The sequence below is a fragment of the Hemitrygon akajei genome, chromosome 29, assembly GCF_048418815.1.
Source record: "Hemitrygon akajei chromosome 29, sHemAka1.3, whole genome shotgun sequence".
NCBI classification, from domain to species: Eukaryota; Metazoa; Chordata; class Chondrichthyes; order Myliobatiformes; family Dasyatidae; genus Hemitrygon; species Hemitrygon akajei.
The window spans coordinates 26329996-26455118 of NC_133152.1; the positions used below are offsets into that span (position 1 = coordinate 26329996).

At 43.3% G+C, this 125123-nt stretch overlaps 3 protein-coding genes across 6 annotated transcripts; 2 read left to right on the top strand and 1 right to left on the bottom strand.

Annotated features, from left to right (window-relative positions):
• Positions 1-10533: 10533 nt before the first annotated feature.
• Positions 10534-19659, bottom strand: kiaa2013 (KIAA2013 ortholog). The gene is made up of 3 exons (XM_073031969.1): positions 18030-19659; positions 14480-15333; positions 10534-11072 (listed from the first exon to the last, which is right to left on the bottom strand). The coding sequence occupies exons 1-3, from the start codon at positions 18997-18999 to the stop codon at positions 11055-11057; spliced, it is 1842 nt and encodes a 613-aa protein (XP_072888070.1). The 5' UTR covers positions 19000-19659; the 3' UTR covers positions 10534-11054.
• Positions 19660-25169: 5510 nt separating this feature from the next.
• plod1a (procollagen-lysine, 2-oxoglutarate 5-dioxygenase 1a) lies at positions 25170-72368 on the top strand. Of its 3 annotated transcripts, XM_073031975.1 has the most exons (20): positions 25170-25422; positions 31973-32064; positions 35526-35662; positions 36777-36940; positions 44464-44576; positions 46297-46360; positions 47702-47799; positions 50475-50573; positions 51534-51665; positions 51947-52068; positions 53924-54028; positions 55108-55233; positions 59406-59547; positions 59712-59825; positions 60338-60403; positions 62432-62536; positions 63473-63619; positions 67421-67546; positions 67797-67922; positions 70094-72368. In XM_073031975.1, exons 1-20 carry the CDS (start codon positions 25305-25307, stop codon positions 70247-70249), a joined length of 2352 nt encoding a protein of 783 aa, XP_072888076.1. In that variant the 5' UTR covers positions 25170-25304; the 3' UTR covers positions 70250-72368. The 3 variants fall into 3 exon arrangements, with proteins under 3 accessions (XP_072888076.1, XP_072888079.1, XP_072888077.1); XM_073031978.1 differs by lacking the exon at positions 67797-67922; XM_073031976.1 differs by lacking the exon at positions 67421-67546.
• Positions 72369-88832: 16464 nt separating this feature from the next.
• On the top strand, positions 88833-116479 carry mfn2 (mitofusin 2). 2 transcript variants are annotated; one of them, XR_012096671.1, is made up of 19 exons: positions 88833-88927; positions 89453-89631; positions 91502-91637; positions 91933-92095; positions 92698-92822; positions 92936-93044; positions 93131-93238; positions 94941-95094; positions 95652-95719; positions 95927-96048; positions 96384-96510; positions 96656-96760; positions 97553-97655; positions 98375-98595; positions 99500-99655; positions 112158-112354; positions 113696-113830; positions 114193-114354; positions 116247-116479. XR_012096671.1 is itself a non-coding variant. In XM_073031970.1 (18 exons), exons 2-18 carry the CDS (start codon positions 89457-89459, stop codon positions 114260-114262), a joined length of 2274 nt encoding a protein of 757 aa, XP_072888071.1. In that variant the 5' UTR covers positions 88833-88927; positions 89453-89456; the 3' UTR covers positions 114263-116479. The 2 variants fall into 2 exon arrangements, 1 of the variants encoding a protein (XP_072888071.1); XM_073031970.1 differs by having other exon boundaries at positions 114193-116479.
• Positions 116480-125123: the final 8644 nt, after the last annotated feature.

Below are 125123 nucleotides of genomic sequence, written 5' to 3' on the forward strand. Positions count from 1 at the left end.
TCCAAAATATCCAACAAACAGCAACATGGCATCAAGAAGGTAGCTGGGACTCCCAGGTAAATTCAAACTGTCAGAATGCTAAAGACAGCGAAGAAATATAACATATCTGCTCAAAAAGATGCTTAGTAACTGGAAAAAACCATCTGATTGCTGTTAGAGTCTTTGAATATTCAGCAGAAGAGAATAAGAATTCTATTAATTAATAAATCACCTTGTCTGTTTTGTAATATATCTCTCAAATAGGTGGTGTTTTTCTTAAATTAAACATAATTTTAAAATTAAATAGTTAAATAATGAAATGACAAGCAAAGTATGACAAACCATGAATAAAATCTTGTATTTTCTTATAAATTTAAGTCTACAAAGGAACTATGTATTCTCTTTGCTGTGTCACTGTGTGTCTCTTCTCTTCTCTCCCAGTCCCTGAGGATTAAAAGCTGATTATCAAAAAACAGTTACTTTACACTATAGTATTAATGCTTGTGTGATGCCTTATATGGAACCACAAGCATCTCTGTACAGCTTAAGAATATGGCCAGCAAGGTTTCAAACAGCATTCAGTTTCAAAGTGCGCGAGCGAACAGACCATCCGGCACCATTCTAAAATTGTTGTGCCAATCAGGAATACCAATCCATACCGGAAATGTGTGTATTGTTGAACAAGAGGTGGAAGAAAGGTACTTTTTTTTTAACTAAAACGATGAGGAAAAAGTCTAGGAACACAAGAGGTCCAATACAAAAAGCTAAAATACCATGGATACTGGAAATCTGAACTAAAATCAAAACATCAGTGATTGGAGAAACAGAGTTAACTCTTCAGGTCATGAATTATGAGAAAAAGTACAGAAAAACACATTTTAATATACTATATAAAGAAAGTGTGTTGGTGGTTGTCATTTCGGCATGGCAGAAGAATGAAAGGACATACCTGTTTTACATTGTGATGAAATGCAGAATGGGTAATGCAGCGCACCAGAGGGGAAGTAATCGAGCAAGTCAGTCAAATATGAATGAATCTAAAGATTTTTTTAAAGGAGATGCAAATGATTTGTTACCAGTCTTCCCCTTACAAAATGTCGACCCTTTCACAGACCTATCCCTTAGTTCACTCTTCTTCCTTATTTCTCTGAATCTTTTTTTAAAAATCTCTAAGTTTTCTCAGTTGGAACACAAGGTTGTGACCTGTAACATTTACTCATTCTCTCCCCAAAGCAGCTGCATGACCTGTTGAATATTTCCAAAATTTTGTATTTTTAATTTGGCAGGATTGATCCTCTTGTAGGGTACATTAGAAAAATGTATCACAGCACATGTCGATTCTGTACTGAATTTGTACTTTTGGGGGTTATGGCTACAAAATGCACTGAACCTCCTCCATTTAAATCATTCTATACTATGTGATTCTGTTCCATGTAATGATTTATTCTTGACAAGGTTGCTCCTCTCCACAACTGAATATTCATGTTGCTCCGCAATTGGAAATCAGCTTGTGTGTTCGTACAGTGTGGCATTTTATTAGCAGCCTTTTGATGTCTGGCCGTGAGGAGATTCAGGAACAGACAAACCAGCTGAGACCTTCTATTCTGAACTGGGCAATGTTCTGCAGTATGCTGAGATTTCTAAAAGCATCCTTAATAACAGTCCCTGGCCCAATTATTCCACTTGTGCGCTCGGCGAGCACCTGAACACCAAACGAAGCAGCTTCTCTGCCACTTACTCAGTCGACGATCTTATTGTAAATTGTACCGTCTCAGTTGGATGCTGGCAGGAATGTTGTTTCCTCATTTTGGGCCCTGATAGTAGGAAGGATGTAAAGACAACTGCTTAGATTGACTGGGGTACTGTCAGTGATAATGAGTTAAGATGATGAAGAGAAGTTTGCGACACTTCGGTAAACTGCAGCTGAAGTCTGAAGGAAACGGGAAGTTATTTCCAACCAGCTGGTGGAAAGGGAGCAAGAGACAAAAATTTAAAAGTAGGAAAGAAAGAATTACGTGTAAGAAGCACATGAATTGTTAAAACATGGGCGACCTCACGGGAAACTTTTGTTAAAGAGAAGTCCATGAACATTAAAGAGGTTGTGGAGTGAAAAGGGAGGCTAAAATTTATCCTTTGACTTTGTCAGTCAGGAGTGTGTTAGCAAGGCTGGATTTAATTGACTGTAGTAAGATGGAGTGAAAGGTGCACACGCCAAGGACAGCGTAGTTTCTGAAAAGGTCTTCCCTTCAGCAATTGTTTATTCTGTCCCTGATAAGTTCCCCTGTTCTTGCTCCTGTTGTGTCGGTGCTACTCAAAGTGAAGACCAAGCTCTGAAACAGACAGACAGACATACTTTATTGATCCCGAGGGAAATTGGGTTTCGTTACTGTCGCACCAACCAAGAATAGTGTAGAAATATAGCAATACAAACCATAAATAATTAAATAATAATAAGTAAATTATTCCAAGTGGAAATAAGTCCAGGACCAGCCTATTGGCTCAGGGTGTCTGACACTCCGAGGGAGGAGTTGTAAAGTTTGATGGCCACAGGCAGGAATGAAAGATGGTAATGAGAACACTCAGTCCACACTCCAGGAGTACGCGGAGCTTCTTCAGTGCTGGAAGCGGTGCTCCACCTCATAAATTATCCATCGACCCAGTCTTTGCGGCAGTGAAAATAGCTGCAAGTTCCCGCAATGGCTTTATCGGCCACCTCGGGACTCGCAGACTGAGCGAGGAATGTCAATGGGTGGCTGATGTGGACAGATGATTGAAAAGGTGTGTTCCTCTGTTAAGAACATTCTGTGGAGGTGGAATGGGTTCTCCAAGTTACTAAAACTAACGTACGTTCTCCCGCCTCCCACTCATCAATTTACCACCTCATAGCGGAACAATGACGGGGACACTGTACTTGTGGGCTATGCACGGTACTGTTAACTGTCAACTGAACCAAATTCAGCCAAAGTTCTCCTCCTTCCGGGAGTATTATTGTATAATTCCCTGTAGCTCGTCCACACTTAGCATTGACCAGTTATTGACAGCTCCTGGGAGCTGTTATGTAAATTATATGCGTAATGTACTGGAGAGAATAAAACTGCGCGGCTGAAATCTGAATTGTGAAGAGTCGGTCGCCAGTCACTGACGAGTGAGTGTGAACCCAAGCACTGGCGCTGGTGTGGTGCGTTCTCCAGAGGCGCTTCATGAACTCGCCTGCCCTCTGGCGACCACCCAGCAAGAGAAAATCGGCAGATGCTGGAAATTCTGAGCAACGCACACAAAATGCTGGACATTCCCAGCAGGCCAGGCAGCATCTACGGATAAAAGTACAGTCGACGTTTCGGGCCGAGACCCTTCGTCAGGACTAGAGGGGGGAAAAAAAGATGAGGAGTCAGAGTTAGAGTGGAGGGGAGGAAGAAATGTTGGTTACAATCGATACCTGTACCCGCCTGGAAGCCCAACAAGAGTTTATACTGTTTATCGGTGCCCTCAGCATTCGTGATCAAGTTCCTATTTCTGTACAGCTGCTGCAAAGAACATATTTCATGATTTATGTCAGTGATAATAAACCTGACTCTGATTCACTACAACTTCCTTCTCCTTTTCCCCATTAACTTTTGATTTATTTCCGGATATTGGCCTCTCAAAGTCCAGCCCTATGTTGTGCCACGTGGAAACGAGTAGGCCGGCCAACAGAGCTCTGCTGTATCCCCAGACAAGAGGATACAATGGATTACAGAAACATTGATGAACTCCAACCATACCATCGACTTTGGACGATGGAGACCGGAGGTCATCGATGGCCTTGCCTCTGCTGAGAGCTAAGGGCCCAAGAAGAAGAGTTTCTAAATATTAGAGGAATCTGTCTATTTTTGAATGAATAAGCCATTGAATTTCGCAGTCCTCTTGGACAAAGAATTGGAAAGATTCACCACTGATCTGCAATTACACCCCTGCCCCTCACCAGTATCTGATTATAATTTTTTTAAATCCCTTAGATTGGACAAATCAATCAATGTCACATTCCTACCTACGGCCATTTGTACCCAAATAGACTATTATTGGTTGCCAAACAACACACACAAAATGCTGGTGGAACACAGCAGGCCAGGCGGCATCTATAAGGAGAAGCACTGTCGACGTTTCGAGCCGAGACCCTTCGTCAGGACTAACTGAAAGGAAAGATAGTAAGAGATTTGAAAGTAGTGGGGGGAGGGGGAAATGCAAAATGATAGGAGAAGACCGGAGGGGGTGGGGTGAAGCTAAGAGCTGGAAAGGTGATTGGCGAAAGTGATACAGAGCTGGAGAAGGGAAAGGATCATGGAACGGGAGGCCTCGGGAGAAAGGTGGGGAGGGGAAAGCACCAGAGGGAGATGGAGAACAGGCAAACAATTAAATATGTCAGGGATGGGGTAAGAAGGGGAAGGGCATTAACGGAAGTTAGAGAAATCAATGTTCATGCTATCAGGTTGGAGGCTACCCAGCCGGTATATAAGGTGTTGTTCCTCCAACCTGAGTTTCGCTGAACACCTACGCTCGGTCCGCCAGAGAAAGCAGCATCTCCCAGTGGCCACACATTTTAATTCCACGTCCCATTCCCATTCTGATATGTCTATCCATGGCCTCCTCTACTGTCAAAATGAATCCAAACTCAGGTTGGAGGAACAACACCTTATATACCGGCTGGGTAGCCTCCAACCTGATGGTATGAACATTGACTTCTCTAACTTCCGTTAATGCCCTTCCCCTTCTTACCCCATCCCTGACATATTTAGTTGTTTGCCTGTTCTCCATCTCCCTCTGGTGCTTTCCCCTCCCCACCTTTCTCCCAAGGCCTCCCGTTCCATGATCCTTTCCCTTCTCCAGCTCTGTGTCACTTTCACCAATCACCTTTCCAGCTCTTAGCTTCATCCCACCCCCTCCGGTCTTCTCCTATCATTTCGCATTTCCCCCTCCCCCCACTACTTTCAAATCTCTTACTATCTTTCCTTTCGGTTAGTCCTGATGAAGGGTCTCGACCCGAAACGTCGACAGCGCTTCTCCCTATAGATGCTGCCTGGCCTGCTGTGTTCCACCAGCATTTTGTGTGTGTTGTTTGAATTTCCAGCATCTGCAGATTTCCTTGTGTTTGCATTATTGGTTGCCATATTTCTTCTACTGACGGTTTGTATTCATAAATCTAACACTATATCTCACCACCTGGAGAGGCTAATTACTTTATGCCTTTAAGAGAACATTCTATTACAACATAATTTATCAGCTGCCTCAGCATCTTAAAACTGCCACACCACTGTAATCAGAATCATAAGCAGGCGGTCCCAAAAGCCATTGGCACAGACAGTAGTTTTGTGCTGTCAAAGTCAACCCTACGGCCATTGTGAATGCAGTGTTCTGCTGCTGCCGATTTCTCTGGGTGACACCTCCTGTGCTCCCTGATATTGGGTTTCCTGGTGAAGGAAGCCATTGAAATAAAACTAGAGGAAAAGAATTTGAACAAAGACGAAGGTCTCGGTAAGAAGACCGGCAGGTTATTTGTCACAATAAATTGCTCCTGGTGTGTAGGCGAGTGGTAGTGAGGAGAGCTGATGGGGCAAGGTTTGGGAATGGTATTGCTCTACTAGCTGATTGGCTGAAATTACCTCTGATATTGTAAGGAAATTTGGAAATACCCAGTAAATGTTGCGAGCGAGGCTGTATGCTGTGGCATTGTAAGGCATGCAGAATTTGTACAAGTGAGGAGATATAAGGTGCTCTTTCCCACTGCTAGCCTGCAGGTCACCCTTGGGCAAAGTGTAATACCTGCTTAGCCACAATCAGGGTCACATGGAGACATGGGAGCAGGTGGTGGCTGGTCATTTGAGCAGCTGGTGCAGATCACAAGTCCTGGTTATACAACTACAGATGTCAGGCAGACAATCTCTGAAGAGTATTGATAATGGCTGGGGTTACCCATCTTGTATTTCATGGCCAAGAAGAAGGCAATGGCAAACCACTTCTGTAGAAAAAAAATTACCAAGAATAATCATAGTCATGGAAAGCCCATGATCGCCCACGTCATATGACACGGCATTTAATGTACAAATGAATCAGGTCTCAGTCAGATAGTTACATGATAACAGCATATTGTGAAATGGTTAATGTAGCTCAGAAGAGCTGTTTAAATCATCAAAGTATTGCCACAAACTGCATAGTAAAACTGATTTTAAAATAACTAAGTCCAACGAATGGATATTTTTAAGACAAACAAAAGTTGGGATTCAAAATGGAAAGTTTAGGATTGAGTTTGGATTTAATTAAGGAGAGGGGAGTTAATATTACATTGAGTTGATCACTCATGGAGTAAAGGGGCCTTAGAAAAATATTTTTTGTCTATTTTCACTCTTGGGACTTTGCCTTAATATTATTTATAAAAAGTAATCAAAATAGACTTTAGCAAGCCATTTGGCAAGGTCCTGCATGGGAGGTTGGTCAGGAAAGTTCAGTCGCTTGGCATTCAGGATGAAGTAGTAAATTGAATTAGACTTTCGCTTTGTGGGAGAAGCCAGAGAGAGATGGTTGCCTCTCTGACTGAAGGCCTGTGACTTGGGGTGTGCCACAGGGATCGGTGCTGGGTCCTTTGTTGTTTGTCATCTGTATCAATGATCTAAATGATCATTTGATTGACTGGATCAGCAAATTTGCAAGACTCCCAAGATACGGTGTGTAGCGGCCAGCAAGGAAGACTCTCAGAGCTTGCAGCAGGATTGGGACCAGCTGAAAAAATGGCAGATAGAATTTAATGCAGACAAGTGTGAGGTGTTGCACTTTGGTAGGATCATCCAGGATAGGTCTTACAGAGTGAATGGTAGGGCACTGGGGAGTGTGGTAGAACAAAGGCATCGGGAAATATGAAAGTGGTGTCACAGGTAGATAGGGTCATAAAGAAAGCTTTCGGCACATTGGCCTTCATAATTCAAAGTATTGAGTACAGCAGATGGGTTGTTATGCTGCAGTTGTATAAACATTGGTGAGGCCTAATTTGCAATATTGTGTGCAGTTTTGGTCACCTAACTACAAGAAAGATGTAAATAAGGTTGAAAGAGTACAGAGAAAATTTGCAAGGATGTTGCTGGGACTGAAGGTCCTGAGTTTTAAGCAAAGATTGAATAGGTTAAGACTGTATTCCTTGGAACATAGAAGATTGAGAGGACTGTTCACAGAGGACCAATATCCTTGTGGGTAGGTTTGTTAGAGCTGTCGGGGAGTATTTAAACTAATTTGGCAGGGGGGTGGGAACCAGACCAAAAGGGCAGTTGATAAATAAGTAGATGCATTGTGTAGGGAGACTGTGAGAAAGCAGAGTCAGATGAAAGGGCAAAATTGCACTCAGTAGGATGAGTTGAAGTGTAACATGGGGGCAAAATCAAAAAGGCCGATGAATACAGAATTAAAAGTGTTATATTAGAATGCACACAGTATATATAATAAGGTAGATGATTGCGTAGTCCAGTTATAGTTTGACAGGTATGACATTGTGGGCATCACTAAGTCATGGCTGAAAGAAGATCATAGCTTAACATCCAAGGATACACATTATTTTGAAAGGACAGGCAGGAAGGCAGAAGAGTGGCTCTGTTGGTTAAAAAAAAACCCAAAATCAAACCATCAGAAAGAGGTAACAAATATACGGAAGAGAATCCTTATGGGCAAGGTTAAGAAACTAAAAAGGTCTTGGCCCGAAGCATTGACTGACTCTACATTTTTCCATAGATGCTGCCTGGCCTGCTGTGTTCTTCCAGCATTTTGTGCGTTGCTTGGATTTCCAGTGTCTGCAGATTTTCTCTTGTTTGCAAAAGGTAAAAAGACCCTGTTGGGAATTATATACAGGTCCAAACAGTAGTCAGGACTTGGGATATAAATTACAATGTGAGATGAAAAAAGGGCAATGTTACAATAGTCAGGGGGATTTCAATGTGCAGGAAATTACAAAAGCCAGGTTGGTGCTGGACTCCAAGTGAGGAAATTTGCAAAATACCTGTAAGATGGTTTTTTACAGCTTGTGGTTGAGCCCACTAGGGAAAAGACAATTCTGGATTGGGTGTTTGTGTAATGAACCAGGATTGATTAGGAAGCTTAAGGTAAAAAAATACTAAGGAGACAGTGATCATGATAGAATTCACACTATAGTTTGAGAGGGGGAAGATAAGACCAGATGTATCAGAATTACAGTGAAGTAAAGGGAATTACAGAGTCATGAGAGAGAAGCTGACTGGAAGAGGACACTAGCAGCGATGACGGCAGAACAGCAGTGACTGGAGTTTCTGGAGGCAATTCAGAAGGTGCAGGATAGATACATCACATCCAAAGATGAAGTATTCTAAAGGGAGGATGATGCAACTGTGGCTGACAAGGGAAGTCAACAGCAGCATAAAAGCAAAAAAAAAAAGGGCATATAACATAGTAAAAATTAGTGAGGGGTTAGAGGACTGGGAAGCTTTTAAAAACCAACTGAAGGCCATAAAGAGAGAAAGAAATGAAACATGAAGGTAAGCTAGCTAATAATATTTTCAGATGCATGAAGAATAAAAGAGTGTACTTTGGTAGTAATGGGGGGCAAAGAAATGGCGGGCAAGCTTATTATATATTTTGTGTCAGTCTTCACTGTGGAAGACCCTAGCAGTATGTCAGAAATTTGAGAGCATGGGGGTGTGGGGGGGAAGTGAATGTAGTTGCTATAAATAAGAACAAGGTGTTTGGGAAGCTGCAAAGCCTGAAGGTAGGCAAGATGGACTACAACCCATTGTTTTGAAAGAGGTGGCTGAAGAGATTGTGGAGGCATTAACAATGATCTCTCAAGAATCATTCAAATCTGGAATGGTTCTGGAAGACTGGAAAATTGAAATTGTCACTCTGCTCTTTAAGAAGGGAGAGAGGTAGAAGGAAATTATAGGCCAGTTAGCCTGCCTTCAGTGGTTGGGAAGATGCTGATGAGCCAATTGTTAAGGATGAGGTCTCGGTACTTGGAGGCTCATAATAAAATAGGTCAAAGTCAGCATGATGTTCTTAGGGAAAAATCTTGCCTGACAAACCTGTTGTAATTCTTTGAATAAATAACAAGCAGAATAGACAAAGGAGAATTGGTGGATGTTGTGTATTTGGATTTTCAGAAGGCCTTTGACAAGGTGCCACACATGAAGCTGCTTAACAAAAGCCCATGGTATTTACAGAAAAGAAAGAACTTTGGCTGATTGGCAGGATGTAAAGAGTGGGAATAAAGGCAGCCTTTTCTGTTGGCTGCTAGTGACTAGTGGTGTTCCACAAAGGTCAATATTAGGACTACCTTTCACTCTGTGTGTCAGTGATTTGGGTGACAGAGTTGATGGCTTTGTGGCCAAGTTTGCAAATGGCACAAAGCTAGTTGGAGGGAAATTAGTGCTGAGGAAGCAGGGAGTTTGCAGGAGGACTTAGGCAGATGGAGTGTAGTGTAGGGATGTTGAAAGGGACTTGGGAGTCCTTGTCCTGGATTCCCTACAGATTAATTTGCTGGTTCAGTCAGTTGTAAGGCAGGCAAATACAATGCTTTAATTTTAAGAGGTCTAAAATATAAGAGCAAGGATGTAATGATGAGACCTAATGATGCATTAGTCAGACCGCGCTTGTAGTATTGTGAGCAGTTTCAGGCCACTTATCTAAAAGATGTGCTGGCATTGAAGAAGGACCAGAAGAGGTTCATGAGAATGATAGAGTTAACATATGAGGAGCATTTGATGGCACTAGTCCTGTACTCACTGGAGTTTAGAAGAATGGGGTGGAATCTCATTGAAATCTATCGAATATTGAAAGAACGAGATAAAGTGGACGTGGGCAGGATATTTCTTACAGTGGGTGAGTCAAGGACCAGCAAGCATATCCTCAGAATAGGGGGACATCCATTTAGAACAGAGATGTGGAGTAATTTGTTTAGCCAGAGGTTGGTGAATCTATGGAATTCAGTGCTGTGAATGGCTGAGGAGGCCAAGTCATTTACAGTGGGGTTTGATAGGCTCTTGAGTCAGGGCTTCAAAGGTTAGAGGGAGAAGGCAGAAGAATGGGGTTAAGATGGATAATAAATTATCCATGATGGTATGGTGGAAAAGACTCAATGGGCTGAATGGCCTAATTCTGCTTCTATGTCTTATATGTCCTGCATTGTCCAATTCGAAGGCATGCTGAAGTATACTCGTGCCTATTTATGTTGTAACCAAGGTAAGATTTGAACCAGGAATGGAACCCAGCTTCTGAGGTTAACGGCTCAACCTCTGAGTATCCAGAAACATCTACAATTTTAACTTTAATTTGAAGCAACACCACTCAATGAAGTGATTTACAATAGAAGTTAAAATTAAATAAGGCATGAAATTAACAGCAGCTTTGCGATTCTAGAAAGAGTGCAGATAAAAGATAGGCCATGGCACCTGCATAATCCTCACAGCAGTGTAAGCCACTAATGCTGGTAATGAATTATTAAAAACTTCACTAACATTAGATCTGATCTGTTCTCATCCAATTGAAAAATCAAACCACAAGTCATTTGCCGCAATGATGTTGTTTATTTCAAACTGTTAACCTTAGAAAAAAAATCAGATAGCAATTTCACCCCAAATCACTTTTGATTAGAAACCTTCTTCCCCCTTAGTTCTTTTCCTCAATGGAAATGTTCAATCTTGCAATGAAAACATTATGCAGCCAGTTTAAAACAGATTCATCAAAATGCTACGATCTGCACAGCATATATCACACTGGAAAATGTGAGGTCACATGTTACTGAAGACAAAGATGAAGCCAAGGATTTCCAGCTGGAACACCAGGAGAATCTCAGCATGATGAACAGTTAACACCAAAAAGCTGTGTGCCACAGGTTGGTCTAACATCCAGTGTCTAGTTTAATTTCACATCATTAATGCAAAATAAATTAAAGCAGTGCTCTTCATCAAAAAAAAAGAATTGGTTTGTAGACATGCTCTCAGCTGACGTTGATGCCTGCGTCACCTTCTACTCCTCTAACCCTAGAGGTTAACAGCCACATGACGAGGTGATGATAAGGGGCAAGAATCATTTCATCAAATTCTTATGACATCCTGTTTAATTGACAAAAACAAAACTGTAACCAACAGACATGGAAACTGATTGCACAGCATAAAAAGCAACTCAAAAGAAGCTGAAGGAAGTGTATCAGACTATGCTAACTGAAGCCCCAGTAAAGTGAATGGTGAGCAACACTAACAATCACGGGTAAAGAAGAGACAGTTACAATCAGTGAGTAACAATACGGGTAACTGAGTAACAACAAAGAGCAGCAAGAACGGATGGTGCTTTGGGTATCAATGTTCAGGACAATTATAACGGGAGGTATGACAATCCAGGGAGAAGTACAGACTAACACACACAAAATGCTGGAGGAACTCAGCAAGTTAGGCAGCATCTATGGAAAGGAATAAACAGTTGATGTTTCAGGCTGAGGTACTTTATCTGGACAGTACTGATGGAAGTGCCTCGGCACGAAACGTAGACTGTTTATTCCTTTCCATAGATGCTGCTTGAACTTGCTGAGTTCCTCCAGCATTTTGTGTGTGTTACTTTGGATTTCCAGCATCTACAGAATCTCGTGTTTATGAAAAGTAGTAAATGCGAATGATTAGGAAAATGAAGTTTTAACAACCCAGAAGTAATAATGGATAATACAGTAATTTACTTTTATGCGGCTTTAGCAATTTAAAAATACATTTTTTACCACACATTATCTATGGTCAGAGTGACTGAGCTGGCTCCCAGGCTTTGTGGATGTTGCTTTGTAAACCACCGTTTGAACCCAGCAGCAGAAGGTAAGCCTGTGATAGGGACTTTCATTTAAGCAAGCCAAGAGAACAGGGAGAGTGGAGCCTAGACCTAATGGACAAGAGTGGATGGGGACGGGGACACACACACACACAGCTGAGCTGAGCTGAATGCAGTTTATGCTCTATCCATTTGAGAAAATAACACTTGGGTACTAAATGCAGGACAATAAAAGTGCATCATATCCTCATAAATGTATCTCTCATCTAGTTTGAAGGACAATTCATTGCCAGCTGCTGCTAAATGTCAGAATGTGATATGAACCCGATCTGAAATGGATATTTCACGAACAGTGTGGCCTTCTAATAACAAGCTGAAGGTGGGCAATAACATTATCATGGTTAATAGCAGCATAAAGGAACGTGGTCTTTATAAAGCGACTCAGGTAAAGCCAAGATCCATTTAGTTCCTTAAACAAGAACAATGTCAGAACAAGATTTACTTGTAATGGAGAGCCTGGCTATTGGTCTCGTTATTTGTTGGGCTGATCAGATTCAAAGTTGCTTGTCGGCCCCTGTGAAATACAGTGAGTATGATGCACACAATACATTCACAAACAAGCTCAGTCTTTAAATAAAACCAACAAAACCCCACTCACAAACAGCCATGGGAGATTCTAACCATTCGCTTCTGCCCCTAATCCCCAGCTAATACTAAGCACAGGAAGAATGAAAGGGGCTTCCCATACAAGTACAGCTGGGAGGAACCACCCTGTTGAATAAGGTTGTCAACATGTCTTTCTCATTGTCCATTCTCTGACATCCTACTCAACAAGGCTTCTGACGTATCACCCCTATGCAGTCTCCTAGACATTAGCTGGCCTTTAGGGCCTTCTATTGGTTTGTGGCAAATGATATTAGTCTCATACACTGAAATTGTAGCAGTGGAAGCCAGCTATCCATCATCACGTGTTCACCCACAAATTGGACAGCTGACATTTTCCAAATGTGTTAGCAATCAGAAAGAGAACATCTGCTTTTAGAAATGAACGTGGAACCTCGTGGTCCCTGCATCTCAGCAGTTTACCTTACTTAATTTTTTTTTAGAGATACTTGCTTGGAACAGGTTCTTTGAGCTACGCTGCCAGCAACCTCCGATATAACCCTAGCCTAATTATGGGACAATTTATAATAACCAAATAATCCACTAACCAACACATCCTTCAACTGTGGAGGAAACCAGAGCACCTGGAAGAAACCACACATTCCAGGGGGAGGATATACAAACTTCTACAAATCACTTGATGAATTCCCAAACACCAAATCTTCTCCCTCAGTGTAACCTACCCACTGTTCACTCATTTCACAACATGTTAATTCTTGAATCAGGCACATAGGGTATACTTAGGGCACAGTTCCACCATAACAATCAGATCTCATTCAATATCCTGGCCGCAGTCTGTGTGATTAAGTAGAATTAGTTGCAGGGCCAGTCCAGCATCCATTTTGGTTCATAACACTTAGGCACTACATGCAAGACAATAAAAATATCAACATCCTTCTGGCAAATTAATCTCAACTGGCCGAAAGGCCAGTCTACTTCCATCAGCTGATAAATGAACAGGGTCATTTATGAAACGAGTCTGAACTAAGTATGGCTTTTAGTAATGGCGTACTGCAGTGCTGACTAGATTCCTACGATGACAGGACCAGCAACACAAGGGAAGTTCCACCTACTGGAAGTTATGCTTTTAATAACAGATGTATTGCAGTGCTGACTAGATTCTTACAATAACAGGACCAGCAATACATACGCAGTTCACCCACCTAATGGAAATGATGCTGTAAGTTCTTCAAAACTTTACTTCCTCAAATTAGAAGGAACAACTTTTTCCGCACAGAAAGTTGCTAACGTTGAATAAATGGAGTTCACGTTCCAGTTTCTATTGAGCCCCATACGACACCACACAGAGACTCTGCTCCAGATCTCTGGAGGCACTAAGGCCCAACTCTGCACTAATAGAACTGAGATCTTTTTCTATATTTGCCGGATCCACTGGGTTCTGCTCCTCGTTCACTGGCCCACCGGGATGCTGTTCTATAATCCTGAACTTACTGAGATCCCGCTCTCTGTCTTTATTCTCAGTGAAACTCCCATTCCAGAGTATCTGAAGTGCAGAGTCTTTGTGGATCCACAGAGACTCGGCACTTTATGCACACCATCGCTCCCAGTAGACAAGACTGGTGATACAGGACAGGCATTGTTTCATAACCATCAGGACTCAAGCATCTTGTTTTGTCTTCCCACTTCCTTTACACAAAAATCACCCAAAACATAACTTCTGATAAGCAGAGAATACCCTTCGCCAAACTGTGCGCACACCACAAACACTCCAAACAATGAGCTGGAATAAAACCGATAGCGTGTGATCAGTGTAGGGATTTAATCAGGGCCCGGCACACTTAATTACAGTAACACAAGCTCAGACCTTGCTTAGATCTACTGCAAACTAAGAAGCTGATACACGGCACTCAGGAAGGGCACAGTTCCTCTTTGAATCAGGACAGTTGAGAAGAGGCGAAAGATGTCACCGAAGAAGAAAAACAAGTCCCTCTTAGCACCAGAGACTCACAGGTAATCCCATCTCAGAGAAAGATTATAGGAGTCCCAGTCAGCGAGCAGAGGCAGGGTACCCGCGGTAGGTTTATACCTTACTCCTGAATATAGGCTTGGCCCCTGGGCCGCAGTATTCATTGTAGATGAGCTTGAAGAGGAACAGGTGGAACAGGGTGATGAGTGACGCCACACTGAACCAGAAGAGGAAGGGCAGCCCCGGATACTGTTCGGCCATGTGATCCTCATGGGCGAGGATTGCCTTCAGGTGCAACGTGTGCCTTAGCGCCTGCAGGTGAGTCAAATCGGTTGAAATGTACAACAAGGGAGTGATTGGCCGAGTCACCATGACAGGAAAGACGTGCCCCTTAAGTTCAGCAGTCAGCTCCACCGGGTCGTTCATGCAGCCTGCCTCACAGCCATAGAGTTTGACTTGCTGCTCCTGAGGTTTGACCGAGACGTGGAGGAACGGCTTGTCGTCTCCGTCCAGCAACACCGCCAGGTTGATCAGGTCCTTGTTGTAATGAATCCCTCGCAGCAGGTAGCTGTTGTGCAGAACCGAGGGGTCAGCCTGGAACTGGAGGTGGTTTTCGGTGAACTGGAGCCCCCCGAAGCTCATCACCATGCCTTGCATCATGCCGTGGGCGCCGGCGGCCACCAGACTCTTGCAGCCTCGCTTCTGCAAGGTCAGCTGCCACAGGCTGGACAGCTGCAGCAAGTGGGCCACGTCGGAGGTCCGCTCGGGCCACAGGTTCTCCGCGTGCATCGTGGCGTGGCCGCTGAAGCAATGATCGGCGTAGTTCAGGCTGGCCTCCAGCCTCTCCCGTTCCTCAGCCCCACTCTGCAGGTCCAGCAGGGGGGCCGGCGACGTAGAAAGGACGTAGAAGAGCGTCCTGTTCACAATCACGCTGGAGGGAGTGTGGGAGTCCGTAATCTTCTTCATCTCCACGCCTGCAAGAGAAAGAGGCAGCTCACCACAGATATTTCAATGTTATCGGGCTACACTGACTACTACGACAGGTGAATTTCTCACACAGCATGACCCAATCTAGAAGAAGCAAGAGGAAAGAGGAGAAATTGAGAAAGTGGAAGCAAGGGAGACGGCAGAGAACAAAACCAGAGGGAAAAACAAAAAGATGGCAGGGGCTGTGAATACATTGATGCCCCAAGTCCAGGTATATGCCAGTTCTGGGAAGGATCTATGCAGAAATATACTCTACCTTCAACTCAATCTCAAACAATAAAGTTCATGCACAAACATCGAGGGTTCTTTAAGTGTAGGCCTTAAATATTCTAACAAGCCCCCTCAAAGGAGGGCCTCCACCTCAACACCCTGGCCAGCAGCCCAAAGACGCTGGTGGAATTGTACCAGCCCAGCTGAAACTTTCTGGGTCGGTGCTGTCTGGAGGTGAATCGTCAAATGATGATGTGAACCTATTGCTTCACGAGTCACATTTATTCCGGGAGGAAGCAGGACAGAGACTCAGCCCTCCGCCAATGGGGGCATCCAATCTAAACCGTGGGGATGGGAGAACTTTCTGGGTTGGAGAGTCTCTCAGGGTGTGGGGTGGGAAGAGGAAGAGCACAGACTGGTACAGGGAAGGATGTGACAGGCCTTGGTTTAGATTATAGGAAAGGTAGGAACCAGAAGCCTAGGCATTGGTTTTCCAAGCTTCACATCTTTGCTCCAATTTAATTCTGAGCTTGTAATGGTAGAGCAGACTCGATGGGCCAAATGGACTAATTCTGCTCCTCTGGTCCTAGTGTTTTTCCAGCCCTGGCTCCACATGACAAGTCCAATACAAATATCATTGTATTGCTCCTTCCATTGAAGCCAGACTGATTGGTCAATCAGAGAACTTCCCTGTATGGGTCAGTTATAGTGCCTTGAGAAAGTATTCGGCCTCCAACCCTTTGTTCAACAAGTGTTACGACCAAGGATTTTGTGAATCATATGCTCCTTTTTTCACAGTAGAGCCCAAAAACCAGGAAAAATTGTAAAGCATGAAAAACTGAAATGAAACAGTTCAAAAGTATTCATCCCCTTTGCTCAACCCATCGTTGAGCCACCTCTCAGAACTAGTCTTTTTGGATAAGTCTCTATTAGCTTTGCACAAAGTGAAGGATCAGGTTTTGTCACTAGATTCTGGAATGGTTCCAGAGAACCCCATAGCATGGTGCACCACATGTACTGCTTAGTGTTGAGGCCAAAAAGTTCCACTTTAGTCTCATCCAACCACAAAACCTTCTTCCACATCTTTACGGTATAGCCTATGCTTTACAAAGTCTTTAAGGGCAAGGATAGGCATTTTTTAAAGCTGTACGTGTGGCTTAAATCTACTACTGCGCATCAGCCAGGTGAAGTATGGTGTAAGAAGCATCATGCAACATGTCATATACCGTCCGGGTAGTCTCCAGCCCCTTGGTATGAACATTGAATTCTCCAACTTCCGGTAATTCCCTCCCTCTCCCTTCCCCCATCCCACTTTCACTCTGCCTCCTCTCCAGCTGCCAATTACCTCCCTCATGGTTCCGCCTCCTTCTACTACCCATAGTGTTTTCCCCTTACATTCCTTCTTCACCTTTCCCCTCCCCCACCCCTTGATCTTTCCTGATTGGTTTTTCACCCTCCCCCCACCTTCTTTATGGGGCCCCTGCCCCCTCCCTCTTCAGTCCTGACGAAGGGTCTCGGCCCGAAACGTTGACTGCACATTTCAATGCCCGACCTGCTGAGTTCCTCCAGTTTGTCTGTACGTGTTGATTTGACCACAGCATCTGCAGTGTACTTTGTGTTTATCAGGCTTTGGGGATGTTTTGCAGCAGCAGAGATTAGAAATCCAGTCAGGATCAATGGAAAGATGAATGCTGCTAAATACAGGGTGATCCTGGCTATCTTCTACCAGAAAGCTTAAATTGGGAAGGCAGCTCATCTTTCAGCAGGACAACGACCCAAAGCACACTGCCAGAGCAACCATGGAGTGGCTTCAACCAAAGAAAATTGATATTCTTGAATGGTCCAGTCAGAGTCCTGACCATAACCCGATCAAACGCCTCTGGCAAGACCTCGAGGTTGCTGTGCACCGCCGCTCCCCAACTAACCTGGCACAGCTTGAGCAATGGGCAAATCTTGCTCCATCGCCTTGTGCAAAGCTAATTGAGATTTATCCAAACAGAGATATGGTTCAACTAAGTACTGAGCAAAGGGGGATAAATAGCTTCGAACTGCTGACATTTCAGTTTCAGAAATTTGAGTTTTTCATGCTTTATAATTTTCACTTTTTTGGGGGGCTGTACTGTGGGGAAAACAAAAGAGAAGCAGAGGTTTCACAAATTTAAAAAATCTCAGTTAAATTGATCAAAATCCCTGGTTGCAATACTCATTTATGTGAACAAAGGGTTGGAGGTTGAATACTTTTTAATGGCACCATATTAGCCAATTCCAATAGGAATAAACCAACTTGATTAAAACTGTTCTCAGCAAAAGGGCCTCTTTTTTTTATCCAAAAGTAAATTACTGGAGAAGAGATGGAATTAGACTAAAGCATTGCAGGGCATGGCCAATTCTGGTCCCTTTTCTCTGTTCCAGGGCAACATTGCAGATTAGGTGCTTGGCAATGAATTATTGAAGCTGTCACAGTGCAGCCTACCTGAGTTTATTAAATCGCCCCACACCTTCTGGTGCTCTTGGTAGAGTACTTCTGCTCCCAGTCTCAGCAACTCCGACATTTCTGTTTTTGCTGCCCTCCGCAGTTTACTGACCGACTCTTCCACCTTTGTCAAGTCCAACAGCTCAAGGGTGTAAACCACTGAAAGCACGTGTTCTGTAAATTCAGACTTTGCAGCCACTTGCAGCTTGGGTGCCACTTTCTCCGTGGCCACAACCACCAGAATGGTTTCCCTCTTCTCTGTCAGTACTCTGCCGGCTAAGAGAACAAATTCCTGGTCGTTCTGCTTCTCCAGGCTGAAGGAGAATTTGCTTCCCGTGACGGGTGGTGCGTTGACTTCCAGGACGACCGCCCTGTCACTAGGGTTGGAGATGTGAATCCGCTGCAAGATCAAGTGGGGCCGGCTCCGATGAACAATCACATCTTCGCGAAGGGTGACACACTCCCGGGATTTGTGCGATGACCCAGTTTGGATGCACTGTAGTAAGTGAACCATTCCCTCCTGGAACTGGATGAGCGCAGCTCTGGACATTGAGCGAACGTTAAGTGATTTCAGAGACACCAGAGGTACGTAGTCTGTTAGGTGAACAGCTGCAACACCCGAAGAGGCAGGAGACGATGCCACCCAAAGCTGATTAGAGACAGCATCCACGATTAAATGACCATTGCCAACCACAGCTGGGCCAGATAACTGTCCTGGGCTATTTCCATCAATATGACTGATCATGGCATTACCGTGGTCCACAGCTAACTTCCATTCTTGGATTTCTTTCTGAAGACAAGCGTTTGTCACTGTCTTGGGATCTGTTGAACTGGGAAACAGCTTGAATCCACTTTCTGAACTCAGGTACCAGTAAAAGATTAGCAGGACCCCAAGACCTGCCAGCATCCTCCTAGCCCAGCTGCTAGACAGCAGCATTGGTAGCCCCTTCAAACGCTGCTGCAACCACATCTTGAGGCTGCTAGTTCCTTCCCTTTGCCCTATCCCTTCCAGCCTCCAATCAAAACTGTCCACTATTCCACAGTCTCTGTGATATCTTCCTGTCAGCTCTCGGGAGAGAATATATATGAAAAATACATCAATAAACCTATTTCTGTTTTCTCATTTTAATTTCCCCTCAACTCCACATGACAATTATGTTCCACTTTTAAGGACACCCTAATAATGCCAGTTACAGTATTACCACCCCTTTATTCTCTTCTTAAACTAATTTAAGTGCTTTCTCTGGATTAGTAGGTCGAAGAGAACGTGCCCTTGGTTATTTACACCTACTGCGATTTAAGCCCTGATCTACTCCCCCTTCCATATATTGCACGTACAAGAGAAAGTCTGCTTTTCCCCTGTCCTTCTCCCTCTTCCCTCCTTTCCCGGCTCAACCCCACTCTCAATAAATCTCCATCTGAGTTGCCCTCAGCGTTTAACCGTGTCTCTTCCTCACTCTCATCTCCCAATATCTCAATACCACCTATACCCACTCGACCTCATTATTTAAACTGTCTCAGCGAAACTATCAGATTTCACCTGGAATTCTATTCACTTCTGTTCCCCCTTCCTGCTCCTGTTACTCGCGAAGAAACAATGTCGTCAGTCGGATTTACTGCCATTGGTGAGATTCACGCGGAAGTGCCGCGATATGGTCGGTGTTTTGCGACAGCAGTCCTCGAGAGCGAATCGGAGGCCGGATGAAAACCGAGCGCGGTGGCCCCGCCCCTCACCGCAAGGCCCCGCCCCGCAAGCAAGCCCCGCCCACATGAAGTTATCCCGCTGGTCGGCTGTGGGTAGTGTGTTCTCTCCGGGCAGGATCCGGACCAGTACCAGGTACCTTTAAAACAAAAGGATAGGGATTTTCGGACAAACTGATACAGGTTCTTGAATAAAATGTTGAGTTTTACTGTGTGCCGCGCTTCCGGTCTGTGTCTGGGTTCACAGCACAGTGATCAGAGACAGAGAGACTGAATGCAGTGGCTAATTTAAACGAGAGTGACAACTGTGGAACTGAAATCCGTGATTCGACTGTTAACTTCAAAACATAACTCATCCCATGCTATTTCTCACAACTTTTGACTTCCAGTATATCCAGACATCTATCGACACCCAGCCTTAATATTCTGTGCTGCCGAGTAAACATGATTTTATGTTCTGCAGTATTCCAAGGATTTTTAACCCTTTGGAAGAAATATTCCCTATATTCAGTTGTAAATTCACCACCTATTATTCTGACCTGGGGCTTTAGGCTGTTCAGACGAAGAAACGAGCTCCCGTCATCTATCCTTTCAATGCTCTTCATGTTTTTAAATATATCCAGAGCGCATCTATGTGGTGTGCAATCTGCTTTTTGGGCAGTCTACAAGTTATTTCATGAAACACAGCGTTAATAAGACCAAATTTAATGCTTCTTACGAACTGTGCTTGGGTAGGTCTTAGCTGGTAATTAAATTAAGAAGGTATTAGTAAATTGGATGAATGGACAAAACTGTTACAAATGGATTATAGTGTTAGCAAATGTGAGGATTTGGATTAAAATATGTAGAACAAAGTATATAATGAAATGCTAATATCGCTGCAAAGAACTTAAAGGATTTGTGTACGCAGATAATTAAAATAAGGTGGGCAGGTGCAGAAGGTGATAAAAAAGTTTAATATACTGGAAATAGAAAATAGAGTACCAATATAAAATAAAAGCCCTCTTAGGCCAGACATGGAGCACCGTGTAGATGTACCACAGTAACACCAGGAAGTCTCGCCTCAGGATAGAGTGGTGTCCATTTAAAATAGAGATGCAGAGAAATTTCTTTAGCCAGAGGGTGGTGAATTTGTAGAATTTGTTACCACAGGCAGCTGTGGAGGCCAGGTCGTTGGGTGTATTTAAGCAGAGTTTGATAGTTTCTTGATTGGACACGACATCAAAGGTTACTGGGAGAAGGTCAGGGAGTGGGGCTGAGCAGGGGGAAAAGGCCTCAGCCATGATTGAATGTTGGAGCAGACTTGATGGGCCAAATAGACTAATTCTGCTCCCATGTTTTATGGTCTGCAAGGGTTAAATTATGAGGTGCTGCCAATGGCACCACCTTCTTGACCATTTGAGATTAATTAAGAGTCTGATTTAGGCCAGTTAGAAGAGTGGGCTAAAGATGGCAGATGGAGTTTAATGCTGATAAGTGTGAGGTGCTACATTTTGGTAGGACTAATCAAAATAGGACATACATGGTAAATGGTAGGGCATTGAAGAATGCAATAGAACAGAGTGATCTAGGAATAATGGTGCATAGTTCCCTGAAGGTGGAATCTCATGTGGATAGGGTGGTGAAGAAAGCTTTTGGTATGCTGTCCTTTATAAATCAGAGCATTGAGTATAGGAGTTGGGATATAATGTTAAAATTGTACAAGGCATTGGTAAGGCCAAATTTGGAGTATCGGGTACAGTTCTGGTCACCGAATTATAAGAAAGATGTCAACAAAATAGAGACAGTACAGAGAAGATTTACTAGAATGTTACCTGGGTTTCAGCACCTAAGTTACAGAGAAAGGTTGAACAAGTTAGATCTTTATTCTTTGGCGCGTAGAAGGTTGAGGGGGGACTTGATAGAGGTATTTAAAATTATGAGGGAGATAAATAGAGTTGACGTGGATAGGCTTTTTCCATTGAGAGTAGGGGAGATTCAAACAAGAGGACATCAGTTGAGAGGGGGCAAAAGTATAAGGGTAACACGAGGGGAAACTTCTTTACTCAGAGAGTGATAGCTGTGTGGAAGGAGTTTCCAGTAGAAGTGGTAGAGGCAGGTTTGATATTGTCATTTAAAGTAAAATTGGAAAGGTATATGGACAGGAAAGGAATAGAGGGTTATGGGCTGAGTGCAGGTAGGTGGGACTAGGTGAGAGTAAGTGTTCGGCACGGACTAGAAGGGCCGAGATGGCCTGTTTCCGTGCTGTAATTGTTATATGGTTATATGGTTATATGGTTATAAACAACAGTGGAGCCGAACTTTGTGCGTCAGCATCTGATCAATTGGTAATCTCGACCATATAATACAGCCCATGCCCTTCTCCATAACTTTTTATTCACAATATATCCGGAGATCCATTGACTCCCAGCTTTAACAGCAGCATTATTATCCTCCTGGTGCATATTATCATCCCTCATTTAATGTAAACTCACTGACTTCCACTCACCTGACTTCCTATCACATCCCCTCTCTTCTGCTTTCCTCTGTCTCTTAGCGGTTTACAGTTTTGGTGAAAGGACATCGCCCTGAACAAGTGACAGTTATTCTTTCTGCGGATGGCTGCCTGGGCCTCTGATGAGCATTTCCACCATTTTCTGGTTTTGTTTTAAATTGTGAGGAATGACTCTACAGACAAAGATCAGAGACATCAAGCATAGGTTTATTAAGAGAGGTTACTTCTGACTAACTTCACTGAATTTCATTAGAAGATAACAAGGAGAGTCAATGAGGGCAAAGTGTCTGATGTAGTCCACATAGTACGTCTTTGAAAGGCATAGGATGACACAGTAATGTGAGGATGCTGAGTGGCGCAGTGCAATAAAAAGGGCCTTGGGATACATCGTATATCTATAAATCCTTAAAAGTAGCAGGACAAGTCAACAGAGTTGTTAAATATATAGAGGATGCATTCCTTTAAGGCCAAGAATTCTTACAGAGAAAGGTTGAACAAGTTAGATCTTTATTCTTTGGAGCGTAGAAGGTTGAGGGGGGACTTGATAGAGGTATTTAAAATTATGAGGGGGATAGATAGAGTTGATGTGGACAGGCTTTTTCCATTGAGAGTAGGGGAGATTCAAACAAGAGGACATCAGTTGAGAGGGGGAACTGTAAGAATAGGGAAAAATACCCTGGAATTGTACACAACATTGATAAACACAGAACATAGAAATCCACAGCACATTACAGGCCCTTCGGCCCACAATGTTGTGCCAACCATGTAACCTACTTGAGAATCTGCCTAGAATTTCCCTATGGCATAGCCCTCTATTTTTCTAAGCTCTGTGTACCTATCTAAGAGGTACCTATCTTAAAAGACACTATTGTATTTACTTCCACCACTGCTGCCTGCAGTGCATACTTTGTGTGAAAAACTTACCCCTGATGTGGAAGCTATGGAGAGGGTGCAGAGGAGATTTACCAGGATGTTGCCTGGTTTGGAGAGCAAGTCATATGAAGCAAGGTTTGCAGAGCTGGGACTTTTCTCTTTGGAGCATAGAAGAATGAGAGGGGACTTGATAGAGGTCTACAAGATTATGAGAGGCATAGATAGGGTGGATAGTCAGTACCTGTTTCCCAGGGCACTAATAGCAAACACCAGAGGGCATATGTACAAAATTAAGGGAGGGAAGTTTAGGGGAGACATCGGGGTAAGTTTTTTACACAGAGGGTTGTGAGTGCCTGGAATGACTTGCCAGGGATGGTGGTGGAGGCTAAAACATTAGGGGTATTTAAGAGCCTCTTGGACAGACACATGAATGAAAGAAAGATGGAGGGTTATGGGGTAGTGTGGGTTTAGTACTTTTTTAAAGGATTATATGGGTCAGCACAACATGGAGGGTTGAAGGGCCTGTACTGTGCTGTAGTGTTCTATGAATATCCCCTCGGTATCTATTTCCAAGCACCTTAAAACTATGCCCCCTCGTATTAGCCATTTCAGCCCTGGGGGAAAAGCCTCTGGCTATCCACACGATCAACGCCTCTCATCATCTTATACACCTCTATCAGGCCACCTCTCATCCTCCTTCGCTCCAAGGAGAAAAGGCTGAGTTCACTGAACCTATTCTCATAAGGCATGCTTCCCAAACCAGGCAACATCCTTGTAAATCTCCTCTGCGCTCTCTCTGTAGTATCCAGAATGATTCTGATATAATCAGAATACAAATTCTGTTTGCAGTTCCGGCCCCCAATCAGAGGGAAAGTATGGTTGCACTGGAGAGGATGAGATTTACATAAACGTTGCCAGGAATGGAAAATTGTGGGCATGATGAAATACCTGATGTGGCAGAATTGTTTTCTTGGGACAGTGGAAAGTGTGGGGAGAAATGACTGGTGCTGTAAAATTCTGAGTGGTTTAGATATGGAACATTACACAGATGTGCTTCCTTAAGCAGAGGGGTCAAAAAGCAAGATCTTTAAAGACTGGTGGAAGGATTAGGGGGATGGTGAAAATAAAGTATTCGCTTGGGGTCTGGAACTCAATCCGAGCCAAGAATCTTTTTCTATCTTTGACTATCTAGTTAGTCACGTGGGTGGGGTGAGGTAAAGGGGAAGGGCTTAGTTACATTTTCGTGCTTTATTCTGGTTGGTTTAGAACAGGGGACCGCTTAATTACATTGGAAATCGCTCAACTCCACTTAACTTCGATTAAGTCCGCATAAGTATGTTTACTATCGCTAGTTTTAGTTTCATAAGTTTCAATATTGTTTGTTTCGCTGCTTGCTAATAAAGGATCAAGTACATCTCTTGGACATTTTTATTGGATTGGATCAGAGGATGACTCCCAGTGCTTGGTCTCTAGCCACAGCGTTGGTTTGTTTGGGTTCCCGCTCAGGGTGGGAGAGGGAGAAGTTCCCGCTGTAGAAAGAAATTCCTGAGCTGGAAGACCAGCTGAAGACAAGATTCTCCTGTGTTGTCAGTTTTTGTCATTATATGGAAGAGTGGTAGAACTCCGTCACTCTCATGCTAAAAGCAGTTGATCCCAGATTAATTGTTCGTCTTAAATCTGCGTTTTGTATTGAAGGTAAAATCGAAGCATAGATCAGTCTTGGATTCACGAAATTGGGGAGCAGTCTGGAAGGACTGAACGGTTTTCACTTGCTCCCATTTTCCGAGAATACCTGTGTTAATCCTGTTAAGGTTAATTTGGATATTTTGATTTGGGGAATTCTCGCGGTTAAGCAAAGCCGCAATAGGGGTTAGTTAACACTATGGGAGCGTGTCACTTTCAAAGCCTGTCTAGAATCAGCAGGCTCTATCGAGGAATTTGTCTGCGAATCTGTAGAAGTGCAGAGTGCGGGTGCACTCTTGCTGTTCGCTGGGCATGCCCCGGCCATCTGTGCAGAGCCTGTGAGTACGTGCGCGGGGTCAGCCGCACGATTCCCCATGGAGGAGGGGCTGGCCCGGCTCGGCGCGATGATGTGATGGGAGGGGGCGGTTGCTGCATCCTCGGCTAGGTAGAGCGAGAAGAAAGAAGCAGGAAAGAGAAAGAGGGTGGAAGGAAGGAGTGCGCGCAGGGCAGGAGTGAAAGCGGCGATGGGTCACACTTGCAGAGTTTGTCGGCTGATTCTGACCCTGCCGGTTCTAACTCTGATTTCATTCTCCCACTTTTCCGGTTGCAGCGGTGAATCCAGGAAAGGTCCGATCCCGAAAGGTAATGGGGTAGGGAGAGGTGAGAGAGTGTGGGCTTGGAGAAACTGGGGGAAGAGTCAGATTTGAGGGTGGTGGTGGAAATTGGGGAGGCGGGGACCAGGGAGGTCTGAGCGGGTGTCTGGAGTGCTTAATGGAAACTTGGGAGAGTCCGTAGATCGGAGTCGGTTGGGGGAAGGGAAGAGCAGAGGGAGATTGGAGGGGTGTGGGGATGCGGGTACAGATGTGAAGTTTTCCATTTCAGCGCGAGGGGTGTAGTCCCTCTGTAGCTGTCTGGGTTTACAGACGTCCTTTTTGGAGGGTGGTGGTGCTGACGTGGAGGGGGGCGGGTTGGGGGGTGTGAATGGGTGGGCCCCAGCAACACAGTGTAGCCGACAGCCAACGCTAGAACCGCTGGATTTGTGGATTTTGGGATCCGTGTCTTCACTCTTCCTCCGGTTTTCACTCTTCACTGCCCCAAGCCCTGTCTCCTGAGGTCCGGGCCCGAATTCTTCACATTCTTTCCTCGTCTTTGACTCGGCGAAACAGCGATTCCACTCCCGGTTGGTCGCACCAAAACGATGTCTTCACAATATGTCGTATAAACCCAATCCTTTTAATTAAAGTCCTCCCAATATATCAAGGCGTTAATTAAACAGACTGAGAAGGCATTCATTAAAATTCTGTTTCTGTAGAAAATGACGTTTTCTTTTCTGCCAGTTGGATGTAAGTCTCCAGGCAGCCAGTCTTGCTCAAATGGCAATTAGTTTTAAAGAATGAAAATTTTAAAAGTAATGAAAGAGAATGGGAAATATATCAATTGGGCAGTAATGTGCCCTTGTGAACAGGTGTGTGGTTTCTGAGCTCTTCCATCAAGGTGGCTGAATCCTGGGGGCAAAAGAGTCTAATTCTAAAAAAGCCTCCTGTCATCAGAGGAAGTCAGTAGATCTGGAGCCCGGACTATCAGACATTCACTACTCTTGAGAATTTTTCACTATTGTTCGTTTCACCATTGAATAAATTCATGAACACCATTGTTCAGTCTGGTGTACAGGCAGAAGGCAGATATTCCGCAGGGAGCTGCATTTCAGGATTTGGTATTGCTGCACAGCCAGCAATTGTTTTCATCCCTAATTATCTTCAAAGAGTTGGTGGTGCATCTAGCGAAGGACCTCCCGCAATGTGTTGGGTAAGGAGTTCCAGGACTTTGACTCAGTAACTGTGATGGACTAGCGATATGTTTGCAAGTCAGGATGGTGCAAGTCTTCGAGGGAAGTTGGTACACGGGCCTGCCCTCCTTCGTAATAGATTGATGCCATACTCAGTCAAGTCCTGCTTGATGTCGAAGGTGTCATTCTCATATTGCCTCCAGAATTCAGCTCTTTGTTCTGTGTGTGGACCAAGGTTAAAATGCAGTCCAAAGCCAAGGGATCTTTGCAAAACACTGAGTAGGTTACCAGTGGTGAAACTCTTCTTAGTAGCACGCTTGGTGATGGCTTCCGTCAATATGCTGATGATTGAGACAAGACTGATTGGGTATCAATTACTGTAGACAGATGGGAATTGTCCTGCGTGTTGTGACCGGTGTCGGATAGATCCCAGGGTTGTAACTATATAGCAACATCTTGGCTGGAGCTGCATCTAGTTGTGGTAATGGACCATGTTAAGGATCTGGAGCTGCAGCTTGCTGACCTTTGAGTCATGAGGAGGTGACGGATAGGAGCTACAGGAAGGTAATCAACCCTCAGTTGCAAGAAACAAATCTGGGTGACTGTCAGGAGAGGGAAAGGGAATAGACAGGTGAAGCAGAGTACTCCTGTGGCCTCCTCCCTCAATAACAAGTATACCTCTTTGATACTGTTTGGAGGGAAATGACTTACCAGGGGGAAGCTGCAGTGACCTGATCTCTGGCACTGAGTCTGTCTTTGTGGCTCAGAAGGGAAAGTGGGGAGGGGGAGGGGAGAAGAGGAAGAGTGCCGAGGTGAAAGGGGATTCCATAACTGGAGGAGCAGAGAGCAGATTGTGTAGACATGAAAGAGACACCTGGTTAACATGTTGTCTCCCAGGTGCCAGGGTCAGGGATGTCTTGGATCAGGTGCACAGCATTCTTAAAAGGGGTTGGGTGAACAGCTGGAAATCGTGGTACATATTGGTACTAATATCATGGGTAGGAAAAGGGAGGAGGTCTGGATTGAGTGATACATAGTGACGCAGATTTGATTAAGGAGTTTAAGGTAAAAGAAACCTTAGGAGACTGTGATTACATTCACTATGCAGTTTGAGATGTATCAGTGTTACAGTGGAGTAAAGGGAATTACAGAGGCGCGAGAGAGAAGCTGGCCAAACATGATTGGGAGGGGACACCAACAGGGATGATGACAGAACAGCAATGACTGGAGTTTCTGGAGGCAGTTCATCATAGATACATCCAAAGATGAAGTAGTATTCTAAAAGGAGGGTGATGCAACTGTGGCAGACAAGGGAAGTCAACGGCAGCATAAAAGCAAAATACAATATAGCAAAATTTAGAGGGAGGTTAGAGCTTTTTAAAAACCAACAGAAGACAACTAAAAAGCCATTACAGGAGAAAAGATTAAATATGAAAGTAAAATAGCCATTAATTTTAAAGAGGATACAAAAAAGTTTTTTCATTTATAGTGTGTAAAGAGTAAAAGAGAGATGAGAGTGGATATCAGACCACTGGAAAATGACACAGGAGAGGTAGTAACAGGGGACAAAGAAATGATCGATGAATTAATAAATATATTGCATCAATCTTCACTGTGGACAACACTAGCAGTATACCAGAAATGTGGGAGAGTTGGAGGGCAGAAGTGAGTGTAGTTGCTATTACTAAGGAGAAGGTGCTTGGGAAGCTGAAAGGTCTGAAGGTAGATGGACTATACCCCAAAGTTCTGAAGAGATTGTGGAAGCATTAGAAATGATCTTTCAAGAATCATTAGATTCTGTAATGGCTCCGGAGGACTGGAAAATTGCAAATGTCACTCCACTCTTTAAGAAGGGAGGGAGACAGAAGAACAGAAATTATAGGCCAGTCAGTCTAACTTCAGTGATTGGAAAGATGTTGGAATCTTTTAGTAAGGATGTGGTTTCGGGGTGCTTGGAGGCACTTGACTGAATAGGCTAAAGTTGGCATTGTTTTCTTAATAGGATATCTTGCCTGAGAAATCCATTGGAATTCTTTGAGGAAATAACAGGCAGGATAGACAAAGGAGAGTTGTAAACGTTGTTTATTTGGCTTTTCAGAAGACCTTTGACAAGGTGCTACACATGAGGCTGCTTAACAAGATAAGAGCCTTTGGTATTATAGGGAAGATAATAGCATGGTTAGGAGATTGGCTGACTGGCATGTGGCAAAGAGTGGGAATAAAGGGGCCTTTTCTGGATGGCTGCAAGTGACTAGTGGTGTTCTACAGGGGTTGGTGTTGGGACCGCTTCTTTTCACGTCATGTGTTAACAATTTGGATGAAGGAATTGATGGCTTTATGGCCAAGTTTGCAGACAATACAAAGATAGGTGGAGGGGCAGGTAGTGTTGAGGAAGCAGGGTGTTTGTAAAAGGATTTATACAGATTGGAAGAATGGGCAAAGAAGTGGCAGATGGAATATAATGTCTGGAAAGAGATAGATAGATACTTTATTGATCCCAAAGGAAATTACAGTGTCACAGTAGCGTAAGTGCACAGATATACAAATATTAGAAGAGATGTAAGAAAGGATAAAAAAATAAGTTACTTCAAAGAGTGTAACAGGAGGGAGTCATCACTTCCCCTGCTGTAGGTTGATTCATTATAGAACCTGATGGCCAAGGGTAAGAATGACCTCATATAGCACCCTTTGGAGCAGTGCAGTTGTCTGAATCTTTTACTAAAAGTGCTCCTCTGTTCAGCCAAGGTGTCATGCAGAGGGTGAGAAACAGTGTCCAGTTTGGCTCTTATAACAGAGCCAGCCTTGCTAATCAGTTTATTGAGACTGTTGGCATCTCCCGTGTTGATGCCATTGCCCCAGCACACCACTGCATAGAAGATTGTGCTGGCAGCAACAGACAGGTAGAGCATGTGAAGGAGAGGCTGGGATACTCCAAAGGCCATCAGACTCCTCAGGAAGTAGAGGCAACTCTGGCCCTTCTTGAACACAACCTCTATGTTTGTGCTCCACTTAAGTCTGTCATCCAGATGCAGCCCTAGGTACTTGTAGGTATTCATCACATCCACATCCTCACCAATAGTAACAGGGAACAGTGCTGGCTTAGTCTTCCTTAAGTCCATCACCATCTCCTTTGTCTTACTGATGTTGAGCTGCAGATGATTCAGCTTGCACCATTTCACAAAGTCCTCCACCAGGGTCCTGTATTCATCTTCCCATCCTCCCTTTATACACCCAGTGATAGCTGAGTCATCAGAGTATTTCTGCAGATGACATGACTCAATGTTGTATCTAAGTTCCAAGGTATACAGAGTAAACAGGAAGGGAGCCAATACAGTCCCCCGTCGGGCCTCAGTGCTGCTTATAGCCATGTCCGACACACAACTCTAAAGCCACACAAACTGTGGTCAGGTGGTTCATTATCCAGGATACAATGGAAGTGCCAAACCTCCATTGAACAGAGCTTTTTCCCCAGCAATGGGGGCTGTATGGGTATTGAAGGCTCTTGAGAAATCAAAAAAATCAAGATCCTCACAGTGCTGCCCTGCTTATCCCAATGGGGGTAGGCTCTGTTCAGCAGGTAGATGACAGTATCGTCGGCTCCAGTGTGCTCTTGGTCGGCAAACTGCAGGAGATCGAGGGCTAATCTGACCAGGGGTCAGAGTTGAGACAGGACCACCCTCTCTAGGGTTCTCATGATGTGTGAGTTCAGGGCCGCTGGATGGTAGTCATTCAAGACTTTTGGTTTGCCCTTCTTGGGTACCTGGACCACACATGAGTTTCCCATGCAGTCGGGACACACACGGTCATGCACTTTGGTAGCAGGAATATGGATATTAACTATTATGTAAGTGGGGAGAAATTCATGGAGTCCTCATTCAGGATTCCCTAAATGTTAACTTGAAGGTTGAGTCGATGGTTAGGAAGGCAAATGCAAAGTTAGCATTAATTTCGAGAGGACTAGAATGCAGAAGTAAGGATGTAATACTGAGGATTTGTTAGACAGTGGTCAGACCGCATTTGAAGTACTGTGAACAGTTTTGGGCCCCTTATTTAAGAAAAGGTGTGCTGGCTTTGGAGATGATCCAGAGGAGATTCACGGGAATGAGCCCAAGAATGAAAGGGTTAATATATGAAGAGTGTTTGATGGCTCTGGGCCTGTACTCGCTAGAGTTTAGAAGAATGGTGGGGGGGGGGGGGGAATCTTATTGAAACCTATCGACCATTGAAAGGCCTAGTGGATGTGGAGAGGATGTTTCCTATAGTGGGGGAGTCTAGGACCAGAGGACACAGATAGAATGGATGCGGAGAGGATGTTTCCTATAGAGGGGGAGTCTAGGACCAGAGGATACAGATAGAGTGGATGTGGAGAGGATGTTTCCTATAGAGGGGGAGTCTAGGACCAGAGGATACAGATAGAGTGGATGCGGAGAGGATGTTTCCTATAGTGGGGAAGTCTAGGACCAGAGGGTACATCCATTTAGTACAGAGATAAGCAAAAACGTCTTTAGCCAGAGGGTGGTGAATCTATGGAATTCATTGTCTCAGATGGCTGTGAGGGCCAAGCCATTGAGTATAATTAATGTGCAAGTTAATAGGTTCTTGTTTAATCAGGGTGACAAAGGTTACAGGGAGAAGGCAGGGGAATGAGGTTGAGAGGGATGATAATCAGCCACGATGGAATGGTGGAGCAGACTTGATGGGCTGAATGGCTTAATTCTGCTCTTATGTCTTATGGTCTAACTGATATTGTCAACTACTGTAGTATTTGCTGTATTCAGTGTTCTCTGCTGTTTTCTAATATTACATGAAGTGAATCAAATTTACTGAAGATTGGATGGAGTTTGTCAGCTTGGGTCTGAATTAGTCTCTTCCTAATCAAAAGGCCTGCTTGCAGCAGAGCGACAGGGGCTTTGGCAGTCTCGAGCAAGCTGAGGAGGTCTGCTTGCTGGGCGACAGGCCTGTTGTGATCTCCAGCAGTGTGAGAGGGCCTGTTGGTCGATGTGTTGCAGGCTGAGGGGACAGCTCACTGCTCTACAACACTGCTGGGGCGTGCTCTGTTGTTCGACGGCCACAGTAGGAAGGACTGGTGTTGGGAGAGTGCCAGCTGTGCGTTGGTCAGGGTGCGCAGTGCAATGAGGAGGGTGCCGATTGGAGCTTGGAGTCAATCTGACTACAATGGGAGTGGTGTGGAGAGCACATCGGCCCTGCATTGTTACGTGTTTTTGCAGTTGCGTGAGAGATGTGTCGTGTGACTTGAGATACTGACCATAGTGGGGATGTTGGGATCGTTAGTTTGCAGTGGGGACGGTCAAAGAACAGGCTGCGAGTCAGGAAGCAGGGTACATGGAGGAGGGTATTAGGAGTTGTAACTCTTAAATAACCAGACTGTTTCATTGCCTCTTGCAGAGAATCTCTTGGTTTTCACTGTTGCCACCAAGGAAACGGATGGATTCAAGCGCTTCATTAGATCTGCAAACCGCTTCAATTACACGGTTAAGGTGATGCAATTTGTAACTGAAAGTTCAACTGCCAATGAAAGTAGCCCAAATGGTGTCAGGGGCTTGACTTTATTTTTGCCGCATGTTTCCCTATCAAACTAACTCCTGTGGTTATTGAACTTAATCTTGTAATTTAACCCAGCAGTGTTACTGGTGTTAATTTCAAATCCGAGGTTCAACCAACTGACTGTGCTCCAGCCAGTGACTGAGATGCAGTCTGGCTGCTTTGCTGTGACAGGAGTTTTTGGGTTCTTCATTGCTTAATCAATCCTGACTTTGAACATTGGGATCTGTCAGTTTCAGTGAGTTGTTTGCTCATGATTCGGAGTGATTTAACTTTATAAGTGCATTAGAAAGGAGGTAGGATGCAATCCTTTGAACAATATGGCCAATTATCAGGATACAAGATCAACATAGATAAAACCCGATTACTTTCAGGTAACTATAGCCCACCAAGAGAAATTGAAAGTAGATATCCTTGGGCAAGGCAAACAGAGTCTGTCAAATATTTGGGCATCATTATGCCAAAAGATTTGGCAACATTATCAGAATGCAATTATCAGCCTATATATAAAAAAAATTAAGGAAGATATAACAAGGTGGAAACTAATTCCTTTTTTTGGTCTCTGTTCTTTGAATCTACTAAAATAAATATACTGCCCAGACTACTATATCTCTTTCAGACCCTACCAATAGAGATTAACAAAAATCAGTTTAGTGAATGGAACAAGATGCTATCAAGATATATATCTAGCAAGGTAAAAGGGTAGAGTTTGTCTCAAAACTTTGCAATTGGCCAAGGAAAAGGGGGTTGGGGCCTACCTTCTCTTAGAGATTATTATTTTGCAGCACAGTTGAGAGCTGTGATATGCTGGTGTAACCCATCATATGACGCTCAATGGAAAAACATTGAAAAGAGGATACTTCGCATGACCATACAGGCAAATTTGGCTGATAACAACCTACAAAGTTACATAAATACTATTGATAACCCATGGGTGAAATGGACTCTTAAAATATGGAAAACCATTATAAAAGAATATAAACTAGAGAGAGACATTGTAATTCTTAAGTGCTGTGCATATGACTCAGATTTTACACTGAATAAACTGGATACTAGATTTAAGGACTGGACGGCTAAAGGAATAACAGCTATTTGCAATATAATGAAAGAAGGAACACTGTTCAGTTTTGAAATGCTCAAAGAGAAACACTTGTTAGAAAAATAAGACTTTTTATTGGTATTTACAGATGAGACAGTATGTTAATAAGACACTTAAAAATGTAACCAAGGCAAGTACATGCCTGATAGAGCTATTTAGAAAAGCATATAATTCAGATAACGGTAGTAGAATCACTTCAAGCGTGTATAAGGGGTTGTCAAATCTTAAAACACATTTGACTTCATACATTAAAACAAAATGGGAGAAGGAAGGAGGGATAATTGTATCTGAGGAAGAATGGACAATAATATGGAGGTATCAATGGAAGTGTAATGGAGAGAGTTCGGGTGGAAAAACTTGATAAGATATTTTATTACACCCTCTCAGAAATCCCTTTATGATAGTAACATCCCCGTTTGCTGGAGAAGTTGTGGGAATCAAAATGCAAACCATTATCATATTTTCTGAGAATGCCCTGTTATCAAAGACTATTGGAGTGGGATACATAATGCCCTACAAGACATCTTTAAATGTGAAATACCATTAGAGAGTAAGACCATATAATTTGTATTTTGGGTATATACCTCAAGAATGGTTGAAAAGAGATAAATATTTAATGAATATACTGCTGGTGGCTGGTAAAAAGGCCCTTACCAGGGAGTAGTTATCACAGGAGAGCCCAACTTTAAATGTATGGATGGAAGTTACAATGGACATTTACAAAATGGAGAAGGTAACAGCATCTATTAATCATAAGTTGGATCAATTTGATTCATACTGGGGAAAAATGGTTTAACTACATAACACCTCATAGGCCTGATTTTATTCTCACAAGTCAATGAATATACTATAAAAAAAAGATCACTCCCTACTCTGTACATAGTTTTCTTATTTTGATTGTTCTTTCTCTCCTTTCTATAAGTGTATACCTCAGATAATTATTATGTGGAGATTTGTGACAAATATGATTATATGATATATATGTGCAGTATCTGAAATGCATCTTATGGAAATGTTTGTTTGATGATAAACTTCAATAAAAAATAAATCACAAAAAAAGGAAAGGAGGTAGGGGTAGACAAACTAACTCCTTAAACCTGATTGTGGCTAGTCTGCTACATTTATATCATCTTCTGCCCTTTCGCGGTTTCCCAAGACTCTCCAATATCCTTAAATCTATTGATCTCAGTTTTGAATGCTGTTGACGATCAAGTCTCCAAACCTCTCTATGGGATAGAGAATTTCAAAGATTAACCACCCTTTGACTGAACAATTCTCTCTACAATAAGCCTATCCACTATTCTGAGACTGTGGCACCCTATTTCTAGACTCCTCTCTCAAGGGAATATCGTCCATAATCTATCTTATGGGCTCTTGCAGGTTTTAGTGTGTTTAACTTGCGTCACCTTTCGTTCTAAACTCCAGAGAGAAAAGGCTAGCCTGTTGAGTCTCCATAAAGTACTAACCTACCGTCTGAGGAATCAATCTCGTGAAACTTCACTGAACCCTCTCATTACAAATGTGTCTTTTTTTAGGTAAGGGGGCCAAAACTGTTCACTGTACACCATGTGTGGTCTCAGTATGGCTGTAGATAATTGTAGTAAAATGTCCTTACTCCTCCAATAAAAGCCAACGTGCTATTTGAATTCCCAATTGCCTGTACACCTGCATTCCAGAGCCTTCGCTAGTTGTTGGGCTATTTAAAAACTACAAATGGACTGTGGGAAATTTCTTGATGATTTCACCTCTTGGTCTGTTTTTGTATTTTTTAAGAATTTTATTTTACACCTTGGAAAAAATGAATTCTAAAAAATTAAGATGTTGTTTTCTCCAATTACGGTGTGCCCCAGTTGTTACTGTGCCCAGTGGCTGCAGAAAACTCAGAAGAATTGTGCATTATTTCTTTAAGGACACTTGACTCACATATAGCCTGAGCAGAGGGGCGGGTTGTGAAGTTAGATAGGCCTCTCAATAGCCTGTTGCTCAGACCTGTGAATGGCTGCCTTGGCCAGGCACAAGAGCCGGGTGTTGAATTTCGTGGAAATGATTACAACTCTCAGAAAATCAGTTCTTTCAACTTCCCTCCCCAAACTGAGAGCCATGAATAATAATTGCCCGGAAAGCTAATAGTCTTCAAGGATGATAGGTAACAGGCTCACACAAATGCTCTAGCCAGCCTTGGCAGAGCACCCAGTCCCTGCACCTAATGGGGAGGCCATTTCATCCCCGGCAGTTTTTTTGGGGGGGCGTGTGAAGATGGGTGTTTATTTTGTATTTACGTTGTTTCTCTTTTTCCAGGTGTTGGGTCTGGGGGAGGATTGGAGTGGTGGAGATGTGACTCGTACTGCAGGAGGAGGGCAGAAGGTTCGTTTTCTGAAGGAAGCCTTGAAAGAGCACGCGGATGCAAAGGACCTCGTCATTCTGTTTGTGGACAGGTATGGCTGGCTAGTGTGGGCTTCCTTTGTCCTCTTCCTCCTTCAGGCCGAAAGAAATGGTTCCATACCACCGTTTCTAAGATGAACAGGGAATTACCACCGGTGTCCTAGGTGAAATAAGACACCTTAACTGGCGTCGCTAGAGCCAATTATCTACTGTTGCGTATTTTCACTACCTGCTCACACATTCTGTGTCCAGTTTGTCTGCCATGTTTCGTACATTGTAACACTAAGAACACAAAAATAAACTTATCGTAAAGGTCTATTGGATGTCCTAATCATGTGAAAGACACTGATAGATTACACAATTTCAAGGATCAACAGATAAGAATCAACACCATATTACATACCCATTAGGAAATTGCAGGGACATATCCGTCAGGATGTGACAACATTAAACAATAATAAAGAATTATATAAAAAGTTCGAAGTAAATTTATTATCAAAGTACATATACGTTGCTATGTACAACCATTTTCTTGCAGACATGCGCAGTAAATCCAAGAAACACAGTCAATGAAAGACACAATATGTGAGGACACAAACAACTATTGTGCAAAAGACAACAGAATAAACAATAAATATCATGAACATGAGATGAAGAGTCCTTGAAAGCGAGTCCATCAGTTGTGATGGGGCAAATGAAGTTATCCCCTCTGGTTCAACAGCCTGATGGTTGAGGGGTAATAACAGTTCTTAAACCTGGTGGTGTGGGACCTGAGGTTCTTGTACCTCCTTCCTGATGGCAGCAGGGTGAAGAGAGCGTGGCCTGGATTGTGGGGTAGCATTGGTTCTTGATTATGGATGCTGCTTTCCTGTGACGGTGACATGTAGATGGGCTCAGTGGTGGGAAAGGCTTCAGTCACGATGGTCTGGGCTGAGCATTTAGATGTTAAAGTATAGATATGGAATAAAATTGCATAAATATTTAAATACAAGCATGTATTTACAATGTAAACAACAGTATGAAAAGTGGTTAAAATTGTTCATAGTGCAGATAGAGGGGGTGACTAACTAAAATGGTTGATCAGATTAACTGACTGAGGGAAAAGAAACTTTGAAGATGGTGTGAAGTTTTTGTTTTACTAGCCCTCTTTGCTGTTTGCTCTTGCAGCTATGATGTGATATTTGCTTCAGGCCCCGAAGAGTTACTGAAGAAGTTTCAGCAGACAAAGCACAGTTTGGTCTTCGCTGCTGAAGTCTTTATCTGGCCCAATCGTCACCTCGAGGTCAAGTATCCCCACGTGCATGATGGTAAACGGTTTCTCAATTCTGGAGGTGGGTTCACTGTTTGTGTTTTACAGAGTTTTGCTTCTGGGTGAAAGGGCAGTGTATAAGATTTTATTTGTCCCCTTGTTTGTGTCATATTTAAAGCAGCTTATGGTACATCTGTGTTCTCTGTAAAAACAACTTGTGAATGTGTAGAAATATGTCTGCATGTACTCATTTTCACATGCATGTACAGTACTTGTGCAGAAGTCTTGTTTTCGTTAAGTGCCATTGAGCTATTGTTGACTCATGGTGACCCTATGGATAGTTGCCCTAAATGAGTTTTCATCGTTGCAAAGGCAGCTCATTGTAGATAATGTTGTGTTCATAGCTGTCCTTATTCTGTCCATCCATCTGATTGGTGGCCTTCCTCTTTCCATCGTCCTTCCACCTTGCCGAGCATGACATTCTTTACCAGGGAGCTGTTTCTTTGCATGATGTGCCCAAAGTCTGATAAGTAGAGTCTTGTCCTTCAAGCCTCCAGAGAGAGAGAGAGACTTGGTTTGATCTCGTTTCTTTTGTGAGAGGTCCACGAGATGCATAGTATTTTTCTCCAGCACCACAGTTCAAAGGTGTCGATTCGCTTCCTATCCTTCTTTGCCGTCCAACTTCCACATCCATATAATGTCGTTGAGAACACTACTGCCTGCACAAGTCGAATCTTTGTATGTAGAGATAGATTCCTGTTCCCAAGGATCTTCTCTAAATCCTTCATGGCGGCTCTGCCAACGGCGATTCTTCATTGGATTTCTTGACTGCTTACTGATTCACTGTTAACCATTGATCCAAGTGAATTGAAACTGTCGACCACTCCACTTTCCTTTCCATCGAGATTGAAGCTGATTGTGCTGCCGCCAGTCATTATCTCAGTCTTCTTCAGGTTAAGGTGCAAACCCATCTTGAGGTTATGTTCCTTGATGCTGGTTCGCAGTTGCTTTGGGTCTTAGTTTTCAGCCAGTATTGCCATGTCAAAGGTTATTGATGATTCTGCCACCAACTCACACTCCTCGATTCAACTCGTGTTCTCCTGCTCCTCTGAAGATTTGTTTGGCGTACAAATTAAACAGGCAGAGGGAGAGAATGCAGCCTTGTCATACCCCTTTATGGATACTGGTTTTCCTTGTTCCATTCGTACTGCTACTTGATTGATATAAAGATTGCACATAAGGACGATCAGATATTCTGGTACAGCAGTGTGTCTTAAAGTGATCCATAGTTTGTCATGATCGATGCAGTCGAAAGCCTTGCTGTAATCAGTAAAGCACATATCTGGTGTTCTTTTGTCTTCTTGAGAATCCATTTCACATCTCTAATGATGTCAATTGTTCCACTTCCTTTCCTGAAACTTGCTTGAACTGCAGGAAGCTCCCGCTCTAATTAAGGTTGAAGTGTTTTCTAAATGATCTTTAGTAAAATCTTGCTGGCGTGAGGAATGGGGGCGATTGTACTGTGGCGACCCACTTACGGCGCAGGCGAACCGGCTCACAAATAGCCAGCGCGCGGGGGGGGGAGACTTTGGTAATACACCTCTGACGTCATTTCCGCCTGGAGAGGGCGGGCGCTAGGGATTTAAATGCCAGCGCCACGAAGTTTGAATAAACTAGTCTCAAAACGACTTACCGACTGCGTGTCGTTATTTCAGCGCTGTGTGTAGCACATCGCTACATTGGTGTGCTACATTGACAGTCCAAACAGGATTTGGACCAAAGATGACTGACTCTTCATCTGTTCACGCAGTTTCGCTAAAACTGCCGACTTTCTGGACGCTGTGACCACGCGTGTGGTTTAGCCAAACAGAAGCCCAGTTCCAGATTCGGCAGATATCCTCTGATTCCACGCGTTACTACCACATGGTGAGCGCCCTTGACCAGGAGAAGGCCGCCCAGGTTACGGATTTCATACAGTTGCCCCCGGAAGAAGGCAAATATGAAGCATTCAAAGCGCTGCTCATTGGGACCTTTGGCCTCTCACGGCGTGAGCGGGGTGCCCGCCTGCTTCACCTGGACGGTTTGGGAGACAGGCTGCCGTCAGCATTGATGAATGAGATGCTGGCCCTGGCTGACGGACACAAGCCCTGAGTCATGTTCAAGCAAGAGTTCCTAGAGCAGCTGCCCGAGGACATACATCTGCTGCTGGCCGACGCAGATTTCAGCGACCCCCAGAAGGTGGCAGCCCGGGCAGACGTGGTGTGGAAAGCCAAGAGGGAGAGCGTGGCGTCCGTTGGTCAGATTACCAGGCCACGCGCCCAATAGCAGACCAGACCAGGCCCGGCAGGGGGGCGCACACAACACAAAGGCAGGAGAGAGGAGGCCAGTGAACAGTGGTGTTTCTACCACCAGCGATGGGGCACAAAAGCCCGCTGTTGTCGCCCGCCCTGCAAGGGCCAGGGCCAGGGCCAGCTGCCGCTAATGACTATGGCGGCTGGCCACCAGGACAGCCTCTTGTACATCTGGGACAAACAGTCGGGATGCCGCTTCTTGGTCGACACCGGAGCGGAAATCAGCGTCTTGCCCCCGATGGGGTATGACACCCGCAACAGGAAGCCAGGACCCACCCTGAGGACCGCAAACGGCAGCACGATACGGACCTACGGCACCCACACAGTGCAGCTGCAGTTCGGCGCCAGCCGGTTCACTTGGGACTTCACACTGGCCACCGTGGCCCAACCACTCCTGGGGGCGGACTTCTTGCGAGCTCACAGCCTGCTGGTCGACTTGCAAGGGATAAGACTGGTACATGCCGAGACTTTCCAGACGTTCTCCCTGGGTGAAGCCAAGTTGCCGGCCCCACACCTGGACTCCATCACGCTGTCGGACAACAAATTCACCAGAATCCTGGCGGACTTTCCATCAATTCTGGCACCGCAGTTCACGGCAGCCATGCCCAGACACGGGGTTCAGCACCACATCCCAACCAAGGGACCACCCCTCCACGCCTGCGCACGAAGGCTCCCCCCGGAAAAGCTCCGCCTGGCAAAGGAGGAGTTCAAGAGGATGGAGGAATTGAGGATCGTACGGAGGTCCGACAGCCCGTGGGTCTCCCCCCTGCACATGGTGCCCAAAGCAGCCGGGGGTTGGAGACCATGCGGCGACTACCGCAGACTGAACGAGGCTACGACACCGGACCGCTACCCCGTGCTGCACATACAGGACTTTGCAGCAAACCTGCACGGGGCAAGAATCTTTTCCAAAGTAGACCTCGTCCGGGGATACCATCAAATCCCGGTGCACCCTGAAGACATCCCCAAAACAGCACTCATCATCCCGTTTGGCCTGTTCGAGTTCCTCCGAATGCCGTTCGGCCTGAAGAATGCCGCACAGACGTTCTAGCGGCTAATGAACGCAGTGGGACGTGACCTGGACTTTTCGTTCATCTATTTGGACGACATCCTTATAGCCAAGCAGTTGTCATCAGGAGCATCTGTCCCACCTCCGCCAGCTCTACTCCTGCCTGAGTGATTTTGGCCTCACGATCAACCCGGCCAAATGCCAGTTCGGTCTCGATACCATCGACTTCCTGGGCCACAGGATTACCAAAGACGGGGCAACACCTTTGCCCGCCAAGGTAGACGCGAACCGCCACTTTGCCCGGCCCAACACGGTCAAAGGCCTGCAGGAGTTTGTTGGTATGGTGAACTTCTACCACCGTTTCTTCCCCTCAGCAGCCCGTATCATGCGCCCTTTGTACACCCTGATGTCGGGTAAAGGCAAGGACATTACTTGGGACGAGGAGGCCGTGGCCGCTTTCGTTAAAGCCAAGGAAGCCTTGGCAGATGCCGCGATGCTGGTGCACCCCAGAACGGACGTTCCAACCGCCCTCACGGTGGACGCATCCGACACATCAGTCGGTGGGGTGCTGGAGCAGCTCATCGAGGGGCGCTGGCAACCCCTGGCATACTTCAGCAAGCACCTACGACCACCCGAACTCAAGTACAGTGCTTTCGACTGGGAGCTGTTGGCACAGTATCTGGCAATCCGGCATTTCAGGTACGTCTTAGAAGGCAGGCCATTCACCGCGTTCACGGACCACAAACCGTTGACCTTCGCATTCACGAAGGTGTCCGATCCTTAGTCGGCTCACCAGCAGCGACATCTGTCCTACATCTCCGAGTACACGACGGACATCCAGCATGTCTCGGGAAAGGACAACGTCGTGGCGGACGCACTCTCCAGACCAGCTGTCCAGGCCCTGTCCCTGGGGGTGGACAATGCAGCACTGGCAGAGGCGCAGCAGGCAGACGACAAGATGCCCAGCTACAGGACCGCAGTCTCGGGTTTGCAGCTGCAGGACTTCCTCGTAGGCCCAGGTGATAGGACCCTCCTGTGCAACGTGGCTACCGGCCAACCTCGCCCCATCGTCCCGGCAGCCTGGAGGCGGCGAGTTTTCGACTCCATACACGGTTTGGCGCACCCATCTATCAGGACAACCATCCAGCTGGTCTCCAGCAAGTTCGCGTGGCACGGACTTCGCAAGCAGGTCAGTGAATGGGCCAGAACGTGCGCGCAGTGCCAAACAGCCAAGGTGCAGCGACACACTAAAGCCCCGCCGCAGCAGTTCGAACCCACCCACCGGAGGTTCGAACACATTCATGTGGATATCGTGGGCCCCCTACCAGTGTCCCGAGGAGCGCGGTACCTCCTAACTATGGTAGACCGGTTCACGAGGTGGCCAGAGGCGGTCCCGTTCACCGACACATCTGCCGATTCCTGCGCCCGAGCACTGATCGCAACCTGGCTAGCACGCTTCGGGGTACCGGCCCACATCACCTCCAACAGAGGCGCCCAGTTCACCTCCAGCCTGTGGTCAGCTGTGGCCAGCCTGTTGGGAATGCAGCTACACCACACAACTGCCTACCACCCACAGTCGAACGGACTGGTGGAACGCTTCCACTGTCACTTGAAGTCGGCTGAGAGGCCATCTTTGAATTCTGGTGGAATACTTTGAAGATCATATTTTGGTACTCTGGTGAAGGCTTGCTCTTCATCAACTCTACTTTGAGCTTGTATATTCGTGGTCGGTGGTCTGAGTCACAGTCAGCTCCAGGTTTTATTTTTGTCGACATCATAGAACGTTTCCATCACTAACTTCTCAGATATAATCTATTTGGTTTCTGTGTAATCCTTTGGGAGAGGTCCAAGTATATAGCCTGTGCTTGTGTAGTTGGAAAAATGCGTTTGAGATGAACAAGCTGTTGGTTTTGTTGTTATTTCTGGTACCTAGCACATATTTCTCGACTTCTTGACTATCGTTTTCACTCACAACTTTTGTGATCCAAGCTCCCATGTCTATCAGTGTATCTTGTTTGCACATTCCATCGTTCAGCCTGCATTTGCTGATAGAACTGATCTAATCATCTTCCTCCGCATGTGTTGGTGGTGCATAATTTGTACGATGGTAATGTTGATAGATCTTTCTCGTAGACAAATTGAGATTAGGCAATCTCTAACTACATTGTATTTCAATGCAGTTCCAGCTGGTGTCTTCTTGACGATAATGTGACACCATTCCTCCGTTCCAGCGTTGTATATCCAGTGTTGACTGGACTGAACATGTCCCATACCAGTCCACTTCAGCTTGTTAATTCCAAGTAGATCAACTTGCAGGCATTCCATTTCATCTTTCACCATCTCTGGCTTTCTCTGAATCATACTGCGAACATTCCATGTACCTAAAATCAGCATGTCTTTGCAGCCTGTGACCCTCATTTCGTGCCCAGGAACATCAGCAATTGGAAGTTCCGAAGGCTTTACTCCAACTGCATTTTACATCTCGGTCTTTCTCTGGAGGGCTATCAGCTCTTCTGCAGTTGCTTGTTGAGTGTCTTCTGACCTGGGGGTGGGGGTGTCTTATCTTCCAGCACTACAGCAGTTTTTTGTTTTCGTTTTACTATAGTTATCCATAGGGTTTTCACGACAAGGTACGGCCTTTCTTCCACACAGATGCTGCTGCTGCCCAGGTGGGTGGTTTGTCTTGAGGCTGATTTATACTACGCCGTAGGCCTGATTTTCACTTCTACGTAGGCTCTACACTGTAGCGAGCATGCGTTGGTGTGCGCCAAAACGCTAGTTGGCGGTGGGGTTTCTGAGCCACTGTGTTGAGTTTCTTCGTGAGAGACACGGACGAGGAAATGCATTTCAAGCATTTTCACGTGTCAGCAGGTAGATTTGACGATTTGGTTCATCTGTTTCGCATCGGTGTTCAGACATGGTGGAGAAGAAGCAACCGGAAATGCGCAAGGAGAAATGTGATGCTACCAAGCGGACCAATCACAGTTGTTGCGGTCTGCATCGCAGCGATGCTTGAGTTTTTTTGGGGAGGTGCACGCCACCCTACAGCGTAGGGTACGTGGTACCTACGGCGTACGTGCGGCACAGAAGTATAAATCAGGCTTTAGTCTGACACCTCAGCTGAGATCCATCCATCATGGAAGACCCTGCCAGTAGATGGCCTAGCTGTCAGCATCATTGGTGCCCACAGCCCCTCGTGGCACGACAAGCTGACAAACCATGTGAAAGGTCTTGGGCATATATGTATATATACATATACGAGGGGTGATTGATAAGCTCGTGACCTAAGGTAGAAGGAGATAAGTTATACAGCTCTCGTAACATGCACATGCAGGTCCACTGTTTGAGTGATTTATGCAGAAAGTTTGAAATTAATAACTCATCTCTGTCTACCTCAGGCCATGAACTTATCAATCACATGCTGTGGACACTTTCTGGAGGTCCAAGATCTGTATGCTCCACGACCGCTGGACTAAGTGTAAATGTAGGAGGGGACTATGTTGCAAAATAAATATGCTAGGTTTTCTAAAATTGACTCCTACCTTAGGCCATGAACTTATCAATCACCCCTCGTATATATAGAGCTAGGGTGCATGGTAATGTAGTAATTTTATGTATTGCACTGTACTGCTGTCGCAAAATAAAACTTCATGACATGTGAATCTGATTGTAATATGGGTGTCTGTTGTGGACTGAGAGTGGGAAGAGGGCAGGGAGAGAGGGATCATGGTTGGGAAAAGGAGAAAGGAGAGGGGAGGGAGAGGGAAGCATCAGAGAGGCATTCTGTGAAGATCAATAAACCAATTGTTTGGAATCAAATGATCTTGCCTAGTGTCTAAGAGCTAGGTGTGTCTGCACCCATTCCACTCCTCAAGCCCTACCCACCCCTGGCACTCCTCTGCCACCTGTCTCACACCCCTCCCACAGTGCTCCACCCTCACCATTCCCAACATCCTTTGCTCCCGCCAGATTTACAAACTCTCTACCCACTCCACATTGACAAACACAGTACTGTGCAAAAGTCTTAGGCACCCCAGCTGTACATATGCGCATAAGACTTTTTGCACGATGCAATATATATGAAAATGTATTTGTTCATGTCTATCTATCTTCATGTGTATTCACGAATATTTATACCTCTACCACGCCACTTTGTTCTAGTTTCTCTATAAATTCACTCGTGAGAAGGGGAGAATTACAGTACAAGGATAACATGCAACTTCATTTCTTTTCTGGGAATTTCAGGATTTATTGGCTTTGCTCCTAATGTTTACAAACTTGTGGAACCCTGGGACCTGCAGGACAAAGATGATGATCAGCTCTTTTACACAAAGATATACCTGGATCCAAAGAAGAGGGTGAGAACCAGTGTTCCCTCTAACTTTTTTGTAGCTGCACAGACTAACTGTTGCTCTGAGCGGGAAATTTTCACATGGCCTGAAAACTGCATGGCTCTTTAAAGTTTTTTTGTAACTTGCATACTATGAATACTTAGAATGAAAATTGAAAAATACTTCTAATTTTATTCATTAATTAAAAGGTATAAAGAAATGCTGTAAAAAAAAAAGGAATTTTTTCATGTTTCATAAACTTTTTCTCATCTGTCTTTATTAAAAATCCATTGTCTATAAACACTATCCAGATTAGTTTTGCACCCAGATGAAATATGCATCTTTAATCCTCTTTAGATCATCAGAGTGTTTCAGTTCTAGTCTGTTTATGGATTTACATTTGATTGAATTCTTAAGACTGAATCCAAGTTTGCAGTCAGCACTAGAGCTTTGAAATATTCCAACGAAGTCAACAAGAATTGACAGTCCTTCAAATTCATCTCTTTTCAGCACAGAGTTCAACATTTCAGTGAACGTCTTAATTGAACCAGTCTTAACTTTCTCAGAAGTAACAGATTTAATATCGCGGCATTGCTATGATATTTTTGAGGCAACACTTTTGTTGTAGTTCATCATAGTAGCTGAGTATTCCTTTTCTCAGTTGTACAACCTTCTGTTCTCCAAATTCAGAATTGGCTGCGTTTGCAATAACAACAGGGTCACAAGCTTGCCATTCTCTTAACTCATCTGTTATCCAAGTGATAACACACATGTTGAATGAATTGAATAATAGGTGCTGTATTGACATCAAATTCTATAGATGCAAGCGGATCTTTTACTTTGTCACTTCCAATAAACTGTATCGCCAAGCCCTACTGTCGTCCATTCTTTCGAAATCTATGTTAATATAATTGTGTATTACCCTGCAATTAATGTGTTAGAGAATATAATCCATAAATTGCATTCTGTGTTTATTGTTACAATTTGTCAGTGTTGTAACTTGAAACATTGACAATGTAAATACATTGAAGCTCTAAAATGTTTCAAAGCAAAAGTTCTGGTACGTTTATTATTTTGAACATAAGAAATAGGAGCAGGAGTAGGCCATCCGGCCCATCGAGCCTGCCCCGCCATTCAATAAGATCATGGCTGATCTGTCCGTAAACTCAGCTCCATCTACCTGCCTTTTCCCCACAACCCTTAATTCCCCTACTATGTAAAAACCTATCTAACTGTTTCTTAAATATATTTAGTGAGGAAGCCTCAACTGCTTCCCTGGGCAGAGAATTCCACAGATTCACCACTCTCTGGGAGAAACAATTTCTCCTCATCTCCGTCTGAAATCTTCTCCCCTGAATCTTGAGGCAATGTCCCCTAGTTCTAGTCTCACCTACCAGTGGAAACAACTTTCCTACTTCTGTCTTATCTATCCCTTTATGGATTATATTCATGAACACATTAATTGCAGGGTATTTTGCAATTATATTAACATAGCTTTGAAAATTATATTAATATTATATAAAAGAAAATTCGATCTGCTAATAACAAAGGCTATGGGTGTGGGAGCATTCCTGTTACTGTTTGGTCGCACAACTAAGAGGAAATAGTGGCTGGAACTAAAGGGACTGAATATTGAATTCAATGGGTAATTGTGGAAAAGTGTCAAAAGCCTAGAGGCAGTAACTCTCTTGACCCATAATGCAATATCTTCCTGTGCTCACTTACCATCTTTCCAATTTTTCTCCAGGCGAGTTTGAATATTACCCTTGATCACAGGTGTCGGATCTTCCAGAATTTGAATGGAGCGTTAGGTAGGTGAGGGTTGGAATTCTGACCCTGTTTTTTTGTGTTCATGGCATTAGCCATTGGTGAACTTAAGCAGTCTGAAGACATCTTGCCCTCTTGTTGATTGTGATACAAAAGTTAGGATTCAGTGGACAGATAGGATTTGGAAATGCCGTAGTGTTGCTGGCTGCCAGTGAGAACTGGGGCTGCAGCTGTCACTGACTGTGGTGCACTCTATCCTCTCAGTATTTAGAGGGTAAAACATACTGGGGACATTGGTTGTCTCCTTAGACACTGACAGATCTGAGTACAGACAAATTGCTTTGTTTTAGTTATCTTTTTGACAGTTTTGCCCCTTTTGTTTTAATCTTCCAAAATACTATCTTTTTTCATTCTATTAATTTTTTAAGGAATGTGGGCATTACTGGCAAGGCCAGTGTTGTTTGTCCATGGCTGATCTCCTCTGAGGAGATGGGGGTGAATGCTGCACTGTGTTAGACCATAAGATGTAGGAGCAGATTTGGGACATTCGGACCATCGAGTCAGCTCCACAGTTACATCACGGGCGATTCATATTTACGTTATTGAGACACAGCGTGGAATAGGCCCTTCCAGCCCTTTGGGCCGTCTTGCCCAGCAACCTACTGATTTAACCCTAGGCCAATCACGGGACAGTTTACAACGACCAATTAACCTACCGACTGCTGCGTCTTTGGACTGTGGGAGGAAACTGGAGCACCCGGAGGAAACCCACACAGCCACTAGGAGAACGTACAAGCTCCTAACAGGTGGGAATTAGGCCAGTCTGACCCACCATTCCATCGTGACTGATGTATTATCCCTCTTAACCCCATTCTCCCACCTTCTTCCTGTGGCCTTTGACACCTTTACTAATCAACCTCTTCTTTAAATATATGCAATGACTTGACCTCCACAGGCATAGGTGGCAGTCTTTATGGCGAAGGTCTCACTCTTAGTGCCATTGGGTAGGGGGTTCCAAGGTTCGGGAGTAATGATGCTGAGGGAATGGTGATGCATTTTCAAGTTAGAATGCTGTCTGACTTGAAGGAGAACTTGCAGTGGATAATATTTCCATGCTCTTGTCCATCTTGGCAGTAGATTCCACAAGTTTGGGTGAGGGGAACTTCGTTTATTAAGCAGCCATCTTGAAATTTCAGTTGGTGCTCATTGCTTCAACAGTTGGCTCTCGGCAAGGAAAGTGTATGATAGAATAGTAGAAATGTAACTTCAATGGAATTTTTTTTTCTTAAGCCTGAAGTTTTTACTTCATGTTTTCATCTTGCAGTTTACCTTTAGTTCTTATCTCCCACGCTCTTTCTCATGTTGTCTTTGTCTTTGATTGGCAGATGAGGTGGTTCTGAAATTTGAGGAAGCACAAGTGAGAGCACGTAACCTGGTGTATGATTCTCTGCCAGTCATCATCCATGGCAACGGGCCCACCAAGGTAGGTACGGGGCTGAGGTTGTGATATTTACTACTGATCTGAAGGCCATTTGGTCTCTCTGGTGAAAGTCTAGCATCTTCATCTGTGGCATCCAATTGTTAATATGTTTACACTTTTTCTATAGGTTATTTATTGTCCATGACTAAGATGAAGGTCGTGCGACTAGAGATTGAACTCATTGTCACTGGGGACAATACTGAAATAGGAAGCATACCGTGCAGATAGTTTATCTTCTGTTCTCTACTAAACCTCCCAGAGGACCACAACTTTGTCATTGGGTTTGGAGGCTTGTGCGCCTCAAAGACCTAGAAAGCTACATGGAGTCGGGGCTTCATCTGTTGGTTGTTGGTCGGGTCACCCCATGCCAAACAGGTCAAAGGGTAGAGGCCAGACTAAGAGTGGTCCACCGGTCCTCCAGGTTTGGGGTTCAACTCAGACTGGTAAAACAAAATTGTTACGGAAACAGCAATGACGAAAACTTCTACATCTAAGTGTGATGGTATTCCTGAGTCTCCACCTAGGACTTGCATGACTGATGGGAGTGAAAACCGAGGGGAAGCTACTGACATGATGAAGGAAGCCCTGAACACCGCCAGAGATGGAGGACCTTCATTGCTGCCCTAAACGCCAGTGGCGTAAGGGGCAGTAAGTTTCTACCAGAGAGAAAGTGAGAGCAGAAAATTAATACATCATTTAACTGGGGGGAAAAAAATACCTGACAAACTTTAGATTTTTAAAGATCTGGCTCCAAATGGATTACTCTAGTGGGGAATAGAAACTTGGATGACAGGAAAGGTACCAGTCTTCACAAAATAATGCCAGTGGACTGCTGAGCAATAAATAATGCTCCAACCTTTGAAAAGGAGATGGAATTATTCCAGTGAACCATAGATTATATATTTGGCTTAATTATTTTCAGAAGAAAACACAACAAAACACCTAAAGAAAGAGAATGTGTTAAACAACGATCGTGTCTGATTTCCAAATGGAGGATCTTGGATATAAATAAGGTTGAAAGAGTACAGAGAAAACTGACAAGGATGTTGCCGGGTCTGGAGGACCTGAATTATATGGAAAGATTGAATAGATCAGGACTTTATTCCTTGGAACGAAGAAAATTGAGAGAAGATTCGATAGAGGTGTTCAAAATTGAGGGGTGTAGATAAGGTAAATGCGAGCAGGCTTTATCCACTGAGGTTGGATGGGGCTATAACTGGAGGTCATGGGTGAAAAGGGAAAAGTTTAAGGGGAACATAAGGGAAAACGTCTTCATGCAGAAGGCCACGAGAGTGTGGAATGAGCTTGCAGTGCAAGTGCTGCATGGAAGAGAAGCTTGGATCAGTGTGTGGATGGTAGGGGTAGGGAGGACTGTGGTCCAGGTGTAAGTCGATGGGAGTAGGCAGTTTAAATGGCTCAGCACAGACTAGATGGGCCAAAGGGCCTGCTTCTGTGCTGTACTTACCTATGACTCTATAAATAACTTCATTAGATATTCGTAGAATAATAGCACAGACTAGACTAGTGCAGAGGATTTGATATATTTGGACATTTAGAATTGCACATAAGGAGTAACATATGGGAAATTTACTAGGTTGGGAATCATGAGCTGGGTAGTGGAACGTTGTGAAGGATGGCTCCCCTACAGTAAACACAGGTTAAGTAGGAAACTTCTCAGATTTGCGGTCAGAAGTAGTGCCACATTCTATCTGTCTAAGCAACACTGATACACTGTAGATAATTTAGACGAGGATTGAGGATATGGGGGTCAAGGTTTTCAGATAATAAATTAGGATTAAAGTATAATTAGTAATTAGAAAGAGCCACGAAAAGTAGGAGGATTGTTAAATGGGTGAAGCAATGCTAAGAGTAGCCCTTTTATAGTGAAATAGTTCATTTTAGTCAGACAGCTTTGGACAAAAGATAAATGGGACTGATTTTTCAAAGAACCAAGTACAGGTCTGAGTTGGTGAATGAGCTCTCTCCTTGCAAGATCTGTGTAATTCTATAAATGATAGCAGTAACTTCCCTATCTCTCAATTTTCTGTCATATATCTTTGCAGTGTTTCTTCACTTTGTTCAAATTTGAGTTTATTGTCGTTCAACCATATACACATTATATTGTTAAACGAAACAGCGCTCCTCCGGATCAAGGTGCCCAACACACAACGTGTAGCTCACACGCCATACATAATATCAACACAAATAAATTAACAAATAATAAATAAAATATATTCCAGAAGATTGACATTTAGACGAGATTGGCATTGATGCAATTAACTAATGATGTCTGTTTCTTCCTCTTTGTTCTCTCATTTACTGTTTCTGTCATTTTCTCTGGCAGTCATTTACCCTCTATTATTCCTTATCTGATCCCTTGCCCTGATGCTCTCACTCTGTTCCTTTCGCTTTCACTCTTTCTTTTTCTTTCACTCTTTCTTTTTCTTTCACTCTCTCTTTTTCTTTCACTCTCTTTTTCTTTCACTCTCTTTTTCTTTCACTCTCTTTCTTTCACTCTTTCTTTTCCTTTCACTGTGTCTTTTCCTTTCTCTCTGTTGCCAATTCACTGGGATGTCACTGTTCCTGCCTGTTGTTCAGGCACTCTCACCACACCTCTCACTTGCTCATTTGCTCTGTCCTTCTCAGACTATATTAATTGGTTTTTTTTTACATTTAAGATGCAGCTGAACTATTTGGGGAACTACATTCCGAAGGTTTGGACCTTTGAAACTGGCTGCACAGAATGTGATAAAGACACCATAAGTTTGCCGGAAAAGGTGAGGTTTTTGGAGGGCTGGTGTACAAGGTAAGGGGCATTATGTAATGTGCTGTTCTTGTACTAGTAATGTGGAACATTGCTTATTCACACAACCTTTAATGCATTTTGGCTGTCAATCCCTTACTGGCCTGGAGAAGGAGCTGCTGAGCTATATTCTTGAATTGTCCTGGTGAAGGAAGTTCCTGAGCTTAGGCCCAGTGATGAAGAAGGCCAGCAATTTATTTCCCACGTTAAAATGGTGTGCAACTTAGTCGAGAGCCTACAAGGAGTAGTGTTCTCAGGCACCTGTTGACCTTGTCCTTGCTGGTAGAGGTTGTCGGTCTGAACGTGCCAACAGAGTAGCTGGCCTGATTTATTTCAAGTGGCTCAAATGGTTCCGTTTATTATCAGAGAAAGTCTACATTACGCAACCTGAAATGCTTGTCTTCACAGACATCCACGACAAACAGAGAAACCCCAAAAGGATGACCGACGGAAAAGCATTAGAACCTCAAAGCCCTCTCTCTCTCCACTCCCCCTGCGCTAGCAGCGGCGAGCATCGGCATCTCCCCCTCCCACACGTTTCACCAAAAAATTGTCAGCGCCCGCCACCCACCAAGCAACAGCAAAGCATCCAAAGACAGACCGTGATCTGCAGTCAAGAGAAACTATTGTTCATCCGGCAGTTTGACCCACTCTCCTCCCCCCTCCTGAGGTGAGGGAGGGAACTATTTGCGTGGATGGGCTCCTGCTGCAAAAAGCCAGCTGGGACAAAGAATGTTACCCCCCTTCATTGTGGTTGTATCCACTTTGCTCGGTCCAGAGCCTGATCACGTAAAATCAAACCCAGAACAGAACACTTAGTGCTGTGACCTCGTACCCTGGTGTCCTGACACGCACTTGGGACCAGCAGGCCAGTTTGTCAACTATTTTGAAACTTTGTGACCAATTCTGTGACTTTTCTCCCGTTTTTATTCAGGGCAACAAATTTCCCACTGTTCTCGTTGGGATCTTCATTGAGCAGCCCACTCCCTTTGTAGGGGATTTCTTTGAGCGTTTAGTGAACTTGAACTTCCCAAAGGAACACCTTCAAATCTTCATCCACAATACAGTGAGTGTGGGTGCGGCAGGGATAAAGGGAGGCTGGAACGAGCGGATGAGGGTTGTGGGTGGTCTGGACGGGTGGCTGTACTGACTTATCTTTTAGTTAGTTACTCTACTGCCAGTGCCTATGAACTGCTAGAGCAAAATTAGTTCCAGAACACTTTCAAATAGAGGCCAGTGAAGGCGACTGATATCCTAATGAGTTCAAAGTCTGACCTTTAGGAGAAGTAACTAGAGTAGGGTTGTCTGATTTTGATTTGTTCTGAGACATTCTTTCCTTGTTAATAGCAACCTGAATATAAGAAGTATGTGTGGCAGTTCGTAGAGGAATATGGGATCAAGTATCAGAATGTGAAAGTGATTGGCCCAGAGGAGGAGATTGGCAATGCAGATGCTCGCAACATGGGACTGTGAGTAACAAACAGTGTGGGAAGAAACCCAGAACCTTGTGCCCTTTAGGATTTGAAGGCTGTCTACTCAGGCCTGGCTCCAGAAGCCCAAACCCACGTCCAGACTATCGTGCACGCCGCCAGACGCGTCATCCGTTCTGAGCAAATGACACACTCGAGGTGCTGACTTTTCAAAGTGATGTCTCGCTGAGGCTCTGCCTGCCTTCTCAAGCAGATGCAATTAATTTTCGAGCTGTTTGGAAACGATAGGAATTTTCCTCACTGTCCTGGGATGTGCTTATCCAACACACGTTCTGAATATTTTTGGTTTGATGTTTCCAAGAACACACCATGGGCAAATTTGCTGCTATGCTTCCCATACGACGGTAATGCTTATGCATCATGATGTAGCTGGTAGTCCAAAGGTTACTTGGGATGTGTCAGGATCATTTTAGGGGCTATTATTTTGTGAATTTTTTTGTGGCAAGTTTTACCCTAACTGTGCACAAGTGAATGAGAGAGTGCTTATTTCCTTGGGGCATGAATCTGTGTGATTTGTTGGTTTACATGCATATGTAGGTGTGTGTGTTTGCATGGTATTACTGGATGGACGTCTTCATTTGTGTCCTTTTGTACGTGTGTTGAATGGAAGATGTTTGAAATCAGCTGAAAGGCAACTAGCTGCAGAGGCCAGGAATCGGGAATGCAACCGGAAAGTGCTGGAAGAACTTAAAGGTTCAAAGGTTCAGTTATTAGCAAGGTATGTATGCAGTACGCAACTCTGAGATTTTCTTCAGGTAGCCACCAAGCAAAGAAAAAACATGGAAGCCAGTTCAGAGAGAAACAGTGAGCTCAGCCCCCCCCACACGAAAAAGGATGGCAACACGACCATCAACCCTAAACCACCCACCCCTGCACGAAATGCAACAAGAACATCAACCCCCAACACACACACACACACACACACACACACACACACACACACACACACACACCCCCCCCCCCCCCCCCCCCCCCCCGGAGAAAGAATGGCTGCAAACACAGAATATAAAGTCTGTAAGACTGGAAAAAACAAGTCTATACTTAGCAGGTCAGGCAACCTTTGTGAAGAGGCAAAAAAACAACAGAGCAAGTTTTGGAGGCCCACAACTTTGAGAACAAATCCAATTCTCTAAATTGGAAAGAAGTCATGAGCGAATTGTTGTTTCACCTAAAGGTACATGGGGATCCCTAGATGGCGGGAAGTGAAGAAGTTAAGGACACGTGTGGCTTCTGATGTAGATGCAAGGAAAGTGACTGGGTGTTTACCAGGTTGTCATTAGAGGGAATGGTTGCTCAGGCACTGAAGTGGAAGGGGGAGGGCAAGGGAGTGGCATTTTGTTAAGAGAGGTGGACATAATTGAGGAATTTCTGTTGAATGTGGAGGCTGTTAGGATAAAGGGTGTGGACCAGGGAAGGAGAGAGGAGAGGGGGGTATGAATAAGTGGGCTCGAAAGCTGAAACAACAATGTCAGAGATAAAGCTGCAGTTAAGGAAGAATGTTCTTAAAATGGTGTTCATGGGTTCAATGTCCATTTCAGAATCTGAAGGCAGATGGGAAGAAGCCGTTCCTGAATCGCTTAGTGTGTACCTTCAGACTTCTGTAGCTCCTTCCTGATAGTATCAATGAGAAGAGGGTATGTCCTGGGTGATGGGGGTCCTTGATAATGGACGCTGCCTTTCTGAGACACCGCTCCTTGGGAGATGATTTCACGTTTTCTGCTTTTCTTGTTATCAATGTCATGTTTGAACATGATGTTCCAACTGTGCAAAGTGGAATTGCAATTTGCCCAGTAGATATTATAAATAACTGTGATTATCTCCCTGTCTCCCTCAGTGATATGTGCCGTCAAGATGTGACATGTGATTATTACTTCAGTGTTGACATCGAAGTTGTGCTGCAGAACCATGACATCCTGAAGCTTCTTATTGAACAGAACAGGTCAGGTCAAACTTTTCGCAATCTTTATCTGTTCCAGGAAGGCTCCAAATTAAAGATGTTATCCTTCAGATTGAAGTACAAGCTGATTTTATTGCTTAACTAGTCTACCAAACCATATTTTAAATAATTTTGAGAGTCAATACAACTGTTTTGTATAATGGCCAATTTCAAATTTCTGAAAATGAAGCTTTAGATACAACTTTATAGTCCTCAAAATTCTGTTGCAGCAAAGTATGTGGAAATATTAACGGAGAATACCAAAGGAAAAAAAAAAGGTGTCAGTAAATTCAAGATACTTAATTCTCATAATTAGAAGACTGGAATACAGAGGCAGAGGATACAATGCCAGGGATCCTACCTTAGAAATTACATACAGGTTATGCAAAGAGTGTAAACTAAATATACCAGAATGATACCAGGGCTCCGAGGGTTACAATTCGGTCTGGAAACTAGAGGGTCAAAAACTAAATGTAGATTGCTTTTGGAATTAATTGGTGAGGAAGAAAGAGTAGAAGTTTCATTGGTGGGGAATCTAGGAAATGAGACATTACGAAGTCAGAAGGAAAGGTAAGAAGCCAACCTTCAAACAAAAGATAGTGGGAGTGTGGGATTCTCATTTTTAAAAAATGATGCTTATTAAAAAAATAAACTAAGTAGAATTTTGCCAGATTGTCGTAATAAGGAACATATCCAAGGTCAGGATCTGCCAAGACCATATTGAATAGTGCAGGAAACTGTTGGAAAGCAGCTCTGGGACTTCTCAGAATTAATTGGAATTCTGACTATTTTGCTATCGGTCTTTTTGATGTGAGATAATGATAAGTAGGTTTATATGCCATGGAATAGTGGTGAATTGACAAACATCTGTAAACTTGAACCTTAACCAGATGAAGCAGATTAATAATAAGAGTTGATTTATAAACACAGAACACTCAGATTAAATTAGTAAAGAATCACAAGCCATATTTCCTTAGATGCAGGAATTTATTTAAACCAAAAGCTGAGGAATTCTAAACCTGTTCTGGTGCAGAAGTGGTCGTCCTCATTATAATTGTCGCTGGCAATTTTGGACTTTGCAGATCAATACTGGCTCCACTGGTCAGTCGTCGCAAGAAGTTGTGGTCTAACTTCTGGGGGGCAATGAGCGTTGACGGATATTATGCCCGGTCAGAAGATTATGTGGATATTGTTGATCGGCGGAGAACGTGAGCATCATCTTTTCAACTTGTATTCAGATTCTGCACACTCTCATACATCTTGCCTTTTGTTAATTAACTTGTGAATGGTCCAGAGTGACTCCTCTCCACATGTCTCTTTGTTGACAACATCTGCTTCGTGTACATTAGTTGTAAATTGGGTAATATTTTGTTTTCATAGAATGAATTTAATAATGAATCCATAAGACATAGGAACAGAAATGGACCATTCGGCCCATCAAGCTTGCTTCGCCATTCAATCATGGCTTATTCATTTTTCCTCTCAACTTCACTCCTGCCTTCTCCCTGTAATTTTTCCCACTCTTACTAATGAAGAGTCTGTTTAAGTATACCCAAAAGTCTCGGCCTCCACAGCTGTCTGTGGCAATGAATTACAGATTACCACCCTCTGGCTAAGTAAATTCCTCCTCATCTCTGTTCTAAAGGGACAAATTTATATTCTGAGCCCTCAGGTCCGAGACTCCCCCACAACAGGAAACATCCTCTCCACGTCCACTCTATCTAGGCCTTTCAATATTTGGTAGGTTCAAATGAGATCCTCCACTCAATCTTCTAAACTCCAGGGAACATGGCCCCAGAATCATCAACCACTTTTCATCCGATAACCCTTTCGTTCTCAAGGTCATTCTTCTAAATGTCCACTGGACCCTCTCCAATGCTAGCACATCCTTTCTTAGATATGGGGTCCAAAACGGCTCACCGTACTCCAAATGCAGTCTGACCGATACCTTATAAAGTCTCAGCATTATGTCCTTGGTTTTTAAACTCCAGTTCACTGGATATGAATGCTAACATTGCTTTGGCTTTCATTGTTACCGACTCAACCTGCAAGTTAACCTTTAGGGAATCTTGCACCCCCAAGTCCCTCTGCAGATCCAATTTCTGAATTCACTCCTCATTTGGAAAATAGACTATGCTTTTATTCCTTCTACCAAAGTGCATGGCTGTGCATTTCAACACACTGTATTCTACCTGTCAGCTCTTTGCCCGTTCCCTTAATCTGTCCAAGTCCTTTTGCAGACTCCCTGCTTTTTCAACACTACTCGCCCCTCCACCTATCTTCATATCATCTGCAAATTGGCCTCAAAGCTATCAATTCCATCACCCAGATCATTAACATACTGTGCCTTGTAAAAAGCATTCAGCCCCCAACTCTGTTCACGTATATCAGTACTATAACTCGGGATTTTGATCACATGCTCCTTCTTTTCCACAGTTGGGCCCAAAAAACAGAAAATTGTAAAGCATGAAAAACTAAAAATTCTAAAACTGAAATGTCAGCAGTTCAGAAGTATTCATCCCCCTCTGTTCAGTACTTAGTTGAGTTCAGTTATTACAGCCAGTGGTCTTTTTGGATAAGTCTCTATTTGCTTTGCACAATGTGATGGAGCAAGATTTTCCCATTCCTCCTTGCAAAGTTGTTCAAACTGAGCCAGGTTAGTTGGGGAACGGCGGTGCACAGCAATATTGAGGTTGTGCCAGAGATGTTTGATCAGATTAAGATCAGGACTCTGACTGGGACACTCAGTCTTCTTCATTTGAAGCCACTCCATGACTGGTCTGGCAGTGTGCTTTGAGTCATTGTCCTGCTGAAAGATGAACTTCCTCCCCAGTTTAAGTTTTCTGGCAGAGGCTAACAGGTTATTATCCAGAATCCCTTTGTATTTAGCAGCATTCACCTTCCCATCAATCCTGGCTGGATTTCCAGTCCATGTATCTCCACAGCATGATGCCTCCTCTACCATTCTTTACAGCAGGAATTATGTTACCTGGCTGATGCGCAGTATTAGACTTATGTCACATGTACTGCTTAGTGCTGAGGCCAAAACGTTCCACTTTAGTCTCATCCAACCACCAGACCTTTTTCCACATCTTTACAGTATCTTCTAAGTGATGCTTTTTTTTTTTAGCCAGAGCTTCTTCCTTGCCACTCCTCCATAATTACCCTTTTTTTGTGCAAGGCCTTAGAGATTGTGAGCCATGAACTTCATCTCCAGTTGTAGCCACTGACTTCTGTTGCTCAGTCAGAGTGACTGTTGGTGTCACAGTAGCCTCTCTTACAAGTGCCACTCTTCTCCAGTGACTAAGTTTAGAGGGGTGGCCTGACCCAGGCAGTTTGGTCATGGTTTCCCACTTCTCCCACTTTTTCCACAATGGACTGTACTGAGCTCTGAGGTATGTTCAGTGCCTTTGAGATGGTCTTGTACCCTTCCTGGGATTTGTGCTCCTCTATTATCATTTCCCTGACTTGCCTTGAATGCTCTTTTGTCCTCATTTTGGTTTGTTTTGTTGAAAATCTACCATAATGTTGGACCTTCCAGAGAGAGGGTATTTATTCAGGTGATCCTCCAATTTTCTGCATCAACAAAGCGGGTGAGTTAGTAAGGTAATATACAGTGTTGTGCCTGAGGAAAGTTAGCATAGTAATTCAAATGGGATGAGTCCTTTGTAAGCCTCACAATTTTGGTTTTTAATTCTTAGCAAATTGTTAACAGGTTTTGCAATTTTCCTTTTGATTTGACATGATGCACAATGTTTTGTAGATTAGCTCAAAATATCCTACTTCAAAATATTTTAAATTTAGAAAATAAGACAGTAAAATGTGAAAATAGTTGTGGGGGCTGAATACTTCTTCAATGCACTCTATAATCTGAAAGGTAATGGAGTCAACACTGACCCCTGTGGAACACCGCTAGTCACCAGACGCCAACTAGAAAATGCTCCATTTATTTCCACTCTTTGCCTTCTGCCAGTCATCTTTCCATGCTAGAATCTTTACATGTTCTCTTGTTTAGCAGTCTCCCATGTGGCACCTTGTCAAAAGCCTTCTTAATCCAAGTTAACAACATCCACTGACACTGTCCATCCTGCCTGTTATTTCCTCAAAGAATTCCAACAGATTTGTCAGACATGATTTCCCCTTAAGGAAACCACGCTGACTTCGGCCTATAATGTCATGTGCCTCTAAGCACTTTTCTAGTAATATTGGTCCAGTGAGGAAGGGATTTGGAGGGAACTGACCCAACTGTAAACTGATCCACAAAAAAGTTACCATGAGATTGTGAGCAAAGTATTTGTCCATGAAAAGTCCCAAGTGGAGTTGCGCTAATAACATTCTACTCTCATCCTTAGTTTGGTAAAAACACCCACCTTGTCTGCGACCGGCTCTGTGTGAGGCGGTAACACTTGATGTGCAGTAGTTTCTAGTTTTCTGCAGTCTGAGTGCAAGAAAGTAGATTTAGGATGCACATCAGCCATGAATTCAAGATTTAGTAGATACAATGGGCTCCCTGTTTCTATGTTCCTTTACTTAACTTGTCCAAGAAAGTTTGCATTGCAGCTGGAATGAATCCAATCTGAGTGTTCCTCTTTGAACAAGGACCTAGTGCTTTCCCGACGTAGATGACGTACAAGCCTGTTCTCAGGATGCCAACTGGGTGCAGGTGATGATTTTAGCCAATGTTTCATTGACAAACTCCATCGCCTTCATCAAGGGTGATGCCCGGGCACCTCTAGTTCAGTGATAGACATACTCAACTCCCGTCATCTGTCACTCCTGATTGATTACTCCTCAGCAGATCTGCTGTCCCACCTTGTTTAAGATTGTATTCCAGTTCTTACTTAGAGTGAGACATTTGTCTTTTTTAAAATTCTTATTCTCTGGTCTTATTTCAGTGGCTTCCTTTACCAGGTGGTTCCAAAAGCCATTGGCACGGTGCAGTAGTTTTTGTGCCGTTGAAGTTAATCCTGTATCGTTGCTATGTAATGTTCTGCTACTGCCGATTTCTTCAGGTAATCCAAGCGGATACACCTCCTGTGCTCCTTACTTCCACGTTGCTCCCCGTCTGCCCTCTTTGAGTTTGGCAGAGGAATATTCTCATCTTGGGATTCTGGGCTGGTTTGTAACCCAGGTTCCAGTGGAGAACAGAGATGTTTGGACACGCCCTGCAAGGCAATTTTGCTACCAAGCAATGGAACAGTTTCCTTGTGGGGCAACCACGAACCCCCCAAAGCATTGTTGCCCATCTCCGAGGCTCCGGGCATGCACAGTGCCAAACTGGAACTGATGTAGGATACGATGCTTGTGCTCTTCTCTGTGTGGGCTGGGAGCTGCAACTGTGTAGAGTTTAAATTGCTTCCTTGTGGTGTTTTCTATGTAGAGGTGTGTGGAATGTCCCCTATATCTCCAGCGTGTACCTGATCCAGGGCACCTTGCTGCGGACAGACTTGACTGATGAAGATCTTTATCACAGCAAGAAGCTGGACACAGACATGGCTTTCTGTCACAACATCAGAGAGCAGGTGAGAGTCCCAGCTTACATCAGCAACGAGAATTTCCTTCCTTACCAAGAATAACGAAACTGCAAGAATGTGACAGATGATAATTGATGCTCTGATTGCTGATGAAGTGTATGACATTTTGATACCCCTCAGTTTCGGTATTAATCCACTCGTTGTTTCTTCAGGGAATCTTCATGTATGTCACCAACAGGCACGAGTTTGGACACATTCTCTCTGTGGCAAACTGTCACACTGGTAACCTCCACAATGACCTCTGGCAGATCTCTGAAAACCAACAGGTACGTTAATGGGAGGGACTCGAAGAAAGAGAGTTTGGCAGGGCACAGACATTTGACTTTTGTATGGAATAATGGGACTGGCTGGTGAACGTTGTGGCTGGTTTAATATTGATGCCCCATAAATTCTGGGCCTGAGTCCTTAAGACCAGTAACTTTTGGCTTGGGTAGTTGGTTTCCAGCAGGACCTGTTGTTGAGAGAAATGGGGAACAAGTTGTATGGAACTTGTGGCCACTTGTAGAACAGGGCCATAGAGAAAGAAACAATAGTTTGGAGCATTGAGCTGTAATTATTGTAGTATTTAGGTAATTTGTTTTTAAAGATACAATTTAAAATGAATTTTGTGGAAATGCATCTTCCTCCTGGCGTTAGTTTGGGACAGATGTGCTCATGATGTAGCCACATACCAAGAGCACACTGACCTAGGTCAGTAAATGTCAGGAGAAGGAACAATGAACAGTACATAGGAGACATGGTGTCACTTTCACGTCTCTCTCTCTCTGTTACGTTGCAGGATTGGGAGGAAAAGTACATTCATCCCAATTGGAGCAAAATCTTCAGAGAGAAAATCTTCTTAGAGGTAAGAAGACTGAAGTTTTTGCTAAATGTGGTATAAGGAGTCCAGATTGGGAACTCTTCCCATTCCAATTAAGCTGATAAAGTAATTGGAAGCTATTGACACTATGAAGGAAGCCATGCACACTGACAGAGATGGAAGACCTTCATTGCTGGAGGTGGGGGGGGGGGGGGAGGGGGGGAGAGAGAGAGAAGAAAAAAAAGTAATTGTGAAGTGTGATCTCCTCTGGAGAAACTGAGTTCAGTGTAAGTCACTGTCCCCCATCTGCTCCAACATTGACACTTCACATCTTCTTCTCCTACCTCCACAGTTTATCACGTTGCAAACATAGTATCATTCTGGTCTTCATAAAATTCAGTATGGCATGATGATGGTGTGCAAAGCTTTGGGTGGAGCAGTAGTTTCCAACAGCATGTGTTATAGTTAACCTGTGTAGTGCTTGTTACACATTCCAATATTGAAGAGACTTTGCCCTGCGTCCACCAAATACAAATGCTGAATAGCCATTGATATTCCACATGTTTTGGAATCCGTGTGCATGGTAATGTGGAAGTTGCAGCAAGGTAATTTGCAAGCAAGAGTAGTACACAAATACTGTGCAGTTGACAGAGGCATAAATTTGAAGAGCATAGCTTCCCTTTGCTTGGGGCCAGAAAATTTTGACGTATCAGGGATGTAAAATGGAAGGATCCTAGAATGAAACTTGCTTTTCTAATTCTGAAATATTATTAGTGTTTAGCATGTAGATGTTACGGGTTAGTTAAATCGGTGTTATTGTAGTGTGATTGATTATGCAAATAAAGATCTTAGCCACAAGGTTATCAGTTTGTCAATATCTGTATCCAACTAGTCAATTGCTGTGTAAAAATGGCATTTCTTTGATCAAACATTTGGTGACGTGGGCCACGTGATTCCCCTTGTGCACATGGAAATAAAGTGTGATTGAGGAACGAATGCATGTTTTTCAAGAGTCCGGTTAATCACCGATGACAGTAGCACAAGTCAGAATCAGGTTTAATATCACTGGCGTATGTCATGAAATTTGTTGTCCCTGCGACCGCAGTACATTGCCATACATGATAATAGAGGGAAAAATGTGAATTATAGTAAGTATATATAATATTAAGTAGTTAAATGAAATAAATAGCGCAAACATAAAAATAAAGAAAAAGTAGTGAGGTAGTGTTCATGGGTTGAATGTCCATTGAGAAATCAGGTTGCAGAGGGGAAGAAGCGGTTTCTGAATCATTGAGCTTCAGGCTTCTGTACTTCCAATGAGAAAAGGACATGTCCTGGATGATGGGGGTCCTTAATACTGGATGCCACCTTTTTGAGGCACCGCTCCTTTAAGATGTTCTGGATACTATGGAGGCCAGTGCCCATGATGGAGCTGACTGAGTTTACAACTTTCTACAGCTTATTTTGATCCTATGCAGTAGCCCTCCCCCCCACCGCCCTTATATCAGCTGGTTAGAATGCTCTCCTCGGTACATCGGTAGAAATTTGGGAGTGTCTTTAGTGACAAACCAAATCTCCTCAAACTCCTAATGAAATATAGCCGCCTTTGTAGCTGCATCAATATGTTGGGCCCAGGATAGATCCTCAGAGATACTGATACCCAGGAACTTGAAATTGCTCACTCTTTCCACTTCTGATCTCTTTATGAGTGTTCTGTTTCTGAAGTCCACAATTTGGCCTTACTGACGCTAATGGCAAGGTTATTGCTGTGACACCACTCAACTAGCTGATCTGTCTCACTCCTGTACACCCTCTCAGCACTATCTCAGATTCTGCCAACAATAGTTATGTCATCAGCAACTTTATAGATGGCATTTGAGCTATGCCCAGCCACACAGTCATGGGTGTAAATACTCTAGCTACAGTAAAGTCTTGTCAATACTGTCCGGCTCTGTACCTTAGTGTAGAGAGGATTAATAAATGGGCGATGGAGTGGGTGCCGTGGGCATGAGGATACATTCACCTGTATGGTACAGATTCAAGGCAGTACACTTGTTTTGTGATGTTTTACAGCCTTGTCCAGATGTTTACTGGTTCCCTATTTTTACTGAACGAGCCTGCGATGACCTCGTTGAGGAGATGGAAAATTATGGGCAATGGTCGACCGGAGGCAATGAGGTGAGTGGACTGTTACGTACCCCGTAACTGGGTCACTTACCAGCAAAGATAGAGAGGTCCGTTGAAGTCTGATGGTAATATTTTTAACAGTATTTATTGATAGAAATACTCAAAAATAATATCAATGCAAACACACAGATAATATACGTCGTCAATACTAAATCTAAAAGCACGGGTATAATAATAATCAATAAGAAATAGCTCTATCGTTGTCTAGGGGATAATGTATTGTCCGATGGAAATATAAAAGTCACTTTAGTTCAGTCAAGCTGTAGGCTGCAGCCTTTGGTTGGAGAGAGAGACGGGTTAAAACTTGCCCATTCCTTTTATGATGTCAATCCTTCGAGAGTCGTTGGGAGTTGAGTTCCCCGTTGTTAGCTAAAAACCGTTTTTCCGTGGCAAAGGCCACCGATTCCGGGCAACTGGAAGCGGACGCACGTGGCCTTCCACCGGCTTTCGCTATTACAGGATCGCTAGCGTTTCTTCTGGTGCATCTGAGGGGCTGTTCCCCCAGACCCTCTTTTTATCCTGACTCACGGGGTCGCAGATGTCAATCAGGTTGGGATGATGCAATCCCTCCACCAACCTCCCCCTCGGTTCATTGCCTGGGGGGGCTTCGATGCATCGTGCAGGATGCAATACACAAGTCCGTCTCCAAGAGACAATAGCCGGTATCAATGGGTCCACCTTTCGGAGGCCAGGACACATTCCAACCCTTTTGTGGATTCTGCATGTCTTTCTCTCATTTCCTGTGTCCCCTGAACTGACTTAATAGTGATCTTGCGATTCTCACAAAGGAGGGGGCTACCCCGCACCCTTCGGCCCCTCAGAGCTGTGGCACATTCGTAACAGGACCAACAATCAAGGATGAGGTGACTGTGAGTATCTGAACGTGACTCCGAAATGTTCCCAATGTCATTTTCATCTCTGTCTCAGGACATACGTATTCAGGGTGGATATGAAAATGTGCCAACGATCGACATCCACATGAATCAGATTGGATATGAGAAACAATGGCAGAGGTTTTTAAGAGAATACATTGCACCTTTAACAGAAAGGTTCTACCCAGGATACTACACGAAGGTCAGTTTTACTGCCCTATTGTGGTCCTCCTTTTGGGTTGGGTGCTTGTTTGCTGCTCCAATACTTGGGTGACATTGCCATCAGAGTACCATCTGTTTAAATGCAGAAGGCAACCACGTTACCGGATATTGACTGTCAAGTTAAGATCTGTAACTGAAACTAGGGGTGCAGAAGAGGTTGGAGCTACAGCACAGGGATCGCAGATGGTGGTGGGGGGGAGATTGCAGAGAGTAGGAGGGATAAGATCAAAAGTGTGCAAGCAGTGTTGAAAATGTTAACACTGACATCTTGTTGAACCTGGTACTAACAAACATGGCTAATGGGTGAGCGGACCTCAGTACAGTGGATAAACTGAGGTGTGGAGAGTGGAAGAGGGGAGGCTGGCCCGGGAGGATATTTGGAATATTCTGGAAATAAGAAGGATGTGATCAAGTTGCATCAAGAGAGCTGAGGCAGAGGCTGTCACGGAGGTGAAAGTGGGGGTAGTATTGTGGTCCAAAGTTAAGCTTAGATCAGATATTGACCTGGTTGCCATCTCTCTGCTTCAATCTGGTAGACAGCTGGGACCTCCAACAAGAGATGACATTGTGGTAGGAATTGAAGTCAGTGGCTTTGGTCATCTTGGTATTCTTAACAGACAGACATACTTGATCCCGAGGGAAATTGGGTTTCGTTACAGCTGCACCAACCAAGAATAGTGAAGAAATATAGCAATATAAAAACCAGAAATAATTAAATAATAATAAGTTAATCATGCCAAGTGGAAATAAGTCCAGGACCAGCCTATTGGCTCAGGGTATCTGACACTCAGAGGGAGGAGTTGTAAAGTTTGATAGCCACAGGTAGGAATGACTTCCTATGTCGCTCAGTGTTACATCTCAGTGGAAAGAGTCTCTGGCTGAACGTACTTCTAAGCCTAACCAGTACATTATTGAGTGGATGGGAGTCATTGTCCAAGATGGCATGCAACTTGGACAGCATCCTCTTTTCAGACACCACTGTCAGAGAGTCCAGTTCCACCCCCACAATGTCACTGGCCTTACGAATGAGTTTGTTGATTCTATTGGTGTCTGCTACCCTCAGCCTGCTGCCCCAGCACACAACAGCAAACATGATAGCACTGGCCACCACAGCCTCGTAGAACATCCTCAGCATCATCCGACAGATGTTAAAAGACCTCAGTCTCCTCAGGAAATAGAGATGGCTCTGACCCTTCTTGTAGACAGCCTCAGTGTTCTTTGACCAGTCCAGTTTATTGTCCATTTGTATCCCCAGGTATTTGTAATCCTCCACTATGTCCACTTTGACCCCTTGGATGGAAACAGGGGTCACCGGTGCCTTAGCCCTCCTCAGGTCCACCACCAGCTCCTTAGTCTTTTTCACATTAAGCTGCAGATGATTCTGCTCACACCAGGTGACAAAGTTTCCCACCGTAGCCCTGTACTCAGCCTCATCTCTTCTGCTGATGCATCCAACTATGGCAGAGTCATCAGAAATCTTCTGAAGATGGCAAGACTCTGTGTTGTAGTTGAAGTTCGAGGTGTAGATGGTGAAGAGAAAGGGAGACATGACAGTCCCCTGTGGAGCCCCAGTGCTGCTGACCACTCTGTCTGACACACAGTGTTGCAAGCGCACGTACTGTGGTCTGCCAGTCAGGTAATCAATAATCCATGACACCAGGGAAGCATCCACCTGCATCACTGTCAGCTTCTCACCCAGCAGAGCAGGACGGATGATGTTGAATGCACTGGAGAAGTCAAAAAACATGATCCTCACAGTGTTCGCCAGCTTGTCCAGGTGGGCGTAGACACGGTTCAGCAAGTAGACGATGGCATCCTCAACTCCTAGTCAGGGCTGACAGGCGAATTGGAGGGCATCTAAGTGTGGCCTAACCATAGGCCAGAGCTGCTCTAGAACAAGTCTCTCCAGGGTCTTCGTGATGGTCTTAGGGTTTAGGGTCTTAACCCTAAAGATGCTGTTTAGTTGCCGGTTCCATGGCCAGATTCAGGTGATCAGAAATGCCCAGGCCTATGTTGGAAAGGACATGTTAGTTTCAGAGGCTGTACTCTCCCTGTATTGGTTGGGATGGTGGGGATTGATAGGCATGAAGGTCTTGCATCCTCTTAAAGGAAGAAGAGACGTCAGGAGTTTAGTTGTGGGGGTTTAGATCGGAGAAGAAATATTGAGAGCTTTTGCATTGATAGGGCAGAAGGGATTGGGTGTGATAGAAAGCGGAATTGTGTCCAGAATTAGTTAATGGGCGGCAAATGGGAGATTGCAGAGTTTAACTCTTGTTAAACCCTGCACGGGTTATGGAGGCAGGAATTCGGGAGTCAGGGATTGAAGGTCCAAGGTGGTAGACCTTGAGTAGATGCAGAGGTCGGCTAGTGATTTGGAGGGGGAAGGCTTGATTGCAGGAATGGTAGAAGGATGAAAGCTCTGTATGGGATTAAGTCCACCTTGTCTTGGATATGCCGGACAGTGGTTAGTCTTGGGACAATATTGTCCAAGCTCACCCTCCAGTTCTCCAGGTGGAGCATTACATGGAGATTGACATATCCAATACATCTCTGATGTGGAATTCACACTGGAGACAGAAAGGTGCTCTCACACAGAAATGGCCTAGGGTGACATGAAACAACTTGGTAATGGTTGGGATTAAGTGATTGAATTTCTAGGCAGGCGTGCTTTCAGGTGTTGCAGAGGGGAGGCATGTGGGAACAGGCATAAGATTAAAAGCTTCTTGGAAAGCAGATTGATAAGTGGCCTCTCCAGATGACACGGCATCACCAGCCTTAATGATAAAGCCTGCCTAAAGCTTTAAACATAGTGATGGCAATAAGTGAGGGGGTACCCGTTCCAGGAAAGCCTGGGATTGTCAAGTCAGTCAGCAACCAAGGGTATGAACTGCAGAACGGAGGCAGGGACATATAAATCTGTTTAAAGTTCCCGATCGTCCTCTTAAATGGTGTTTGTTTATAAATCTTGACTATTGGACTGACTAACGTGCAGCAAAATAATTTCATTTTCAGTCTGCCTGTGACCCTAATTTTCCTTATCGGGCATTTTACATACAGGCTGGGATGTTGAGGCCCAAGTTGAAAAAAAGAAATCAGATGTTTTAATCATAAAATGCCTGATCGAACCAGCCTTTTCTTCAAAATTTTTAGAACTAGAGAGAAAATAGTTGATAAGAAATGGAAGAAACATTTCAATGCTGTTGTGGCTTTTCATTCTGATTTTCTACTGTGGGTCAAGAGGTTCACTTTCAATTATCTGGGGCACCCAATCAGTTAAAAGAATGATCAAAATCCCTTCTATATATCTATGCACGCACACACACACACACACACACGGGGGGGTTTTCTGTTTCCCAAGTGTATCTAAAGAGTGGTGATCTTCTGACCTCCCCAATAGCTCTGATGGAAAGTACCTGTGAACTTTTGGCTCATGCCCAGGTTGGACTCAATTCTGGTGCCTTGTGCATGGGTGATTGTGGTTTGTCAATATTCTCAGCACTGGAATAGAGAGCAGAGGAGAGAGAGAACATCTGTGGATCTGGCCAAAAAAAGACAGCGGGAAAGTAGTTGTGAAAATAATAAAGGAATTTATGGCCAGATATTCCAGTTTAGTAATACACTGAACTAGTAAATTAATAAACTTGCGATTAGGGACAGAGACCAAAAGGACTCAATAAAAGTCTATTATAAATTAATTATAAAACTGTTATAACTGATGATTGTTGTCGCCATGGTTACTAATGTTGGTTTTGTTTCTTCCATGTTAAACTTTTGCTCTCAGGCCAACTCGTTTCTGAACTTTGTAGTGAGATACAAACCTGAGGAGCAGCCCTCGCTTGAACCCCACCATGATGCCTCAACCTTCACTATTAACGTAGCTCTAAACAGGGCAGGAGTTGATTATGAGGTAAAACCAGTTCAGTCTCACTGGAATACATCAGGAGGAGTTGCCTGAGATGCTAGAGGAACCTGAGACCTAGGTACAGGAGAGGTGCAAGGCCTGGGCTGTCATGACAATGGAGATAACTGAGGCCCAGGTGCAGACACGACCTGGGAGCACAGGGCTTTGTAAGATGAGATTTAGTTCTTTCTACCCAGTACCTGCTCTTTAATGAATGCTGCATGATATTGCTTCACACCCCTCTTCTTTCTTGCAGGCATTGTTTGACCTGGCCTTTGTAGTTAGATATAAACCTGATGAACAGCCATCTTTAATGCCACATCATGATGCTTCTACTTTTACTGTAAACATTGCACTCAACAAGGTTGGAGTTGACTATCAGGTAAGTTGTAAGTCGATGCTAGGGATGGACCAATCTGATTCACTCTGTACAAGTAAGGAGCATGTGTCACAGATTGCTCTACAGGAGCCTGCACTAGGACCTGAAGCATGGCTCTGAAATTTACACTGACATTTATTGTGTGGCTCCCTGCAAAATTCTCAAATCAGCATTAAACTGATTCTCCCTCTCTGTTCTGGTCTTGCATGTTTAACTTTCCAAGGATGTGTTTGAGCTGTGGAATGTACCAAATTCAACAAGCGCATGGTTTTCTTAATCATTAATGTTCAGTGAGGACTGATGTTTGATTGTTCAACTAATGAGTGTCTTTAATACACTGGGAAAGCTAAGGACATGTCGTGATTCAGGTTTAGCCCATTAAAGGTTTAATGCTGGTGAACAGTCAATTGATAATGCATACTCCTTGATTTTCATAGGTAATTGTTAACATTTATTTGTGACACCCTCAATCTTCCTCACAGGGCAAACTGACTCACAACTTCTGTAACCAACTATGATTTTTTTGACCCGTTCTGACCCGGAATGTGTCCGTGCAGCCACATCTGTTATCTGTGAAAATAGCATCGTTTTGTGACCTTTTTACTTGTAATGTGCATTCAATTGCAGAGCTTCCTCTTCCATCCAGTTCTGCCCTTTTTCTGCCCTCTTTCATCTCCTACCACAATCCAGGTAGACTAAAGTTGATCAGATGAACTTTGCCCTTCTCCCGAGATGATACAGATTGTGAAGACTGAAAGGAATAAAGTATTGCTGGTTTTCATTCCAATATTAACAACTGTTATTTGATTTAGAATAGTTAGGAAGCTAACTTTTGCCTTTCGAAGGAGGATGACAAGAGACCCCAGCTGTGATCTGTCCATATGACCCTTGGTGTGTCTCTGTCATTGTACCTGAACTTTGGGATGGCCATCTAATTTTTCCTCCAAGTTAACTGAGGGATTACTGCAGGCAAATAATGTGGCCACCTCCCTTCACTATGCAAACAGCCAAGGAAATAAAATATGACACTCCAGGTTAAAAAAAAAAGCAGGGAAAAAAGGATGAGGTTCGCTTCTGTGAGCCAGAAGACAAAGACTTCTAAATTGAAGGTTAACTCCTCCATGTTACTTTGGAAATTGCTGATCTGTTTAATAACTTATTTATGAGGACGCTTTTCAATTTCAGTGACATTCTGAAGGGCAATGTTCTTTTATAGCTTTTGGAAGCTGCAAGTATCTGAAATATGAAGAGGGAATGAGCTGAGTTCATGTTTGGGCATTGTTGTTTTAGAGAAAGCCAACATTGTTCAGCTGACCTTTCCATGAATTTTCACCACATGCTGGGAAGAAGTTCAGCTACTAATTGATATTTCTACGGCTGATCAAATATCACTGACCCTTCTTTAAGGAGAAATTTGACTCTCAAGATGGAATTACTATTCACTTCTAATTTAGACCAGTGTAGCTGAAGATCCTGCCTCCTTTCAGCCAACTATTTCCTACATTACCATTTGTACCCTTGGATATCTGTTCATGATGATTGTTAATTTATTAACTGTCTACATTTTTATTGAGATTAATTGAATTGAGAGTCCAAATACACATTTCCTCAGGTTTTCCTCTTGCTATTTGACTTCAGCCAGTTAGACTGCATCCAGATTTTATTTTGGCCTGTCCTGTGTTACCTTATAGAACTAACTGTGAGTGTACAAGTTAGTTCTGTAAGGTTCTGCCTGTACATTTTACTGTGTGTACACGGTGTACCACAGGACTGATTGTCCTAGCAGTGTATAACAGGAGTGAGCACTGGTACATTTCTTGTTATATTTCCTTATCCCCGTCTGCAACCAAGGTACTTTAACAGTACCACACACAAAATGCTGGTGGAACGCAGCAGGCCAGGCAGCATCTTTAGGAAGAAGTACAGTCAATGTTTCATCCTGAAGGGTCTCGGCCCGAAACGTCGACTGTACTTCTCCCTATAGATGCTGCCTGGCCTGCTGCGTTCCACCAGCATTTTGTGTGTGTTACTTGAATTTACAGCATCTGCAGATTTCCTCGTGTTTACTTTAATAGTACCCCAGTTTCAGTGACACCCGATCATTGTGCGTTTTGCATTCGTTCTTAAGTGGTAGATGTTGCTATTAAAACTAATGATCGTTCTGTCTTTTACAGGGAGGTGGCTGCAGGTTCATCAGGTATAACTGTTCCATTCAAGCTCCTCGGAAGGGCTGGGCCCTCATGCACCCAGGAAGACTGACTCATTACCATGAGGGCCTTCCAACCACCAGTGGAACACGATACATTGCTGTTTCTTTTGTTGACCCTTAAAGTGCTTAGCGTCTGATTGCATGCAGTGGAAGCTGTTACAATGTCAGTTTGCAACAAACTTCAACCTATTGTTCTTTAAGATATTACAGCATGGACAGTTCACGTCCCTACTCTGTATATAATGGTTAATAAATTTCTCTAGGTGCTATGTTATAAGGGGTAGTTACATGCAGGTGCACTTGCCAGTTGTGGAAGTCCAGATCAGAATAATCAAATCCCAGGAAAATGACACATAACACAGATATAGGGGTCTACATCCTATAGTAACCCGACAGTATATGATAAGACCATAAGATATAGGAGCAGAATTAGTCTATTTGACCCATCGAATCTGCTCTGCCATTTCATCATGGCTGATCCAATTTTTCTGTCGTCCAGTCTCCTGCCTTCTCCCCGTATCCCTCCATGCCCTGACCAATCAAGAATCTTGGATTAAGATCAATGATGTAGGAATTTTGGAGTCCACCACATCCCATTACTTATCACAGGGGTGGTAACCAGGAAATCCTGGAGCTATGAGATTACTCCATCCATTTCTAACCAAAGAGTGTGTAATTGTGGAGCCTGGGCCCATGCCATCGTATAATCAGTGAGTTTCTAACTTGGGGTATCCTGGAGGTACACAACTCCACCGTCCTATCATAACCGGAGGATATTATCTAGCAATTATGGAGGTATAGGCCATCTTTTGCATAGTAACTAGCAGATCTGAATCCGATAGATGCTGGAGGTACAGCTGCCATGACTCCATCCGATTTTGGTTTGAGTTGGGGGAGGGGAGGGATCATTAGTAATGGAGCAGTCAGATTCCGGCTGTGTGTCTGTCCTGGGTTTCAGTCCCCAGTCTGTGCTGCTGAACCAGTGTGGTTGGAATGAAAGAGGAGTGAATAAAACTGGGTTTGGTTGTGTGATTACAGGACATGGCTTGACGGGATATCATTAGCTGTGGTATTTCAGTTTTCTGCTGATGTTTGTACTCTTACCATCCAGGGAGCAGCACCCCTAGAATTGGGATAGCGGACAAAAAGATTTGATTATCACGTTTTGCAGGAAGGGTTGGGCAGTGGATCTGCCTGCGCGTTGCACTTACTTTGCAAATAACTGGTAGCAAAGTTTGATTAAGCCAGTAGTACAAGAAATCGTGAACTACCTCTTCACATAAATTTTGCAAGGATTACAAACATTGCCTCCTACAGCCACTGCTGCAAAGTGTTTAAACGAAATAATTGCTTGTGAAATGAATGTTAGATGTGCATGGAGAAAGGCCAAGAAGTTAATCTGGTTCTCTTTCTGTATAAGCTGCCAAGCACCGTTAACAATCCATCATTAGAAGCTTTTTGGTGTTTACTGCCTCTAGATTCTCTGAACTATTATCCAGCATTAATACGTTTTGAGAATATTTCAAGCATTGTGCATACACTATCAAATATTGTTTTTGCGTGCCGATCTCTAGCCTTGGCTTCATTTATTACAGTCAAAGACTCGTCAATCATTATTACCTTTTCTTCATTTTTGTTTCCGTAACCTCCCATCACAGAAGTCAGTGGTTTTATCTCTAAGCAGAAGATAAGTGTTGAAGGTATAGTTCCAGACTCCCGACTTTGCACTGAAATGCTAGCACTGGTGTTCTGCTGTGCTGAGAGCTCCAGTATTCATTCATTAGCTGTGCTGGCAAAGCAGTTTGTGGGAGTTAGTAAGAGTTGTAACATCATTGGAAATCTTACAAATAAATGGAGACAGAGACAAATTGGATGGGGAAGCCATGAAGAGTGGAGGTGTTTGAACTCGTACAAACCAACAGTATTTAGGACTTCCCTCCTAATATCAGATTTTCTTGTTTCCATTTGTAGCATGTTTCAACTTAGACTTTTTACAGGATTGAAAAATGTAGGAGCCTTAAGCACCAGCCCTGGAAGTTGAAATCATTTGTCCTCAGCAGGCTATAAAAATTGGCCATGCACACAAATCACCGCAATAACAGAATCCCCTGATGTTTAGGGCTAGAAGGTTCTTTCCAGGGAGATAAACAGAAGAAAACAGATGGAAAGGAAAATCTGATAAATTGTGAGGCCCTAATCATCATTCATATAATGTCAAAATAAAAACTTTTATAGTAAAACATATTTGCTATTTATGTTTTCTAAAAGTTGTTCTGTATGTTTGCGATTGATTGGAGTGATAGGCAATGAGGTGCTGTTTGGCCTTTCTGAGCGCGTTAATAATATTAGCTTAGAGAAATTAAAATGAGAAACTGGTATGTGAGAGAAACTAGTTCTCATAAGATATTGTAGAGGTTACTGCTGCTGAAATCACTTGTTTAGCAACACAAGTGAATCTGCAGATGCTGGAAATAAATAAAAACACAAAATGCTGGCAGAACTCAGCAGGCCAGACAGCATCTACGGGAGGAGGTAGTGACGACGTTTCGGGCCGAAACCCTTCATCAGGAGTGAAGTAACATGGGATGGTTGAGGGGGGATAAGAAGTGGGGGGAGGAATGAAGTAGAGAGCTGGGAAGTGATAGGCTGAAGGGAAATGGGCTAGGGGAAAGGTGGAGAATTATGGGAAATTAAAGAGAAAGAAAGGTAGGGCTGGGGGGAGATTATAGTGAGGGGGGAAAAGGGAGAAAGAGAACCAGACTAAAATTATAGATAAGGATGGAGTAAGGGGTGGCCGTTGATACCCCTGCCCCCCCCCCCCCTTACCCCATCCCTATCTATAATTTTAGTCTGGTTCTCTTTTCCCCCCTCACTATCATCTCCCCCCAGCCCTACCTCTCTTTCTCTCTACTTCATCCCTCCCCCCCTTGACCATCCCATGTTTCTTTACTCCTGATGAAGGGTTTCGGCCCGAAACGTCGTCACTACCTCCTCCCATAGATGCTGTCTGGCCTGCTGAGTTCTGCCAGCATTTTGTGTTTTCACTTGTTTAGCAATTGATTTTAATTAAAGAGGAATTTTTAAAGTGCACAGCTTGGTTTGTTGTCAATCACTACTTAGAACATTCATCACAGACTGATTACAAGAAGATTTCAGCTGTAGTTCAGAATCAGAATCACTTTTAATATCGCCAGCACATGTCGTGAAATTTGTTGTATTTGCAGCAGCAGTACAATGCAATACATGATAATACAGGAAATAATCTGAATTACAGTAAGTATATATGTTAAGTAGATAAATAAGTAGTGCAAAAATAAAGTGAGGTAGTGTTCATGGGTTCAACGTCCATTCAGAAATCTATTGACAGAGGGGAAGAGGCTGTTCCTGAATTGTTGAGTGTGTGCCTTCAGGCTTCTGTACCTCCTCCCTGATGGTGGCAATGAGAGGAGGGCATGTCCTGGGTGATGGGGGTCCTTAATAATGGACGCCACCTTTTTGAGGCACTGCTCCTTGAAGATGTCCTGGATACTATGGAGGCTAGTGCCCATGATGGAGCTGACTGAGTCTACAACTTTACAGCTCTGCCGCTTATTTTGATTCTGTGCAGTAGGACCAACAACACCCCGCCCCCGTTCCATGCAGTGATGCATCCTGCCACAATGCCCTCCACGGTACATCTGTAGAAATTTACAAGTGTCTTCCATGACAAAGGAAATCTCAAACTCCTAATGAAATACAGCTGCTGCTGTGCCTTTTTTTTATAGCTGCATCGATATGCTGGGCCCAGAATAGATCCTCGGAAATATTGACACCTAGGAACTTGAAATTACTCAAAAAGGCAATTCAGTGTGAAGACAGACACAATCAGATTCAGGACAGCTGGGGCAGGGCGTGCATCCCATTACTTCCTGTAAGGCGAAGCCTAACATAAATGGCAGTGATACTTCACTCCTGGATGAGATCAACACCTTTTACGCACACTTCGAAAGGGAGAACAACTCTACACCTATGCATGCCCCCACAGCATCCAACGGCCTGGTGATCTGCCTTGGAGGTGGACGTTAGAATAACCTTTAGGACAGTGAACCCTTGCAAGAACATCAGGTCCCGCAGGTGTACCTGGTAGGAAGCTGAAAATCTGTGCTGACCACCTGGCTGGAGTGTTCAAGGACATCGTCAAGCTCACACTGCTGTAGTTGAAAGTTCCCGCATGCTTCAAAAGGACATCAGTCATACTGGTGCCTATGAAAAGCCCCAAGCTGCCTCCAGGACTATTGTAAGGTAGCATTCTCATCGACTGTGATGATGGGTTTTGGGAGGCTGGTCATGGATAGAATTAACTCCTGTCTGAGCAAGGACCTAAATCTACTGCAGTTTGCCTTCCATCATAATTGGTCTACAACAGATACATCTTCACTGGCTCTCCACTCAGCTTTGGAGAACCTAGACAACAGCAAAATGTACATCAGGTTGCCGTTTATTGATTACATCTCGGCTCCATCCATCCCCTCAGTACTAATCAATAAGCTTCAAAACCTGGGCCTCTATACCTCTGTCTGCAGTTGGACCCTTGACTTCTTCATTGGGAGACCACAGTCAGTGCAGATCAGTAATAACACTTCCTCCTCGCTGACGATCAACAGGCTCACCTCAAGGACATGTGCTTAGCCCACTGCTCTACTCTCTATACTCATAACTGTGGCTAGGCACAGCTTAAGTGCCATGTATAAATTCACCAAACGACACTGTTGTTGGCAGGTTCTCGGGTAGTGACAAGGAGGCGCCACAGGAGTGAGATTACTTTATTGTCACCAAACAATTGATACTAGAGCGTACAATAATCACAGCGATATTTGATGCTGAGCTTTGCGCTCCCTGAAGTACAAATCAAATTAAATATAATACAAATTTAAATTATAAATCATAATTAGAAAATAGAAAAGGGTAAGTACGGTAGTGCAAGTCAGGTCCGGATATTTGGAAGGTACGGCCCAGATCCGGGTCAGGATCTGTTCAGCAGTCTTATCACAGTCGGAAAGAAGCTGTTCCCAAATCTGGCCGTACGAGTCTTCAAGCTCCTGAACCTTCTCCCGGAGGGAAGAGGGACACAAAGTGTGTTGGCTGGGTGGGTCGTGTCCTTGATTATCCTGGCAGCACTGCTCCGACAGTGTGCGGTGTAAAGTGAGTCCAAGGATGGAAGATTGGTTTGTGTGGCTGGGCTAGGTTCACGATCTTCTGCAGCTCCTTCTGGTCTTGGACAAGACAACTTCCATACCAGGTTGTGATGCACCCTAGAAGAATGCTTTCTACGGTGCATCTATAAAAATTAGTGAGGGTTTTAGGGGACAGGCCAAATTTCTTCAGCTTTCTCAGGAAGTAAAGGCACTGGTGGGCCTTCTTGGCAGTGGACTGTGCTTGGTTAGACCAAGTCAGGTCATTTGTGATATTCACCCCGAGGAACTTAAAGCTTTTGACCTGTTCCACCTGCACACTACTGATGTAGATGGGGTCGTGTGGTCTGCTACTCCTTCTGAAGTCAACAACCTTGCTTGAAGTCTTGCTGACGTTGAGGGATAGGTTATTGTCTTTGCACCTTGCCACCAGGTTCTTAATTTCCTCTCTGTACTCAGACTCAGTCTGATTAGTCTGCTATTTGGTGGCACAAAGACAACCTGGCACTCAACGTCAGCAAGAGCAAGGAATTGATTGTAGGCCAGAAAGGGAAAGTTGAGGGGACGCACCCAGTCCTCACTGAGGGGCCAGCAGTGGAAAAGCTGAACAGCTTCAAGTTCCTGGGCATCGACATCTCAGAGGATCTATCCTGGGCCCAACACTGATGAGTTCATGAAGAAGGCAAGCTAGTTGGAGATTTTGTATGTCATCAAAGACTCCTGCAAACTTCTACAGGCGTACAGTGGAGAGCATTTTGATTGGTTTCCCGGTGTGTGTGTGTGGGGGGGGGGGCTCCAATGGCAGAATCACAAGAGGCCAGCTCCATCACGGGCACAACCCTTGAAGACATCTTCAAGAATTGGTGCTTCAAGAAGGCAGCATCCATCATTAAGCTCCCTCAGTATTGAGGACATGCCCTCTCCGAGCGTGGTCGTTGATAGAGGGAGACACATGAGATGTTTAGATAGGCACACAAATGTGAGGAAAGTGAAAGGGTATGGACATTATGTAGGCTGAAGAGATTTGTTGGCCTTTTGATTGCTAATTTAATTGGTTCAGCACAACACTGAAGGCTGAAGGGCCTGTTCCTGGGCTGTACTGTTGAATGTTCTACTTTACTACCATCAGGGAGAAGGTATAGGAGCCTGAGGATCCACACGTAACAATTTAGGAACATTTTTTCTCCCCAACCATCAGATTTCCGAATTATCTATGAAGACTTGAACATTACCTCATTATTCCTCTTTAGCAGTATTTATTCACTGGTGTGATTTAAGATAATTTTATGTCAGAAATCTTTTATACAACTAGTTTCAAAAAGGGATTAGATATATAGGTGACTGTTTTGAAGGAGGTAAATTGATGTTGTTTGATCAACTAAAGAATAAATATAAAATATCAAATAACACTCTTTTCTGTTATTTCCAATTAAAGGCTTATTTAAGAGATAAACTGGGTCAAACAATGTTAATGCCGAAGCCTAATGAAATAGAAATTTTAATTCAAAAAGGAAAAATTTTAAAAATTACTTGTATGTACAATTTGATTCAAAAACAGACAATTAAACAAGGAATTCATAAGTCAAGACAAAAATGGGGAAACTGATTTGAATATTAAAATTGATGAAATAAGTTGGTCAAGACTATGCCTTGACAGTATGACAAATACAATAACTGTCCGACTTAGATTAGTACAATACAATTTTCTACATCAATTATATATTACATCACAAAAAATAAATAAATTAAACCCAAATTTATCTGATCAATGTTTTCGATGTAATCAAGAAATTGGTACTTTTTTACATTCTACTTGGTCTTGTTTTAAAATTCAACCTTTTTGGATAAATTTAAGAGTTTTATTGGAACAAATTATTGGAATACAACTTCCACATAACCCAATATTATTTTTACTAGGTGATATTGAAGGGATAAAACCGAAACTTAAATTGAACAAATATCAGAAAAAATGTATAAAAATTGCTTTGGCAGTAGCCAAAAAGGCTATTGCAGTTACTTGGAAATCAGATTCATACTTAACTATGGACTGTTGGAATAATGAAATTTTTAGCTGCATTCCACTTGAAAAAATTATTTATAATTTAATAAATGAATATGACATATTTCTGAAAATTTGGCATCCTTATTTACAAAAGATAGGATTAAATATATAGGCCCTTTGAAGATAAAGTTATTAGCCATTTGGGGAAATAAATAAATAAATATATTAAAGTTATTTTGAATTCCATGGAGCATGTGGGGATCTTCCGATATCCAGGCAATCTTTCTTTCTTTCTTCTTTTTCTCTTTTCTTTTTTTCTTTTTTTTTCAGATGGGGATGTTAAGGGGGGAAAGGGTTAAGGGGAGGGGGGAGGGCTGATATACTTTATTATTCTCTTATTCTATTCATTCTATGTAATTATCTTAAAAATTGAATAAAAAATATATAAAAAAAGATAATTTTATGTCTTTCACCAGACTGCTATTGCAAAACAACAGTTCATGGTGTTATCTGACTCATATTTTCCACTATGAGCTCATTTAATTAGCCTTCCAACTAACTTCAAGGCAGAGATCATAGCATCATGAAGAGGTCCTTACAAGAGGTGATTGATAAGTTTGTGGCCTAAGGTAGAAAGATACAATTTTAGAAAACCTAGCAGATTTATTTTTCAACATAGCCCCCTCCTACATTTACACACTTAGTCCAACAGTCGTGGAGGTCATCTCCTTCTACCTTAGGCCACGAACTTATCAATCACCCCGATGAGTTATTAACTTCAAACTTTCTGCATAATCACTCGAAGAGCTGAACTGCATGTACATGTAACGAGAGCTGTATAACTCATCGCCTTCCTTAGGCCACGAACTTATCAATCACCCCTGCTGTGGACTCTTGCTCCACGACCGCTGGACTAAGTGTGCAAATGTAGGAGGGGACTATGTTGAAGAATAAATGAACTAGGTTTTCTAAAATTGACTCCTACTTTAGGCCACAAACTTATCAATCATCCCTGGTAGAATTGTACTGCATGGAAACAGGCCACTGGGCCCAACATTCCCATGCTGACCAGTGAGAAAGCTTGCTATTAATTCCATCTCCCAGTACTTGGTTCATAGCCTCTGTACCCAAGTGAATCAAGTATTCACCAAGACACTTGTTAAATGCTGTCAGTGACCCAGTTTCAGCCCCTCTCATATCTCCTCTAAATTCCTTCCTGTTTTCGGTAAACATACTGTACATCCTCTGATTTTATCTGCCTCTGACATTTGATTAAGGGTAGACTGTAGTTTACCTGATCTCTATTGATCAGGTCTTCTCCAAACCCTTTCAACTCCAGGGAGAACAACCCTAACTTGTTTCTCTCATAACTGAACTGATCCTGGGCAACATTCTGGTGAATCCAGAGCTTTCCTGTGGCATGGTGATTAGAACTGCACATTGTACTCCAGACAAAGTCCAACCAGGGCTTTATAAAGTCGGAGCATGACCTCCGCACAGGATCAAAATAAGCTGCAGAAAGTTGTAAACTCGGACAGCTCCATCCGGGGCATTAACCTCCCCAGCATCCAGGTTCTCTTCAAGGAGCGATGTCCCAAAAAGACAACATCCATCATTAAGAGTCCTGACGAAAGGTCTCGGCCCGAAACGTCGACAGCGCTTCTCCCTATAGATGCTGCCTGGCCTGCTGTGTTCCACCAGCATTTTGTGTGTGTTGTTGTTTGAATTTCCAGCATCTGCAGATTTCCTCGTGTTTGATCCATCACTAAGGATCCCTATCGATCAGGACATGCCCTCTTCTCATTGCTACCATCAGGAAGGAGGTACAGGAGCCTAAAGGCACACACTCAGCGATTCAGGAACAGCTTCTTCCCCTCTGCCATCTGATTTCCGAATGGACATTGAACCCAGGAACATCACCTTACTACTTTTTTTCCTCTTTTTGCACTACTTCTTCTGGAGAGGGACGGGCTCCGCCAGGTTTCAGATGCCCAAGACACGCCACATGATGAGCACACCATACTAGTGCAAAGCTTGTCATGACGGCACCCCGACGACTCCAAAGGAGTTAAGGGCGCAAGAAGAAGAATATAATTTACAGTTTTTATTATGTATTGCAATGTACTGTTGTCACATAACAACAAATTTCATAACATATGCCAGTGATATTGAACCTGATTCTGATTCTACTTCTGTATTCAATACTCTGATTAATGAAGACCACTATCCTATGTGCCTTCCTAAACACATTATCTATCTAAGTTGCCAACTTCAAAGACCTATTTACTTCTACTCCCAGGTCTCCCTCTCCTCAATTTTCCATAAGAGCCATTGTTCTTAGCCTCATCAGAACTCCCAAAGTGCATCACCTTACATGTGTGGATTTAATTCCATATGCCACTTTTCAGCCCATTTCACCATCAAGACATCTTCCATTTTGGCAGCAAACTTTTGATGTAGCTTGGCAAGACTGATGTAGAACAGAGAACAGTACAGCACAGGAACAGGCCATTCAGCCCACAATGTTGTGCCGACCAGCTAAAAAGCAAATCAGAAACATCCAAGCACTAATTTATGGACAGGAAAGGAATGGAGGGTTATGGGCTGAGTACAGGTAGGTGGGACTAGGTGAGAGTAAGTGTTCAGCACGGACTAGAAGGGCCGAGATGGCCTGTTTCCATGCTGTAATTGTTATATGGTTATATAATTCCTCCTACCTACACAATACACAAAGATATCCCTCCATCTTCCTTATGTTCATGTACCTATCCAGACATCTTTCAAAAGCCTCTAATGTATTTGCCTCTACCACCATACCAGGTAGCGCATTCCAGGCATCCACCACTCTGAGTAAAAAATCTTACCCCTCACATCCCAAGCAACCTACTCCCTCTCACCTTCCTTGCATGCCCTCTTTTTTCATTTCATTTCCCAGGACATTTCAATCCTGGGAAACAGATACTCCCTGTCTACTCTTCCTATGTCTTTCATAATCTTGTAAACCTCTATCAGATCTCCCCTCGGCCTCTGGTGCTCCAGAGAAAACAGCCCAAGTTTATCCAGCCTCTCGTGATAGCAGATACCCTCTAACCCAGGCAGTATCCTGGTAAACCTCTTCTGCACCCTCTCCAAAGCCTCAACATCTTTCCTTTAGTGGGGGGGGGGGTGACCAGAACTGTATGCAATCCTCCAAACTTTGAAATTGATCCAAAGTAAAGTTAAATTCCAGCAAATAATGTGTTTTGACTCAATGTCTTAATCTTTTGCAGCTGGTCCATTCTGCTTCCGAAACCTCAGTGCTCTTTTGAATTCTGCTGAAAAGGGTTAAGCAACACTCATGCCAAACTGATTTCAGGAACTCACCATTTTCCAATATGTGTGAAACAACCTTCCTGGAATCATAAAATTCCAACAGCATAGTATTATGATTGTATCATTGTATCATGGTATTGGTCACCTCTAACAATTCCCACCAACTGCACCTCTCCAAAAACAAACCCAGATGCTCTTGTCTATCCTTACAAATGTAATTGAAATTTAAATGTCTCACCCTCCATAGGATACAGGAGCAGACTTGTTTTTGTGAACCTCGTTTGGACTCTCCCCAATGTCAGCACATGCTGTCTTAGATAAGGGCTCCAAAACTGCTCACAATACTCCAAGTGAGGCCTCACCAGTGCTTTATAAAGCCTTGACATTTCATGCTTGCTTTTATATTCTAGTCCTATTGAAATGAATGCCAACATCACATTTGCCTTCCTCACCACCAACTCAATCTGCAAATTAACCTTTCAGGAATCCTGCACAAGGACTTCCAAGTCCCTTTGCACTTCAGATAGTTTGACCCTTTAGAAAATAGTCTCTGCTTTTATTTCTTCAACTAAAGTGCATGATCACACACTTCCTGACACTGTATTCCATCTGCCATTTCTTTGCCCACTCTCCTAATCTGTTTAACCTCTTCTGTAGTCCCTCTGCTCCCTCAACACTACCTGCCCCTCCACCTGTCTTTGTACCATCTGTATGTAACCTTGGCCATGAAGCCATCAATTCGGTCATCTAAGTCATTTACATATAATGTAAAAAGCATTCCCAACACTGGCACCTGTGGAATACCACAATTCACTGGCAGAGAACCAGAAAAGGCTCCCTTTATTCGATCCTTTGCCTCCTGCCTATCAGCCAATGCTCTATTTATGTTAGTATATTTCATAATACCATGGGCTTTTAACTTGTTAAGTAGCCTCATGTGTGGCACCTTGTCAAAGACCTTCTGAAAATTCAAATACACAACATCCACTGATTCTCCTTTGTCTATCCTGGTTGTTATTTTTTTCAAAGAATTTCAACAGATTTAGAAATATAGAAAACCTACAGCACAATACAGGCCCTTCAGCCCACATATTTGTGCCGAACATGTCCCTACCTTAGAAATTACTGGGGTTACCCATAGACTTATATTTTTCTAAGCTCCATGTACCTAGCCAAAAGTCTGTTAAAAGAGCCTATCGTATCCGCCTCCACCACCATTGCCGGCAGCCCATTCCATGCACTCACCACTCTCTGCATAAAAAACTTAATCCTGACATCTCCTCTATACCTACTCCCAAGCACCTTAAACCTGTGCCCTCTTGTGGCAGCCATTTCAGCCCTGGGAAAAAGCCTCTGACTATCCACACTATCCACATTTGTCAGGCAAGATTTTCTCTTAAGGAAACCATGCTGACTTCAGTCTATTTTCTCCCGTGCCTCCAAGTACCCCGAAACTTCATCCTTAACCATTGACCCTAACATCTTCCCAACCACTGAGGTCAGGCTAATTGGCCTGTAATTTCCTTTCTTCTGTCTCCCTCTCTTCTTGAAGAGTGGAGTGACATTTACAGTTTTCCAGTCTTCTGGAACCATGTCAGAATCCATTGATCCTTGAAAGGTCATTGCTAATGTCTGCACAATCTCTTCCATAAATCTCTGCCTATGAGTTTTCAATTAATTTATGAGTTCACTTCTTCCTCATTCTGCTTAACCTTATCAATCTCCTAATCTCACATTCTTTTTCTGTTATCAGTTTTGGTGCCTATTGAGTTTCCTTCTGAATGACTTTTGAAATACTTTAATTGTGATTGACAGGCACAAGGGTTCTTTGACCAGTGCAAAGCTCTGTCTCACCAGCGTTAATCGTCTGACCCACTGAGCTGCTGAATTGTGGCTTTTATTCCCGGTAAATAAAAGCTGGAAATGCTGGGGTCAGTCAGCAAGTCTGCCAGTATCTGTTGAAAAAAAAAGTAATGGATCAGGTCCAAGATACTTTGTCAAAACCGTGGAAAATTCAAGGAACAACAGAATCCTCTCTCCCCTTTCTCAATCTCTCAGTCTCCATCTCTGGAGACTAACTTTTTACTGATATCTTTTATAAACCTGATTCCCATGGCTATCTTGACTATATCTCTTCCCACCCTGTCTCCCGTAAAAATGCAGTTCCCTTTCCTCAGTTCCTTCGTCTCCACCACATCTGTTCCCAGGATGAGGATTTCCTCTCCAGAACATCAGAGATGTTCTTCTTCAAAGAGTGGGGTTTCCTTTCCTCCACCATTGAGGGTGCCCTTGCCCAATGGGTCTCCACATCCCCACATTATTCTCTGCAACTTCATCCACCTTCAATGGGACCCTACCACCAAACACATCTTTACCTGCTTTCCACAGGGATCGCTCCTTCCGTGACTCCCTTGTTCACTCATCCCTCCCCACTAATCCCCTTCTTGGTGCAAACCCTTGCAAGTGACAGAAACACCCATTCACCCCCAATGGAGCAGGCTCCACTTGAACCGTAATGGGACCTGGATCCTAGTGAACACATAACTTGAGCTGTGGATAGGGCTTTAAGCTAAATAGTAGGGTGGCGGGTTCAACAGGTTGGAGAAGTATGGATAAAGTAAAAAAAAAGTGTGGATCAAGAAAAAACAAAGGATAAAAAGAGAAAAGTAAGAGTGGAGTGAAGAAAAGTCAAGTGCAAAAGTGTAAAAGATTACAAGATTTTAAAAGCACAATGACTGTAAGGGCACTTTATTTGAATGTTTATAGCATTCGAAACAAGATCAGTAAACTTGTGGTTCAGATCAGTACAAAGAGGTATGATTTAGTAGCCATTACAGAGATGTGGTTGCAAAGTGGAGAGGATTGGAATTTAAATATCCAAGGATATCAGTAATATGGAAGGATAGGGAGGAAGGTAAGGGAAGTGGGATAGTGTTCTTAGTTAAAGATGAGATCAGGATGATAGTGAGAGACAATATAAGATCTAAGGAGCAGAATGTTGAATCCATCTGGGTAGAGATTAGGAATAGTAAAGGAAAAAAATCACTGGTGGGAGTTGTCTATCGGCCACCGACTAATAAGATTGCAGTGGCACAGGCAAAAGACAGACAAATATCTGAGGCATGTAAGAATGGTACAGCAGTTATCATGGGGGACTTTAACTGGCACATAGATTGGGTGAATCAATTTGGTTGAGGCAGTCTTGAAGAGGACTTCATAGAATGCATCTGTGATGGCTTTCTTAAGCAGCATGTTACTGGACCTACAAGGGAACGTGCTATCTTAGATCTGGTCCTGAGCAATGATCAGGAAAAATTAGTGATCTTTTAGTTAGGGATCCTCTTGGAAAGAGTGATTGCAGTATGGATGAATTTCTCATACAAAAGGAGGGTGCAATAGTTCAATCTGAAACAATGGAGACTACCATGGGATGAGGGAAGATTTGGCTAGTGTAGGCTGGGAACACAGGCTATATGGTGGGACAGTTGAGGAACAGTGGAACCCTTTCAAAGAGATGTTTCATGGTGCTCAACAGAAGTATATACCAGTTAAAAGCAAGAACAGTAAGGGTGGGGACAGCCAGATGAACATAGGTCACTTGGAGGACAAGAAGGGGGAGTTGATGTTGCTTAATGAGGAAATAGCAGAGGTTTTGAATGACTATTTTGAGTCAGTCTGCACAGTGGAGGATGCATCTAACATGCTAAAGAGAGATGTTATGGATGTGATGGGAGGTGAGGACCTCGATACAATAGCTATCACTAAAGAGGTAGTGCTGAGCAAACTTGTGGGCCTGAAGATAGACAAGTCCCCTGGTCCTGATGGAATGCATCCCAGGGTACTGAGAGAAATGGCAAAAGTTATAGTAAGGCTTTGGTGATGATTTGCCAAAATTCTCTGAGCTCTGGGCAGGTCTTGGCAGATTGGAAGATGGCAAATGTCACGCCACTGTTCAAAAAAGGATGTAGGCCAAAGGCAGGTAACTATAGGCCAGTTAGTTTAACATCTGGCATTGGGAAGATATCATTAAAGAAGAAATAGCATCTGGAATGACATGGAGGCATCCATGAAGAAATGGAGAAATAGCGGGACATTAGGCAGATGCAGCATGGATTCAGCAAAGGCAGATTCAGTCTAACAAACTTACTGGAGTTCCTTGAGGATATAATGAGCGCAGTGGATAGAGGGGAACAAGTGGACATTATTTACTTGGATTTCCAGAAGGCGTTCGACAAGATGCCACATAAAAGACTTATCCATTAGATAAGGATGCATAGAGTTGGGGGTGATGTGTTAGCATGGATGGAGGATTGGTTAACCAATAGAAAGCAGAGAGTTGGGATACATGGGTGTTACTCTGGTTGGCAATCAGTGGTGAGCGGTGTGCCGCAGGGTTCGGGTGCTGGGCCCGCAAATGTTCACACTATATGTTAATGATCTGGAAGAGGGGACCGAGTGTCGTGTATCTAAGTTTGCTGATGACACTAAATTTAGTGGAAAAGCAAACTGTGCAGGGGATACAGAGAGTCTGCAGAGAGATATAGGCAGGTTAAGTGACTGGGCAAGGGTCTGGCAGTTGGAGTAAAATGTTGGTAAATGTGAGGTCATCCACCTTGGAAGAAAAAATGGAAGAGCAGATTATTATTTAAATGGTAAAATATTGCAGCATGCTGCTGTGCAGAGGGACTTGGGAGTGCTTGTGCATGAATCACAAAAGGTTGGTTTGTAGGTGCAGCCAGCTGTCAAGAAGGTAAATGGGACATTGGCCTTCATTGCTAGAGGTCATGCTGCAACTGTACAGGGTACTGGTGAGGCTGCACCTGGAGTACTGTGTGCAGTTCTGGTCTCCATACTTGAGAAAGGATACACTGGCTTTGGAGGCAGTGCAGAGGAGGTTCACCAGGTTGATTCCAGCATAGTCAACCCTTATGTGTACGGCATCAACGATTGGCTATGAGAGGCAATCAGACACAGCATTATTTTCCCCCTTCATATATCAATTGTGAACTCGGATACGCAGGCCAGGTGCCGGGCAGACCAAAGGTATGATATGTTGGCCATCACATGCAGGAGGGGTTTGTGGTCAACAAATGCTGTGAAAAGCCGACCCTCTAGAAGAAAACAAAAATGGCAGACAGCCAGATGGAGACTCACAGTCAAACGTGCTGTACTTCCTTTTGGGAGGGACGGAGCTGTCGGTTGAAAAAGGCGAGCGGCTGCCACACCAATTGTTGGTGTACAGAAGGCACGGCACCGTCTGAAGCGTCAGTGTAACGGCTGTGGTGCATCAGGGAGGGGCGCGCCAGTAGGGTCATGTTGGGAAGGAGCATGTTTCGTATCATCAAATGCCCTGGCTCGTGTCCGCTGACTTGATTACGGGTGCTGCCTTTAAGGGCACTATACAGGGGGAGCGTAAGTTGAGTAGCTTGGGGGATGAAGCGGTGATAGAAATTCACCAGACCTAAAAACTCCTGTAGATTTTTTCGTAATGCGGGTCGGTGGGAAATCCATAACAGTGGCCACTTTTGATGGGAGGGTTTCTGTACTTTCTGTGGAGATGCGATATCTGAGCTAGTCAATGGTTGAGATTCCAAACTGGCATTTAGCAGGGTTAATAATCAACCGTGCTGGCTGACGCACTCAAGAAGTGTGTGGAGATGAGATACATGTTTGGGTTTGGATTCACTGGCAACAAGTATGTCAGCTGGGTAAACTAAAAGAAAATCTAAGTCTTTCAGTGCAGAGTCCATCAGTTGTTGGAAAGCCTGTGCGGCATTTTTCAGTCCAAAGCGCATACGCAGAACCTCAAAAAGACCACACAGGGTTATCACAGCTGCTTTGGGATTGTCCTCCAAGCACACAGGGTAGGCCCTAACTAGAGCGACTTTGGAAAAAAATTAACTTTCCAACTAAACATGCCGAAAAGTCCCGATGGGGGGGGGGGGGGGTGGTTGGTGGTAGCCTCGTTTAGGCATCGGTAATCACCACACGGGCAGTAACCACCTTCGGACTTGGGGACCATATGGTGGGGCGAAGCCCAGGGTCTATTCGATTGGTGTACAATGCCTAGTAGAATAGAATAGAATAGAATAGTACAGCACATTACAGGTCCTTCGGCCCACAATGTTGTGCTGACCCTCAAACCCTGCCTTACATATAACCCCCTACCTTAAATTCCTCCATATACCTGTCTAGTAGTCTCTTAAACTTCACTAGTGTGTCTGCCTCCACCACTGACTCAGGCAGTGCATTCCACGCACCAACCACTCTTTGAGTGAAAAACCTTCCTCTAATATCCCCCTTGAACTTCCCTCCCCTTACCTTAACGCCATGTCCTCTTGTACTGAGCAGTGGTGCTCTGGGGAAAAGGCGCTGGCTGTCCACTCTGTCTATTCCTCTTAATATCTTGTACACCTCTATCATTGTCTCCTCTCATCCTCCTTCTCTCTAAAGAGTAAAACTCTAGCTCCCTTAATCTCTGCTCATAATCCATGCTCTCTAAACCAGGCAGTATCCTGGTAAATCTCCTCTGTACCCTTTCCAATGCTTCCACAACCTTCCTATAGTGAGGCAACCAGAACTGGACACAAGTGTGGCCTAACTAGAGTTTTATAGAGCTGCATCATTACATTGCGTCTCTTAAACTCTATCCCTCAACTTATGAAAGCTAACACCCCATAAGCTTTCTTAACTACCCTATCTACCTGTGAGGCAACTTTCAGGGATCTGTGGACATGTACCCCCAGATCCCTCTGCTCCTCCACACTACCATGTATTTCCATGTTGACAAAATCAGCTTTTCTGGGTCCATTCTGTGTCTGGACTGGCAGGCCAATTGTGGGAATGTGGTGCTCAGCCTCATGTTTTGTGACTGTCATGGAGAATGTGGGCTTGGTGACATTTGGGAGTTCGTACAGCAGTCAAGTAAGCTCTCATGGAGTGGTGCATGCGTCTGCCAGAGTCGTTGTGGGGAACTTACTGGGGGAGCAGAGTATCAGCCCAAAGTCTTTGACTTCCACAAGCTGGCAGTTCTTAGGATCAACCAACAGTCCTTGGGCACACAGGAAATCTGCACTGAGCAGAAATCTAGCCAGTTTAGGCAGGACATAGACCCATGTGTAATGTTGTCCGCTGAGATAGAGTATCACCCGTTGTGTCCCGTAATTCTGGATCCTGGAAGTTGACGGCCTCCAGCAAGGTTTTGTTGCTCCTTGCCTTCTCATCAATAGGTGATACTGGCAGTACACTCACTTGAGCACCCATGTCACCTATCGCCCTGAAAGTGTGTCCGTAAGGAACACTAGATGACCCTGGCAGCTGGAATACACGGTGTTCACAGACATCAGATGTCCCGATGCACTGGCACTATCAAAGCTGCAAGACGGTCGGCACTTCCTGGCGTTCGTACCAAAGCCACCAGGGTAAAAACCCAGGCCTGCCATCGTCTATAGGCGTCCTTATGTTGGGGGCCTTGCTGACTGGGCTTATTGAGGTAGAGAAAGGAGGAATGATGTACCTCCGCCTAGCTGAATGGAGACTATCAGCCATTTTTGCCAGCTCCCTATAGTCTGTCACGCATGCATTAGTGAGGGCTATACAAACTTGATCATGAATTTGCTGCGTAAAACAAGGGTGGTGATTTCCCAGGAGAGTCGGCAGGTGGTCCATTAGCTCCGATGGCTTAGCATCTCCGAGACCAGGCAAGGAGAGCAACCTTTTCGCAAGCCCAGACTCCGATAGCCCTGAAGTCTGTAAAAGGTGAGTTTTCAGTGATCGGTGTTCGAGCAGACTCACTATTCTCCCAGCCATGGAGTTTCTAAGCAATGCTACCACATAGGAGAATTTGGTGTTGTTGAAGGCCATTTCTCACAGCACGAATTGGGCCTCAGCTTATACAAACCAAACAATGGCATTTTGCTCCCAAAACTCCGGCAGTTTCAAAGTAACTGCGTCGGGTGACACGTTCACTAACTCTGAATCGTCAGAGCATTGCGGTCACTGGTTGTGGTTTTCACTAATAAAACGAAGTGAGGCATTTTAAAAACCTGTAACTCATTTTATTGTCTTCGAAAACCTACACTCAAAAGCGCAGTAAAACTCTTTACATAAAAACTTCATCACATGAGACTAGCCCCTAAAAGATAGGCTCCCAGTGAAGTTCAGCGATCAGCCTGCAACTCTAAATTCCAGCACCGCTAGTTTCCGGTGCGGTTTGATGACGCGTCCGGTCGCAGGTTAACGACGCCGAATCGGGGCCCTGGATTGAGGTGAAGCCGCTTCGGCTGTGGGAAGGAGAGTGGCGGCTGCAGATCAGGCAAGGCTCCGGTCACTGAGCGGATGCGTGAGCTCGGCCTGCCGGCGTGCCCACAGTAAAGGCCCGATCGCCCCCGGCGGCAGAGGGAGAGAGAGCTGGCGTTCGACCCTGGGGACAAAGTCACGGTGCTGCGCCGTGCTTTGCGCCAGGCCGGAGTGGTGCCAGAACTTAGAGGGGGAGGTCGAACGCGAAGCTCCGGTTTCGGCTGATGGGACCCCAAGGCTCAGTGCACCCCCACCCCCTGCCTTCCTCCCACTCCTACCATGTTCCTCATTTACACACGGGCTGCTAACCAGCCTTCCTCATTACCCCATTCCACCCTCCTTATTCCGACTGCCTTCGCTCAAATCGTGCCCACTCGCTGGACAGAGCCAATCATTTGTTGAACAAACCTCTGACCCTCTAATCCTGTGTTTGTGAAAACAATCCACTTTGCAATGCTCTTGTGGTATGAATGAGGAAAGGCTCTTTCTCTCCCCCCCCCCCCCCCATGCCCTGTGCTTCACATATCTCTCTGTCTTTCAGTGCCATGTCTCTGATGTTCTCCCGCTCACACCCAGTTGTCATTGGTAAAAAAGACAAGCGTCTGATGGCCGAGGTTAATGCTTCACCGCTCAAACACTTTGTCACTGCTAAAAAGAAGATCAATGGAATCTTTGAACAGCTTGCAGCTTACATCAAGGAAAGTGCTGCGTTTCTCAAAGGTGGGTTGTGGCCTTTACTGGGTCAGGAATGGGGTATGTATGCATAGACCCTTGCAAGTACTGTAACTGGCCAACAAGCTGTCTACTGGAGGAGCTCAGAAGGCTGGACAGAATAGGTGTGGTGGAGGAAGGACTCATGGACTTCACTGGGAGCCCATCTTTTGGAGAAGCAACCGCACGAGAAACCAGGAACATTACGCCTGGAGAAATAGAGGACCTCCTGGGTTGATTTCAGGATGGAGGCTTTCAGCCCACCACAGATGCTGCTTGACCTGCTGAGTTCCTCAGGCAGATTGTTGTGCCAGTCCCAGAACCCTCCAGTCTCTTGTGTCTCCTGTAGTTCACCATTCTTAGTATGAAGGGAATGCATACCTTTGGAGAGGAAACTTAGCTGGCCTGCTATTCACCAGGTGTAACTTCTTAGTATCTGCAAATCAATGTATGCATGTAACTAACCAGTCACTTTAAAAAATATATATATTCTATGATAACCGTCATGTACCGTTCAGCTAGGTCTTCCAAATACAGAAACAAGCTACAACAAATTCAGAGTGGATCGAATTATAGGTGCATTTATCATTTACTTGCAAGGGGAGCTACTGCACATACTATTGTCTGGAAATCGCTTCAATCTTGTGCTCGAACTTTTATACTTCTATACTTTTTACAGAGAGCAGTAATTAATTCCATTCCATAACATTTCTTTGTTACCTGCATCTTTATCTGGTTCCTGATATTTGTTCTTTAGCGGCTATGTCATTCTTACCTCTGTTTTCAAAATATCCCTACCCTTGCCGTAAAACACACACCTTGATATATAAGCACATGCACACCCTTATAAGCTACCCATGCAAACCAGCAAAGCACTCTGGGGTTTCATAGGTTCCATTTTGTCACGTTACATTTTACAAAAGTTACAAATTCATAAAGACTTCTGGACTACAGATGTATTTCCACAAAGTCAAAAGGCAGGGGTTTTGCAAGTGTTGTGCAGTATTCAAATGTATGTTAGTTCAAAGTAAATTTAAAAGTATGTATATATCACCATATAGCAGAGATTCATTTTCTTGTGGGCATACTCAATAAGCCCACAATAAAATAATAACCGCACAAATTTGGGCATTCAGCCAGTGTGAAAAAGTCAACAAACTGTTCTAATACAAAAAGGAAGCAATAATAATAAATAAATAAGCAATAAATATTGAGAACATGAGATAAAGATTCCTTGAAAGTGAGTCCATAGGTTGTGGGAGCATTTCAATGATGGGGCAAGTGAAGTTATCCGCTTGGTTCAAGGGCCTGATGGTTGAGTGATGGTTACTGTTCCTGAACCTGGTGGTGTGAGTCCTGAGGCTCCTGTACGACCTACCTGATGGCAGCAGCATGAAGAGAGCGTGTCCTGGGTGGTGGGGTCCCTGACATTGGATGCTGTTTTCATGCAACAGTGTTTCATGTAGATGTGCTCAATGGTGGGGAGGGCTTTACCCATGATGGACTGGGCTGTATCCACTACTTTTTGTAGGATTTTCTGTTTGAGGGCATTGCTGTTTCCATACCAGGCCACGATACAACCAGTCAATATACTCTCCACCGCAGATCTATAGAAGTTTGTCAATGTTTTAGATATCATACGGAATCTTAAGACCTTAAGTAAATTAATTCGTTCAGTGATGTTGTGGGGGTGGAACTCTGACGGTGGTGTTGGAAAAGAGGATGCTGCCCAAGTTGCATGCCAGCTTGGACAATGTCTCCCATTCTTATACTGGTTTTCCTAGTGACATTCCTGGGGACTGCATTCACTTTCAAACACAAATCTGGGCTGCTGACTATAAATCTATAATAAAATTTGGATTTTTAAAAAATTCTGCAGAAACTTACCAGGATGGAGAACTGGATCCAATCACCACAGAAGAGCAAGTGCTGGAGGTGACTGGTTATCTTTCAAAGGTCGGAGGGATCAGTGAGGTGTTGGCAAGGCGACATATGAAGGTGGCTTTTTTTGGCAGGTATTTTTATAATGAATCCCAGTTTCTACCTCTGTAATCCCAGACTGTTCTGTAAGTTGCTAATGGTCTCCATGTAACAATCTGTTGCTCCAGATTCCAGCATCTGCAGTCTCTTGTCTCCCTGTGAATAATGATTGACACTAGCATACAGTTACAGTTCTGCACACCTATGTTAGATTTGATTCTGGTTGGTATTTCTAGAATTGCTTGAAATGTAGTTGGACCTACTCCTGCTGCTACTGGTTCAGTGCCTCTTGTCCCAGTTGTGCTGGGGATTGACTTGTTTTTTTCACAGGACGAGCAATGGGAAGAGCACAGTGATCAACGCCATGCTGTGGGACAAAGTCCTTCCTTCGGGAATCGGCCACACTACCAACTGCTTCCTACGAGTGGAAGGATCAGATGGTAATGAAGCCTATCTGCTCACAGATGGATCTGAGGAGAAACGGAATATCAAGGTGAGATGGCAGTTTGAAGCCCAGTGGGCTGTGTGATGTAGATTAAGGTTTCAGCCTGTTGTCTTGGAAAGTTGATGGGGGTATGGTGCACCAACACTTAATGGAAGAAAGTTAGATGGGGATGTGATAGATTTAAAAATAAAACAAAGATTATTGGGGTGAGTGGTTCACGTAGGATAACAATTGTTGGTAGGTGGGGTTAGCATCATGTGATGAATGGGGTTCCAACACATTGTGGTTGGAAATGTTGGGAGATAGCTCAAGGTTTAGGTCATGCTGTTATTTTAACAGCTCACTCTTTGCTTCACTGCTGTAGCTCTGTAGTACACTAGCACTGAGGTATTTGCTAATCCTTTTAATTTACTGAGATTTTCATCCTGCCTGGTTTGGTGAAGTTGGAGACTTCCATGAGCCAGTCTTGTACGTCTTTCTGCCAGCTGAAACAAAGCCTAGCTAATCATCAGTATCTCCAGTAGCAGAAGCAAGCCGTGCCACCCTCTCAGGGTATAGGTGTATTCTGGTCTCAGAGCTGAGGGTTGTGTGGGAGATGCCATGAGGAAAACGTTGAAGTTGGATTTCAGTGTTTGTTGTAACCACTGCAGACTGTGAATCACTTGGCTCATGCACTGCACCAGGATGAGCAACTCACCGCTGGCAGCCTTGTTTCTGTCATGTGGCCCAAGATGAAGTGTGCCTTATTGCGAGATGACCTGGTGCTGATGGACAGGTATGAAATTATACTGAAAGGTTGATCCCAAAACTTGGTCTTGCTGTAAATGCTATGATTCTGTCCTGTTTTATGCATTTACCCAAATGTCTTTCTTCTTCTGTTCCTCTCAGTCCTGGAATTGATGTAACCACCGAGCTAGACAGCTGGATTGATAAGTTCTGTCTGGATGCTGATGTGTTTGTGTTGGTTGCAAACTCTGAGTCAACGTTAATGCAGACAGTAAGTGAGTGAGATGCCCCTGTTTGCAAATAGTAGTCTCTGCAGTCCTATATGAGGTAGAGTTTACCTTTTGATTTCTGTTATAGGAAAAGCAATTTTTTCACAAAGTGAACGAGCGGTTGTCACAACCCAATATTTTTATCCTCAATAACCGCTGGGACGCATCTGCATCGGAACCTGAATATATGGAAGAGGTAAGGAGAGAGAAATAAAGCGGGGCAGGATACCTCATTGAGTGGGAACTGGTACATTGTATTGGTGTGGGACTAGCGGAAATGGTAGCAAATTGCCAAAGTTGAGGTGAATGGCATGAGTTCTGTATCAATGGAAATGGCTTCTCCTTGCTCTTGACGTTTTCAGTATTTGAACCCGTTTGGGAAATTTCCTCTCTACTGCTTTGTTTCAAAAAGAAACAGTTCCAGCTTTTCCACAGAGGCTCTGGCTACAAGTGTACTTCAAATAGCTATTGAAACTTCCTCCTTTCAGAAGAATCAATACACAGCACTGTTCCCCCTAGGCTGCACAGTAACTGAAATGCTCCTACGTGCATAACCTTTGTTGCTGCGTAGCTGGAATTTGCTTTCATATAATGGTAATATAATTTTTATGTCATATAAGTTTTGATCCAGTATTGCAAAGAGTAAGTTAATGAATGTAACGAACCAATCAGTAACTACTGCCTGAAGATTTTGACCAATCCACAATATCAAGAAGCATTAACTGTAACCGGCATCTCTTTGTAAATTCCATTTTGTTTGAGTTGTTTGAGTACAATTGAAGCACTGCAGTCTAAAAAGCAAAAAAATAACAAGTTACAGTCAACAGTATCTTGGTGATGCTGTTTATTGGAGTGACTAAGTGAAAGATCAGCTTGCATCCATAAGTTCTGGCATCAATGCTGCACCTATTATTCGATTCATTCAATGTGTGTTGAGTCACTTGGGAAATAGATTTCCTGACAATGAGTTAAGAGAATAACAAACTTTTGACCCTGTTGCTATTGCAAACACAACCAGTTTTGAATTTGGAAAACAATGTTTTATGATTGACAAAAAAAATACTCGGCTGCTATGACGAAAGTTTTTCCTGAAAAATACTGCAGCAATACTGTAATTTCAAATTTGTCTTTTCTGAGAAAGTTAAGACTGGTTTGATTAAGATGTTAAGTAATATGTTGAACTACATGCTTAGACAAAAGGATTTGAAGAACTGTGGATTCTGGTTGACATTGTTGGAAAGTTTCAAACTTCTATTGCTGACTACAAACGTGAATTCAGGTTTATGAATTCAATCAAATGTAAATCCTTAAACAAACTAGAAGTGGACCATTTGGATGATCTAAAGAGGATTAAGACATAACTTTCATCTGGATGCAAAATTAATCTAGACAATATTTATAGACAATAGATTTGTAGTAAAGACAGATGAGAAAAAGTTAATGAAATGTAAATGATTTTCTTTGTACTGTATTTCATCATACCCTTCAATTAATAAATAAAATCAAAAGTGTTTGAGTTTTCAGTTTTCATTCTAAGTATTTAAAAAAACATTTAAAGTGCCACCCAATTTTCAGGCCATGTAAAAATTTCCTGCTTAGAGCAATGGTTGGTCCGTGCAGCTGTAAAATAAAAAGAAAGAAAGAAAGAAAGGGAATGTTGATATACAGCAAGGCTGAATGGCTTGATGCCTGCCACGGCCATGGAAATGGAGAAAGAATCTCATGTCTGAAAACCGTTGGTTTCTCACTAAGGGGTGTGTGTGTATACAGTGTCTTTTAGTAGATACTCTGCACACTTTACAATATGACACCAGTGGCAAGGGTTCTGCATTTTAATACTGCCATCTTCAGTGGGATATTCTGTATGTGGTGCAAATCAAGTGGAATTTCTTTGGCAGGTGCGACGCCAGCATATGGATCGCTGCACCAGCTTCTTGGTGGATGAGCTAGGAGTGGTAGACCGGGCTCAGGCCACTGATCGCATTTTCTTTGTATCAGCCAAGGAAGTCTTGAATGCTCGGATCCAGAAAGCTCAAGGGATGCCTGAAGGAGGTATGACAGATGCTCATTTAGTCTAATTCTGGGTAGTGGCATAAACAGTGTAAGCTGCTCTCGCTTCGCATTCTATAAGTCACACACATCTTTGAAAAAGCTATCCAATTAATTCCATTCTCTTTGCTTCAAGTATCACTTTGTTTATACAATATATCACCTTTAACATGTAGGATCATTAGCTCTTTATATATGGAATATAAAATGGGTCAAGGTTTGACATGGGTCATCTTGATTCATTCATAAATTGTAGATGTTTCTGGAGTCAGATGAATATTCACTCAGACTCGTGCACTGTGAGCAACTAAGTAAGAAGGCATAGTCTCTAGGAAGTTCATAAGGAGCCAGATCATTCTATAAGTGATTGTGAATATTATCAACTTGGACTAAATCTGAAATTATTGCAGAGCTTTCAAAATTTGAAATCCTAATTCATTTGTCATTAATGAATTAAAAGCAGCTCTCTCTCACTTCTTATCCCTGCCCCATTTCTACCACCTTAAGCAATAACTTCAAAGGAAAGTGCTATAACTCAAGCTGTTCTGTGTTACGAACAGGTGGAGCACTTGCTGAGGGATTCCAAGCAAGAATGTTTGAATTCCAGAACTTTGAGCGGCGGTTTGAGGTGAGCGTTTGCTGAAAACTGTCTCCTGATTTGCAGCTTCCTTCCAAGTTGATCTGTTTTCGTAAATTTGTTCTGAATGCTTTAATGATGCTGACTGCTGGTCTGTTTTCATAACAATCCATCTGAACAAACTTCTAACTTGTGAGTTATTCTTCACTTTGAGGTTTAAGATGGCTCCAGTAATTGTTTGCTGAACATTATCCACAGGAATGTATTTCGCAGTCAGCAGTGAAAACCAAGTTTGAGCAACACACCGTCCGTGCCAAGCAGATCTCGGAGGCCCTGCGGCAAATTATGGATTCTGTCCACGTCTCTGCCACTGAGCAAAGGTGCGTACTGAGAGTGTGTTAGTCATGTATTTTGGACGGGGGTTAATGTGTGATGATGTTTTGGCATCACATTTCCTACCCAATCCAGCCATCAAGTTCAGATTCATTTATTTATCACATGGAGTGAAATGTATCGTTAACAGCCAACACGCTTAAGGGTGTGCTGTGGATAGGCTGTGAGTTTTGCCACATGTTCTGGTGCCAACATAGAATGCCAGCATTGCTAAGCATCTACTCGCTGCCTGATAGAAGTGGAGATGCGTTAATTTGGGAAAATGAGGAAAACCGAAATTTCATAGAAAATGAAACTGAAAGCTGCTTCAAATTTTTTTCAGGGTGCATTGCCTGGATCAGAGAGAGGAGCGAATGGATCGATTGGAGTTTATTGAAAATCAGCTGGATTTATTAACTCAGGATTGTAAAAGCAAAATAAAACAAATTACTGAAGAGGTGGAGCGACAGGTGAGAGTGGAGAAATTGCACTCTGTTTCTGCTGTGGTGGGGTGGATTTGTGATTTTAATGTTTAATTTGTTCTGTTGCACAAGGCTATTGCCTAAGCTGTTGAATACATTCTGCTGCTCTCTGATGCTGTTTGCTTTGTTACAGGTCTCTAATGCAATGGCAGAAGAGATACGACACCTTTCCATGTTGGTGGATGATTTCCACTTGGATTTTCACCCCTCCTCAGTGGTGCTCAAAGTCTACAAGAGTGTGAGTATCAGTGTAAAAGCGAGAGATGATTGTTCCTGTTTTGGAGACCCTGGGAATTTTAAAGTAGTAACAGGGCAGAGTTAACCTGGATTTATGAAATGAAGATGATGTTTAACAAATCTTTTGGAAATTTCTACATTGTATCTAGCAGAATGGATTTAATTAATTTAATTGATTTGCCTTGCTTGATTTTCATAAGGCCTTTTGATAAAGATTATAAATAAAATTGGTATTTGTGACATTTGGGGAGTAATATTGGCTAACAAGCAGAATGATTTAAATAAGAGAAGCATTGCTGATGACTCAGTTTGTCTATGGGTTGTAAAGAGAATGTCTAGTGGCTTCACCACATGAAGCTGGGTCAAGTTAATGGACAAGGATATGGGAGATGGAAAGTTCTGTAAAAATAGTGGGAGAAGGGAAAATAGAATAATAGAATATTTTTTAAATGATGAGAGATTCAATGGTCCTGATGTTCAGAATGAAGTGGACGTGTTTTAAACTGAAACAGTGAATAGGAAGGTTAAGCAAGCTAATAGGAAGGCACATTATTTGTTGGCTTTCATTGCAAGAGATTTAGAGATCAAAGTAGAGGTGTTGTTCAATCATACAAGGCCTAAGTGAGGCCAGGCTGTGAGGTAAATGATGTAAACAGTTAGCTGCATTCTGCCTCCCTGCACAGATGATGAGACAAATCTGGATTATTGGTACCCTAAGGCACATGTGAAAGTGTTACTTCAGTTGCCCAACCTCTTCCATAACGTAAGCATCGACCTTTTTTCTCTTTTGCAGGAGCTTCATAAGCACCTCGAGGAAGGTCTGGGACGCAACATGTCTGAGCGTTGCTCTGTTGCCATTACATCCAGCCTCCAAAAAACCCAGCAAGAGATGATTGGTAATTGTTGGAAAGTCGATTATTTTGCACTGTAATAATCCAGTGCTTCAGTTGTACATCAACAAATAATATCTAACTTGGGCACAAACTGCAGATTTGCTTGTTTAAGCTGAAGTTTCCAATCCTGTTTTCTCTCAATCAATTATTATAAGCAACTAGAAGTGGGAGTTAGACTCACTGTGCCCTTCCTTCAATATGAATATGGCTAATTTGTTCTGACCTCTGTTCTTGTTCATTGCCAGTTCCCACATAACCCTCCATTTCTCAATCTTTTAATTATTCATTAATATCCATCTCAAATATTTCTCATGATCTGATTTCCACTACCCTCGGGGCAGAGAATTCCAGAGATTCAGAGGGAGAGATTGCCCAGAATTAGCAGATGGAGGGATTTTATGATGGTTATAGTGGGTTCACTATGTATTCAAGTCAGTTGAAGTATTGAAGTGTTAAGGGTGGATTGCTGGGTAAGAACAGGTAACTTGAACTCCATTGGTGCTTCCTTGTATTATATTTGTGTTTGCTGTGGATTTATTATTATTAGTTGGTGTCCTCTTTCTTAATTGTATTATGTTCTGTAAAATAGATGGACCCTTGATCTTGTCATTGCTCTCATATTCCTCTTGAATTCATTGATCAGTGCAGACGACACTGATAAGGGAACACAACTGAAGAGTAAGTTATGGTTTAGTGACGATATCTCTCCAAATTTTATCCAGACAGCCTCCAGCCCCTGCTGCCACCTACAGAGAGAGGCCATGTCGATCTTCCAGTCCCTCGTCAGCGCTTCAGCCTCAGCTACGACCTGAACTGTGATCGCCTCTGTGCAGACTTTCAGGAAGATATTGAATTTCACTTCTCCCTTGGATGGACGATGCTTGTTAACCGTTTCCTTGGACCAAAGAATGGCCGCAGGGCACTGATGGGATGCAACGATCAGGTAAGGGGCAGGGAAGGAAATATCAGAGTCGGAACAGGAAACAGATGCCTTACTCAAATGTGTCTGTGCTGACCACTGTGGTCAGTCTGTGCATTGTGAGCTCCCACACCCAGCAAAGCGATGATGATCATGTACCTGTCTCTAAGTCAGCATTAACTAAAGAGGCCCAAGTAGTACTTGGAAGAATTCTTGTCTCACATATTTCTAGGAAGCCAACAGGATCTTGAATAAACATCAAATTTGAAAGAGATGCCTCTGATAATGTGTAGTGCAGGTAACTGTAGCAGTCAGGAAGGGCTTGATAAATTGTTCTAATATCTTCGTTGATAGATAAGTATTTGGAAGAATACCAATGTTGTGCTGTTCTGGCTTGAAGATTGAATGTAAGTAACAAGAAGTAGGAACAGGAGTAGCTGATTGAACATAAGTAACATAAGAAATAGGAACAGGAGTAGGCTATCTGACCAGTTGAGCCTACTCTTCCATTCAGTAAGGTCGTGGTTGATTTGGCCATGAGCTCAGCTCCACCTACCTGCCTGTTCCTCATAGCCCTTAATACCCCCCACTGTGCAAAAATCTATCTAACTCTGTCTTATTTATAATTTATTTAATTATTTAATGTAGTGTTTACTGCTTCCCTAAGTCCAATCTGAAAGGGGACACCTCTGACAATGTATCAGCCATTAGAATGAGCACTCCTTTAGTGCTGCTATGGGTGTATCAGGCCAACTTGTGCACAAACCTCTGGATTCAAATATGCAGCAGCAGTGAGAGTGTTTCCCACTGAGTTACAGCTACCACCAGTGGCAATTGTAATTGTGGCAATTGTTTCATTTGCATATTGCTCATTCAGTGGCTTGTATGCAGCTTTTCTCTCGCTGAATTCTGGTTCCCTTGTCTCCAGGTTCCAAGGCAACTACCTATTACCCCAGTCAGCACGAGCTTGCCACCTTTACCTCAAGGGTCAATGACCCAGGAAGAACTTATGGTATCTATGGTAACCGGATTAGCATCTTTAACCTCGCGGACATCAATGGGAATAATCGTTGTTGGTGGGCTGGTAAGTGACAATTCCTCATTTAGCATCAGGTTATGGTGATCTTTCCCGCTCCCACAACTGGCAACTGTTTGGAGTCACTGGTGTTTTGACTAGCCTGTGTGTACCTGCGTACACTTCAACTAGTGTTTCTACACAGAACACAACAATAATGCATTATGGGTAAGTGGGATAAATGGGTTGGGTTAGACTCTGAGGGCAAGGGTTGGTGCTGGGATGCTGAAGAGGAAAAATACTTCTCAGTCCCATTAGATCTTCTTTTATTAATTTTAAAATGAAAAAAATCCCAATAAAGAATAAGTTTGTACAGTGCAAAACAAAGGTATCGAATATACAGTTTTTTAAAAAAGCACCCACGGTGGAATCATATATGTTATGTATGTGTGTGTACACACACACACACACACACACACACACACACACACACACACACACACACACACACACACACACACACACACACACACACACACACACACACACACACACACACACACACACACACACACACACACCCCCCCCCCCCCCCCCCCATTGCCTGACTCCAAGCCAACCTTGCAATATATAGAAAAGTTCAACAGAACTTTTATCTCCACAGACCTGCATTTATAAAAAGGTATATAGCCTACTACCTTGACTATAATATGTTTACACATCAAAAACTAAATTTTAACTGAAAGAAGCTGGAAGTAAGGGATTTATATATATATATATAAAGGAAAAAAGGGATGGACCTTTCATCTAAATGGGAATTATGGAAGTATTCAAGAAAAGGTCCCCACACCCTTTGGAACTTTATGTCCAAACTAAGAAATGAATAATGAATCTTTTCAAGGTCTAAACAGGCCATTGAGCATGAGTGGGTGGGGCAGCATCTCTCCACCTAAGAAGGACTCCGTGTCTGGCCAAAAGAGAGGCAAATGACAGTGCACGATGTTTAGTTGGATTCAGGTGCATGTCAACCTCTCCCGAGGTGCCGAAAAGAGCTATCAGATGACTAGGTTCCAAATAGTAATTAAGTATATGAGATAAAGTTAGACGTCTCTCCAGTATTTCTCCAAGCCAGGGGCAAGTCCAATACATATGAACTAGGGAAGCCTCGCCCCCTTTACACTTGTCGCAACAGGGACTAATGTCTGGATAGAAACGCAATAATTTAGTTTTAGACATATGAACCCTGTGCACGACCTTTAACTGGAACAGACAATGGCAAGCACATAAAGAAGTTGAATTAACTGACTTGAAAATTGAATCCCGTGGATCATCGGACAAAGGAAAATTTAAATCTTGCTCCCAGGCATTTTTAATTTTGTTGCTCGCCTCAAAGTCGCTAACTTATCTGGAATAGTAGATGTTAAACCTTTACACAATGGATTCGTGTGAAGAAACAAGTCAACAACATTTTTATCGGGTACCTCGGAAGTTTGATATTAAAGGGTTGATAAAATGTGTGATTTGGAGATATCTAAAGAAGTGAGTGTTGAGTAGGTTGAACTGTAGAGACAATTGTTCAAAAGATGCAAAACGATTATCTATAAAAAGATCTTCAAAGCACCTGATGCCCTTTCTGTGTCAGAGTTGAATTGTTAAATCGTGCATAGAATGCTGAAAGAGATGATTATATAAGATAGGACTAGAGAGAGAGAAACCGTGAAGACCATTTTCCTTGCTAAACTGAGCCCATATTCTCAAAGTGTGCCTGATAACAGGATTAACAATTGGTTTAGGCGGATAGCAAGGAAGTGCGGAGATAGAGAAATTCTTATTAGAGTTCAACTCCATTGCCACCCATATTGGGCGGCTGATTTTGAAAGTAAGACCAAAAGATATGACAGTGTATTTTGGCTGCCCAGTAATATACGCAAAAAATTGGGGAAGACCATACCCCCTACACTTTAAGCATTTTGAAGGTGAGCTTTATTTAATCGGGGAAGTTTGCCCTTCCATATATAGGACGAAATAATTGAGTCTGACAAGTCGAAGAAAGCTTTAGAAATAAAAATTGGTAAAGATTGAAATAAGTATAAAAATTTAGGAAGGATATACATTTTAATGACATTAATTTGACCCATCAGGGACATGGACAAAGGTGACCACTGTACTAGACTGTTTTATATGATTTAAGAGATTAGTAAAATTTTCTCCAAAAAGACGCTTATAGTTCCTTGTTACGGTAATGCCAAGGTAAGTAAATTGATTATTCACTACTTTAAAAAGGAGGTTGTGAAACTCTAACATTTGTACTTCCCTGTTTATTGGAAAGAGTTCACTCTTATGTAAGTTAAGTTTGTATCCGGAAAACTGGCTAAATTTGTTAAGGAGTGAAAGCATTGGAGATAGAGAGGTAGTCGGATTTGATATAAAAAGTAAAAGATCATCAACATAAAGAGATACTTGGTGCTCAACAGCACCCCCTCCAAATCCCCATCAGATCAGCGCAGCCACGAAACGCAATCCCCAATGGCTCTAAGGCCAGATCAAAAAGTAAGAGACTTGAAGGGCACCCTTGCCGGGTGCCACGTTTAAGATTGAAAGGTTGGAATTGCTGAGAGTTAAAACAGAGGCAGTAGGATGGGAGTATAACAATTTAATCCACGTAATAAAACTTCGTCCAAGATCAAATTTTTCTAAAACCACGAAGAGATAGTTCCACTCCACATGATCAAATGCTTTCTCCACATCTAAAGAAATGACACATTCAGGAATCCCAGCTGAAGGTGAGTATAAGATATTAAATAGATGCAGTCTATTGAAAAAAGAGAGACAATTCTTAATAAAACCAGTTTGGTCTTCAGAAACAATTAAAGGTAGAATATTCTCCTATCTATAGGCCAAAACTTTAGCCAAAATTTTAACATCAACATTTATTGTTGTGTTTCTAATCAGAACACAACAATAATGCATTATGGGTAAGTGGGATAAATGGGTTGGGATAGACTCTGAGGGCAAGGGTTGGTGCTGGGATGCTGGAGGGGAGAATACTTTTCAGTCCGATTAGATCTTAAAGTAAATCAAAATCAATCAGTCACAATTAACAACGCACACAAAATGCTGGTGGAACACAGCAGGCCAGGCAGCATCTATAGGGAGAAGCACTGTCGATGTTTCAGGCTGAGACCCTTCATCAGGACTAACTGAAAGGAAAGATACTAAGAGATTTGAAAGTAGGAGGGAGAGGGGGAAATGTGAAATGATAGAAGACCGGAGGGGGTGGGATGAAGCTAAGAACTGGGAAGGTGATTGGCAAAAGTGATTACAGAGCTGGAGAAGGGAAAGGATCATGGGACGGGAGGCCTAGGGAGAAAGAAGGGGGGAGGGGAGCATCAGAGGGAGATGGAGAACAGGCAGAGTGATCCCTTGATCATGACCCCACTAAGGAACATCAGGCCACTGTCTCCTATACCATCACCAACCACCAACCTTATCAGCTCTGGGGATCTCCCATCCACTGCCACCAACCTCGTAGTTCCCACACCCCGCGCTTCCCATTTCTACCTCCTACCCAAGATCCACAAACCTGCCTGTCTAGGTAGACCCATTGTCTCAGCTTGCTCCTGCCCCACCAAACTCATTTCTGCATACCTTGACACTGTTTTATCCCCCTGTTCAATCTCTTCCTACTTATGTTCGTGACACTTCTCACGCTTTGAATTTTTTCAATGATTTTAAGATCCCTGGCCCCCACTGCCTTATTTTCACCATGGACGTCCAGTCCCTATATACCTCCATCCCCCACCAGGAAGGTCTCAAAACTCTTTGCTTCTTTTTGGATTCCAGACCTAACCAATTCCCCTCTACCTCCACTCTCCTCTGTCTAGCGGAATTAGTTCTTAATCCCAATAATTTCTCCTTTGGCTCCTCCTACTTCCTCCAAATCAAAGGTCTAATTGTGGGCACCCACATGGGTCCCAGTCATGCCTGCCTTTTTGTTGGCTTTGTGGAACAGACCATGTTCCAAGTCTGTACGGGTATCCGTACCCCTCTTTTCCTTCGCTACATTGACGACTGCATTAGCGCTGCCTCCTGCACGCTTGCTGAGCTCATTGACTTCATTAACTTTGCCTCCAACTTTCACCCTGCCCTCAAATTTACCTGGTCCATTTCCAACTCCTCCCTCCCCTTTCTTGATCTTTCTGTCTCCATCTCTGGAGATGGCTTATCTACTGATATCTACTACAAGCCTACAGACTCTCACAGCTACCTGGACTATTCCTCTTCCCACCCTGTCTCTTGCAAAAATGCTATCCCCTTCTCACAATTCCTCTGTCTCTGCCACATCTGCTCTCAGAATGAGGCTTTTCATTCCAGGACGAAGGAGATGTCTTCCTTTTTTAAACAAAGGGGCTTCCCTTCTTCCACCATCAACTCTGCTCTCTAACGCATCTCTCCCATTTCCCGCACATCTGCCCTCACCCCATCCGCCCGCCAACCCACTCGGGATAGGGTTCCCCTTGTCCTCACCTACCACCCCACCAGCTTCCAGGTCCAATGTATAATTCTCCGTAACTTCTGCCACCTCCAACGGGATCCCACTACCAAGCACATCTTTCCCTCTCCCACTTTCTGCTTTCCGCAGGGATCGCTCCCTACGCGACTCCCTTGTCCACTCGTCGCCCCATCCCTTCCCACCGATCTCCCTCCTGGCACTTATCCTTGTAAACGGAACAAATGCTACACCTGCCCTTACATTTCCTCCCTCACCACCATTCAGGGCCCCAGACAGTCCTTCCAGGTGAGGGGACACTTCACCTGTGAGTTGGCTGGTGTGGTATACTGCGTCTGGTACTCCCGGTATGGCCTTTTATATATTGGTGAGACCCAGTGCAGACTGGGAGACCGTTTCGCTGAACACCTATGCTCTGTCCACCAGAGAAAGCAGGATCTCCCAGTGGCCACACATTTTAATTCCACGTCCCATTCCCATTCTGATATGTCTATCCATGGCCTCCTCTACTGTCAAGATGAAGCCACACTCAGGTTGGAGGAACAACACCTTATATATTGGCTGGGTAGCCTCCAACCTGATGGCATGAACATTGACTTCTCTAACTTCTGTTAATGCCCCTCCCCTTCTTACCCCATCCCTGACATATTTAGTTGTTTGTTTTTTTTCTCTCTCTCTGCCTGTCCTCCATCTCCCTCTGGTGCTTCCCCCCCCCTTTCTTTCTCCTGAGGCCTTCCGTCCCATGATCCTTTCCCTTCTCCAGCTCTGTATCACTTTCACCAATCACCTTTCCAGCTCTTAGCTTCACCCCACCCACTCCGGTCTTCTCCTTTCATTTCGCATTTTTCCCTCCACCTCCTACTTTCAAATCTCTTACTATCTTTCCTTTCAGTTAGTCCTGACAAAAGGTCTCGGCCCGAAACGTTGACAGCGCTTCTCCCTATAGATGCTGCCTGGCCTGCTGTGTTCCATCAGCATTTTGTGTGTGTTGTTTGAATTTCCAGCATTTGCAGATTTCCTTGTGTTTGCAGTCACGATTAACGATGGTTTTTCTGGGACATTTGACTTTCTTATCAGAACTGATGAGGAAATACTATCTTGGGCAATCTGGGACTTGCAAACCATTAATGACTTGAGTACATTAAAATACTGTGGGTTTTAATGATTTCAAGGTAGTTTCCATGATTTCACTAACCAAATGAGCATTGTTATTGAGCAAGATAATATCTCATCCTTGTTCTGTTTGATCAGTGAAAGGTTAATCAAGAATGAAAGGAATTTGAGTTGACATTGAGCTCATTAAAAGGGATCGTTAAAGCATTGTTTGTAAATGTCTTAATTTGTCCTCCCAATGCTGAATCTATGAACTTTGACAGTGAGCACATTATCACTATCTCATTGTACTTCCCTTAAGAGTTCATTCACATTAGCAAGGTTCCTTTACCAGACATGAGATTATAGTTGAGTATGTCGGCATTTTCGCCTTGACTAAAATCAGAATCCAGTTTATTATCACTGGCATGTGTCATGAAATTTGTTAACTCAGCAGCAGCAGCTCGATGCAATACATAATACAGAAGGAGGGAAAAATATTAAATAAGTCAATCAATTACAGTATATGTATATTGAGTAGATTAAAAATCGTGCAAAAAACAAATAATATACCTTAGAAAGTGAGGTGTCCAGTTAGGAATCGGATGGCAGAGGGGAAGAAACTGTTCCTGAATCGCTGAGTGTGTGCCTTCAGGCTTCTGTACCTCCTACCTGGTGGTAACAATGAGAAAAGGGCATGCCCCGGGTGGACACTGCCTTTCTGAGACACCGCTCCTTGAAGGTGACCTGGGCACTTTGTAGGCTGGTACCCAAGATGGAGCTGACTAGATTTACAAACCTCTGCAGCTTCTTTCCGTCCTGTGCAGTAGCCCCCCCTCGCCCCATACCAGACAGTGATGCAGCCTGTCAGAATGCTCTCCACGGTACAACTATAGAAGTTTTTGAGTGTATTTATTGACATGCCAATTCTCTTCAAACTCCTAATAAAGTATAGCTGCTGTCTTGCCTTCTTTATAACTGCATCAATATGTTGGGACCAAGTTAGATCCTCAGAGATCTTGACACCCAGAAACTTGAAACTGCTCACTCTCTCCACTTCTGATCCCTCTATGAGGATTGGCATGTGTTCCCTCGTCTTGCCCTTCCTGAATTCCACAATCAACTCTTTTGTCTTACTGACATTGAGTGCCAGGTTGTTGCTGCAACACACTCCACTAGTTAGCATACCTTGCTTCTGTACGCCCTCTCATCTCCATCTGAGATTCTACCAACAATGGTTGTATCATCAGCAAATTTATAGATGGTATTTGAGTTATACTTAGCCACACAGTCATAGGTATAGAGAGTAGAGCAGTGGGCTAAGCACACACCCCTGAGGTGTACCAGTGTTGATAGTCAGTGAGAAGTTATCACCATTCCGCACAGATTGTGGTCTTCCAGTTTGTAAGTCGAGGATCCAATTGCAGAAGGAGGTACAGAGCCCAGGTTCTGTAACTTCTCAATCAGGATTGTGGGGATAATGGTGTTAAATACAGAGCTATAGTCGATGAACAGCATCCTGACATAGGTGTTTGTATTGTCCAGGTGGTCTAAGGCCGTGTGAAGAGCCATGGAGATTGCATCTGCCATTGACCTATTGTGGCATTAGGCAAATTGCAGTGAGTCCGGGTCCTTGCTGGGGCAGGAGTTCGGTCTAGTCATGACCAACCTCTGAAAGCATTTCATCACTGTAGATGTGAGTGCTTCTGGGCGATAGTCATTAAGGCAGCTCACGTTATTCTTCTTGGGCACTGGTATAATTGTTGCCTTTTTGAAGCAAGTGGGAACTTCCACCTGTAGGAGTGAGAGGTTGAAAACACCCTGAATACTCCCACCAGTTGTAGATTGCATCAGTTGTTTGCCCAGGTTCTTGTGAACTTTTGTTCCTCTTTTCAGCTTGGTGTATGTTCCGCAAATCTAAGATCTAAATAGAATAATCGTAACGGGTGGATGTTGCAACTATTTGGTTTCGCTTGAACAAATGGACCCAAACTCGGTAGTTCCTTCAAAACACACTTTATTGTTAATAGATAGATAGATAGATAGATACTTTATTCATCCCCATGGGGAAATTCAACTTTTTTCCAATGTCCCATACACTTGCTGTAGCAAAACTAATTACATACAATACTTAACTCAGTAAAAAAATATGATATGCATCTAAATCACCGTCTCAAAAAGCATTAATAGCTTTTAAAAAGTTCTTAGGTCCTGGAGGTAGAATTGTAAAGCCTAATGGCATTGGGGAGTATTGACCTCTTCATCCTGTCTGAGGAGCATTGCATTGATAGTAACCTGTCACTGAAACTGCTTCTCTGTCTCTGGATGGTGCTATGTAGAGGATGTTCAGAGTTATCCATAATTGACCGTAGCCTACTCAGCGCCCTTCGCTCAGCTACCGATGTTAAACTCTCCAGTCCTTTGCCCACGACAGAGCCCGCCTTCCTTACCAGCTTATTAAGACGTGAGGCGTCCCTCTTCTTAATGCTTCCTCCCCAACATGCCACCACAAAGAAGAGGGCGCTCTCCACAACTGACCTATAGAACATCTTCAGCATCTCACTGCAGACATTGAATTGCGCCAACCTTCTTAGGAAGTACATTCGACTCTGTGCCTTCCTGCACAAGGCATCTGTGTTGGCAGTCCAGTCAAGCTTCTCGTCTAACTGTACTCCCAGATACTTGTAGGTCTTAACCTGCTCCACACGTTCTCCATTAATGATCACTGGCTCCATATGGGGCCTAGACCTCCTAAAGTCCACCACCATCTCCTTGGTCTTGGTGATATTGAGACGCAGGTAGTTTGAGTTGCACCATATCACAAAGTCCTGTATCAGTTTCCTATACTCCTCCTCCTGTCCATTCCTGACACACCCCACTATGGCCATGTCATCAGCGAACTTCTGCACATGGCATGACTCTGAGTTATATTGGAAGTCTGATGTGTACAGGGTGAACAGGACCGGAGAGAGTACGGTTCCCTGCGGCGCCCCTGTGCTGCTGACCACCGTGTCAGACCTACAGTCTCCCAATACAGAGAAGAAAATAGAGAGTTGCGAGAAATGCTTTATAATATTGTACACTACCTACACCACTAAAGAGGTAGGGCTAACTTAAGCAACCCCGAGTAGTCTACACCACCAAATATACTTGGCAACGTCTACGTGGTCCCTGAAGCAGATGATTGGCCGTGGACTGGCTAGGGTGGAGGTCTTTGGTGCTGGTTCAAGAAGGCACTTGCCCACCTTTATAGAACTTATCGCTACCTCCCAGTCCCGCTGGAAGGGGCTAGGCATCCAATCCAACACTTACACGACCCCAATTTAGCTAATCCAAGTCCCATTCACGTATTAAGCCAACATGCATCCTCCACATCTGCCAAGTCCCACAACTGGTTGACCTTCAACAGTCGGCCTCTGCCTACCCAGGGACAATGCTTCCTATTAAACTTACAATCAAACAATCAAAAAAAATTTTTTTAAGCAAAGGTAATTGATGGCTTTTACGCAAATCAACACTTTTTAGCTTGTTTTCATGTATTGTCATCCGGTATACCAGGGTCATATATTGTCCTCTCTTTATTTAGTATCAAGGATCAATCTGCCCAACAACATAGCAGGCCTACAAATTTCTAATTGTTAACCATTTCTTTACCATATCCATTTTCATACCCATTCACTCTACCCATACACTATACAGTTACCTATACACTCCACCCCCTGACTCTGGTATAGCGGATCACAGACACCTGAAAACAATTAGAGCAGCACACATTGACTTAAGCACATGCACAATAACTATAATAACTAATATTATTACAATCCATATTACCCATTGCAGTATCTTGTGTCTGATGCCCCCAAAGGCGTTAGATAACCAGGAAAGGGGTCCCCGCTCCACAGAAGCAGGTCTGTGGAGTCGTTGGCCCAAAGAGGTCAACTTAACTGACTCCACTTGAATATGGTCTGCCAAATCGGTAATATTCTCACTCTCGTCTGGAATGTAAGTACAGCATTCTTGACCGATTATGGCACGCAAAAAATCCAACGCCATCCGATTTTGCAGGGCCACTGTACGGATAGCAACTAACTCGGCATTAACCATCTGAAACGTGTTACTAGTCTGGGCTAAAGCTAGGGTGGTTTCTTTGGCTAATTTTGCCATTGCATCAGACAAATGAATCACCTCTTGGGAAATATGGGCGGTACCATGAAAAGGGAACAATATAAGACAAACGCTCAGATTCGGTAATGTGCCTACGAGGGTCATGAGGGTACAAATGATGATAGTAAGGTACAGCATATGCAACCTTTCCAAGCATGGGGCAGCCAAGGGTAAGCATTGTCACCACAAATCCAGTATGTGCCATTTAGTGCTCATAAGACCAGTGGTATCCGATCGGGAATACAGTAGTGATCCCAGTACAAGAACTAATCCCCAACTGCATTTGACCTCTATATTTACAGATACACTCAAAACCTCGTATGTGAGGGGATAACTTAAATGTAGGGGGCATCTTAGTCATATCACATAGGGGCAAAAACCACCCTTTGAACACCGTGGCTCGGCATATCCGGTTTATCGGAATCTGTTTTAGACTCGGGTCAACGACAGGTTTCTCTAAAGCTGTATCTGAGGTAGAGGTAGGGATTCTTGCAATCCTGGAGTGGTTATTAAATTTACACCAAGCCCATTCTTCCATTGAACACACCCAACATTTTGATACATTCATTCGTACAGCATATTCATAACTCATTCTCAAAAACATATTTCGGTGCTCGACACTATCATCAAAGTGCTCAATCCTTTGACACAGTCGCTCCTCAGTCCATATTCGTCAACGAAAAAAACAGTAGAGGGAATCTGTGACTCCGGACGGTGACCCATGGACTGAGGGTGTTTTCTTCGTGCCTTAGACAGAACATCTGTATCATTCATTGAATTGGGAGATCCCAACTTAGCAAGGGTGTTAGCAAGTGCAGCAAACCCATTAGTATTATCCGTCCACCCAGGTATGCGATATTGTTCTGGGGCAACCTCTTTGTTCCAGCGAAACAATGTCAGCAATCCACTATCCCGCCATGACTATGCCAATTGTTCCGCAAATCTAAGATCTAAATAGCATAATTGTAACAGGTGGATGCTGCAACTATTTGGTTTTGCTTGAACAAATGGACCCAAACGCGGTTGTTCCTTCAAAACCCACTTCATTGTTAATACAGAGAAGAAAATAGAGCGTTGTGAGAAATATTGTACACTACCTACACCACTAAGAGGTAGAGCTAACTTAAGTCTACACCACCGAATATACTTGGCAATGTCTGCATGGTCCCTGAGGCAGGTGATCGGCCGTGGACTGGCTAGGGTGGAGGTCTTTGGCGCCGGTTCAGCTGCTCGGCCTGGAGGTGGGACCCAGGCGAGTGGTCTGCCCAAGAAGGCACTTGCCCTCCTTTATAGAACTTATCGCTACCTCCCAGTCCCGCTGGAAGGGGCTAGGCATCCAATCTGACGCTTACACGACCCCAATTTAGCTAATCCAAGACCCATTCACGTATTAAGCCAACATACATCCTCCACATCTGCCAAGTCCCACAACTGGGTGACCTTCAACAGTCGGCCTCTGCCTACCCAGGGACAATGCATTCTATTAAGCTTACAATCAAACAATCCAAAAAAACATTTTTAAAGCCAAGGTAATTGATGGCTTTTACGCAAATCAACACTTTTTAGCTTGTTTTCATGTATTGTTATCCGGTATACCAGGGTCATATATTGTCCTCCCTTTATTTAGTATCAAGGATCAATCTGCCCAACAACATAACAGGCCCACAAATTTCTAATTGTTAACCATTTCTTTACCATATCCATTTTCATGCCTACTCACTCTACCCATACACTACACAGTTACCTATACAGTGTCTCTGCTTCTGACATTTTATCCTCTATTGACCATCTTAACATTCTACTGCTCTTGTTCCCAGTTTAAAGTTATTGTTATATTTACTTATTGAAGTATAATGGAATATTCTCACTAAGATATCATCCCTGTTTTTACTACCTGCAGCAAATAATGGTGATTTTTGCTTCTATCTGAATTCACCCTGGTCCTAAGTCTTTGATTTGTTACCAGTCTACAGAGTTTTGACTCAAAATATTGACAGTTCCTTTCCCTGAACAGATGCTGTTTGATCTGCTGAGTTCTTCTAGCACAAAGACACGAAAGTCTGAAGATGCTGGAATTCCAAGCAACACACACAAAATGCTGGAGGAACTCAACAGGCCAGGCAGCCTGTTATGAAAAAGAGTAAATAGTTAATATTTCGGGCCAAGACCCTTCATGAAGACTGGGGAGAAATGAGAGGTTAGAGCAAGAAGGTAGGGGAGGGGAGGAAGAAGTACTAGGTGGTAGGTGATAGGTAAAACTGGAAGGGGGGAAGGGTGAAGTAAAGAGCTGGGAAGTTGATTGGTGAAAGAGATAAAGGGCTGGAGAAGGGGGAATATGACAAGGGAGGGTAGAAGACCATGGACAAAAGTGATGGGGGAGTTGCACCAGAGGGAGGTTATGGACAGGCAAGGAGATAAGGTGAGAGAGGGAAACGGGAATGGTGAAGTTGGGGGTGGGGGGAGGAGACAATTACCAGAAGTTCGAGAAATTGATGTTCATGCTATGAAGGTTGGAGGCTACCCAGATGGAAATCAAGATGTTGCTTCTCCAACACCTTAGAGGAGGCCATGGTCTGACATGACGGAATGGGAAATAGAATTGAAATGGGAGGCCACCGGGAGATTTTTACGTAGGTGCTCGGTGAAGCGGTCTCCCAGTCTACGTTTAGCAGATTGTTTGCTGGTGTTCTTGATACCCAAGCACTGGCGTTGGAGCAGGTAGATGAGCCAGTGTTCCTGAATGTGGAATGGTATAGGGGTTGGTTTGTAGAAATGTGTTCACTTGTCTGATTTTTTTTCTCTCAGGTGTGGAAAGCAGTAGGCTGGCGGCTGATTGCATTGAGTGTCGGAATGTACGGTCTTCTCTATGTGTATGAGCGACTGACTTGGACAACCAGAGCGAAGGAACGAGCCTTCAAGCGTCAGTTTGTGGACTATGCTGCTGAGAAATTGCAGCTCATAGTCAGTTATACTGGTTCCAACTGCAGTCATCAGGTGCAACAGTAAGTGTAAGGAAGATTTTGGAGGGAGTGACGTGGGGAGGGGTACAGCTGTGTCAGTGTTTTTGCAAAGGTTGCCTCTTCCTCCTGTTCCCCATATTATAGTCATCTTTTCTGAAGTTCATGTTGCTCCCTTCAGTCCTCATGATTTGCCCCCCAAGCTCACTATGAAGGAAATTAATCTTTCTGGGGTTCAGTCATCTGACTTTCAGGTATCCCAATCCCAATATGCCAGTGTAACTTCTCTCAGACATCCATTGCAATGACTTCTTCATATGTGAGACTTAGAAAGTAACCCTCTGGAAGGAACCACAATAAATGCCAATTTAAATTTTCCTTGTACAGAGATCAAAGGTTCAAAGGTCCAATTTAATGTCAGAGAAATGTATACAATATACATCCTGAAAAGCTTTTTCTTCGCAAATATCCACGAAAACAGAGAAGTGCCCCAAAGAATGAACGACAGTTGAACGTGAGAACCCCAAAGTCCTCCCCCCAGCTCCCCCCCCAATGTGTAAGCGGCAGCAAACAATGATTCCCCCCCCCCCCGCAAAAAAAAAAGCACACCAGCTACCGAGCACAAGCGTGAGCTAGGCGATAGCAGAGACACAGACTTGCAGTTATCCCAAAGACTTCTGCATTTCATCCGACATTTGATAACCCACAGGTTCTCTCTCTCTCTCTCTCTCCCTCTCTCCTCCCTCCCCCCTCTCTCTCTCTCTCTCTCTCTCTCTCTCCCTACCCCCCCCCCCCCCCCAATAAGGGAGAGGCAGGTGTCCCCTATTTTCACAGTGAGCAGGAGACATAACAACAACCCGCTGGTTTACAATGTTAAAAAGTCCATTTCCTCGCTTTTTATGAGTTCTGTGCCTGAAGATTGCAAAGATCTTGGTTCTTCGGGCCCTTAGCGAAAGATTTTCCGGCCTCCCCGATGACACATGAGTCTTCTGCCATGACAACGATCCTCGATCCACCCGTCTCCAGAGCCCCGAGATCTTAAGCTACCAAATACGAGTGAGACTCGCAGGCCGAACCCTTGGATGTCGAACAACAACGGCCAGTCCTGAAACCCTGAGAACAGGTCCCACTCCCGCAAAGAACGGAAGTCTGCGAGGTCTAGGTCAGGGTCTTCAAAAGAACCCTGAAAGGGGAAAATAGAGATATTAAAGATGGAAATAGAGCTGTTTCTGAAGATGCAAGCAAAGGAGTCGCCGTTTAGCGCCATCAGTGACAGGACTCTGAAATATAGGTTTTTCTTAAAAACTCTCCCACCTCTTCATTTGCTATTGTCACAGCAGATATCTTCTCCATCATGATTTTACTGTGCTCATTTTTATCTTGCAGAGAACTGGCAGGGACATTTGCCCAGTTGTGTCAGCAGGTGGATGTAACACGGCAGAACCTGGATGAGGAGATTAAAGAACTGAATAAGAAGATTGAATTACTGGACTCACTCCAGAGTAAAGCCAAACTGCTCAGGTGGGTATCAGAAAAACCAACATGAGAATTTTGTCAGCTTTGGGACCGCGAGTTAACTACCAGATACTTGCTTTGTGGAAAGCTATTTCAAGGGATCCAGTGTGTTGACTTCATGTTGTACTTGCTGCTGTAGCTCATAAGTTACTGATGCAGCAACTTGGAGCAGGGATAAGCTTCCTCCATTTAGCAGGGAAAAAACAACAATATGAACTCTTTCTGTACTTGCAAACCTCAAGGTTAGGGTTTTGGGAACTGCCAGCACCCTCCAGTGAGGAATGCAGCGTGGTACTGGGCGAGTACCTGGGTGGCCAGTGGGAGGGCTAACCTGTCTGCACTTGGAGTAACTGTGTCATTCTTTGCAGAAACAAAGCTGGCTGGCTGGACAGTGAGCTGAACATGTTTACTCACCAATACCTACAGCAGAACAGATGAGCTAGACTGCCAGATGCAAGATCACAAGATGTCTTCATTTGTGGAGAAGACAGTCTAGCTGCTGCAACAGAGGAGGATGGTGGGGAAGTGTGGTGAGGACATCACTGGGATCTTAATTTCTTGCTCAGAATAATTTATAAACATGTTTGGAATTAATTTAAAGATGCCGGGGCAGAATTATCAACAGTGACGTGCTTATGATTTTCCAACGAGGAGTCTCTTGATCCAGATTGTTACCCTAGTATGAACCCTGTACAACCTGGAGTAGGAATGCATTTGGATTTTGACCCTCTAAACACTACCTTCTCTCCTCTCCAGTTTGCCCAGGTAATCTAATCATGCTGTACAGATCTATCACCATCGTAGAAATGTTGATTGAATCTGGTCACGGTAATCTGTGGAATTCTTGTTTTATCTTGGTATGTATCTTTACCAAGGAATAAAAGCTGAGAATTTTGTTTTTACAACACTGAGAGACACACTAAATTTCCAGCTATGTGGGTTTCAGGGAAAGATCAGGAAGGATTTGATCTTTGCTCCACTGTATGTGCCATCTGCCAAATGCATTACGGTGATGGTAGTGTTAATACTCCAAATTTCTCAACTAAGTCCTAAACTGTAACTTTTAAAGTTACCCATTGTCTCAGATCTGGTGTTCTGTTCATTGCTGATTGGTTTCTTATAACAAGCAGTTAGAAACATTTTGATTTGAGCAGAGATTGACATTATGTTCAACTGAATGTAGTCCTGGCACTTGCTGATGTTTCCTGTGCCTCAATCAGTTAGACAAATTAGCCAGCTAGTAGCAAAAATAAGAATAAATTCAATTCCGAATGGACTGGGTAATCTGGAAGTAGAAGAATAATGCTGTATGTGAAAAGAATGTTTGTGATACGGTTTTAGATGTGGACATTGAAGGGGTCAAGTGAGACCACCAGTACAGTTACTATAATTCTAATTTAGTGCTAATTATTTTGGAGTTTCGGAAATTGAAGGCAAACAGTGTTCTTGCCCTCTTCCCTGTCTGTTTTCCCTAGTCCCTTTTGTTCCCTTTTCCATTCATCCCACTATACCTGGTGCTAGAGAGTATCTGTCAGGGAATGATAAGTGAGAGCCAATGAAAGGTAAATATTTCCATCTAATGGATTTAATTTATAAAAGGTTGCCTTTTTTTCCCTATAAGTGTAAATGGAAAGAGCATGCACTGCTATTGTGTGGATTTATCATTATGTAGTTAGGTGTTTGGTTTGAAGTTGGTTACAGCTTTGCACACAGTGTGTATGAGGCATCATCTCCACTGCCCTAATGTTATAAGATTCAGAGAGCTCTGGAGTTCTGCTATGTTGCCATAGTGGTTCTCCAGGCTTGTCCCAAGAAGGAAACAATTTACCATGAACACTTGTGTGTTTTGTGTTTTAGCTGGTTTCTGTTGCTGTATGGTGGCTGAATGGCAGTGAGATGATATATTTGCATTGTGAATAGTGTTTTTAACTCTGTCCTAGGAACCTAGTTCTGGATCTGCCTCCTCACCTATGATGCGTTTAAGGTTATAATTTTTGTGTTTAAACACTACCATGGTTGAAATTTATATTTACAATTTTAAGCATTCACACCTTTACTTCAAAAACTACAGAATATTGTGGAGAAAAGGCTAGCTAATGTTCCTGAGACATTATCCTGCTTAGTGTTTTTTTTAAACTGAAATCAATTTTCTATCCAGTTTTGTTCATTAGAATTGAGTGAGTGTTCTGCAAGGAATGGGATTCTGCTTCATTTGGGTTTGAGTCATCGCTTCAAATAGCAGACAATAATGAACATTAATGAATCCAAATTCTTGCTATAACAAGATTGCAGGATAGGTCTAGGTCTCTTTCCACAATAAAATTTATGATTAGAGATAATTAATTTGAAACGTTAGTTCTTTCTCTCCCCTTAGGTGCACTCTTGTTCTGAGAATTTTCAATATTTTTTGTTTTCATTTCAGATATCCAGCATCTGCAGTATTTTATTTGTTCTAAATCTCTACTTTTGACAGTACCTATTCTGTTGGATTTTGAACAAACGTTTTCGGTCAAAATGCACTTTAAGTTTTTGCTGCTCAAGATATACCCTTAAAGTTAAAATTTATGTAAAGACTTCTCTGTGACTTGTACCATTGCTTTTGCTGTCTCATAATCAGAAACAAGCTTGTTTAAAATAAATTTGATTTGGAAAATAGTCTTTTTGCCTAGTACTCATTCTTAATGCCTTTATGTGTTTAAAAATATATATTGAGTCATTCATTGTTCAAAAATTGGGTCAGAATCAGAATTGGGTTTAGTTTTATGAAGTGAATTTTTTTTTGTTTTGTGATAGCAGTTCTGTGCAGACATAAATTACTATAAATTTTAAAATAAGTATTGAAAAGAAGGAATAATGAGGTAGTTTTCATGGGTTAATTGACCATTCAGAAATCTGAGGGCAGAAGGGAATGAAGCTGATTCTGAGTTATTGAGTATTCAGGCTCCTCTACCTTTTCTCCCGATGGTAGTAACAAAGAGAGATAATGTCCAGGATGATGAGGGTCCTTAGTGGTGGACGTCCCATTCTTGAGGTAATGTCCTCAGGTGGGAAAGGTTGTCCCTTTGATGGAGCTGGCTGAGTCTACAGTCTTCTGCAGCCTTTTGCGATCCTGTGCACTGGAACCTTCATATAAAGTTGTGATGCAGCTAGTCAGAGTGCACTTCAATGTAGATCTTTACAAATTTGCTAGCCTTTGAGGAGTTTTGTCACCAAACTCTTAACAAAGTACAGCCATTGGTGTGTCTTCATTGCATCAATGTGTTAGGCCCCAGGGTAGAACTTCAAGATGTTGACACCCTAGAATTTAAAGTTGCTCTCCCTTTCCACTGCTGACCCCTCAGTGAGGACTAGTGTGTGTTCTCCTGACTCCCCTTCCTGAAGACCATGATCGGTTCTGTGGTCTTGCTGGTGTTGAGTGTGAGATCATTGTTGTGACGTCGTTCAACCAAATGAGCACAGCTTCATTTATACCACAGGGAGGAATGCAACAAGGACGTGAAAACATAAATAAGGAATTATCTTGGGCATTGACAGCAATTCAGTGGGTAAAAGCTGATGGCAATATTCTATATGTTGGAACAGAGAGTAAGTTATTTAGCCCTTTATGCCTGCTCTGTCATTCACTGAGGTTAACTGACCTAGTCTTACAGATGCAAGTAAAGTTTGTGAACCCTTTGCAATTACCAGGTTTACTGAAGTAATTACTCTTAAAATGTGGTCTGATCTTCATCTAAGTCACAATAATTTGCCTAAACTAATAACACACTATCAGTTGTACTTTTCATGTCTTTATTGTGTTACGTACTCGTGACACGAGACAGTGGTACCCTTGTCACGTGACTGGGGTTGAAGCTATACTGGACTTGAGGTAATGGTCTTGTGATGGTGGAGTGACGTCATTTTCCCGCCAGTAGAGATCATGTGACAGGTTTTTTTTACAGGGTATAAGAGGAGGACCCCTCCCTGTGAAGTGGGGCAGTTCGTGGCTGGATTTGCCATGTTGACTTCATGCCACTGTGTGATTTAATGTGATGACGCAGTTTAGTTGAAAGATGAAGTTTTATCTAATGCCTAAAGTTTAAAAGGTCATTGCCAGCAGTTTCTTTACAATACTGTTGGTTAAGAATCAGTGGAAAGTGAAGATCGGAGTTCGGGAGTTAAAGGTCGAGGAGAATCGAATTTCGACGGTGAAACAGGTTCGAACTTGTTTGATCCTTATTCAGAAGGAATTCGTTGACTGTTCTCGTGTTAATCTCTGCTGGGTAGCAGAAAAGATTGAGGACAGTGTGGAAGGAAATGTCAGTGCCTTTAAGCCGTTTTGTTTCATAAAATTCTTCGTGGGAAAAGTTCGACTTCGGGGGACTGAAGAAAAACGACGTGAAAGAGAATTTAAATCGTCTTAAAAAGTCTCCTTCTTAAATGGACTGTGAGCATTTTGAACTTTTGGCAATACCACTTTAAAGAACTGTTTTTGCAACATCGCTTTAAGAACTGTTTGAGCTGCATCGCTTTAAGAACTGTTTAAGCTGCCGCACAGCAGCTGATTTCTGGTTACGTTAGTGATTTGTTTACTTTTGGGGGGTTTGTTTTTAGTGTTTAATAAACGTGTTATTTGTTATGAAAACCCTTGCCTAACTCACATATATTTATTGTTGCCTGAATACGTAACATAAATATTGGGGCTCGTCCGGGATTGGATCATTTGAGTTTAAATGCTTGTTAGCTTTTGAATCGGTGTTTTGGAAACGGGGAATACTCGATTCTTTTGTTTGATTGGCTTGTATGTGGTATTCGGCAATGATGAATATTGATGAGTTTCTGGCTTCGCCAGGCGCGGAGTTGTTAGCGAAGGCGAAAAAAACTGAGGTATCTGAGATGGCTAGTAAATTGCATCTTAAAGGTATTTTGCAGACTACGTCAAAGGCTGTAATACAGAGAAAAATTGCGTCACACTTTGTGGATTCGGGTGTTTTTGATAAATCGATTTTAGAGTCGTTTCCAATAAGTAATATAGAGATGCAGTTGCAAATTGAACAAATGAGGTTGGAACAAAGTAAAGCAGAATTGGAGCATTGTAAGTTAGAAGCTGTTCAAAAGAAGAGGGAGTTTGATTATGCAATGGAGGAATTAAGGTCTGGGAATCAGTCTTCTTGTTCTAGAAAGCCGTTTGTTGCTAGTCAAGAAATTAAATTGGTCCCTCCATTTAGTGAAACAGAAGTGGAAAGATATTTCCAACATTTTGAAACTATTGCTCGGATGTCAGAGTGGCCGAGAGATAAATGGTCAGTATTGTTACAGTGTGTAATTAAAGACAAAGCACAACAAGTTTACACAGCTTTAACTGCTGCGCAAGCATTAGATTATGATATTGTGAAAATGCATATTCTCAAACCGTACGAATTAGTCCCAGAAGCATATAGAGAAAGATTCAGAAGTTTGAAGAAGTCTGTGGAAAAAACTTATGTGGAATTTGCCTATGATAAAGCTCTGTGTTTTGAGAGATGGGTTTCTTCTAAAAATGTAAATGGGGACTATGATACATTGAGAGAGCTGATTTTAATGGAGGAATTTAAAAGAAGCATTCCTGTTGAAGTAAGGACCTACTTCAATGAGAGGGATACTGATAAATTGCAGGACTGTGCTAGATTAGCTGATGAGTATGTTTTAATCCATAAGAATAAATTTCCTCAGGACAGAATTTTTAAGAGGAAAAATAATATGGAAACTCAAGGTAAATCAGAAATTAAATCAGATGTTAATGAGAAAGGTAAGGAGGAAGGAAAACCTGTGAAGGAAAGACAGTTTGGTCTTATTTGTAACTATTGTAAGAAGCTTGGCCATGTAATAGCTAACTGTTTCAAATTGAAAAAGAAAGAGAAGGAAGCAGTTCCAGATGCTTGTGTGCAACATACTGAAGCACCTGTAAAATTACAGGGTTTGGTAAACACAAATGAGGTTTTGTTAGAGTCTGACCAAGTTAAAAAGGGATATGATCATTTTATAACTGAAGGGTTTGTATCCTTGAAAGAAGGATCTACTCTGGTGCCAATAAAAATCCTTAGAGATACTGGAGCTTCTCAATCACTGATGTTAGACAGTGTATTGAAGTTTAATGAGGAGTCTGATACTGGTGAGGTAAATTACATAAGAGGTGTTGGGAGTGATTTTATGCCTGTACATTTACATAAAGTACATTTAAAATCAGGGTTAGTTACAGGATTTGTTAAAGTAGGATTACAGCATAGCTTACCTGTGAAGGGTATTTTTTTATTGTTAGGTAATGACTTGGCAGGTGGACAAGTTTTTCCTGAAGTGCATTTGACAATGGAGTCTAAGGAACCAGAGATGAATTCTAACACAGATTTTTCCTGTGTTGTGACTAGAGCTATGGCTAAAAAGATTGATGTGCAGAATGAGGTTGTTACTCAGGACTGTTCAATTCAGGATTCGAGTTTTGAGGATGTGTCAGAGACTTTCTTACCTTCGTTGTTTGAACAAGATTCTGGGAGTAAGTCTGACTATGAAGATTTATCTCTGTCTCGGAAGGAGATGATAGCAGAGCAGAATAGAGACCCTGAGATTATAAAATTAAGGGAACAAGCTTTACTAGATAGTGAAATTGAGAAGGTGCCAGTGGGATATTACTTGGAAAAAGGAGTGTTGATGAGGAAGTGGAGGTCGCCTACAATTGCTGCAAGTGAGGAATGGAATGTTGTTTACCAGGTACTTGTCCCTAAAGTTTATCGGAATGAGATTTTGACTTTAGCTCATAGTGTGCCTTTAGGTGGACACCAAGGGGTAAGGAAAACTGTGAACAAGATTTTAAAACATTTTTACTGGCCTGGTCTAAGAAAAGATGTGGCGATGTTTTGTAAAACGTGCCATACTTGTCAAATTGTGGGTAAACTAAATCAAGTTACACCAGTAGCTCCATTACAACCTATTCCAGCATTCGGTGAACCGTTTTCTAAAGTTATTGTAGATTGTGTTGGTCCGTTACCAAAGACAAAAACTGGTTATCAGTATTTGTTGACTATCATGTGTACTTCGTCTAGGTTTCCAGAGGCAGTACCACTTAGGAATATAAAAGCTAAAACTGTGACAAAGGCTCTTATAAAATTCTTTACTTATTTTGGATTGCCTAAGGAAATACAGACTGATCAAGGCAGTAATTTTATGTCTGGATTGTTTCAACAGATAGTTTATAAATTGGGAGCTAAGCAAATCACTTCGTCTGCATACCATCCAGAATCGCAAGGTGCCTTGGAGAGGTTTCATTCTACCCTCAAGAATATGATTAGGACATATTGTGTGGAAAATGAAAGTGACTGGGATGAGGGTATAAATTTACTTTTATTTGCAGTAAGGGAATCGGTACAGGAATCTTTAGGTTTCGGTCCATTTGAACTTGTGTTTGGGCATAGAGTTAGAGGACCTTTAGCTTTATTGAAAGAACAGTGGATTAGTAAGGAAGTACACACTAATTTGTTGGACTATGTTTTGAAATTTAAGGACAGGTTACATAAAGCTTGTAGCTTAGCCAATGAAAATTTAAAGTTGGCTGAGGAGAAAATGAAAACTTGGTATGATAAGGAAGCTAGGATGAGGATGTTTAAGCCTGGAGATAAGGTGTTGGTTCTTTTCCCAGTGCAGACAAATCCTTTACAAGCTAGATTTCATGGTCCTTATGAAATTGTGTCTAAAATCAATGATGTGGATTACGTAATAAAAACTCCAGATCGTAGAAGGTCAACACAACTTTGCCATATAAATATGATTAAACCATATTTTGAGAAACAATCTGATACTGTGACTGTTGTGGTTAGTGAGAATGAGTTTGATGTAACTAGGAACATGATAGGTGATTCATCTGACATTCATTCTAAATCCAACATTGTTTCTGTTAGGTTACCAAATTCAACCATTTTGGAAAATATTGATGAGAAATTAGCACATTTACAGCTAGAGCAGAAACAACAGATGAAGGAATTAATTTTTAAATATAAGGATTTGTTTCCAGATGTTCCGAGAAGGTCTACTATAGCTTCACATGATGTAGATGTTGGAGATGCCAAACCTATTAAACAACATCCATATAGGATGAACATTGAAAAATGTGAACTTGCTGAGAAAGAAATTGAATACATGTTAGAGAATGATATTATTAGACATTCTAACTCGAATTGGAGTTCGCCATGTGTTATGGTGCCAAAACCAGATGATAGTATTAGGTTTTGTACGGACTATAGGAAGGTGAATGCTGTAACGAAAACAGATGCATATCCAATTCCTAGAGTAGATGATTGTGTAGATAAGGTTGGAAAAGCAAAATTCCTTACAAAGATTGATTTATTGAAAGGGTATTGGTGTGTTCCATTAACGGACAGAGGTAGAGAGATTTCTGCATTTGTAACTCCATCTGGGCTATATGAATATAATGTTCTTCCATTTGGGATGAAGAATGCCCCAGGTACTTTCCAGAGGATGATTAACTCTGTGATTCAGGGATTGAAAGATACTGATGCTTATATTGATGATTTAGTGACAGGAAATGATACTTGGGAAGAACACATTATTGCGGTGGAGAAATTGTTTGAAAGGCTTTCAAAAGCTAACTTAACTATTAATTTAGCTAAGAGTGAATTTGGACATGCCACTGTGACTTACCTTGGTTATGTTGTGGGTCAAGGTAAGGTAGCTCCTGTTCAGGTAAAAGTTCGGTCAATTTTAGAGATTCCCACTCCAATGGGGAAAAAAAACTCTCAGAAGATTCTTGGGAATGGTAGGATATTATCGAAAATTTTGTAAGAATTTTGCTGATGTTGCCCTTCCATTAACTAATCTTTTGCAGAAGAATGAAGTTTGTGTGGACAGTGCCTTGTCAAGAAGCATTTGAAAAATTGAAAACAATGATATATCAACAACCTGTGCTTAAGGCACCTGACTTTGAAAACCCTTTTTCATTAGCTGTAGATGCTAGTGATGAGGCTGCAGGAGCAGTATTAATGCAAAGGAATGAGGGTGATGAGGTTGATTATCCAGTAGCTTACTTTTCTAAGAAATTTAATAAGCATCAAAGAAACTATTCGACAATAGAGAAAGAATTGTTATCTCTTGTTTTAGCTTTAGAATATTTTGAGGTATATGTTGGTACAACTCAACCACTTATTGTTTACACTGATCATAATCCGTTAGTTTTTTTGAGTAAGATGAAAAACAAAAACAAGATTATTAAATTGGAGTTTGATGTTACAAGAGTACAATATTGTGATAACTCATATTAAAGGTAAAGATAATGTGGTTGCTGATTGTCTATCTCGATGTTGAATGTACAATGTAATTTTTTTTATGGAGTGGTTTTTTTTCCAATTGTAACACTGCTACTGTATAGTGAGTTGTAAGATGTTATATGATGATACTGTATTGTATATTGTGTATGTTATAAAATTTATACATTTGTTTTTCTTGTAAGTAATTGTTAAAATTTTTGTTCTTGTCAGACCAAAAATGTTTTTTTGGAGGGAGGTGTTACGTACTCGTGACACGTGACAGTGGTACCCTTGTCACGTGACTGGGGTTGAAGCTATACTGGACTTGAGGTAATGGTCTTGTGATGGTGGAGTGACGTCATTTTCCCGCCAGTAGAGATCATGTGACAGGTTTTTTTTTACAGGGTATAAGAGGAGGACCCTTCCCTGTGAGGTGGGGCAGTTCGTGGCTGGATTTGCCATGTTGGCTTCATGCCACTGCGTGATTTAATGTGATGACGCAGTTTAGTTGAAAGATGAAGTTTTATCTAATGCCTAAAGTTTAAAAGGTCATTGCCAGCAATTTCTTTACAATACTGTTGGTTAAGAATCAGTGGAGAGTGAAGATCGGAGTTCGGGAGTTAAAGATCGAGGAGAATGGAATTTCGACGGTGAAACAGGTTCGACCTTGTTTGATCCTTATTCAGAAGGAATTCGTTGACTGTTCTCGTGTTAATCTCTGCTGGGTAGCAGAAAAGATTGAGGACAGTGTGGAAGGAAATGTCAGTGCCTTTAAGCCGTTTTGTTTCATAAAATTCTTCGTGGGAAAAGTTCGACTTCGGGGGACTGAAGAAAAACGACGTGAAAGTGAATTTAAATCATCTTAAAAAGTCTCTCCTTAAATGGACTGTGAGCATTTTGAACTTTTGGCAATACCACTTTAAAGAACTGTTTTTGCAACATCGCTTTAAGAACTGCTTGAGCTGCATTGCTTTAAGAACTGTTTAAGCTGCCGCACAGCAGCTGATTTCCGGTTACGTTAGTGATTTGTTTACTTTTGGGGGGTTTGTTTTTAGTGTTTAATAAACGTGTTATTTGTTATGAAAACCCTTGCCTAACTCACATATATTTATTGTTGCCTGAATACGTAACAACACTCGCATGGGTCCCAGCTATGTCTGCCTTTTTGTTGACTACATGTAACAGTCTATGTTCCAAGCTTACACAGGTATCGCTCCCCAACTTTTCCTGCACTACATTGACAACTGCATTGGTGCTGCTTCCTGCAACCTTGTGGAGCTGGTCAACTTCATCAACTTTGCCTCCAACTTCCACCCTGGCCTCAAATTTCCCTGGTCCATTTCCGACATCTCCCTCCCCTTTCTCAATCTCTCTGTCTCTATCTCTGGAGACAGCTTATCTACTGATGTTTAATATAAACCCACTGATTTGCAGCCACCTGGACTATATCTCTTTCCACGCTGTTACTCGTAAACATGCCATCCCCTTCTCCCAATTCCTCCATCTCTGCTGAATCTGCTCTCAGGATGAGACTTCTCATTCTAAAACTAAGGAGATGTCCTCCTCCTTCAAAGAAAGGGACTTCCCTTACTCCACCCTCAATGCTGTCCTCAACTGCATCTCTTTCATTTTGCGCATGTCTGCCCTCACCTCATTCTCCTGTCACCCCACCAGGGATAGAGTTCTTCTTATCCTCACTTATCACTCCACCAGCCTCCACGTCCAGCACAGAATTCTCCATAACCTCTGTCATCTCCAGTAGGATCCCACCACCAACCATATTCCTCCCTACCCCCACTGCCCCATGTTGTCTACGTACAGGAGGATTTTGTCCTGCATGTTTCCTGATGGACAAAGGGTTCGACACAACCCATAAGTGACAGCTGTATGTTTGGTTTGATTTGTCTAATTTGAGTGAATAACTGCAACTGACTTACTGTGCATTCCCAAAGCGAAAGCCGTGGATGAACCAGGAGGTACGTTGTCTGCTGAAGGCTAGATCTGTGGCGTTCAAGTCTGGCGACCCAGGC

Coding starts and splice junctions, on each gene's coding strand:
- kiaa2013 (XM_073031969.1), bottom strand. CDS start 18,999: ATGTGGTTGCAGCAGCGTTTGAAGGGGCTACCAATGCTGCTGTCTAGC. Junction 15,334..18,029: donor GGGCGATTTAATAAACTCAG/GTAGGCTGCACT, acceptor TTTCTCTTGCAG/GCGTGGAGATGAAGAAGATT.
- plod1a (XM_073031975.1), top strand. CDS start 25,305: ATGGGTCACACTTGCAGAGTTTGTCGGCTGATTCTGACCCTGCCGGTT. Junction 35,663..36,776: donor GTCATTCTGTTTGTGGACAG/GTATGGCTGGCT, acceptor TTGCTCTTGCAG/CTATGATGTGATATTTGCTT. Junction 60,404..62,431: donor GAGAGAAAATCTTCTTAGAG/GTAAGAAGACTG, acceptor GATGTTTTACAG/CCTTGTCCAGATGTTTACTG.
- mfn2 (XM_073031970.1), top strand. CDS start 89,457: ATGTCTCTGATGTTCTCCCGCTCACACCCAGTTGTCATTGGTAAAAAA. Junction 99,656..112,157: donor TAATCGTTGTTGGTGGGCTG/GTAAGTGACAAT, acceptor TTTTTCTCTCAG/GTGTGGAAAGCAGTAGGCTG. Junction 113,831..114,192: donor AGTAAAGCCAAACTGCTCAG/GTGGGTATCAGA, acceptor CATTCTTTGCAG/AAACAAAGCTGGCTGGCTGG.